Below are 143,791 nucleotides of genomic sequence, written 5' to 3'. Positions count from 1 at the left end.
CTGGTGAAGACCCTGGGAGGAAGCAGGTGATGGCTCAAGTAGTTAAGTCCCTGCTACCCACATGGGTGACCTGGCTTGAGTTCCTGGCTTTGGTCTGGTGTAGTTCCAACTGTTGCAGGCATTTGTGGTGTGCCAACAGATGGGTGACCTCTCTGACTCTGCTTCATAAATAAATAAATAATATTTTTTAAGAATTTGAAACTTCTCATCAAATAAACTACCCTCTTCACACTCCTCTTGGCTTTGTTATAAACGCCTGAATGTGCAGAGGGCAGGCAGAGTGGTGGTGTGACAGTGACTGGCAGCACACTGCCCTCATGTCCTGTGTAGTTTTATGATTTGCCTCCTGCCCATTGTGCCTGACATTACTTACTGTGACTGGGAGGTGGCTCGGTGATAATATGAGGAGCATGTAGAGGAGTTGGTATCGTCTGACATGTCCTGGACCCCTCAGGTCCACAGGAATGACCTTGACTTCAGGCAGGACTTTCTTTTCAGGGCCAGGATAAAACAACAAGGGGTGAGACGAACCATGCCACTGTGACAAGGGAATCCTGGGAAGAAAGTATGAGACCCACTGATCTACTGAGGGCAGATTATTCCTGTGCATGGCCAACAAATTCATCCCAGGCTGTCTATCTTCCTTCTCACACTGGGTGAAGATACAGTCGCATCACTTCATAAATAGGACCCTAGGCATTATCACAAACACTTTCCCTAATGCTGGAGAGCGCAAAACTACTTGGCCGGGACCCGTGACTGTTGATGAAACATCATGACATTCTATTAGATGCATGAAGACATAACACTGACATTTCAGACTATTTTGGGCTAAAGAATGTAAATAGACAATGTTTCACACAGAAACATCTCCAACCTTCTGATATCAAACATAACAACTTTGCAACAGGCCATTTATCTGTGGGTTCTAGCAACAAAGAATCTCAGAGCAGAATCACAAACCAGAGTGATAAAATACAGAATCAAAATAACACAGTTTCAACTATTTTTAGAATGCTTTTGTCCCAGGGAGGTCAACTTGATGAAGACGTTTGATGGTTTGCCCATGCCTGGCTACCTTTGAGAAGGTAGAGTAGACAAGACTGGCTCACAGCAGCAGGGGTTGAAGTAAACAATTACTCAATGAATAAATACTACTTGGCTAAGACTACTTAGCTACATAGCTAAGACAAGAGCATGAGTTCTACCAGCCCCACCACTTTCTACCCTTGGAAGACTTCTCTTTCCCTGTGCTGCGTCTCACATCTACTGTGAGGTCAATTACCACACCTGCCTCACAGTGTGTCACCATCACTAATCCATATAAAGCATTTCCCAGTATGATCACCCCTTGGTATCCAATAGGATCAACTTCAGGACTTCCACCAACAGGAAACCAAAATCATCGGATATTGAAATCCCTGCTATCTAAAGGCGTGGTACCTGCGTTTCACCAGCACACATCTTCTCGTATGTGTTATCTCATTTCTAGATTAGATGATACCTACTATTATTTAAATTTCATGTAAATACTTGTTATATTGTTTAGGGAATAATAAGAAACATGTCTGTATGTGTTTGATACACACATGATTTTTCAAATATTCTGTTTCATTATATATTTGAGAGAGAGAGCAAGTTGCCATCCTCAGGTTCACTCCCCAAACGTCTGAAATGGCAGAGGCTGGGTCAGGGCTGAAGCCAGGAGTTGGAAGAGTAATCCAGGTCTCCCACATTGAGGGGAGGAACCCCAACTAGTTGGGCCATCATTGTGGCTTCTCAGGATCTGCACTGGCAGGAGACTGGAGCCAGAGACTGGAAACAGGAACCGAACCTAGGCACGTCCGTATAGGACACAGTCATCTTAACGGCTGGGCTACACACTTGCTCCTTGAATATTGTGATCCATGGATGTGGCGCCCACTGAGAGGAGGAGCTGACTGGAAGTGGAATGGAGCAAGCAGTCAGATACCATGATTAGGGGCAAGTGCTGTGTCTGTAGATGCAGGTATAACTGCCCAAACCAGGCAACATGTAAAAACTGGAAAATGGTGGCGAAGGAAAATTCAGGGAGAAAAGGTCAGAGTGGATTAGACTAGAGAAATTCCTCCTGGAGGAAGTGGGGCTTGGCCAGAGTCTTGACACAGAGGAAGGGAGAGAGGTGGTACAGACAGCACCCCGGCAAGGCCGCACTGCCTCTGCACCGTGTTCATGTGAGGAGAGGCAAAATAAAGACCCCTTCTGGACGGACCGGAGGGTTCACACCAGGGAGCCGTGAAAGAAAGGGTGGTAGCCACGTGCTGAGATTCGTCTGTGACAACGCTTAGATTTCAGCCAATAAAGGGTCTTTTGGATAAGCTCCTGTCTTGGTGGAGGATGTGCTATGGGAAGCACCAGGGTAGGGGCCAGCCTGGAGGAAAGATGGCCTCTGCCATGCAAATCAGTTGTGCTGAGGCTTCTGCGGTCCAGCAGGGGTCAAATGTGAAGGCCTGGACTAGCGGAAAGCAGCTGGGAAAGGTATTTTGTATTTGCAGCCAGGACAAGAGGCCTCTGCTTCCCTGTGCAAACTGAGCCCAGGAGGCCTCTGACACTTGGGGCAGGACAAAGGCCCCGGCCCAGCCCGAGTTGCCAGGAAGGAGAGACGTAATACAGTGATCAGTGTTGCACTTCTGCTCTCGTGTTGAACAAGACTATTCAGAGTGACAGTTCATCCAGAAAACAACGTTTGGTACCTACCTATGCTGCAGACAGAAGGAGCGTAAAAAGTCAGGTCCCTAACTCCTCTGTGCTCCCACAGCCAGGATGCGGGGGGAGGGGGAGGTGGTATTTGTTTAGAAGAAGGACTCTGGCTGTGCAACAACGAGCGAGTCTTAAGCAGGCAGTGTGCTACTGAAGGCCAAGAAGGGATTCCTCCAGGCTACTGGGGTTCTGGAAGGCTGACTTCATTGTTTGTCTTACTATAAATCAAGATAGCTCTATTTTTAGAGAGGGAAAAAACACTTCTGAAGTTGGTGAAAGTGCAGACCAAATTAGCAAAATAACATCCAACAATATTATAAAAGCATTCCGTCTGGGTCACAAACTCGCATGAGCAAGGAAATTCACAAATAGTAACATTGAACACTGTGTCAGGGCCTCTGGTGGACGATTTACATATCAGCTCCTTTAGTCCTTGCAAACTCTCCTAAATAGATGCACTACTATTTTCATTTTACAAACGGGGACAGACAAGCTACAAAGGAGTCTACTTCATTCCCCAGAAGTTTGGCTTCCCTGTAAGCATCAGGACTCCCCATGACTGCACTCTGACCTGTTGCTTCGCTTGTTTTGTCACAATCTCTGTCACCCTGAAGACCGAACACCTCGTGTACGGGGGTAGCTTCCAGCAAAGTCCGGCTGAGGTGACCTCACAGGCACTCGAATCTGCAGATTCAGTGCAGCAGGGTCACGCCATAAGAGCTGTCCCAGAGTTAAGTCTAAATGTGTTGTTTGAGCCCCCTCTAGCAGCTCCTAGCCCTGCCCTGCATTGCTTCTGGTCCTGGCCACCTGCTCTACCAGGGAACACCTGTGTAGGTAGGGTCAGGCAGCGAGCGGTGGAAGTTGATGAGGTGTTTGGGGTCGGTTCTGGTCTTGTGCCTTCCTCAGTGCCTTGGTGGCTGTTGAAAGGGCTAGCAGCTCTCTAGTTCAGTCACTCCCAGCTCTTCAGCATCTAGCCGTGTGAGCTGGATAAACTGTTTAACCATCACTTCATTTTCCTAGCTGTGAAATCGGAACCCTTACAGTCCCTAGCTTTTAGGGCTGTGAAATTAACTGACTGTGGATCACTTGCAATAATGCCTGGCACATAGTAAGTCTTCAATGTTTATTTATTATTGTTTCCAGTACTTCTGTAGTGTGTATTGAGGTGGTTGGATGCTAGAGTCAAACCACAATTTAGAAACGATAAATAATTATTTATAGGAACAAGTTGTAAAATGGTTCCTGAACAGGCTGACCAGTAGCTATTTTACAAGTACTGGGATACCACTGAGTGTGATTTCCTTTTCTTTATCAAGTCAGAAGCAGAGGAAATTGAACCCAGGGCCTTTCATTTGCGTGAGAGTGCTGATCAAGGTAAAGTATGAGCACCACTTGCCATGGTACTTTTTTTAAAGATTTATTTATTTGAAAGGCAGAGATACAGAGAGAGAAGGGGACAGGGTGGGGGAAAGAGAGAGGGGATGGGGAGAGAAGAGATCTTCCATCTACTGGCCCACTCCCCAAGTGGCCGCACGGCCAGGGCTGGACCAGGCTGAAGCCAGTAGTCAGGAGCTTCTTCCACATCTCCCATGTGGGTGGCAGGGGCCCATGTACCTGGACCATCTTCTGCTGCATTCTCAGGCACATTAGCAGGGAGCTGGATTGGAAGTGGAGCAGCCGGGACTCAAACCAGCCCCCTCCATGTAGGATGCCAACACTACATGAGGAGACTTAACCTTCTTTGCCACAGGGCCAGCCCCTTTCCTGGGTAATTGTAAGTAGGTAAATTCTTGGAGCCTACTGATTCTGAAACTTTGGGAATATAATTTTTTTCTTTTTTGTTAGGTCCTTGAATGTTTGGCTGCCATTTATCAAATGATGGAGAAAGAGCATCCAGCCAGACTCAATGTGGACTTGCAAATACACAAAAGCAAGCCTGAACGTTGAGGTTTGGCAAAATGATTCCAATTCCTGGGCCTTTGTAGCATCCACCGACCACAGAGAACAGTCAATCTGAGTAAAGACATTTATCATCTTCGGATCCAAGCTTGCCTGATACCAACACTTGGGACCTTAACTATCAAAAGTAGGGGGTTTACTAATAGCAGAGGAACCAGGGCAAAGCCCTCTGTCCTCCCAAGACGTCCTCCCTTGCAAACAAGTGGGACAGGAAACAGTCACACTGTTCCTTGACGTTGGCAGCCAAATGAACCCTGAAATGTAAGCTATGGAGACAGAAGCAGATGGAAGATCACTTAGTGACCTAGCAAGACCACACAAGGCAGAACTAACGGTCAACAGGAGAGAAACTGATTTAAGCCAGTTCACTGCAGGACTCTAGCAAGATGTCAACATCAGCACCATCAAGTGTTGTAAAATATGGGGAGAGACCAGGGCAGGGGAGGTTGTGAGAAATGACGGAGCAGGGAACTGCAAGCGGCATAAAAACTGCTCAGATCTTTGGGCCCCACACCCATCCTGCGCGGTCAGGTGATAAATGTTTTTCAAGATAAACTAATCACCTCCCCATTCTTTTTTCTTCCTCGCTCCTTTCCAGAAGCTGTTGGGGGATGTACTGACCAAACAGGGAATAGACTAAGAAAGAGGAAGACAGGGCCTGTAGGAAATAGGACATAGCACAGGAAGGCGGGGAAGGGAAATCCCAAGATGATGGCAAGGGAAGTCCCGGAACAACAGCTGTGCAGCAGGCGCACAGAGCAGGGCAGACGGAAGGCTCTGGGAGGAATGTCTCCAGAAAAAGACGGACCCACAGCTCTCTGGCGAGTCTGAAGATGTGAGAATTTGTATTGAAAGACATTGTACACAGTTACAGGAAGACAAGATAGATTTTTAAAAGCCTAAGCAAATAAAAAGTAGGGATAATTAACTCCAAGGAAACCAAAAAGTTACATAATATAGGGAATATGGCCAATATATATCATTGTCTTTAGAAGTGAACTGTCATCAAGAATAATGAAACCACTGAGTACAGATTTAGCCAAAAATTATGATTATATTAAAGAAAGATGAGAACTAAAATGTTCATGTGGCATAATAAGGATGGTAAAGATTATGCCAAAATTTATAAACCAAGAAGCAAATTGGGTACTTCAAAAACTTATGGAAAACCAATTAAGGGATAAATTTATTTTGGGGCAAAAAGTTTCAAATCCAGGCATAGCTGATTTTTTCAGGTTACTCATTTTTAGTGGACTTTTTGAAGATTTCTCATATGCATGGTTCTGAAATTTTTCTGGCACCAAAATACAAGTTTATATTTTAAGTGTCTTCTCTATTTGAGAGGCAGAGAGACAGCGATGCCCCACTTGCCGGTTCATGCCCTAAATGCCCACAGTGGCCAGGTGTAGGCTGAAGCTGGCTGTCCAGAACTTAAGCTGGGTTCAAGTGGGTGGCAGGAACTCGACTCTCTGAGGCATCACTTGGTGCCGCCCAGCGTGCACATTAGCAGGAAGCTGGACTCTGGAGTGGAGCCAGACCTCAGACAGGCACTCAGATGCAGGACGTGAGCCTCCCAAAAGGCACCTTCACCACTGCGCCAAATGCCTGCCCATCCAGTAGATCTCCTTTCATTCCGGATTCTGTGAACTCTTTGAAGTACTCTCCTACACATCCGTGCATATCATCTACAACTAGCGTGCGTGGTAAGTACCCAGAGATGCAGCTTGAAGGACTGGAAGTAGATGCCTCTCAGACGTGAGAGAGAGAGCAGGGCTGGCGTCCTGGTGCAGAGGTTAAGCTAACCTGTGATGCCAGCTTCCCATCTGAGCCCTGGTGTGAGTCCCTGCTGCTCCTCTTCTGACCGTGCTCCCTGCGTATGCACCTGGTAAAGCAGCAGAAGATGGCCCATGTGCTTGGGCTCCTGCACCCACGTAGGAGACACAGATGAAGCTCCTGGCTCCTGGCTCCTGGCTTCATTTCAACCTGGCCCAGCGCCAGTTGTTGCAGCCATTTGGGAAGTGAACCAGCAGATGGAAGATCGATCAATCCCTGTCTCTCTTTCTCTCTCCTCTCTTTGTCACTGTGCATTTCAAATAAATTAATGAATCTTTAAAAAAATGTGCAAAAGAAAGAAATCAGACATGGTTAAGAAGGGAGTTTTCTGAGGCTTTGTACCCACACCAAGCCTGAAGCAACACCTGGTTCACCACGCCTAGGAAAGGGCAATGCATGAGTTATAGTCCTTGTGAGCAGAGAGGAAGGATAGAATGGTGTGTGTGTGTGTGTGAGAGAGAGAGAGAGAGAGAGTGTGTGTGAGAGAGAGAGAGTGTGTGTGTGTGAGAGAGAGAGAGAGAGAGAAAGAAATGATGCTTCCTGATGAATCTTGCTTTCAAAATACAAATTTGGGGGCATGCCCTTGGCATAGTCATCAAGGCTGTACTTGGGATGCCCCCATCCCATAGCAGAATGCCTGGGTTCAAGTCCAGCTTCCTGCCAATGGACACCCTGAGACACAGCAGGTGACGGCTCAAGTACTTGGATCCCTGCCATCTAGTTGGGAGAACCAGGAGGAGTTCCAGGCTCCTGACTTCAGCCTGGCCCAGTCCTGACCATTGTGAGCATATGTGGGGAGTGAACCCACAGATGGGAGATATCTCTCTCTCTGTCTCTCTGCCTTTCCTCATTTTATGATCAATGTCATGAATCCTACGTTCTATAGTATTAATATCCTTGTTTAAGAAAAAATAGTATGTATATGGAAGTATATAATGTCTACATATGAAGTGATTGTGACGAGATGCTAAAAATTGCTAAATCTTAAATAATTAACACTACTGAAAAAGGGAAAGTGCAAAACTAAGCAGGTCGTTTCCACTGCTTTGGCCCTGGCTGCCCGCTCTCCTATCTGCACACGCATGGAAAGCTTCCTCTTCCCAGCCCTGTTGCTCTTTCCTTCAGGACAGCCTGGGGAGTCCCCTGAGGAGTCCACCCAGGCCTGGGCCTGTCCCCTGGCCTTCGTCATGAATCCCCAGGCCTGAGGATGCTGGGGCGTCTGCCTGCATCTGGGTCTCCCTACTCCTCCAGATGAGGAAAGTGCCAAGTTCAGAGCGGAGAGAGACTGAGCTCACTCAGTTTGCTCTCCTGACGGCTGCTAAGTCAAAACAGCTAATTGGTACCTTGTTCAGCTCCTGCCAGGTGCAATCGGCTGAAAATCAGCCTTAATCGCTGCTGCAGCTGGAACTTGGTGTTGTTTCTCCTTGAGAGGGCTGTCTGCAGGACTCCTATTAGGAGCAAACAGCATCTGCTGACGCACTAGGCTCCGAAGGTTTGCAAGCCCGGCGCTCCCAAGGGTTGCCCTCCTGCAGAGCCACGAACTCCAGGTGTCTGGAGCACAGCTTCACTCCCCGGGAGGAAGTTCGCTGACCTTCCTGAAGCCCCTCCCCATTCACAAGGCTGGAGTGGACCCTGGAGCTTGAGGAAATCCTTCCTCCTTGGCTGCACTTGGACCTCTGAGGTCCCCCTCCCTCCCTCCCTACCCCGGCTACTCACTTAGCCTGGCGCTCCCCACTTTGTGCACTTGCCCGTGACCTGAGTCTTTCTCGCCCACTCACCATCTAGTGTTTAACTGACGCTGGTGACCTGTCTTGTTCAAGTCTTCCACCGTGAATGCCCAAGGGTCAGAATGCCTGCCTTGGCAACTCCCTTGTTGCAGCAACGAATACAGAATGCTATGGTCTCAGTGTTTGTGCTCCTCTAAATTCCACGGCAAAGCCCATCCCCTCTGACCTGGGCCTTTATGAGGTGGGGAGGCCATCAGGGCCAACACATGTGAAAAGGATCCGTACCTTTATAGAGAGGTTTGGCGAAGCCTGTATTTCTCTTCCGCTGGAGGACGCTACGTAGAAGTCTCCAACAGCGAGGACTGGGCCCTCGGCGGACCCCGACTCTGCTGCTGCCTTCATCCTGGCCTCCCAGCCTCCAAAACCGAGAGTAAGAACGTTGTGCTCGTTACAAACCTCCCAGTCTGAGGTATTTTGTGCCAGCAGCCCAAGGGGACTGTAAGGCCACCAAGTAGGTACCTGGAGAGCTGCTTTGTAAGTGGGGAAGAATTTGCCTGTTTAGAAGCAAGTGAAATGTCTGGATTTGGACAAGAGGGGCAAGCTTGGGGCCACGATGCGTTCTGCAGTTCGTTGCTTGGCAGAGGGGGGTTCACCTGGAGCACGTGCTGCTCACCAAGGAGCCCCGCTGCTGACCTTGGGGGCATGAGCGAGGCTGGACCGCGCACTTGCTCGCCTTTGGCACGGTCTTTTGGTGTCCTCATTTAAAGGGGGCAAAAAGAAGTTCTATACAGGGTAGATGGAAGATTGCTTAATGCTTCAGAGAGCCTTCTAGAAATAAATGTTTAGACCTCTGACGGTGGTGTTCCGATAAGCGTAAGTGGAGATGATGTGACGAAGTACAAGGTCCTGCAGCGTGGCCTGGCTTGTATTGGCTCGGGGCTCGAAGCTGGGACTCCCAACCCAGAGGGAGGGTTACAGGGAGCATCTTAAACCAAGGCTTCTTTCAGCCACAGACGGCCAGAGGCAGGTGCGTGGCTTGAGGCATGATTACTAGTTAAAGACAACAGCACACTCGCCACCTTGAGACACAGGATGCTGCCTCTGATCACCGCTGTGAGAGTATCCTGTGTCTGCCACAACCACTTAACAACACAAATTTATCATCTGCTGGTCTGAAGTGCAAAATGGGTCACAAGGGCGAAAATCAGGAAATACTCCAGGGAGAGTCCACTTCCACCCCCACCTTTCCCGCTGTCGGAGGCCTCTGCATTCCTCCGGGCTCCGGGCTCCACCTGTCAGCGCTCCAAGCTCTACTTGCATCATCGTGCCTTTTTGCTGTGCTCATCTTGTTTTTCATGAAGATTTTGGTGCAGTTACACTGCCCCTCCCCCTAAAGTATCCAGGAGAATCCTCCCATCTCAAGATGCTTGATTTAATCACACCTGTACGATCTTTTACCAAGAAACGTATCATCGTCTGAAGTCCCAGGTTATGACCTGGACATCTTGGGGCAGGGGCCATTGTGCAGTTGGCTACCCCAGAAAGTGCATGCCCTTTGTTAAAAGCTTTTTTTTTTTTTCTGCAGTGGTAAAGCCATGAACATCACATGAATAGACTATCAAATAGATTTAACTCACTTTAAGACTGGCAAGATGGTGCAACTGTTTCACAGAATGAAAAACTCATACACACATACAAGCCAATGTTGACAGATTTTACAGATGGGTGTGAAATTGTCCATAGCTAACGGAAAGAGTAGCTTTCCCCAATTTGTATCTCTATGAACAAAGCAGTTTGCAATACTATCATCAGTCTTCTGAAACTCAGAGTTGTGGCTTTGTGGAGAGAGATAACCTGGTGTGTTATCCCAGACAGACATCCAGTAATCTCCTTTGGCCATTTTACACTTCTGCGCTGTTTCCTGACACCACCTACAACGGAAAAATTCCCTTTGATCCTCAAAGAAACAGGCTTCCTACTCTATAGCCCCTGCACCTTCAGAGAAGTCTCTGCCCTTTAGTGCCTCTGTCTCGCCACCCTTGCGTCCCGTCCGGAGGCTAGCGATTTCCTGGGCATGCGTTTGGGAGGATCAGGTAGCGGTTTAGAATTGCATGCACTCCTGCATGAGTGTCAAACATGCAGGGATCAAGCATTGTAAGTGGAATGCAAAAAACAGTGAGTGTAGGCAGCAATTTTCACCCTGGAATGTTTCTTGAGGCTAATGCCAGAATGCAAACCCTTCAGGCCAGTTCTATGAATCCCCCCACCCAACGTGCACGTGACTCCGCAGGTGAGTCGGTGTGGTAGGGCCTTGCTACTCGGTGGTACCTGAGCAACACCTGGGAGCGTGGTGGATGAGTCAGGTCTCGGGCCCCTCCTAGACTTTGAGTCAAATCCTGCAGAGTAACAAGGTCTTGGGTGCTTTGTGCCCATAGTGAAGTTTGAGGCGCTCTGGCCCCTTTAGCTGTGTTGTTCACAAGGACACTGCTTTTTTGGGTGGAGCTCAGTTCTCACATTTTGGTCAAGCACTTAGGCCATCTGGGTGGCTTCTTGTAATGTAGGTTCCTGGGTCCCAGCCCACAGTTTTCAATTTGGTTGATGTCTGTAGCGTCTAAGAATTTGACCTACAAATTCCCAGAGAGCCAGCCTTTGAGAACCACTGGTACAGGGCTGGAGACGGCAAGAGAGCATTTTGAGGAAGGCTGGGTCTTTGAGGGCAAGCCACACCCTCCTGAGCCTGCTGTCCTCTAAGTGATCAGTAGACTCACCCTGAAACTCCTCAGCACTCCTCTATTACAAACAGTCACTGTTAGCCAGGCAAGGAGGTTGTCTTAAGAGCATTTTTATGGAGGTGGCTTCAGAGGCTTACCCACCAGAGCTACCTGGCAAGTTGGTACTGTGACCTATTCATATCCACAAATGGCCCTGGGCTTTTCGGCAAAAAGCTGTGCACTCGGGACTGCTTGCTCCAGCTGTCTGCTGGGAGGACATACAACTGAGGTAGGAAGACTAGAATGAAGCTGGGGTAGATGCTCAGCAGGGGACAGGGAAGAATGGGATGGTTCTGCATCCTCCCTTGCAAGCCAGAGCCCACAGCTGCACCTGCAGTGGGCCAGCCCTGTAGCAGAGGCGAGGCTAAGGCTGAGAGTGGGGAATCCGAAGAGGTAGCCCCGAGGCCTCACGGACCACGCAGTCGCCACGTTTCCCTCATTCCTTCCTTGCTCCTCAAACAGCTGAGCTAGGACTGCGTTCCAGGGTACTTAAGAGGGGAAACGCCTTCTTCCCAGCTGCATGGGAGCTTCACATGTAACGTGCGGTCTTGTCACCCTTCGCCCCATCTCATTCATCTTGTCCATCTCCCTTCTCCCGCCTGCTGTCTCTTCCTTCCTTAGCCTGCCCTGACAATGGCCTTGGTTCTCGCTGTATTCTGATCCAGCTGTTGCATCAGACCACATGGCCAGCCCAACTTTTGACAAGTGCTCTGTTTCTGGGGAACGGGAGCCCACATGACTTTTCCTTTGTAGGGAAATACTAACTCTCCGGAGAAGTTTTCTCTATGTGACTGTTTCTTACCAATGGCCAAAATTTACTGAGAATTTTCTGCATTTCAGGTACTTGGCTAAACACACCTTAAAAACTGACTCTTCATAATTGCATATTTTATGGGGATAATCTAAGTTCTTCATGTTACTTTTCCTCTTACTTTATCCTCCTAACACCTTATGAAAATACATTATTGGTGTGCTGTCTTATAGTTTGAGACACTGAGTCACAGAGAGATTGAGAGTTTGTGGCACATATATTGAGATCCAGAGTACTGTAGCTCAGTTCTGATAAGGAGATCCCAAGGGTTGGTTGCTCCTAAGCCCCTGGTATGGACAATCCTTGAATGGTGGGCAGAGAACGGTGTTCAATCCTTGAACAGGGAGAGGTGTGGCAGAGAGAAAGTTCACCTTCTGAGTTATCTGTTAGCAAGGTGAGTAGCTTACAGGAGAGGCCATGTGATATGTGGAGCAGGAACACAGACAGAGCTACTGTCTTGGCTGTCGCCCACATGATTGCTTCTCCATCTTTCAATCTTGGATCTCCTCATCTGTCAACCACCATGGTTGAGTTGTAGAACTTCTCCCACTGTGACAGCTCATGAACATCCAAAGGCAATCTGTCTCAGAAGGGCAGAAGCTCTGCTAGATGCTAGACATTTGCTCCTCTGTGTTTTTAAATATGCAAATAAGCCTACCTGCTGGAGGTTTGGAGCAGTAGGGATTCAACCTTGTTGTACCCAGTCACAATGGCAGATCTCAAGTATGGGAAGCTGGATGGAGTTATCTGCCATTGCCTTCATGGGGGACTTCAAAAAGTTCTTGGAGGGGCAGGCATGTGGCATGGCTGTGGAGTCACCACTTGAGATGCCTGCTTGCTGTATCCTAGTGCCTGGTTTGTCTTGACTCCTCTGCTTCTGATCCAGCTTCCTGCTAACCTGCACCCTCAGAGGCAGCAGATGATGGGTAGTTGTGTCCCTGCTACTTGCATGGGAGACCCTATTGAGTTCCCAGGCTTGTGGCTTCAACTTGGTCCAACCTTGGCTGTTGCAAGCATTTGGAGGGTGGACCAGTGGGTGAAGGTTCTCTATCTTTCTCCCTCCCTTTTGAAATCAAAATAAATAATTTCTAAAGTTCATGGAAATGCACATTATGAAAAAACATACCCTTTAATTCCATTTTCCTCAAACTTTTTAATGTACTGCCAAATGGCCAACTAATATTTTACTGTCCTACAGACAGGGCTTGGCTACAGCTCTTCTCTGCCCTTCTCTTTGATGTGGTTCGTTCTGGGTAAACATGGTCCACATCTAAAGCCTGGAGAACTGCCTTCTAAGCAGGGATTTATAAAGTATGGGCTTGACTTAGTGGACAAGTGGCATTTCTTATGACCAGAAGCCAGATGTTTCAGAAGTGGAGGTTGTATTGGAAAGAAGCTATGATGGGCAGAGAGGGAAAGAAGTCATGGAAAATGTTAGAATTTCTTTTCTACCCCAAAATTCCCCCTCAGTAGCTGGGGAGTTCTTGAACCATGTCAACGTGACATGTCAGAGTGACAAAAATATCACTGAGAGCTGAGTCCAAGTACCTGGAGGTATCACCCTCCTCTTAATACTGCAAAATCTGTTTTGGAGAGAAACAAAAATGGTTGCAGGAAAACTAATGCTTAAAGAGAAGGAAAAGGACTTTAGTTCGGGGAAACCCCGTGTATTCCCTCATACAAATCAGGGAGCATGACCCCTGCTGCCCATGCACTAAAGCGAATAGCCTTGGTCCCAAGCAAAGGCTAGGGATCTATGCTGGTGTCTACTTGGGTCCTGCTCAGTCTAGCAGTTAAGCCAGTGACCCGTTACTCTGAGGCAGGGCAGGAAAGGAGGATTCTATCATCACTGTCCTCGGGCTCCACTAGGATAGCAGGAGACAACCTAGAAGGTATCCCAGAGAGAAATCGGGTGGCTAGGTTCTGTGGCTAGGCCACAAGACATTAAGAGGAATCTTCAAAAATGTTCATGGAAAATGTATATATGACAATTAATGCATTTATTTAAAAATTTGCATCAAAATAAAGTTAGCTTTTATTTCCATCTTCCAGAAACGTCTTACAGTACCTTCACAATTAGCACTGTGATCTCAGCCGTGTTTTCGTCTCCGAGACTGTGTCCTCTGTGCAGTGTAGACCATGCTATGTCTTCCTCTTACTTCATATAGGCTGGGTATGAGGATCAACTGAGATAATAAATACTGAGAACGAGCATTGTAAAGGCTGGCAATAGGTGGCTCACAGGAACCAGAAACCTCAGTCATGTCCCCCAGTCTGGCATCTAGCTGAGTGGTCCAGGTTCAAGGGCACTCAGGAGGTTGCAGTTGTGTGCGGACTCGAGTTGGGGGACCTGCTTCTGAGAAAGCGCACTCGCCTGGCTGCCATGGTGATGCTGGCTCTGGGCCTGAGGGGGACCTCTCCAGGGGCAGCTCTAGTGTGCTTGGGGCTTAGAGCAGGTTGACTCTGAGCAGGCCTTCCCTAAGTTCCCTGGGTCAGCCCAGCACAGCACAGAGGGGACTGCACGGGAGGGAGCCAGAGTGCTGAGTCAAGCAGGTGCTCTTGGGGTGGCTGCCGGAGGAATCCTGTTCGGTGTGCAAATGCCCTGTCCCTGCAAGCAGGAACTACTTCCACCCTAAAACGATGCTTTTGGCTAGAGCTGCCTCCGCCCTCTGGAGCAATTCTTTGTATTCTCTAAACTTAGGACTCCAAAATGCATCTTTCTAGAGGTCGTCTGGGGGAGCAAGGCTGGGTAGAGGTAAGTACAGGAACGTGAGAGTGAGAAGACAAGTAGCTAGGGAAGGGCGGGCCAGGGGCTCAAAGAGCTTCAGCAAGGCCAGGCAGACAGTGTCGCTGTGCTCGCTGTCGGAAAGAAGCCGCCCAGCGTCAGCTTCACCCCGCAGTATCAAATATCCACCCTCGCAGCCCCTGCGTCCCCGTCCCGCTCGCCAACACAAGGCAAAGGGAGGCATGACTTCCTGTGCCCTTGCCTGCTGGCTCTCCTGGGGGGTGGGGGTGGGGGGTCAGCCAACCCGGAAGTGGTCAGCGGAGGTAGCCAGGACAGCAAGGGAGGCTGGCACCCTCCCCTCTGCTCGCGGTATTGTATTCTTTTTTCACGGTTGTGAAATGCAATCGCATCTTGATGGAGTTTCTCAAAGAGTTTCTGTCTCTTATTCTGCCTCCATCAAGATTTCTATCAAAGTGTCAGAAAAAAAGAACACTCTTTGTATTTCTGGGGTATGTATTTTAGCCTGAACAAACTCAGTGCTACAGGTATTTCTACAGTACCAACTCTGCAAGATAATAGTGAGAGTGGGGCGTGCCCAGCGTAGTCTGCTGCTGGGTGACGTGCTAAAAGTTGCTACCATGGCAGAAGCCATGGAGTTGGTGACCCAGCAGCCATTCTAGCACTTTCTCCCTGCCTACCTCCCTGAAAAATTGATTTTCCCTATTTAAAGGGACAAACATGAGAGGAGGGCTCAGTGGCACTGCCCCTTCCTCTCCTTATCTTGAATGTAAATGTGATGGTTGGAATGGGGCAGCCTCCTTGAGATCATGAAGCAATCCATGTAAGGCTGGAAATCTCATACGAAAAGCAAAGCCAGAAAGGAAACTCCGTCTTGGATGGCTGCACTGCCAAGCCAGTCGCAACAACTGCCTGCCACCCGACTTGACAGCAGTCACTGAAGCCACTTTGGGGGGACTTCCCTATTACATGGAAGATAGACTTCCAGGCCCAGTGAAAGCAGGAGCGAATAAATGACCTGCAAGAGCAGTGAGAGGTGAATCCGTGAGAGCTAGAGAGGGGTGGGAGGGCTGGGTGGAGGGCTGGGTGGAGGGTCGGGGGTGTCAGAGCAGACGGGAGGAGGAACGCCATACCAGTGTGGCTGCATCTGCAGCCCCTACTGCCGGTTACCACTGCATCTGTCTCTGCAGGCACGCTTGGTGCAAGTCCCTGTTGCCTGAGAAGGGCCACACGGCTAGGGGCATCTTGAGGAACTGAGAGCAGCGTGACACCATGTGTCAGAGCAAGGACCCTGGCATCAGACAGACCTGGGTTTGGGTCCCAGCCTCCTCAGTGTCTCCATGACTGAGTGCTGTGCATAACCTTAAGAGTTAGCTTCCTTGCAAGGTGGGAGCAATAACAATTAAACATTATAGTGTTGGCCGGCTCCGCGGCTCACTAGGCTAATCCTCCACCTTGCGGCGCCGGCACACCCAGTTCTAGTCCCCGTCGGGGCGCCGGATTCTGTCCCGGTTGCCCCTCTTCCAGGCCAGCTCTCTGCTGTGGCCCGGGAGTGCAGTGGAGGATGGCCCAAGTGCTTGGGCCCTGTACCCCATGGGAGACCAGGAGAAGTACCTGGCTCCTGCCATCAGATCAGCGCAGTGCGCCGGCCGCAGAGCGCCAGCCGCGGCAGCCATTGGAGGGTGAACCAAGGGCAAAGGAAGACCTTTCTCTCTGTCTTTCTCTCTCACTGTCCACTCTGCCTGTCAAAAAAAAAAAAAAAAAATTATAGCACAGATAAAGCACTTAGTGCCTGGTAATATCACCCAGCCACATGACCAGTACTTACTGTCACTGTTGGGTTCCGTTAGTAACTCTTCTGTCCATCCTGCAGGCCACCGAGGGCTGCCTGATTAACTAGAACTCAATTGCTCCATCTAGCAAATGAGAATGTCATCTTTCAAAGGTGTAATAAACATTTCTGAGGATCCTTGAGGAACTGTTTTCTTTGAAGCAAATTTGCCCGGAGTGTTTAAATAACTTAGAGCATTTTGTTATTTTTAAGCCCTTTAAGTAGACTTTTGAGATAAAAATCAGAAGCGGAGGAAACAAGAATTCTGTTAGGATAAGATCAGAACTTTAGGGGCCTCTGTTGTGGCCCAGAGGGTTAAGCTGCAGTCTGCAATGCCACATCCCATACGGGTGCTGGTTCGAGTCCCGGCTGCTCCATTTCTGATCCAGCTCACTGTTTATGTGCCTGGAAAAAGCAGCAGAAGATGGCACAAGTGCTTGGGTCCCTGGGAGGACTGCAAGAAGCTCTTGGCTCCTGGCTTCATATTGGCTCAGCCCTGGCTGTTGTGACCTTTTGGGGAGTGAACCAGTGGATGGAGGTGTGTCTGTCTGTCTGTATCTGTCTCTCTCTCTCTCCCCTTTTTCTCTGTAACAGCTTTTCAAATAAATATAAAATAAATCTATATTTTAAAAAAGATCCAAGCTTTAAGACTCAATATTTTAGGGTGGCCATTGTCTGGAGTAAAGTGGACCCCAAAGCACACTTCAGGAAGTTCAAGAGCAAGGCACTGTGTCTTTTGGTTAAGATCTTTTTGTTTTGTACTCCACCTCCAACATCAGTCAATGATGGGTCAAGGCTAAGCAATGATGTGAAGATGACACCTAGATAATGGAACAACCAAGGCCTTCAGCAACCCGGCTGTCAACCAAATGCTGCTAGAGTGATATACTCGGCTCCCCACCAGGAGACTGCGGCTTGAGACATCGCCCCAGGCCAGCCAAGAGTACCTCGTCGCCCCATGTCAGCAGAAAGCAGCTCTAAAGACAGATCATCATCCCTCTACCCCTCCTGGACTTTTGGGGCTAATATAATCCCATACAACCCCTGCTTTATGAAAAACAAAAGGGAGGAATGTTAGGAAAATGGCGCAGTTTTATCTAAGGCACCATCTACACCCTGACACCACCCTAGGCTCTAGCCCCCCGCCACCATTGCTGGAAGCCAAGTAGCCGCATGGCCCAACCACCGGTGTCAAGCTCCACCCCCATCCTAATAGGATTCGCTGCTCCTGCTCCCCTGCCCACCCTCTGGCAAAGTTTTAAAAGAACCTGCCCCTGAACGCGTGGCTCTCTCTCCTCTCCTGCTCACGCTCTCGGATCTCTCCTCTCTCACTCTCCCGTCTCTGTGCGCTCTCCTCTCCTCTCCTCTCCTCTCCTCTCCTCTCCTCTCCTCTCCTCTCCTCTCCTCTCCTCTCCTCTCCTCTCTCTTCTCTCCTTGCTAGCTCCTCTCCTCTCTTACACTCTCCTCTTCCTTCTTCGCCCCTTCCCTCCAGCCTGATAGTTTTCCCCAATAAACCCTTTCCCTTAAAAAAAAGACACCTAGAAGCTGCAACGTGAATGTGTTTTGGGTTCTTGGAAATTCCTCTACGGTCATGCAGGTAGGGTCTTTCACGTAAGAATGTGGATCCTCTGAGCCTGCACACAAGCAGATGGACACATGTGTCTGGGCATGCATTCGCATATCTCCACACCTTGCTTCCCGCTTCACTCTGTGTGCCTTTCAAAGCCTTTTCCCTCCTTTGTTCACACATCTTAAAAGCCTTTCAGATACTCCTGATTGAAATTATGACTCGTGTGTTTCCTCTGACATTTGCCAGATTTTTAAAAATTATGTTCATTTGAACAGCAGAATGAGAGAGATCTCTTCTGTCTGCTGGTTTATTCCCCAAATGACCACAAGAGCCAGGGCTGGGCCAGGTTGAAGCCTGGAGCCAGGGACTCCATCCTGGTTTCCTACCTAGGTGTCAGGAACCCAAGTACTTGGACAATGAATGACCTGCACCTCCTGGGTGCATTAGCAGGAAGGTGATAGGAAGTAGAGCAGCCAGAACTCCAACTGACACTCCGTTACATGCTGCAGGAATCCCAGGCTGCAGCCCAACCCACTGCACCACAATGTCCTTGCCAATATTTGCTTAGAATTTGTCAAAATGCTGTTATGTGCTTCATGTTCACTGAGGAAAAACAGATATTAAAAACATGAAATAAACTAAAAATGACCAAGTAGCCTTCTAAAATGTTCTATAGATAAAACTACTTCATAAATATGTCTATATACAATTTAGATATGTTAAAATGGGGCTAGGTTGTTTTTGTTCTTTAAAGATTTTATTTATTTGAAAAGGCAGTGTTACAGAGAGGTAGAGGGAAAGGTCTTCCATCCACTGGTTCCCTCCCCAAATGACTGCAACAGCCCGGCCTGGGCCAGGCCAAGGCCAGGAGCAAGGAACTTCATCTGGGTTTCCTACATGGGTACAGGGGCCCAAGCACTTGGGCCATCTTCTGCTGCTTTTCCAAGTGAATTAGCAGGAAGCTGGGTTGGAAGTGGAGCAACCAGGACTCGAAACGGTGCCCATAGAGGATGCCAGTGTTGCAGGTGGTAGCTTAACTGGCTATGCCACAGCGCCAGCCAATGTTTTTGTTTTACAAAGAGTATATAAAATTATGAATATATAAATATCATATTTACATATCAATAGATAGGATATGGATATGTAACTTTAGCATTTCTGATAATATCTATGATTTATACTACTGTTAATTATGCAATACATTGTATAGATCAAACCAACATTTATTATCCCAAGGAGTATCTCAATAAGCATCTTTGCTCATATCTATCTATACAGTTGCCCAAGTATTCATTTTCTTCCGTAACTCTCAACATGGTTATAGCAATTTGGTTTTTTAAATCATAATTTATTTTTGTATTATGTAATTGTTTAATAGTTATTTTATCATTTTCATTTTTATTAAATATTTTATTAAATATGTTAACATCAACTATGTGGGTATTAGATGTCACCATTCTCCACCAGTTGAAGACAGCTTCCCTATACTTGTGCCCTTTGTTTTGGTTTACGTTCATTTAGCTGGAGGATTTTTTTTTTTACTCTTCTCAGAAAAGACACATGGTGGTCACTGTCAGGCATTGTACCTTTCAAATTTCTCTTGCCTTAAAATATGAACAATTGTTCAGCTTATGTAGCTATCATGCTGTATGACAGCTAGCAGCTAGGAGTGAGTGCTAGGAAGGAAACTGGTTATCAACTTTAGTTTTAATTTTAGTAATAGTCTGTTTTTGATTATAAAATATCTTTATTGTAATATTAGCATATCAAACATATTATTCTGCACCTCCTAGAAATGTATTTCTTATTTATTTTATTTTATTTTATTTATTTTTTTGACAGGCAGAGTGGACAGTGAGAGAGAGAGAGACAGAGAGAAAGGTCTTCCTTTGCCGTTGGTTCACCCTCCGATGGCTGCCACGGCCAGTGCACTGCGGCCGGCGCACCGCACTGATCCGAAGGCAGGAGCCAGGTGCTTCTCCTGGTCTCCCATGGGGTGCAGGGCCCAAGTACTTGGGCCATCCTCCACTGCACTCCCGGGCCACAGCAGAGAGCTGGCCTGGAAGAGGGGTACCTGGGACAGAATCCGGCGCCCCGACTGGGACTAGAACCCGGTCTGCTGGCGCCGCAAGGCAGAGGATTAGCCTAGTGAGCTGCGGCGCCGGCCAGAAATGTATTTCAACATATGTGTAGGTGCACACTGGCCAAATCAGGCACTTAGCAATACCGCTTACTTATTTTTTGGTCTGGAGCCTTACCTTCTCCTCTCTCCTAGTTCTTCACATAATCTGCCCAGTGTACTAGGGAATGCCATTCTATCTGTGTTCTAGTGCCCGTTACCCCTCCATTCCCCATTCCCTTCCCAGCCACAGTAATCTGTGTTCTAAGTTGAAATCTACTTTTTTTTTAACTTCCACATGAGAAAACATCGTATTTGTCTTTGTATTATCTCACTTAACATAATGTTCAATTTCTTCCTTTTTGCAGCAAATGTTAGAATTTTATTTTTTATGGCTGATTAATATTACATTGTGTGTATATGCCACATTTTTTTATCCGTTAATCCACTGCTGGATACCGAGGTTGATTCTGTATGTTGGCCATTGTGAACAGTGCTGCTATCAACATGGGAGTGAAGGTATCGATTTCATTGCCATTGAATTTGTACCCAGAAATGGGATAATTGGATCATATGGTAGACAATTTTTGTTGTGAGGGGCTTCCATATTGTTCTCTGTACTAACCGGGCTAATTTGCATTTCCACTAACCCATATAAGGGATTCCCTGCTCCACATCCCTGTCAGTATCTATTTTTTGATAATAGCCATTCTAACTGGAGTGAAAAAACTCTTTGTGGTTTTGATTTAGATCCCCAGATGGCTAGTGATAGTGACCATTTTTTGTGTATATTTCTTGGTCATTTATTTGAATGCATTTTTCATAGGTACAACTTTAGGAATATAGTGGTTCTTCCCCACCCCCCCAACTCCCATCCCACCTCCTACTCCCTCTCCCACCTCCTTCTTCATTATGGTTCATTTTTAGTTTGATTTTATATACAGAGGACCAACTCCATGTTAAGCATAGATTTCAACAATTTGCACACACACACACACACACACACACACAACATATAGGGTACAGTTTGAGAACAAGATTCGCAGTTAATTCTCATAGTACAACTTATTAAGGACAAAGGTCCTACATGGGGACAAGTGCACTTTTGTTGTTCCTTTAGCAATTAGCGCTCTCATTTATGAGGTCAGTGATCACCTGAGCCTCTTGCCATGGGCTGCCATTGCCCATTGCTTAACTGGATGTTTGTTTGAGTTCCTGATAAGTTCTGGATATGAATGCTTTTTCAGAGAAATAGTTTGCAAATATTTTCTCCTATGCTGTTTGTTGTCTCTTCACTCTGTTGATTATTAGAAACTTCTTTAGTTTAATATAATGTCAATTGCTTTTGTTTCTATGCCAGTACCATGCTGTTTTGATTCCAATACTCTGTAGTGTGTCTTGAAATTAGGTATTGTGATCCCTCCAGCTTTGTTTTTTGTTCAAGGTTTCTCTGTCTGGGACTTCTGTGCTTCCAAATGGGTCTGGGGACTGTTCTAGTGATGTGAAGAAAGCCTTTGGTATTTTGATGAGAATTACATTGCATTTGTAATTGCTGTGAATAATAGACACATTTTAATAACCTTCTAATCCATGAACATGAGAGGTCTACCTTTCCTGTGTGTCTTGTTTTGTAATTTTCATAATGGAGATCTTTCACATCCTTGGTTAAACTTATTTTAAAGTGGATTTTTTTTTTGGCAACTATTGTGAATGAGATTACTCTTGTCATTTGTTTCTTAGCAAGGTCATTAGTATTTTATAAAAATGCTTCTGGTTTTTATGTATTGATTTTGTATCCTGAAACTTTGCTGAATTTGTGTATCAGTTCTAACAGTTTCATGGTGGAGTCTTCAGATTCGTACTATATATGGAACCATGTCAATTGCAAACATAATTGTTCTTCCTTTCTTATTTATTTGCCTTTTATTTCTTGCTTAATTGTTTTGCTTGAAGCTTGCAGTATTATATTGAACAAGAGTGATGAAAATGACATCCTTGATGGTTCCAGATTTTAAAATAAGTATTTTCAGCTTTTTTCCATTGAATATGATTTTGACTGGTTTTTATCATATATGGCTTTTATTATGCTGAAATGTGTTCTTTCTAAACCTAATTTGTTCAGAGGTTTTTTTTTTTTTAATCACGAATGGACATTGAATTTTTTGAATGCCTTTCTGCATCTATTAAGATATAATAGGGCCAGCGCTGTGGCTCACTAGGTTAATCCTCTGCCTGCCGTGCCGGCATCCCATATGGGCACTGGGTTCTAGCCCCGGTTGCTCCTCTTCAGTCCAGCTCTCTGCTGTGGCCCGGGAGTGCAGTGGAGGATGGCCCAAGTGCTTGGACGCCTGTACCTGCATGGGAGACCAGGAAGAAGCACCTGGCTCCTGGCTTTGGATTGGCATAGTGGCCCATAGCGGCCATTTGGGAGGGTTAACCAACAAAAGGAAGATCTCTCTCTAACTCTACCTGTCAAATAAAAAAATATGATTTTTATTTTTTATGATATTTTTATTGATTTACATATGTTGAACTACCCCTGCATCCCTGGGATAAATCCCACTTGATCACGGTGAATGATCCTTTTGATGCATAGTTGCAACTGACTTGCCAGTATTCTACTGAAAATCCTTGTGTCTGTTCATTAGAGATATTGGTCTGTAGTTAGTTTGTTATTGCTGTTGTATCCTTGTCTGGTTTTGGAATCAAAGTAATACTGGTTTATAAAACAAGTTTGGAAGGATTCCTTTCTTTCCAATTTTTGGAATAATTTAGGAAGAATTGGTGTTCTTCCTTAAAAGTGTTGTTGAATTTGACAGTCATGCATCCTGGGCTTTTCTTTGTTGAGAAATTGCTGATTATTGATTCAACCGCATTACTCATTATTGGTCTATCAGCTTTTCTACGGCTTCATGCTTCAATTTTGGTAAGTTTATGTGTGTCCAGAAACATCCATTTCTTTTACATTTTCTATTTTTTTATGTATTGCTATTCATAATAGTTTTTTTGAATTTCTGTGGCATCAATTATCTTTCAGATTTTGTTGTCTTTTTTCAATAGTCCAACTAAAAATTTATTGATTTTGTTTATCTTTGCAAAAACCTATTCTTCAATTCATTGGTTTTTGGTATTGTTTGTTCGTCTCTATCTCATTTACTTCTACTCTGAGCTTGTTACTTATTTCCTTTGATTAACTTTGGGCTTGGTTTGCCCTCTCTTTTCTAGGTCCTTGAGATACATTGTTAGTGTGTTTATTTGGCAACTTTCTATTTTTTATGTAAGTGCTTATTGCCATAAACCTCTTATTACTGCTTTTGATGTGTCCCGTAAGTTGTGGTAGATTGTGTTTCAACTTTCATTTGTTTCAAGGAATTTTCTAAGTTCCCTTTTGACTTAAATGATCCACCAGAGATCATCGGCCTCTGTTGTGTCTGTGTGGTGGCAGTACTGCATGCTGGTGCGCTGCTGTGCACCTCATCCCGGCTAGGGCCCTGCCATGTGCAGAAGGGCTAGAGGTTGAACATTGTCCAGCACCACTCGGCTGCTCAGGCTTACCTGAGCATCAGTTTCTTCAACCTGGGGAGAGGTACAAGGATGGGCTGCGTAGTTCTGCTGTGAACACCCAGCCACTTACTGTCCACAAACACCACCCCTTCCGACGCCTTTAACAATACGCTGGTCATAACTTTCTTGTGTCCTATCCCATGTGCACAAACTTTTGCAGAAAATCCTCACTTTTTATATTGGTGAGAACCCCTCCTCTTAGGAAAAAGCCCCAGGAGTCGGACCTGTAACGTCTCTGAGTGTAACGGAGATGGATCACTGAAATACATCTTTGGGAGGTGGCGTTTACAAAGGGTGGGGGGTGGCAGTAAAAATAAACCAGAACAGATGCATCCCATGAGAGAATAAAGAATAAAATGCAGTACCCCAGGAAGCTGTGCTCCAGGTCAGACGAAGCTGATGTCTAGGCCAGATTGTAGTGTCCGGTCTTGCACAGCTTTGCGACTTGGCACTGCCAGAGATGTCACGAGGAATTCTTGGAAAGTTGCATTAAGCTTTGGTATCCACGTTCCTGAACGAACACGAAGTGGCAGGAGACTCGCCGCTGAGCTTCTGGCCTGCAACCGTGTGGTCTACAGCAGCGGCTCCTCGTTTTGCTGGCCTTTCCTTTTGCAGAACAGCTCTCTTGGGCACGTCGAAGAGGACACAGCCCAAAGAGTGCTCATAAGTGGACAGTGCAGCCAGCCGCAGAACCGCCTTCCTAGACCAGTATTCAGCTTCTGCCCAAGTCAAATGAGAAAGCACCACATGCAGGTATCTCCCTGGAAGAAAAGCATTTTAAAATCAAGAACACTGTGCAAGAGGCACCATCATTTGAAAAGACCCCTTAGATTCTTCCCAGGGGTCGGGCAGGGTTGGGGGAAGGTTTCTCGCACAATGAACAACAAGTTCCTCCTATTGGAGCGAGAGCACTACTAGGCCATTGTGTGCTCCTGTTTTTTGGCCTGGCTGATAGGAAGCTCTGTTTTCCTTCAATTATTGGAACTTTCCTTAGATATACTTTGTTTTTATTTCCAATAATCTCCCTTCACCCCCTCCCCAGCCTTTACTACTTGCTGTATCTATTTTATGCTGGCCATTAAAAAAATTTTGTCGTACTTGCATTTAATAAGATGCTATGGTATTTTTCTCAGAATAAGAAATGAGACAGCAATATATGGATCAGTGCTTTTAATGTGTTCAATTTTGAATTATCCAATGCTGTGTACCCTAAGCTCCAATGAAAGTTTAGGTGCAAGTATGACTAAATGTAAATATTTATATAAATACATAAAATATTTAAAATGTTCAAAGGTAGTCCTATCTTTTAAAAATAGAGTAAATCAAAAGCTGCTTACAGTCTTTGGGAGCTAACCTAATTAGATAAGGAAGTCTTGCCCATTATGTTTATTGGCTTCCATTTATTAGATGCCAGCCGTGGTCCAGGTGCATTCTACACATGGTCTCACTTAATCCTCACACCCTGAGACTCTAAGTCCATTTTCCTAGTTGGTTGATACTAGGTGATTGTAACGTGCAGCTGGGTTGAGAATTTCTCATCTAGAAGAAAAGGAACAGGTGCAACCACAAAGAGATCACGTCCAGTGTGCCAAGGCAAGGAGCCAAGCGAGGCTCTGGCATTTGCCCTTGAAAAGGGAGGTCAGTCGGCCGGCGCCGCGGCTCACTAGGCTAATCCTCCGCCTTGTGGCGCCGGCACACCGGGTTCTAGTCCCAGTTGGGGCGCCGGATTCTGTCCCGGTTGTCCCTCTTCCAGGCCAGCTCTCTGCTGTGGCCCGGGAGTGCAGTGGAGGATGGCCCAAGTGCTTGGGCCCTGCACCCCATGGGAGACCAGGATAAGTACTTGGCTCCTGCCATCGGATCAGCGTGGTGTGGCTGCAGCGCGCTGGCCGCGGTGGCCATTGGAGGGTGAACCAACAGCAAAAGGAAGACCTTTCTCTCTGTCTCTCTCTCTCACTGTCCACTCTGCCTGTCAAATAAAAAAAAGGAGGAGGGGGGACAGTCGCTGGCCTGCAGCCGAGTGGTGTGAGTGATGTCAGCTGTCTGAGCCACCCACAGCCTGGAAACCACAGGTGGGGATGTTAAGTCTGGGAGAGAACTTAAGATGGAGATAGTGCCATTGATGGTACTTGAAAATACCTCCTCTCCTGGAAAACGATGGTATTGAAGGAGAGAACGGTCAACCTTGGTGTCATGAGCTCCCATGAAGCCTGGGGAGCAGCAGCCAGCAGCAGGACTGGGGACTGTTTTTCCAACCCAGGTCACATTTGAAATGTTATCTTCTCTCCGAAGCTCCACCTGACTCCTCCTGGCCTCTGGAGGCATCTGCGCACCCCTCCCCACTATGTCTTATCACGAGAGAGGGCACTTAGGAGCTTGCTTCACCAGCACACTGACCTCCTAGAAGACAGTTACTTATCTTCTGTATCACTGAACTCCAGGGAAGTACAGTGTCCAGCACATAGTAGGGGCCCAACAAATCTTCCTCAAATGCATTGCCATGCCATCAGATATCTCATACTCATGAAGCCAAAGGATCAGAGGACCAACACTGTCACTAAAGCTATTTTAGCTCCAAACCATGGGACACATGGCCCTTCTTTAGATGACAGTAAATATACAGCAGTACTTCAGAAAGTTCATGGGAAGTGAAATTAAATAAATTTATTTTGGGCGCCAGCATTGTGGCATAGTGGGCTAAACTGCCACTTGCCATGCCCATATCCAAGTGCCTATTTGAGTCCTATCTGCTTTGCTTCCAATCCAACTTCCTGCTACTGAGCTTAGGAAGGCAGTGTAAAATGGCCCTGGTGCTTGGGCCCCTGCCATCCACATGGGAGACTGGGGTGGAGTCCCTGCCTCCTGGCTTCAGCCTGGCCCAGACCTGCCTATTGCAGGCATGTGGGGAGTGAACCAGCAGGTGGGCAATATCTTTTTCTGTCTCTTCCTCTCTATCACTGTGCCTTGCAAATAAATAAATATTTTTTAAAAGTGCTATTTTTGCTGCAAGGATTTTTGAAACCCGTGCATAGGTGTTTCGTACTATTCCTTTCTCATAACGTCTTTGAAGACCCCTGTGAAGGACAATGAGCAGCCAGTTTGTCCACTGTGATGAAGTTTTTCATGTATTTCGGTTTGTGAAGTCCCACGCTATAAATCATTGACCTCGGAAACGAAAGCTCCATAAATAAATTGGTTCCAGTGGGCAAGTCATACAACGTATGGTATTTCCCAGTCAAAAACATAATTCTAATGAGCCATCCTGGTGATGAATGGAGCTATCTTGTAACTTTGTCCTTAATGTGATGAGTGGTGGCACTTGGAGGCTCACTGTCCTGTTCTCATGTTAGAAGCCAAATCTTTACTTGTGTCAAGCCAGGGACAGCTTTACAATGTTTTATTGAACAACAGGTTAAGCCCGAGGTCATGCTTTGGATGGCTGTGATTGAGTGCTACAAAGAGAAAGGAATTTGTAGGCTTCCTGTTGGAAAACGAAAGGCAGATCAGCATGTTTGGTGGTTTCTCATTGATCCTTTGCCTTTTCCTTCCCAAGGCATCTCAGTGGTTTTCTCTTGAGCTGCTTCGTGACATCCGTAGCAAGCCTGAGATGACAAAGTGCTTTCTCTTGAAGATAATCTGAATTTTGGAGAATGGACAATTTTATCTGTTTACATTTAAGATATAAAAATAGAGTACTTAGATAAACTCCTTAAGGGCCAAATTCAGAAAACTCTTAAAAATAGGTTGATCCTATGTGAGTTCTTAACAGATGATACTTACCCACCTCCCACCATGCCCCAGAGGACCTGGGGCCATTCTCTTAGTGCCTTATTCTTTAGGCAGATGGGAAACAGGTCATTCCCTTGTACATTCCCCTTCCAAATCTCAAGAACTTAACTGCCAATTTTATTTTCTGTCTCTTTCTATCACTGTGCCTTGAAAATAAATATTTTTAAAGTGTTATTTTGCTGCAAGGATTCGAAAGTATTTGAAAGGCAAGGATGCAGATATTCCCCTTCTTCTGGTTCATTTCCCAAATGCCTGCTAAAATCTGGAGCTGGATCCAGGAGCCCAGGACCACTCCAGGTCTCCCAGGTAAGGTGGTGTGGACCCAACTACTTGAGCCATCATTGCTGCCTCACAGGATGAGCATAGGCAGAGAGAGCTGGGAGTCAAACCCAGGCACTGGAACATGGGATGTGGGCATCCCAAGTGTTGTCTCAACCACTGTGCCGAAGTCTCGCCCCAGCTGCTAATTTTGATTTACCTAAAGTGTAGCTTTTCCTGTATCTGCAAGATCAGTAGACTCCATGTCTGCTAATTCACTCACGTGGCCATCCTAGCTGACCACACAAGGACTGGTACTAAATCAACCAGGATGGTCTACAGTCATCAGTCACGTGGTGGCCAGAGTGTAAAGGGAGAATTGGGGATTGAGCACCTGTACTGAGTACATCAAATCCCAGCCCCAGGATTATCCGGATTCCTGCCTTGACTTCAGATAAGGAATCAGAGGCCAGATTGAGAGGACCTGAGTTGTTCAAGTTCCCACAGCTGGTTAAAGACAAACAGGCTGGGTCTCCTAAAGAGCAGGTCAGTCTATTTCCCTTCCTCGGAGGAAACTAGACTCTAAGCATAAATCAAGGGACAGTCATATCATTAGTAGTAAGCATTTCTAATGAAAATGCTAGAAGGACAATTTCAGTAATTAGGTGATCTAAAGTGGTGATCTTCAACCCTTAGAATGCATTAGGATCACTCATAGGAGAGTATTATGGCACAGCAGGTTAAGCCACTGCTTGGGATGCCCACATCCCGTATTAGAGTGTATGAGATAGACACCTGCCTCCACTTCCAATCCAGCTCCCTGCTACTATGCAAAGTAGTATAGAGGCAAAGGATGATGCCTCAAGTGTTTGGGTCCCTACTACCTATGTGGGAGACCAGATGGAGTTCCTGGCTCCTGGCTTCATTCAGCCTAGCCCACTCCTGGCTGTTGTGAGCATTTGGGAAGTAAACCAGCGAATGGAAGATCTCTCTCCTTGTCCGCTTGCAAATAAAAAAAGAAAAGGAAAGTGATCACTGGAGAGCTTGTTGGAACATGGACGAGCCTACCTTGGACTTATCAGGTCAGGGATGGGAGCTGTGAGCTTACTCTTCTAAGGAGTTTCCAAAGGATACTGATGCTAGTGCTAGTCTAGGAACGACCTTGAGAGTCCCTGGTCTGTGGCAAGTGCATGCTGTTTCCTGCCGTTCCTCACGGGCCACCTGTGGGTGTACTGTCCCAGGTGAGCTCCGTGGGTGGTGCCCAGCAGGAAGTCAGCAGTGAGGTTTGCTAGTGGATTTCCCATTGGAAGTTCATCCTATTCTAGCACAGGGATGAAGAGATCCGGCTGGAGTCAGATGGCCTGCGTGCTCTGCTCTGCTCTAAAATCCACTTAATCTTGAGCAAGTCTCTCATCTGAGTTTGTTTTCTCGTCTGTGAAACGGGGATCCTATCTCCCAACTCGTCACTGGAGAAGGATTAAATCAGAGAAAATGTATGAAGAATTTAGTGAATAACAATCACACATGGTATGTCGATCAGAGACCAGACTGGGGAAAATTACTTACAAGGGAAATGAATACAGAGAACACATTACCTGATGAACGGGCTCAGAAAGCAAACAGGGCAGTGAGAGGTCAGTGGCCCAGCAGCAGCAGAAATCTGCAGCTCCCATTGGGTGAGAGCACATGTGGAAAGAGGCGGAGCTTCAAGGTCTTCTACTGAGACCTGGAGTACACCGGCAGCTCTGACCTGGGAGGGAGGTTCTACCTGGCAGGAGTGGGAGCCATGGAAAAGACTCACGACCCAGAAGCCAGAGGGCAGAATTCCCAGGAAATGAATGAGTCAGTCTCTGCGATTCCACAGAGCAGGGCAAAGCCAGGAAGGAAGTGGATCTGAGCTTCTGCCACACCATTCGTCATGGTTGCCATGGTAGTCGTTATGGGAGCGCCTCTCACCTCCACCACTAGGCCGTTTCTCTCACCTGGGATGCTATCTCCACCTGTAAGGCGAGCCCTCTATGCTGCAAGGCGGTATACATCACAAATTCTACTGGCAATCAAAACGAGCGACAGTCATCACAGCGAGACTTGGTTGTGTATCTGGGCTGGTATTACTGTGGGAACACCTGCATTTAGTGCCATTTAGCCCCCTCTGCAGCCCCTGTCACACCGCTCTACCCTGCCCTGCACTGTATGTAGGCCATACAACAGCCAGATATGTAGGGACACAGCCAGATACTCTAACAAGTCCTGGTTACTACAGGATGACGGTCGCGTTTTGGGGGTGGATGGTGGAGGAATTGAGGATCGTGGGCATTCTTGCTGTCTTTTAGCAAAATGCCTGGAAATGTCACCTAAAGGTCTTTCACTTCATTGTAACGGACGCATTGAAATTACAGAAACAACGGGCCCGGTCGTTCACGTGACCACCCCATGTCCTTGTTTGTTACACACAGGAGAGAATGTGATAAGGAAATGGAAGGGGGTGGGTGGGGGTCAACCGAGAGGGCAGCCACACACACTTGGAAACCCAAAGAGCAAGCCAGCCGCTTCAGACACAGTTCTTGGGTGAACCACTGAAGTTTCAAAACAACCTTTATTCTGTTTGAAGACCTAATACAATGCATTAAAGCAACTTAAAACAACAAGACATAGCTCCATTGAATTTCTATAACTTGAACAAAATGTCAAGGAGGCACACTCCCCCCGCCCCCCACCCCGGTTGCCTTGTAAAGGCAAAATGACAACTGACCATCATATCCTCCCTCTCGTCAAAAGACCAACTTTATTTTAACAACATCATAGAAACAGATTTGTAAAAACATTGAACAGGTTGTAGCTTTAAAAAATACACACGTATAAATGAGTTTTATTTTTTTTTATTTTTTATTTTTTTAATAGCAGCATCCTGGGCAGCTAATGCTATCTCATGGTGACAAGTTTAAGATCAAGTTGGAGAGTCTTTCCAATTGACCCAATTCTATTCTCTCCCCACCTGTACTAGTATTTTATATAACAGATTTGTAAAAAATAGAATTTGGCATTTTGGAACTTTGTCCCATGTGAGGCATTGTGCTTAAAAACTGCCCCTTTCTCAAACGACCCTAAACTCAATACCAGGGTCTGCTTTCCAACTCACTTGGATACCATGCATAGCAAAAGCAGTTGCTAAAACCAGCAGACTTTTTCTCCCAATAAGGAACATCAGTAGGACTTCCCAAACACACCACTAGCTCATAACCAGCTATATGACAAAGCAATCGGTTCCCCACAGTGACAGCTCACATAAACACAAACTGACTCGATAGATACACCGAAAATGAGAATCTCCAAGCTAAACGGGATCATCCAGACCAATTCCCTAAAGGAGTCGCTTCAAAACACAGGAAAAAGTCAAAAATTATGAACTTCTCACTTCACTTGCAAGCAATTTTCACCTCGGTAAGACAGAACAAAGCAACCTCAAAGGGAGTAAAGCGACCCAGACAGATACACAGGAGCGGTACTGAACACTTGCTTGTTATGTACTTGAAGTCGACGACTGTGGAACTGTTTGTGCGGAGAGGTGTACTGCACACACCGGAAACACAGTCCATGCACATATACATATATACATATATCCAGGGCTGTGAAGTTGCCGAATGTCACACACACGCTTCCTGCCTTTGCACGTGGTTATGGTTTCTCTCGAGTGTCCTCTGAGGTCCTCGGGCTCCCACCTGCAGCCCTACGGCAGCCTCTCTGCAGCTTAGCTCCGGTTCTGCCTCTAGGAAGCGACATGGGTGGGAGAGACTGATGCACAGATAAAAATCTCCTATCAGGAGTGCCTCTGCTGTATGCAACTGTAGTCGTGAGCCACTCGGAGAAGGTTCTTAGGAGATGACTGACGGATGGAACCCAGAGCCCTGCTGGCCTGACACTTCCAAGCACAAATGTGCTGGGCCTGCTCTACTGCCATCGAGAAGGCATTGGGCAGGGCGGGGCGGGGTCTCACTGCTCTCTGCTCCCGCCTGCAGCTCCAGGGAACGTCTATTGCACTTCTGCTTGTGAGATGCAAAAATAAGGCAACTGCCTAATACTATGTCATCTTGCGAAGAGTGTTGAAGCAAAACACATGAACAAAACTGTAGCTTTAAAGGAAACCTTTGATCTCAGACCTTCTATCTTACTAATAGTAAATGAAAATTATATTTACTAGCATACATATTGTGCTACACCAATCCCCCCCCCCCCAGGAAAAAAAAAAAAGACCCCAACCTACCTGATAAACTAGTAACTAGTGAGCTCTTAGACTTGGGTGTGACGTGGAACAGCATCATCACCCGAAGTTTCAAAGCTTCGACACTCACAAAACGAACGCCAGGGAAATCATCAATTGGCTAGTGACCGGAGGGAGGTCAGTAATGGTCGAGTCGAGGGCCGACAGTCTGGCTGTGAGACCGAGTTCTACTCTTGAGTAGGAGTAGCTTCAGGTACAGAGGAAAAATAATACATTCTATAGACAGTTAACTCAGCTGCTTCGACCTTTTTTTCCCCAAAGTTTTTTTTTTAAAGGAACAACATTAAAAAAAAAAACACAAAACACCATCGTTTCTCGGCCTTTTGGCTGAGATCAAGTGTGTAAGAAACAAAACGCCCTCACCTTAGTATCTGAAAGGGAAGGAAGCTGTGGTTGGCTCGAATAGGGAGAAGGGGAAGCTGAAATAGCAAGATTCCATTTTAAACTACCAGGACAGGAGCCATGGTTGTCATTTGCCTTCCTTCCTCCCAACACCCGACCAATTCCTACTCAAAATAACAGCTTTTGCATATGTAAATCAGGGAGAGAGACCTCTCTCTCTCACCCTAAATTGGCAAGATTATGCTAAGAACCCCGGACTCTGCCCCACAGTGAAGTGTGTAACACACACGATGACTTGGATGAACGAGAGGGTCCACCATTTGGATTTCTGCAATGGCCATGACTTTAATGAGCTCCAGGAGCCTGCAGCAATGAGTACGCTCTTGCCTGTTTATGTTCCAAATCGAATGGAAAGCTAAGAACAAACATCCCACTAAAAGTAATTTTTTTCAGGTCATGCTTTTTCTAAAATGAATGTTTGATGGTCATAATGAATAGTCTCATGTTAAGAAAAAATTACATTTTCTAAAGGCAGAAATTTCTTTGAACTGACGTCCTCAACAAAGGTGAGCACTGTTCCAGGAACCCCGAAACAGATTCCCGGCACTTCCTGTGTGAGAACTGAAACACCTGACCAGCTGCACTGTTAAGAGTTACAGTAGGTTGAGAATTGCCATTCACTGATAACAGCTAACGCATCCGCATCCGCTTGGGAAAAGACTGAAGGGCAGGCAACTTTCCCTTGAGTCTTCTCTGTTTTCACGAGAAAGTGCATACCATCCCCCCTGCCTCCCACCACCCTGCCTGTTACGCCCCCTCCCCAGGTTCCAGAAGTTCACAATTCATTATGAAACAAACATTGCTAGGTACCGTATTTTAAGAGTCTTAAAACAACATCGTTGGACTCTGCAATACTTTGTCATATTTATATAATCTTTTTCTTTTTCTTTTATTTAATAAAGCAGCTTTGAAGCTTATCAGGCACTGCCCAACAAAACATTTAGTCCAAAAAAAAAAAAATCTGTTCGGAACTTTTTTAACCTCAGGCTAACAGCCAAGTACTCTGTACAAGGAAAACTGTAAAATAGTTCATAGTTTTAATTCTGAAGCCATTTTTTAAAACTGGCATCCTGTACATTTCTTAAAAAAAAAAAAAAGGTAACAAAATGAATATTAACAAAAATCAGGGATGACAATATTTTCAAGCAATGAAACTTGGGGGTGGGGAAGCTTATTCTGAAGGTACATTTAAAACAGACGACGACTTAATGAAACTTAAAGAATTGCATAGCGCTGTGCATTTAGCCTTCGGCAAAACAAAACAGAAGCTATTTGGTATTGGTACAAATCCATCTATTTGATAGTTAGTCGTCCAATATTATGTACATATTTTATATACTGAATGTCATTTGAAGGTCTCTTTTCCGAGCTCCACTTCTTCTGTGGCTGGGTTCTGTTTGTCTGACGAGCTCAAACGAAACACTTCCCGGCACTCCGAACGTACACGAGCGGACGTTCTCCCAAAGTGTCCCTTGGGAGTGAAGCGCCTTTCTGCTACATATCATTCACTCGTGAGAAAGTGAGAGAACCCACAGTGCCATGCTGAGTCCACCGCGCACAGCAACGCCCAGGCCGAACCAGGCTGGCCCCACGCGTTCTCCGGGCTGGGGCTCGGCGGCCCTGTCCACCCTCGGGTCTCCAGAGTCCCCGCGTGTAGCTGGTAAAGCTTCGGTAAGCATGAACAAGCACCATGGTTAAAGGCCTCTTTGTCCCTGCACGCAGAGATTTTTGCATTTCTTTTTCTCTTTGTGTTGTTGTGGCTTCAAATTAAACAAACAAAAATAAAAAGCACTCCGGATTAGAAACGTATGGTCATCATCCTATAGCCCAAGGCTGCCTGTCTTCCTCTACTACTTCTTTTCTTTTTTTGTGTCAAAGAAAGCTCTAAGTCCCATCTGCAGCCAGATGGCTTCGTTCCCGCAGCTCAATGCTCAGGTCACGCTGGAGAGGAGCCCTTTGCTTCCCAGAGGCCTCGCGGTGTTGCACTGGAGGAGAAGGATCGAGGGTGAGCGCTTCATCGCCTCTGCTGTGCATAGACCGGGTAGGCTAGTGTGACGTTGAGAGAGTCGTTGTGCTGCACGAGCGAGGTGTGTTGGTAATGTAGCACCAGTTCTTTCAGGGAGCTGTACAGGTTATAGGGCTCGGCGAAGCCGTAGCCGGTGGCCGTCTTGTTGATGACACAGTGCTTGACCTCGCCGTCCACCCTGCAGGGGAAACAGCACACACTGGTCAGGACTGTTCATGACAGCATCGTCATCGGTGCAGAGCAGCCGCCACGGGTGGGGAGTTGGGGGGTGGGGAGCAGTCTACGGTCACGGTAGCCCCTGCCTGGGAGACCTGGGTAGGGCCCAGCTCCAGGGGGAGCCCGTGTTTTCATCTTGAACATGGTTCAACAGGAAGACGATAGTAATCGATGATGATGTAATGGGGTTGGTTTGGGACGTGAAATGATGGATGTGGCCTGGCATACAGGGAGCACAAACCAAAGAAGCTGCTCCAACCCCGCCGAGTGCTGCCATGAACCGAGCGCCAGCAGCTGCTTCCTGGCCCTCCCTGAACGGTCCCCATGGCTCTGCCTCCGCACTGCCTGCCTTCTCCCACATTCTCCGTCTTGGGTCAGCGCTTCTTAGAACCTGTCTCTCCTGGAGGACGCTCACCTGGCTGCAGTCGGAGCGTGCGAGATCCAAAACTACTCTCTGAACTATTAGAAAGAAATGGAGAAGTTGCCCTCAGACGGGAGCTTTCCCCACTGGAATCCTGTTCACCTGTTTCTGGGGGCTACATCACCTATGGGCATGCTTTCACCTAACTATCTTAGCCTTGGGACAAAACAAAAGCCCAACGGAAGCAGCAAGAGGAGAAGAGAGATCCCAGACTTTCATTGGAAGACTGAGGCTTAAAATCAATCCTTGAAACAGCAGGGGTGTCTCTATCAGAGCCCGTGAGATCCATTTCCAGCTGGCCATGAAGATAGAGGTCTGTGCTGTTATCCTGGAAGCCCCTCCCCGACCAGAACCTGCCCCCAGAGCTGACCGACGAGAGGGACGCGCGTGGAGATACGTACACCACGGAGCAGGCGTAGCAGCCCTGTTTGCTGCTCTCCCGGACCAGAAAGGTGCCGTCCCGCTTCCCGCGCAGCAGGGTTTCGGCTTTGTTGCGGTTGCTGCTGCCGACGTTCCACGTCTTCTCGTCGTGGTGGGGCAGGTCCTCGTCGTCCTCCACCAGCGAGTATTGGCTAGGCGGGAAGCAGAGCAGGTTGCTGCAGCTGCAGGGAGCCTCGGCCTGGCCCGCTCTGGTCCCTTTCACCCCCGGGTGCTGCCTCGGCCTGCCTCTCTGTCCTCAGTGTTCCACTCCCCCTGGGCAGCTGCCAACCCAACTCCCTGCGACCGGCCAAGTTACGCCATTTCTGTTTGCAAGTCAGCTACAGTCCTCAAGGTAACTGGGCAGGCAGGAAACAATCCCATCTATTCAGTTTGATCAGAAAATGGACTGGGAATGCCACCAGTTTTAAGTAATTCAAATAAAACATAAGCATGAAAATATATGAAAACATGATTTTATTTTCCTGTTCCAAAAATATTTCTGGAATTGTTGAGATGTTCACGTCCTTCACTGTGGACACGCAGGGTCATTTCACAACTTTACGAGCAAAAATAAACACAAGCCCTCCTTAGCTAAACTTTCCTTTTTTAAACTCTGGATGATGGCACTGAATTTATCCAGTTTTCTCCCAGGAGATGCTCCAAGCTTAGTAAGATTCCCCACTTTGTCCTAAAGACAAAAGCGAGCCGTGCGCGTTCCTGAAATGAGAGCAGGCTCTCGCCCTCGCCCCTGTTCAATTCGCTACTTACTCTTCCGTGTTCTCGTTGCCAAGCCACTCGTTCAGCTTCTTCTGCCGGACACCTTTCTGCGTCAGCCACCTGGAAAAGCAGTTCCGAGAGGCAAACATGTGAAGAGGTTGTTCTTCACTTGCGCCGTCTCCCTCCCGCTTCCAGGCTTCTGTTTCAGACACACTTACATCAAGTATTGGTCTCTCGTCTTTCTCAGCTGGATGAGGTCTGGTTTGATGCTGTTCATGCGTTTGTCGATCTCCCGGTACTCGGCCGCCTGCTTCTTCAAGTCCTCCTCCAGGCGTCTCCTGCTGTCGATAATCTCGCTGATTCGAGACTTTAACTTATCATAATTGTGCATAATCCTGCAGGTGAGAGAGAGAGCCATCTGTAAGGACCTGGGGAAACCACGCAGGTTCCCCCAAGTTGATGAGAAGTTTCCCGACAGTATGCCCCTAGCAAAGAATGCTTTTTCTGCTTGCCGCGTTTAGATTATGCAAAGCACAGGACCCAAGATCGTCCGCTGCGAGGGTTATGGCTGTCTGAGCACAAGGCCAAGGGAAGTGCATGTGGCTCACCCACCTTTGTATTTCCTTCTCATTGCCTTCGCGTTTGAACTTTTCTATGTATTCTTTGCTGTACCGCTCTTGGGTTTGGCACTGTTCTTCAAATATTTTTATGGTTTCATTAAATGCTTCAATAGCTGTTCTTTTCATTTGGATTTCCTAGGAGACAATTTTAATAAGACAGCGTTATGTCTTTCCTAGGATGATTTCTTACTGCAAGGAACAAGGACATTTGACCTATATCACGGCCAGCTTTAGGTACAGCTGGCTTGGTGTTTGGCGGGGACTGGTTCTAGGTCTCCCTGGGATACCCAAACCCGAGAATGTTCAAGTCCTTTATGTAAAAGAGCACGGTATTTGCACACAACTCACACCTTCTCTCACATAAAAATCTTGAAATATCTAAGAGGAGGTAAGTACGATGTAAGCAGCGGCTATCCCGTATTGTTTAGAGGATAATAATGAGGAAAAGCAATCTGTGCGTGTTCAAATGGATGTGGGTCTCATGGCTACCGAGCGCCGACTGTACGTTCGTATTTGAATGGGCTTTATGAATTTGAGTCGTTTGAGCCTACTACCACAGAAACGCACATTTCTTTTAGGAACTTATTCAATCTATGGAAAACAGCAGCCTGGTTATTTTCTACAGTTCTCGGCTTTGGAAAAGCCATTCCAGTGGGCGGCATCTATGTGGTCTCCCTCTTGCAGTCGCAGAACAGTGACCCAGAGAGGAGGAAGCCTGCGGGACAGCGCTGCAGTAAATGCAGCCTTTGCTTGACAGGGTGGGGGGTGTGACAGAGACCCCCCCCTTTCAGAGAGCACACTAGTCTGCCGAACGTGCAGTTACTAACGTCCAAGCAGAAATTACGGGCAGTCCACCCAGCATTCGTGGCCGACCCCTTCTAGTAGCACGTAAAGTTAACCTGCTCAGCCACTTAAAGACTTTATTTGAATAAAGATTTAGGGATACTGTGCTAGATGAATCAAATCCTCCTCTATTTCACTCACAAAAACTCAACTTTTTTACCTTTTCTCTGAAGCTGAAGGTATCATGTACCAGGTTCTAATAACGAAGAGCGAACCTTCTAATCTTTCACAGAGAACTCACCTGGGAAGTACGGGTATACTCTTCATATAATCTATCATATTCCCGGCTTTTCTCTTGAAATTGAGTGTTATATTCATGTAACTTTTTCCCTACAGCTTCAATATTATCTTCTTTAACAACCTGATCCTAAAAAGACGGGAGAACAGAGGAAAAAGGAAAAATAAATTCAACCGATAAGGTAGTTAACCAAATAGCAATTGTTTAATAACATAGCCGACATGGAAAAATCTTAAAATTGCTGAAGAAAATCCCAATTTTAAAGTCGCGAGTGTAAAGGCTTTCATAACTCATCTGCTTGAAAATTGAGTAGTAAAAGGACTTTGTCTAAACATCATAACCCATGTAATTAATTGTTTGGATTACCTGTTGGTATTTGGACACTGGATAAAGCAACTTCACATCCAGTTTGGGATTATACTGCGCTAGGGATTCATTCCGGTAGTGGTTTATTAGTTCAACCACAGAGTTGAAGGTTAATGGGTCAGAGAAGCCATATTTCCCATCTCGGTGAAATATTTTGATTAATTTGTTATTTCCTCCTTTCCTGTAAATACAATATAAAAATCACGGTATTGAGATTTGCTTAAAAAAAAAAAAGTGTGTGTAACATCACCCATTCTGGCTGCACCCTGACTCACCTTAGTGTGAGAGTATAATCACCATGCATCTTAGTAGATGCGTCTCGTACCAAGAAGGTCCCATCTGCCGTATCTCGAAGTTTCTCGTTCACCTCTTCCCTGAAACAGAAAAAACCCCAAGACCATGCTCACTCAGAGGGCTCGGTGATTATGGGGCCACAGTTCTTTTTTTTCAGTAGACTTTCTTTGGTGAGCAGTTTTAGATTCACAGCAAAACCAAGTGGAAAGTCCAGGCAGTTCCCATAGCCCTCTGGTCTCACACCCTTGCCTTATGAACTGCATTTACAGAGCTTACTAGTAATCTCTTTACATGGAAATACGATCAATTCCAGCCTCATTATAAACAGGTGCCTGGAGATTTTCTCTTTTAAATGTACCCACTTTTGCTACTGGTGGTAGATTTTTATTTCTGACAAATCACAGAACACTATGATCCCCAAAAGGTTTCTCCAACCCTTGACTACTCCCCCAAAAGCTAAGAAAAAGTCATGGTGTGTTACTGTTTCAGGCAGCAACACTAACTCTGCGAGGCTCCTTTGCACGCCGCCTTTAGATGGCGCCACTTGAGCCTGGCACTTCCCTGACCCCTCAGTCAATCATGAGACGTGGCCAGGCGTGCGTTTCCTGGGGCATCCGGCACCCACACTGCTCTGCACAGCCCAGTGACTTTTCTGGCCATCTTTGGATGAGAACCAACTATGCTTCATGCTTATGTTGGATGACATCCTACAGATGGAACTCGGCGAGCTGGGGCTTTTCTTTCTCTGAACCTCACACCCCCTGGACCGCGGGACCCGGAAGGGTCGGAGAGCCTTACCTTGAGATGTCCCCCCAGTACCATTCTGCGTCCTGCAGGGACATGTTGTTGTTCGTCCCGTTGTTGGCGACAGTAGTGGGTTTTGGTGGTTTGGGGGGCAGTGCTGCCGAGGAAGCAGAAAGACAAAGTTGTCTGCAATCCCGAGTACTGGTGACCATCTCACAGTGCACCCAGCAGTGCTTTGGATCGACACTAGAGTTTCTAAAACATACCCCCATAATTCACAATTTCGGGCAAGGTGGAAGATAGTTTTCTTAAAAACAGAAAAAGCAATGAAACAAAAGGGAAAAAGAAGGGACAGAGACTCTTCGTGCTTAACAAACCGAATACAATGCAGAGTAAGTCCACAGTCCTGGCGTTTTCCACGTCCTGATTTACTTACATCAAAGTTTCCTGCCTGGTCAAACCCATTAAAATAAGAAACTGAACATATGAGCAGCAAGAAGAACAGGAGTTGGCTTTAGCTGCCTCTTATTTAATTACAACAGACGAATTCGGTCTCTGGCCTCCACAAATGCTGTTGCGGGAATAAAAACGCTCATCTTCAGCAGTATGTTTTGAAGAGGAGGAACTGGGTTTCTCTAATCTTAGTATTCCAGGCACTGTTCTGCCAAAAGCCACTTTAAGAAACTCATCTGTGACCTAAATCTCTTTAGTATTTATGTTAATATTCTGTTGGATAAACTGTTGCCCTATGCCAGCCAGGGTGATTAAAAAACCAGGAGAGCCCCCCTTCTCCCCAGCCTCACATCAGTATTCATATAGGAAACAGTTACAAATAAAAACACTGCAGTGTTTGAGTTTCTTAATTGGGGGGGGGGGGGGGGACGGACAGAGCACTGACATTGGAATCAAACAGTTTAAGAAACAAAATGAAGCTAGGGTCTTTAGCTAAAATTCTAAGAAGTTTGAAAGCAGTTGCTACCTTAATTTAGGACTACAATGATTTCAGGTGTCTGTCTCAAACAGACTAAGATGACAGACATATTTCAGTTGTGGAAAGCCAACTTCTGTATTCGTCACAGTATCTGAACGGAAGAGACAGCAAGCAAAGTCTGCACATTAGAGTCAGGACAGCCCCAGGTCCTGGAGAAGCGAGTTGCAATCACTGTTCTATTTTCCCTGCTGTCCTACAGGACCCAGTGCTAACACTGCCAAGTGCCACAGTGTTCTCTCCCGCAGTCCTCAGAGCAAAGCAGCAGAAAGGAGCAGGCTTTGAATTAAAGGAGCAATATGCAACAAAATAACCCAACTAGCAAAGGGCCAGGCTGAACAAAAGACACCAGTGAAGAATTCAATTCCTCCCCATTCAAGTAAGAATAAGCATGACCACACACACAGCCTGAGCTGCCTGCCTCCACGGGCAGACAGGCAATCTTTAAATTTCAAGCTATGAGCCAACTAATTTTTAATCAATGGAACAAATAAATAAAAATAGAAATGTAAAAAGGATCTCACGGCAGCTTTCCAAAAATAAAAGTAAAAATTAAAAGCCACAACATTAACTAGCTTTCTACAATAATACTGCAAGATTACCTGGTGGATCCATTTCTATATAAAACATCAAGTCTGTGCCACAATTTATATCTGTCTTGGCATATTCTAAATCCAGGTCTTCCATATTCCATATAGTGTTGTACATTTGTGCGAGAGTTCCCTTGGCTGGGCTCCGTTATAAGAAAAGAGTCCGGCTTTCTTTGTAATGGTGTCTTGGAATTCATTTTAAAACCTATAAGTGGCTGCACTGTAACCTATTACATCACACACCCCAGCCAATCAAGTCAGAAAAATGTCACCAGACCACTCCTGCTTCATCAGTTCTTCCCAGCCCAGCCTTACCACAACCCCAACCCACATTTCCAAGCCGCACCATGAGACCCGCTCAGCGTTTCGGAAGGTGTTTAATTTGACTGTTCTCCGGCAGCAGTGAGTTTTCTAATTCCTTTTTTATTACTCCGTGCAGCATGGTACGCTCCGCGGTTGGCAGGATGACAGACACCGATATGCTGCAGCTCCCAGCTCCCTGCCCCCACCCCCAACCTCCCCAACGGTGCATCTGGGTTTATAGATAGCCCAGTCCTGCCTGGGTTTAAAAATCTTACAAAAGCGTCAGAATGGTATACTTCAGCCATGTTTTAAAGTCCTTAAATTGCTCCCACACATACTGAAAGCAGAAAGGATCAAGACCTCTGGATATTCCATTTCAGCCTTCCGTAATTCCCTGCAAACTCGGAACTTAAACGCTGACATGAAGTACCAGATTAGAAAGGACAATTACAGGAAAACGTGCAGACAGGACCTCCTTCCCCGAACACTCAGAAGTTGCAATTCAACTTGACAGAGTAAGGCAAATGCTGAACAGGCAGAGATGCTGCTACCAACAGGAATGATCCAGACATAGCTGGAAATATCCATGAGAATTTGAATGTTATGGTTCTAACGAAACTGGGCGAAGCCAGATGCTCCCTCTGACAACCGGAAGAAAAGCAGGCCTTGGATCAGAAGGCAGTTAGGTTTGCAAAGTGTCTCCCTGGTGGACGCAGCGCCACACTAACCCTGCTCCAAGGGGAGGGTGATGTCACCTCTTTTTTTTTTTTTTTTTTTTCCTTTCCCCCTTTATCTCCCATGCCTCGCTCTGGGGAGGCATTTCTTAGCAGTGCAGAAATCAGCTTCCCCTACCATCTGATGATCCGCTCGGGCTCTTCATAAACCATTCTGGGGGCGGCAGCGGCACCTGTGTTCCCACCGTGACCCGCTCTCTTTACAAAGGCTGTGACAAGGCTGGGGAGTGGGAAACGGGGGCTCATTTCGGGAAAACTTAAGTGGGCTCTGGCACGCGTGTCCCTGTCTGTCAGCTGGTGCGGCGAGTTAAAGCACCCAGGGGCCCCTGGAACTTGTCCCCTTAGGGAGCAGCCTCTGCTCTCCCAGCACTGCGCACTTCCCCCACCCTCGCCGGTCCCCCTGCCGCCTCTCCCTTCACTCACACCTTCCTGTTCCCCGCAGGCGTCAGGGGAGCCTACACGCAATTTCCAACCAGAGCGGCCAAAGATGGGGGGTGGGGCAGAGGAGAGATGCCCTCGCATGAATGCAGAAGGAAATTCTTCGTGAGAATGTTGACTGCCCCAAAGTAAGGGGACGAGTCCTCTGGGCTGCAGGCCCCCTGCGGCAAGCCGACCCAGGGAGCAGGTGATTCTCCGAGGCCGGCCCCCAGCCCCGACCCCGACCCTCCAAGGGCGCCATCCGCCTGGAGCACAGAGGGGCGCGCGCCCCTCACCCTCCGCCCGCGCGCCCCAGGCAGCGCTCCCCGCGCGCACACCCCACGCCGCCCAGCCACGAAAGGCGACTTACTTTGCAGGTTATGCATTTCAGCGGTTTCCCTTTAAATGCCTGTCTCCGACAAGAGGAGAAAAAAAAAATCCAAAAAGCTATTCCTCCAGCGACTGGGCCAAGTCTTCCCCCTCCCTCGCCCCCCCTCGGAGGCGGGTTCCCGGCGCTCGTGCCCGGCGGCGGCTGCGTGCATGCGCGCGCGCGAGGGGGGCGCGGGTGCAGCGGGGACCCTGGAGCAGACCCCCGGGTGCCGCTACCGGGCCGGGGAGGGCGGCAGCAGCAGCGCGGGCGCTCGCACGTCGCTCTCTGATAAAGATCGCGGCTTCATGATTAACTTGGGCAGGTTCAAATATTTGCTGAGCTAGGGATTTCAACGGGGGGGGGGGGGGGGGCGGGGAGCCCCAGGCAGAGTTGTCAGCGGCTGACAAGTGGCCCACGCGAGCCCCGCTCTCGCTCGCTCGGGGTCGCCGAGGGCGCGGCGAGGGGACCCGACACGGCGCTCCGCGCGCGCGGCCAGACGCAGGAAGTAGCCGAGCGCCGCGGGCAGAAATAGCCTCGGAGCCGCGCCCGCCGCACCTCCTCCCGCGCCCGCAGCCTGCCCCGCAGGTGGCCGAGGGCAGGGGGCCGCGGGGGCCGCGGGCGGGCGGGGGCGGGACGGGATGGGACGAGAGCCCGAGCGAGCGGCGGACTGGACTGAACTGAGCCGGGGGCGCGGCGCGCGGGCTCCGAGGGCCGGACCGGGCACCGCGCGCTCGCGGACGTGCGTTCTGCACCTGAGCCCACCCCGCGCTCGCGGACGTGCGTGCGTTCTGCACCTGAGCCCCGTCCCGCTGCCAGTTAAACAGGCAGCCGCCGTCCACCTCAGAAAGACGTCGGCTGCACCTGCAGAGCCGGCTCTGACGCGGTGCTGAGAACCGAACCCGGTGTCTGTCGAGCGCACGGAACCGGCACGCTGAAAACCCTGAACGCCACTCGGGGGCCCCGTCCGTCCTGTCCTCCATGCTCCCGGAGGGGACGGGCAGGGGTGCGGATCGGGGTGGGGGGAGGAGGAGCAGTGCCCCCCCCCCGCACTAGGCCCGCAACCCAGCGCTCCGAGGGGGCCCCCAAGTCTCCCTCCCTGCTTCCCTTAGCCAGAGGGGGCAAAACTGGTAGGCCAAACAAGTTCTATTAAGCGACATGCAAAAAAAAAAAAAAAAAAAGTCACACCTAAACGAAACTCTGGTGTTTTTTTTCTTTCTATTTTTAACTTAAAAAAAAAAAGCACCCTTTTCGCTCCCTTTGAAGACAAGCGGGTCTGTCGGTGGCCGCATCCCCACGGAAGACGCGGGGCTGCGGTAACGGCCGCACAGGCCGCCTCGGCCCACTCGGTCTGCCAAGCCCGTGGGGAAGGCGCCGCCGAGCAGCGACACGGGGCCAGTCTGGTGGCCTGAGCGAGTATCTCTCCCTACTTGTCCATAAAGCTGGAGACAACACAGACGCCCGCTTTCCACAGCACCCCTGTGTTTCACATCAGAACCTTCCAAGATTAAGCACCCCCCCCCCCCAGGTCCAACAGTGTCTTTTCAGCTCCAGAAGTATCCACTGAAAAGCAGCGCGATCCCTCGTTACAGGGGAAAACACGCCTTAGACCAGATTTGGGAAGTCTGGACAGACACGTCTCAGATCGCCGACCGTGCAGGTTCTCTCTCAGGACTGCGGTGGGAGTCTGCGCCCATTAGTCTTTGAAGAGGGACCTTTATTAGCTTAAAGAGGGGGCCCTCTCCTGGCCGAACAGAGGTAGTGACTCCGGCCTGCGAGAAGAGGAGCGAGGGCTCAGCTCACCCTGCAGGGTCACTTCAACAATTTCAAACTAACTTTGAGGCAAACATTTTGGGAAGCCCGTCCATAGTTTTTGCATAATATGCATTTTCCAGGAACTCTCTGAAGACCCTTTGTATGCATGCATTTCACAATTTTTTCCACACCAAAATAAACATCTTTTAAGCCCATTTCCATGAACACTTTAGAGTTCCTTTATAGGTTCAAAATTTCACACAAACTAGTAGGAAAGACCTTTACAACCATCCTTTAAACTACGTGGTTCACTAAGGGCTACTGAATCAGAAACAGCATCACAAGCATGGTCACTTGTCATGTGGCTGCTAAACTCTGTTACGAAAACGTGTATTTTAATGGCAGCATTTATCTGGGACTTCAGAGAACCAGCCACACTGGAAAACTGACGTACACCGGTGAACTTTTACCTTCTGCGGTCCTTGAAACAATGCATAGCATTTTCCCTGTCCAAGGAGTGTTGTAAAGTTCATTCAGAAGCAACAAACAAGCAAAACAGCCTGGTAGGGGAGAATGAGCACACTTACACCACATCTCCTGATACCTGGGAATAACCATCAGGCAGCAGCTTTCAGGCCGGGAAACCTCACTGCTTTTGATTCATTTGTGAACAAAAGACCATTAAAACCAAGGCAGGGTTGGGGGTCAGGGAATGAATGAATGTTTAAGGGTAATGAACCTGCCTTCATGATGCTAACTTAAGACAACTCATTATATATCTGCCTTTAGAAGCCAGGCTTACATCCGCATAAAATCAGACCCATTCTACTAGGGTTTAGAAGGGAACTTCTCCCCTGCTGTTTTGCCCTCAGACCATGTCCCCTGAGAGAAAGAGAAGTCTGCTGCAAAAACAGAAGGAAAAGTGTGTGCTGGCCTCCAACACGTGCCCCTAAGCACATCTGTTTCTCAGAGGGCAAATAGAAGTTGCTCCTGTCTGATAGAGGCCCCGTGTGGCCTGTCTTCGTTGACTTCGGCCCATCTAAATACATGCATGTTGTCAAGCTTTCGCTTCTCGCCTTTCAAACAACCCTCTCATGTCAGCCCATATTTTAAACCCAATAAAAAATAAATCAGAGAAAAGTAAAACCCTTTGAAAGTCATTTCCCTCCACCTTACTGCTTACTTTAGTGTTGGTTAAAAACCAAGCCCAGGGCATTTAAAACAAGATTTATGAATCAGGCTCTTCAGGATGAATGTTTTGCAATGTGCCAGTGGTTAAAAATTAACTTTGACAGGTGTAGAAGGGCCAGGGGGAGAAAGAGGCATTTATTCTCCACTCTGGGCTTGAGGGTGCAATAGTAGACTTCAATTATGCTACATTAATATTTCTGGATATATCCATGAAATCTGAAATATGTAAAGACACTTATAATGGGTTTCATTCAAATGCACCCTGTGCTAAATGGGACCCTTTTTACCTTGGTTGCCCTATAGAAATCTACTTTAGCTACCTAAGTATGAATAGCGTAAACATAACACAGTTATTCAAGAAAACCTGCTGTTTGGCTTTAAATATTTTTAAGACTTTCGGGAACAAAAGGGAACAGCAAACTGTCGACAGGGTACTGCAAGCTCCCGCTGTGTACCTAACCTTTCCGGATCTCAGCTTCCCTCCAGAAAAGAGAACCCTGCCTTCGGGCTGCTGGCCGCTGGCCCTGCTCAACGAGCTGCTGTATGAGAGTTCTTGGCGAGTGGGGAAGCCTATTCAAAAAAATAAAAATAAAACCAATCATCGGGATGATTATCCTGCCGTGCCCAGGTGCATGCCAGGAAGGCTCCAAACAGTCCTCGCCGTGTAGAAACGCGTGACTGGCGGCTTCAACAGGCAGGAAAAACTACAGAAGCGCTCCATGCAAGCGGACAAGCAGCGGAAGGGCATCCACAGACCGCATCGCAGACTCCACCTGCACAGAAGCAGGGGCAGGGCCGACCTGGGTGCAGAGAGAGCGGCTGGCACTGTGTGGGACCGCTGCGTACAACTGTACATTTGTGCTCTGGGCAAGGGCACCTGGGCCAGGTGATGGGGGGAGGGGGAAGCACGGTGCTAAAACCCAGGCCACTCCCCTCACCAAGCCACACACACAGAGAAGGCGGCACCCTACACAAGCACCTCCTTCTTTCTAAGCTGTGCACCCACTGGGGTGGCAACTGTTCACAGAGCTTCCCTTTCAACATTGCACTTGAGCGTCTGCAGGCTCCCGGAGGCTCCAGCTCAGCTGGCTGGGGATATGGGTCAGTGGGGAGACGGGCCGGATGGAGCTCGGGGGGTGGACTGAGGGAGGCAGGGCCCTCCAGGTCGCTGCGGCTACAGCAGAGGGCAGGGGGACACGACAGGGCCATGCATTTCTGTACGGCTCAGCTCATCTAATCCTCCTCACCGGCCCAGGAGAGAGGTCTTACTCCCATTCCAGAGTCTGGAAAACAGTTTGGAAAAGCCGACTTAAGTCAGCGGCAAAGAGCCGAGGCTCAAATCCAGGCTCACGGCTCCTTCCACGGCGGGTGGGACGGGGGCCTTCCCCGGGAGGCCGCAAACACTGGGTTGTGACTTTTACTCGTGTGACCCACAGGAGCTAACGGCAGAGATGTCGTGGTTTATTATGTGCTGGAAACCCAGGAGGGGTCGGGGGATGTTAAAAGCAGCCTCATTTGCACAGGAAGGCTTTGCCGGCTGCAGGCAGCAGGGGGCAGCAGACACACCAGGCTGTATCCAGGGGCAGCTCCTGGCAGACCTGGCCTGCCCTGGTCCGGGAGCGTGGGGTGGGCCTCACGTTTACTTCACGTCCAGAATGACGGAGCTGGACAGTGCCTTTCTCTCTACGCTGATGCCTTCTAGGGTCCTGTCACTTAGAACGTGTACTGCTTTTGTAAAATTGCAGGCCATCACTTCTGCGCTCTGCATTTGTTTTGAATAAATCTTGAAATGCCAGCAACCCAAATGCTATTCCTCCTTCCCCGATTCCAACTGAACCTATTCTTCAAGGCCACTGTCAGGTTCAATTTCTTCCACAGAGCCGGGCGCCGCAGCTCACTAGGCTAACCCTCCGTCTTGCGGCGCCGGCACACCGGGTTCTAGTCCCGGTTGGGGCGCCGGATTCTGTCCTGGTTGCCCCTCTTCCAGGCCAGCTCTCTGTTGTGGCCAGGGAGTGCAGTGGAGGATGGCCCAAGTCCTTGGGCCCTGCACCCGCATGGGAGACCAGGAAAAGCACCTGGCTCCTGCCATCGGATCAGCGTGGTGTGCCGGCCGCTGCGGCCATTGGAGGGTGAACCAACGGCAAAAGGAAGACCTTTCTCTCTGTCCCTCTCTGTGTCCACTCTGCCTGTCCAAAAAAAAAAAAATTTCTTCCGCAGGCCTTTTCCGTCTCCCTACCCTGAATACCCACCAACTGTGCCTTCTGTGCTCAGGGAGTACTTGCACGCGCCCCCCCCCCCCCCCACCATCCCCAGTATTTAGCTATACCTTGCATGCTAACAGGTCATGTCTGAGCTGAGACTTTGCCTCAAACATCAGCATGGCAAGTTCTACATGGTAACAACCACAACACATAACAGTGTGGTGCCCCCAGTACACTCACACACTCACTGTGACAAGATGCGGGGGGGGGGGGGGGTTTCAGGGAAAATGCTGCAGCCCTTCCAGGCCTAAGAAATCGGTTCTTCTCCCTGGGGTGCCCTGCCGGATCACCAAAGGAGTTCAGGGTGGCTTCCCTACAGAGGGGGAAGAGAGCCCTATGAGGTTTCCCAAGGGAGAACACAGCCACTCGATTCCAAAGGGCTGATGCGACAGACGGAGGAGGGAGGGCACACAAAGGGACACACGAGGGTTGGAAGACGACTTGGATTTCAGTTTTTTTTTTTTTTTTTTTAAGAGGCCGCATGAATCTTGGGATGATCTAGCGAATGTTCCCGGCTTTGTCATTCTAGAGCAGAGCAGGTAGAATGAACCTTCCTTGGAACCGGCACACGGGTTCCTTAGTGGAGGGAGGTGGGGTCCTCGGAGCTATCCAGCAGCAGTAAGGGCACATTATGAAAACCGGCAGATCCGCTTTGACTTAAGAGATCCCAGACGTTCAACTGACACCAGTCAGACCAATCAAACCCCAGCACGCACTAAGCCACCCTCTGCGTAGCAGGAATCCTCAAGCGCTGTACGGGAGAACCTCACGAGCGGGATCTCGCCAAGCCCCGCCTGGCTGTCAGCATCGTCCTTCTGCACTTCACTGGAGAAGCCCAGGATGACCGATCCCCTAGCCCTTGGCCGGAAGCAGGGCCTCACTCTGCCTGGACTCCAAGACACATGCCAGTCTGCTCAGGCAGGAGGGAAAGGCCTCAGCTCTTTGGCCCAGCATCCTGCTGGTTCTTGTCCTTGGTCACCTACTCAGTGAGTCTAGGGGTGTTAGTTCAAGTGCCTTGTTCCATGCCCCCACCTCTACTGCTTCCTACAGAGCCCAAAGACAGCCTCTGAACATCAACACAGAGCTCCCAACGCCGCTAGCAAACTAACCAACGGCCCGAGTAGTGACACGAGATGACACCTTTTGGCCACCCCCTGAGGTCCTGGGCCGCCTCTGCTGACCGTGCCCCCCCGTAGCAGTGACCTAACACTATGAGCATCCCTTGGCAACACTCAGCTTGCTGGCATCTGGGTCTCTGGGGCTGTACCACGCCTGCCTCGGTAAGTGTATCTGACGCTGCTCTCACCTGGGCGCCACATTTTTGGCCTGTCCTCCGAAGTCCTTCCCAACTCCTCCCCCTCAAATGGCTGCCAGCCCCGACCTCTAGCCCAGGCCTGTGGGTAGGTTGTGAGCAGAGGCCCTCACCTCTCTCAGGCTGCCCTGTGAGATGCAAAAACCACAGCCAGCGAGCGGGCTGCACCGTACAAGATCACACACAACCTGACTGTCCACTGCCCGACACTGATGGCTGGGGCCCAATGCGTGCTCAGACAGAAAGAAACACATCATTTGCAGGAGCTACCTATAACAAATTATAAAGTCAAGGCGTTTCACTTAAATTCGAGGCATAAATTCGGACTACAAACAACACTTTCTCCGGGTCCTGAGACTTCTTTCTGAGACTTTATTTAAAGGATCCTAATCATTGTTCTAAACGACCAGCCACTCTTGGCTACCTTTTCGCCAGTTTATAGCACAGTGAGGGTGTTAGGTTTTCCACAGAAGGAAAATGCATCCGTTTAAATTAAAGCCATTGCTAACACAGTCTACATTTCCTGCTTTGTGAGATGGCTAACTGAACACCAGCCTGCTTTCAAAGAAGCGCCTGGCCTGGTCTAAGCTGCTGCACGGAGCTCTCTGGTTTCATACTGCTTGCATTATTGGGAATGTTTATTTTGACAGACATTTCTCAGCACAGCCACTTCCAAAACACACATTCCAAAATACTTTAAATTATATAGTAATTATAATCCCCTACTTTATAAGTATTAGGAAGAAAAACAAAAGTGTCAACAACTAAAATGAACTCCATAAATTCTGCTCAACAACTACAAGCCTAAAAAGCCAAGGGCCCAGAGAGCTCGTCCTGCTCATCTAAAAACAGGGGTCACTTCAAACCGACACGTGTTGAAATCCGCATAAGATTTAGTACAGTCTCTGCCACCTGGCGATTTTTTTTTTTCTTTCAGACCACGAAATACCACATTACTATCAACTGCAATTCTACCAGACACTTCTATTACTTCAGAGGTCTAAAGCCATCAATTTTAAGGCTGCAAAAAAATGGCTGGTGAGCGTACACTGGACGTTCCGAAGCATTACCTGGTGCAGGTTGTCGATCACTCCATTCGTTGCAGATTAAAATTTCTATAACTTTAACGAGGTGCTCAGTATTATCAGGGCTGCAAGAGAGAAAAGTTTTATTAGGAATGTCTTTCCTAAAAGCAAACTCACATTCACGTACACGCCCCTACAAACCTGCACGTGTGCCTGGGAAGCCGCACCTTTCAAACACAGTTAATGGCCAATCGATTTGCCACCACCCTCATCCACCCCACCATGCTGGTTTCCCTCCTTTCACTCACCTGGCCGCAGGGAATCTGAAAAGCATAGGGCTGAAAATTTCTGCGAGCGCTCTTGCAGTTAAGAGACTCTTGCTGGAGGCCTGCGAGAGCCTGAAGAAGTGTTTTAGCAAATACTGAAGCGTGAGCCAATACTGATGAGGTATGTTGGGCGACCGGATGAGCTTCTTCAACACCTGGGTATATTCTTCGGCGCTCTGTATTTCTACATGTGAAAAAGAGAGGGGCCGGGGGAGAGCAAAGATTCAAAAAGATTGGCTCCAGTCTTTTCCTCCTGGAGTACCTCTGTCCTCTCTTCTAGTTGCAGGAAAAGCCATCCAGAGAAACACACAGAAAGCCATCAGAGAAAGTCATCTGGAGAAGCACACAGGGCTTCTCCTCTGCTCAGTAGAAAATGCATTTTGAGAAAGTAGAAAGTTCAAGGCCGATGGAAATGCAAGAAACTCTTCCTGTTAAAAAACCACAAGATGTGCAGGGTGTTCTGGCTAAAACCTGCCCAGCTGCTGGGCAGATTCAAGTGTGATTGGCTGACTGGGAGGAGCAGGAGATGAGTATCGCGGGTTTTGACTTTGAAGGCTATGAACCACAGTTTCCTGTGCCCAAAGCATTCAACTGAGGCTTGGCTCCTAAAGCAGTCCCCCTCCCTCGACACATTCAGCTAACTACGGCCACTTGGGGACGCTGACACCAACGGCTCTGGTCACCAGGCCCTAGTCCTGGGTCTCTGAATCGGACATGGGTCCCTAGTGTACCGCGTCCTTCACAGGCGTGGTGGCCTTTGGTTTTACCCATGAAAGGGTACCAAGTAGCCATTTCCACGTGCGTACCACACCGGCTTCCTGACCAGTGAGCGCCTGGGTCTCCTGCTGGACACCGATGAGATGCAGTGAGGGTGGGGAGTGTCGGTGGCTGTGCTGGGGAGGGCCCAGGGACCACTGCGGTGGTCTCAGTTCGCCTCCTTACACCCAGCTCTTGGTCAGCTCACTACATGCTCCCCAGGGCCCTGCCGAGAGAGAGAATAACCCACCTTGGGCTAAGGAAAGCATCTCGCTGTACACGGCTACGGGGATGACGGGATTGGGTAAGTCCAGGAGATAGCGTTTGAAAGCATCGGCTAACACTTGCACGTCCATCGCTTCCAGGTCCACGGAGGCTGCGTCTAGGAAACACATTTTAAGAAAATTTTCAGACATTTATTTTATGTATGGGCAGGGCCCGCTTTCTGAATGTCTGACTTAAACCAGGAAGCAAAATGAGGACAAATACAAGACATGGAGATGATTATTGTTATTGTTATTGTTAGTAGTACTGCTCATGGAGGCTGCTCCTGGCATTCGAGTGGAACAGCTTTTTCTTTGTGTAGCTCGGACCCACGCATTGCAGGCATTTAGCACACCGGGCCCCCTGCCCAGGATGCTGGTAGCATCTTCCTAGACTTCAGGGTAACAAAACAGAACGCTGCTGTTCTGGGCTGAATCGTGTCTGTCCCACATCCAAATCCCCTGTACTGCAGAAAAGTGACTATATGCACAAGACAGGCCCTTGGAGAGCAATCAAGTTCAAGGGAGACCATCAGCAGAGGCCCTAACTCCAACCTGACTGGTGCCCTTGGCAGAGGAGGAGATGAGTACAGAGAGACACTGGAGCCGCAGGCACGGAGGAACAATGTGAGGACGCGGGTGAGGACTCAGGAAAACCCGACGCCGGCCTTGGACTTCCAGCCCCAGAACAGGCGGAGACAGACTGCTGGTTTCTAAGTCCCTCTAGCTGCAGTATGTTGCACTGGCAACCCCAGCAAACCGAAGCAGCCCGCACATTATTTGCAGACCCCCTCTGGAGGATGGTTCTGCCCCAACGGGGCAATGTTCTAAGTGTTCCTAAGACCTCAACAGGAAGATGCAAAATGCCAGTTTTCCAGTGTGAACCAACAGCCCCTGCGTCTCCGAATCAGTGTACATCTAACCCGGCAGAGTGCCCGACGCCACAGCAGGAGAGTACAGGATCTTCGCAGCTGGTCTCAAGATGGTCCAGAGAAAGGACTCACACGCTCTTCAAATGCCTCCCCCTAATGCTCACTATGGCTGAGCTAACCTGTGAGCGCTAGACCGTCTCAGAAGAAAAGTTAAGACGTGCATCTCTGTGTGGTAAAGCTCTCAGCTGGACCCGGGGTCAAGCAATCTGCCGCCAATCAAAACTGCATGCTCACTGTGTGTGTGGCGGCTGGAGTTCTTGGGGCAGAATGAGACACAGTGTCCAGCACGCTGAAAAGAAGGGACTGGGGAGCACGAAGGCCCCGGGACATCTAGAAGCCAGGAGAAGCATTTGGCTGCTGCTGAAGATATGCACCGGTGACGTGAAGGGTAGCTGGAGACTTGTGGACTCGACAAAGGTGCGACGGTGCGCTCCACTCTTATTTGCCTTTTTTAACTGCACGGGAGATATGGGAAAGGAGTTCTGGCCATCTACAGCAGAGCGGTGGCCTCTGAGTTCTCTCGCTGTTAAAGTATGTAAGGCACTATCAAGAACCTGGGAAACTGGGTGATTGTCTGGACTAAGCAGTGGCTTAAGAGAGAAGCAGAAATGTGGGGAGCAACTGGGAGCAACTCGGACTAGACTAAGTTACTGGAATTAAGACTTATTCTATGCATCTGCTTTCCCACAATATGGCGCTGAGAAGGGAGAAACAGCTTCTGCTCAGCTGCCTCCAGTTCAACCAATAAACAGCAGGACCTGCTCCTGATTGGAGGAGAGCAGCGTACTCGGCGTGTGGGTAGCAGAGTTGGGATTGGCGGAAGAGGACTATAAAGGAGGAGAGAGACAACATGCACCAGGAACATCTAAGGGGAACATCTAAGAGGAACACCTGTGCAGCCCCCGAGAGAGCCGGCCAGCGGTGTGCCGCTCCCCCTGCGGAAGTGGGGAAAGTGGCCAGGGGGAACCGCCCTTCCACAGAGGTGGAAGGGCCGGCAGCCAACCCGGGAAGAACCAGCAGCAAACCCGGGGAGGGCCGAGCAGACGAAAGAACAGCGCAGGGTCCTGTGTCGTTCCTCCACGAAGACGGGGAGCGACACAGAAAGAATCAAAGCTGACTCCAAGGTGCGTGAGTAGGAGTGAATAGAAGGTGGCATCCTGGGGCCGGCGCCGTGGCTCACTTGGCTAATCCTCCGTCTGAGGCGCCGGCATCCCATATGGGTGCCAGGTTCTAGTCCTGGTTGCTCCTCTTCCAGTCCAGCTCTCTGTTGTGGCCTGGGAGGGCAGTGGAGGATGGCCCAAGTGCTTGGGCCCTGCACCAGCATGAGAAACCAGGAAGAAGCTCCTGGCTCCTGGCTTCGGATCAGCGCAGCACCGGCTGTGGCAGCCATTTGGAGAGTGAACCAATGGAGAAAGGACCTTGCTCTCTGTCTCTCTCTCTGTCTAGCGCTGTCAAATAAATAAATAAATAAATAAAAAGAAGGTGGCATCCTAGAACCCCTGAACTAAGAACGCTATGATAAATTCCTCTAGGCTGAGCCTACACCTTGGCTATTCCAGTATTACAACCCAAACTGGCCCCCATTGAGTAGACAGATATTTTGAAAAATAGCCAGGCAACACCACAAAGCTCTAAGAAAAGTCAGGCTGGTATAAAATATGGGCAGGTCAGCTGGAGGAAAAGAATTACGCAACTTAGAGAGGCAAAGGCGTCACTCAAATGTCCTGCAAAGACTAATGAGAGACATTTCCCATCCCCAGCAAGTGTGGGACCTGCCTTGGACGTAACGCAGTTCCTGGCGTAATTAAACACTGTCCAACCACTTCATGTGTGCAGCACCACGGGAACCCGACAGCCACTGACTCCTTGGCAAGCTGCAGATCTCCCGGGTGCTTCTCCTTGCCTGTGTGCCTCATGTAATGTCTCTGCCTGGCAAGTTAATCTTGCTTAATTTGCTCCTCTGGAACACTGTGATAAACCATTTGGCAACAGTGATTAAACGTTAAGACTCTAAATAGGCCCACATCCCTCTCCCAGGCAGGGCTTCCCTCTGTGACCTGTGCTGCTTTAGAGTCATGCCCCATGAAGACACTTGGCATCAGCGTGCTCACGGGGTGGGACCATGGGGATCCCTATTTGACTGACAGCACCTCAAGGGCGAGGACGGAGACTCCCCTCTGCTCTTCCTGCATCCCATGGTGTCTGTGTTCCCGCGAATAAAGGTTTGAAGAGTGCTGCTAATTTACCCAAGCTCTTCCTACCATATGCAAGTCAAAGAGCCCTCCTCATGGTTGAATGAAAGAAATGACCTCATGCAGGACTCAGGAGAGGCTCACCTCAGGTCAAATTCCACTAGAACTGGGGGCCCGGGGTATTTTCTTTATTTTTATAGTAACATAGCTTGTACAGTTCCACTCTGGGGGGCTCCTTTTCTGTAAAATAACTACCCTACGAGCTCTTCCAGGAGCTACCCCACTGCTGTCCTGTGATGGATCTGACAAGCACCGCGAGCCTTCAGTCCAAGCCGCAGGAGTGCCCGTTCTCTTCTGCCCTCCCTCTCACCGAGTGCACATGCGACTGGTGCCCGCTGGCCTCTCCTTGGAGCGGAGCCCCTTCCCCAGCTCATCTCACTGTTAGTGGGTCTCCTGGGGAGTGGAGGCAGAGGTGGGAGTTCCCTCTTGCTGGAGACCATCTGGAAATATCTAACGACATTTTTGATGGTCTCAATGGGTAGAGCGTGCTGCTGGCACCTGGTGGGCAGAAGCCAGGGATGTGGCTACACGTCTTACAATGCACATTGCTCGCCCCTCGCAACAAAGAATTACCCAGCCTAAAGTGCCGAGAATGCCAAGGTTGAGAAAGCTGGATTCGAGGGGAATGAACAAAGACTTTTGGAGTCAGACCAACCTGGATGCAAGTTATGGCTGTGCCACCCAGCCTCTGAGAGATGTCAGAGATGAGTGATCTCATGGGCAGCTTCCTTTTCTGGTGAGTGACAGTAACAGTGACACTGCGAGGCTAATTAGTAGGTGTTAGTAAGAGTGGGCTCTTGTCCTCCCAGACACTGGTTGTCCTTTTTAGACACAGAGTTGGCCAAAAGCCATGGGGTTTTTTTTGTTTGTTTGTTTTTCAGGTGTAACTGACTTATCTTGGAGCCTCCTCCAGGATATTACAATATGTTTTCTGTACTAAATATCTTTGAGCTGGAAACCATCCTGCTAGGTCCACTCCCAAATTTGGACAATGGCTACTCTTTTTTTGGCCACAAAATTCATTTGTACAGCCCAGAATTCAAATGAAACCAGTTTTCTGAGTGAATGTTTTGATCTCAATGGGGAAAGACAGCTATCTGTCAAACACATTGTTGACATGAGACTTGGTTGTTTATTCCAGCTCATGGGTGGTATAGTTTTCTTTCCTTTTTTTTTTAAGCTAACCTACATCATTCTGCGTTGTTCACGTTAAAAACTTAACCACTAGTTCTCAAATAACTTTCAATTTAAAGGTCTCTGATGTCTATACATTTCCTGTGACTTTTCACAAGTTTAATTTGACCACTTTCTAACCAAAATATATACAAGTATCTGTATTTCAACTGGCTAAGAACAACAGTCAGTGTTTCCTTAAGTGCTGCCAAAGTTGCTAGAGTTACAGAAACCCCAAGCTTTGCACCGTGACTGTTGTCAGTCAACTTCGTGGCCTATGCTGTGGCAAGAACAGAGAGTGAGCAGCAGACGGTATGCCCTGTTTGCCTAAGACCGATTTCCCTAGAAAAAGGAAAAATGAAGATTAAGAAAAATGCTGCTTAAGTTGCAAAGTGTTTGGGCAAAGCACTTCAAGTCAGAGTTTTTATTACGAAAGCCCTAGGCCCGTTCTTTTCTCCTAGAAACATCTTCTCCAGAAAATTTCGTAAGTTGCCTCGCTTCCAATTCTCGTTTTCTAAATATCACGTGGGCATTCTTTGTACATTCAATCTTCTGAAGGAACTTTCAGAATGAGGTTTCACTTCTTTTATTTTAAATTGAGTTAGATGGATGTGAGGCAGAAAATTATTTTTCTGGGGGCAAAAAAGGTATTAAGGAATGAAGGATCTGAGACACTCCAGAAACTGATCCAAGAAGACAACTTGTCAGAACGATGGCGGATAAATGGATTAGTACAGAAATCTCTACAAGTTGCAGAGGTCTTGAAGGAGGGGTGGGCAAAAATAAGGCCGCTACTTGGCTGGACCAATTAATGTCAATTAATGTGCTCGCGATGGCTTGTCCAACTCACGAGAGCCCACTGCCTTCAGCTCTTCCCAACTTCACATTCAGGGACATCGTGTTGGGTAGCTTGAAATCAACCACGGTAGGAGTTACCTACACTCCAGAGAAGAGCAGACGCTACAGCACAGGGCCTTTTCTGCCCAGAGAGCTGGCTTACCAGCACACCACTGTATTGTAGTCTCTATGGAGAAAAGGCAAGCAACAAGTAGGAAAAGGAGGTGGCGAGTGAGTGAGCGGATGGAAATAAAAAGGAAAACGAGAAGGAAAGAGACAACAGAACATCTGAAAAGGAAAGGTAACAAAGAGGATACTGGCAGAAACATCTGTTAAACAACACAGGCTAATAAGTACTTTTTTAGTGATCTGGATGAATGAGATGCAGACCCCAGCAGGGCCAAGGAAATACAGTAGATATGCAGAGCCAGAGAGATCTCACGGCTTGACTTCTCTCCTCTGGAGTTCCTGCAGGACCCAGGGGCCCAGGGCTGTGACGGCGGCCAGCACGCCCACGGGCAGGCATGCACACACTCGCACCTCAACTCGGCAGCCACACACCAAAGGGCTGCGCCGGTCCGCGCTGCTGTCTCAGCAGGGCAGAAGGACCCAGGCACGACTTCAGAGGTCACTTCTGACGTACAGTGTGGCAGGGACTGAATGACAACCCTACGTGCGCGTTACCCTGTAACGGAAAGGTGACAGCTGTCTGTCCCACGGGTGTTCGCAGCTCTCACACACTCACCACAATCAAGAAGCTGTCGTAGTTCTGCAGGGTTGCTGGAGCTCGGCGTCCTGTAGAGGGTTGAACATTCCAGACCTAGGACACAAAGCAGACTGTGTCAGCACAACGCGGCCCTCCGGAGAACCTGCGAGCCTGCTGCCAGACACATTCCAGTTCTCATCCGGCGTCTATTCTAGACGTGTCCCAAACATTCCTGGAAGTCAGCTCCTGCTGTTCATCTTATCTGGTGTGTCTACAATCTTGGCAAAGCCACCTGGCTACTAAGGAGCAAGTTATTCATATTTATTAAATGATGAAGAATTTCATGGCATCTATACAGTAACTGCATGCTAATCTGCAGTCAGAAAATGCGGGCCAACATTTCTTTTCCAATGCACAGCCTCCCAGTGCTTGTGTGTCTAGCACAGCGTTTGCACACAGCAGGTGGTTAAGAGACTGAATCGACGTGCCAGAGACAGACACAATTCTACCAGCCATGAGGTAAGGGCCCAGCATCGGACCCGATTCCCGTTTCCCTCGGTCGGTCTGATTACCTTTCTTCTCAATGGCTTCCAAGAGCTTGATAAGAAGAGGCGGGGCAACGTCGGGAGGGGCGAACTGCTCTGCAAGATCCGGAAGCGTGGAAGCTGCAAACAGAATCCCACCGTTGTGTTTAATTTGAGGTCGCTAGGTACCAGTACACCACATGAAGAGCATTAAATACCGAATGACGTAAACTTAGGCCTGAGCAAGGAGGACACCCACAATGGGCTCTGCACTTTTGGGGCACACAGGCCAGGCTTGCTCCTTCTTTCCAAGGATACACTCAGCGTGATCTATCAAAATCCCCAAGCTTTCTGACAAATGGTATCCTATGCCACCCACGTGGAAGACCCAGAAGGAGTACCAGGTTCCTGGCTTTGGGCTGGACCAGTCCCAGCCATTGTGGTCATTTGGGGAGTTACCCAACAGATGGAACCGCTCCCTTTCGGTCACTTGCTCACTGTCACTCTGCCTTTCAAATAAATATTTTTTAAAAAGATATGATTGAACAGCTTGTTAAGATGACTTTTAACTAAACTATTTGGGTGTGGGTACTTGGGCCTCCTTCTATTCTTGCCCCAAGCTCTGCAAATGTCAGAGGTGATGGGAAAATATAACTGATGATCACTGCCCACTTGACATCAGTTTAAGTCCCTGTGTGATTGCCTTTGAAGCCTCTGCTTGCTTACTATGTCTTGGATGATGAGTTAAGAAATGCGACTGCTTTTATAAGTTATTCTTCCCATGCTCTATCTGCATGTTTTACTACTTGCGATGATACAAAAACGTCAAATTGGAGGACATTCATAAATTACTTTCTTCAACACCGTATTGATAACCAGATCTGACTTCCAAAAAAATATGAATCCATTTTAAGCCAAAATCTTTTTCTCAATATATGCCAGAAGAGGGCGCTAAATATGTTCACCTCAAGTTTCTCAAACTGCAAAATATAAATGACCGTCTTTATGGAAATATCTACGTGTGCAACCTGCTTATCAGCCATCCGTGAAGAACTTTTTAGACAGTTAAGATCCATCACTTGCACTATTACATAGGCATCGTTTATATAATCTAAGATTGTCTAAATACATCTTTGTGATTTTATCTGAGATTTCGGGGGAGGAGGGATTCTTTATTGAGCCACACAACACACACAGCGAATTCCTAAGCCCTTAATGCAAGTATTAAGAATCAACGGAGAACAACAACAGATTCATGACACAAAGGCCGTGCTATCCAATTTGGATCTCAGAGAAGAAAGAATGGTTTCAGTCGTCTTGCAAACTGAAACTCCGGCCCGAGACCCTTTTGGGCTGCAGTGTCCCCTAGCGTGGACAGACACACAAGTTAGTGCCACATCACTCTGTCGGCCATCGAACCACCCAGGATGAGGAAGAGCTATGTGACACAGCAAGGTCGGATAGTTGCACTGCCCTGCAGAAGTTTCTACAGATGGAAGCGTTCACTACTCCTGCGCTGCACTAAAGCAGCCACTGGCCACGGCGGCGACGAGTGCACAAAACGTGGTCATGGCACCTGCGAAACAGACTGTAAGTGATGTGAACCGAGGAAGTGATGAGAGTTAGCGACCGTGGTATGGGAGGGCGGTTCTCAAGAGCTTGAGCTATGGCAGATGTTCTCAATGGCAGATGAGAAGATCCTGGAGTCGGCTTCGTGCCACAAAGTCCCCAGCACAAAGCGGTCCCCGAGCACAGGACACCCTAATGAGGAGCTGGCCCTGCAAAGTCGGCCACCCAGTGACCTGGAGGCCTGTCACTGGTCACGTTGCCCTAACGCAGTCTGCACTTCCTAAGGGCAGGCCAGATGCACCACTTACTGCACACACAGTCACAGTGGAGGCCACCAGGCGGGAATGTCCTCTCTTCTGTGCTCCCACACCTGAGGACTTGCTAGGAATACAGATTCCCAGGTGCTACCCTAAATCCCTAGAATCAGCACATCCAGGAATGGGGCAGGTGATGTTTTGTGTTCGTAACAAACCTTGGGGACACTGTTTTGATAAGAACATTCATGTGGGTAATCCCCTGAGGGAAAAAAAAAATCTAGCAATGACATCCCCCAAATTTCTATAAATGTTTAAATGTGAATGTACCAGAAAAGCACTTAACATAGGATTATCTTCAAAGTTTCCAACTTTTTAATGAAAAGTAGTGTAAAATAAGGAAATACGGGGACAGTGCCATGGCTCACTTGGTTAATCCTCCACCTGCGGCACTGGCATCCCTTATGGGCGCCTGGTTCTAGTCCCAGTTGGGGCACTGGGTTCTAGTCCTGGTTGCTCCTCTTCCAGTCCAGCTCTCTGCTGTGGCCCGGGAAGGCAGTGGAGGATGGCCCAGTTGGTTGGGCCCTGCACCCGCATGGGAGACCAGGAGAAGCACCTGGCTCCTGGCTTCGGATCGGCGCAGCGCCAGCCGTAGCAGCCACTTGGGAAGTAAACCAATGGAAGGAAGACCTTTCTGTCTCTCTCTCACTGTCTACAACTCTGTCAAATAAAAAAAAATTTAAAAAAAAAAAAGGAAATACTACGAAAGAGCACACACCTCATTTCCTCTGATAATGGTAAGCCACTTCCTTGCCTTAGATGGAGTGGGTGATCAGCTCACAAAAATACTCTCTCCTACAAATACCTCCTGTGCTCAAGAAAACATAATAGAAGGGAAATCTACAGCATAGAGAAATGTTACTAGTTGGGATTCACTACTGTGTGCCTCTCTTTAACAATTATTACGTATTTGAAAGGCAGACAGAGACATCTTCCCTCCATGAGTTTATCCCCCAAATGCCTACAGCAGCAGCCAGGACTGGGCCTGGCTGAAGCTCGGAGCTGGAAACTCAGACTGGGTCACTCATACAGGTGGCAGGGACCCAGGGTGCACATGGGCAGGAAGCTGGGGTCAGACGCAGAGCCCAGCCAGAACCCAGGCACTCTGACACAAAATGCAGGCATCCCAAGCAGTGTCTTGACCGTGCACCTGGTACCTACCCCCGGTGTCTTTGAGCCATCCCAGGATTTAGTGCACTCCAAAACTCAAAAAGCTTAAGATTCAGCAATAACTACACGGACCTACATATCCATACAGTGCTCATGTAACTAACTTGCCGGACTCCTCTCTCCCCTTTCCCTCTTAAATTATTCAGGCATCATTTATTTTAAACAAACAAAAAATCTTTAATGCTGGCACTGAAAATGGAATTACTTAATACAGGTTTATCTCCTTCTAGAATCTTATCAACATGATCATTTCTGCAGGCAAATATGAAAGTTAAATTAAATGATAATTAAAGATTTCATCTAATTATGATCGAAATATGCACCCAGCAGTTGTTACACTGCTAGCTTAGCAAATGCTACATGTTAAAAACGTTTCCATCTCTCCATTTCAGCTTGATAAGCTAAAATAAGCAAAATTTCTTCTCTTTCCTTTCACTGTTTTCTTTGGCAAAAAAGAAAAATAAATACTAGTTTACCAGCAGTATCCTGAGCTACAAAACATCATTTGTTTTACTCATCCAGGTGTTTCTGAAAAGCACTGGGACAGCTACAGGTAGCTAGGGGAACACTGGAACTTTTCTCAAAATTCACATCAGATTACATCCTTTAGAAACGAAATAATAATTAAAAAAACAACATACACACACACAGCAGGAAATACAAATACTTCTTTTGTGATATTGAGTTTCATACTGAACTTTTAATACTACAAAAACGTCACTGCTCAAAAGCGTGAATCTAGACAGTCGATCAGGGCGTTTACAATGGGGGTTTTACAGGTTCATTAATAAGGAGACTTTTAAAATAAAATCGCAATCCAAGGGTTTCCTGTTCCTTATACAATGTCTGGGACTCAATTCTTTTCCCCTTTGAAACTCTTGGAGAATGTGGAAGCCCTGCTCAGAGGCCTCAAAGTTCCCAGGAGCAAAAGGACCAATTACTATCCTCTGTACAACAATCCCAAAATCGATTATTCCTTTAATTCTAGTAAATACACAGGGATTCATAGCTACTTTTCCATTAGATTCCATGTTATAGAATTCCAACAGGAAATGATAACGGCTAGGACCTACCCAATTCTGCAAGCTGTTCTTTGAAAACATCATACAGCTTGATAAACTAAAACATACGGACTAAAAAAAAGAGAAAGAGAGAGAGACAGAGAGACACACACAAGAGAAAGAACAACCTGCCAAGCACATGGAGTGGCGTGACCACGCCGAGACACACGTTCCCAGAGGACGCTTATCCTGAAGAGTCTGCCTGAGCTCTGACAGCGCCCCTGCGCGGGAAGATGCTTATACCTGAACGAGGAGGAGGAAGGCGCCCTGGTGCTGAAGGCTGCTGCGGCAGAGTGCAAGGATCTGGAGAACCAAGCCCACTCATAAGAGCCTGGGTCAATGTGCAGATGCCTTTTCTACAATCCAAGCCCAGTTTCTCACTTAGCAGAATCACGTTTCATCAACAGCAATCAATACCGTTTAAGGAGAAAGAAAAGATGGAGGGACGCCCGGAAGGTCTGGAAGTGGTGACTCTAAGACGCACATTATCTCAGAAGGAGGCACTGGCCTCCAACCCAGACGAGAACACCGGCAAACCAGGCGGCCCAGGCGGCAGGCAGGCTTTCTGATGACAGGGCCCTGGGTGACAAGCAATCACCTGGAACAGAAGAGGGCCCGCCCTCCGCAGGCACGCCCTTTCCAAGCCACTAACAAGGACAGGCCTCAGCAGCCTCGGGCACCAGCCGTGTGTGGGAGACCGTGGCATTCTTCACCCCGCGTGGTGCCAGGAGCGCTGGGAAGTGCAAGATGAAACCGGCACACAGCTGCACCTTTTGGAGGCATTCTCCATACAAAAAGATATTTTAGAGTTCAGTGCCTGGCAGGGCCGAGCGGAAAGTTTAAGCTGAAACACTAGGGCTCCAGAGTCAGCCCCAGCCAAGAATTCCATTACTGAGGGAGGCAGCTGAGGAGTGGGTGAAAACCGCCAGTGACTCCAGAGATGCAACGCCGCGAGTACGCAAAAATGAAAATGCATACGCCAGGCGCGGGTCGGCGTGGAACCAAGACGCTCGCACGTCTACTCACTGCCGCTCAACGGGAACTTAACTGCTGGCTGGAAAATCTCATGACTTCCAGTGAAGAGTGCACAGAAATCTAACAGGTCGCAGTTCGTAAATGAGCCTTATCTGCACATTCATCCATTTGGGCTATACGGGTTAATACTCTCAACTTTACACTTCTTAAGCCCTATGCGCAGTGCTGCAACACATGCTGGCCTGGGCCCTTTAAGATAATGGAGCAGAGAAACAAAGCTTAGAAAAAGAAAATGATGGGTCCTTTACTTTAATTTGGGCACACACTTATTTTATCGTTAGTATGGACATGATTCAAAGCACAGGTGTAAAGTTACAGACAGGGCCTGGGTTTTAATCCTGGCTTTGCTACCTAGAGCAATCTTGGATAAGTTAATTAACTTGAACCCCAGTGTTTCCACCTGTAAAATGGGAGTACTAAGTGAGGTAACGAGGATTAAATGAACCACAGAAATAAAAGTGGGGCAGAGACCCACATGTAGAAAGCACAAATTAATATGCTCTCATTAATATCAGGATTATTAATGGAATTTTATTATTAATAGATTTTTTAAAAAAATACCCAGTTGTGGATAGCAACTTTTAAGTCCAGCAACTATTGCAACTGAGACAAAAACAGTTGGGGCCAGCACTGTGGCACAACAGGTTCAGCTGCTATTTGCCATACCAGAGTCTCAGATGGGAGTGACAGGTGGATTCCAGCTACTCTGCTTCTAATCCAGTTCCTTGCTAATGCACTAGGGATGGCAGCAGGAGACAGCCCACGAGCCACCCAACGAGGAGACTGGGACAGAGTTCCTGGCTCCTGGCTTCAGCCTGGCCCAGTCCTGGCTGTTGCAGCCATCTGGGGAGTGAGTCAGTGGATGGAAGACCTCTCTATCTTTCTCTCTGTCACTCTGCCTTTCAAATGAATATATTAAGTTTAAAAAAAAAGAACAGAAAGAGTCTTCTCGCTACTTTTCTAAGGTGACAAGCTGGAAGTGTATTTGACAGATAGACACTTGCTTTTTGCCTTTTGTTCTACATAAAAATGCATTTATTGAAGCCATAACTAAAATACCATATTTTCTATTTATCACATTTTTTCCCTAAAAGGACTATAATACTAATCTATTTGAGTTATTAGATGTCAGGTTTCTGAATGTGTAGCAAAAATGAGGTTGGAATAATTGTGTAATAAATTTCAGTGAGCCTGCCAGAAATGAGGACTGTTTTTTGGAAGAGGTAGGAAAAAAAAAATACGGACAAGTGAAAATGGGAGCAGAAAGAGAAGATGTGAAAATAAGTCTTCATCATCAGTCTATGTGCAGAGATAACTAGTGGGAGGGAATTAAGAGTTGCCAAGAGATTTAAACTGCAAGTCTGAAACTCTTTTCAGATACCCTAATTAGTCTTTAATATCTTTAAGTTTATCTCTTCCCACTTATCTCTCCTGCCCCCACACAACAAAAACAAATGAAGGGGACGGGAGCCCATTTAGCTTGATTTCTAGACACCATCCTGGTTATCTTATTAAACCGAAGCAGACATTACAGCTTTGCTTCTGATGGGCTTAGCTAAAGCCTTGGAGTTGAGATAACTGAAAGGCAAGACTGCACTTCATCTTGGACAGGTGAGCCTAATTAATTGTGATTCTTATCACCTTAATTGGAGTCTGACTGAAAGATTACAATTTACTGCGTAGAGCAAATTGGCGCCCGCACAGGAGGTGAACGAGGAAGAGGGAGAGTTCCCACTTCCTCCCCACCAGGAAAACAACTCCTCCTTGAGGGGCTGCAGGGCCCAAGGACGTAGAGGAGAAACGAGTCTTTTGGTCTGTGACCCAGATGCCTAAGAAAGAGGAAAGGGGAGAACCACCACGCCATACACACAGTGGGTGCTCCGCTAGGGTGAGTACTACTGAATACCTAACTGGGGACCATACCCCCTTGTAAGCATTGTACAGACCTGCTGAATGTATCTTTCACGGCCGTTCAAAGATATATATATATATATATAGACTGTATTATCCTCCAGTTAAAGGTGAGGTGCCTGAGACACTGGGGACAAGTCACAAAGCTCAGCGAGAGTCCACCTTCCCATCGGGCAAAGTGTGCAAGTCTGGAAAGCAACCAGTGAGTCTCTCGAAGGTTCCTGCCACAGCCCCTAACTCCAAGGGTAACTGCCAACAAGGGCTTTTATGTGACACACAGATGCGGGAGGCCTGAGCCTAAAAGGCAACAGCATCCACCTTTCTGATGTACTCACGCTAAGCTATCTCCACAAGGGCCACTCCTGTACTTCTGTCCCCCAGGTTGGCTCATCAACACATCTCCCTCACTATCCAAGGGTGCCAGGGACCACTGGATATCGATAACATCATTCACGGGCCATACCACAATTATCAGCTTTAAACACTGGCCTGCTGCAGATTTACTCATTTCTAGTTCCGCCCACCACTGCCATGGTGGGGTGAGTCCAGACGATTCTGCCGGCCTCCTGCAGCCCGTGGGCAGGATGTTTCCCACCCCTGAATCTATCCTATCGTGAGGCACAGGCAATGAGCCCTACGCAGAGAACAGCAAGAGGAGCCCCACTCTTAGCTAGAAGGCTGTACGGGCACCTGGGGTGAACCACACCAGCTCTGAGGAGGGTGGATCACGGACACACACCCTTCTCTCCCACTGAAATCTGATAACAAATTTCATAGCCACACTTAAGCAGCAGAAATGCTACAAGTGCTTAAACATAATCAAGCAGGGTCTTAAAGCATAACTTGAGAAGCTTCTGTGTCACAAGCAATTGAAGGGCCCTCTGGTCAGGAGAGGGTGGGGTAAGGAGAGGAACTGGACAGAAAGACGTTGCTGGCGAAACTGGAGACCAGAAAGAATCATCTGATGCTGGCTGGACTCTCCCGCGCGGCGCAGAAACCGGCCGCTGGCTGACCAAGGAGACTGAGCTTGAAGAGACAGAGGAACTGCCAAACAGGCCAGCTTGGCCAGCGAGGCAGAACTGGCTGTTTTAACAAAGCCTGGATGGAAATCAGAGGCGAAAAGAACCACCAGATTCCATGCAAAGAACTAAGAGGCAGGGCTTATTGGCCGGCATTTTTAAACACACTGCAAAGTTGAAAGAACTGTTCAGTAAATGCCCACACATCTTGCATCTAGTTTCTACAATTAAGACTTGATCTATCTGCTTTATTACATATCCAGCCTTTAATCTATCTTATTTTTTGAATGCATTTCCAAGAAAGGTGCGGAAATCAGTTGCCATGCCCTGAATGGTGCTCCCCACCAAAATTCACATGTCGAAGTCCTAACCCTCCACATGCCAAGGGAGTCTTCAAAAATCCATGAATTTAAAAATAGTTTTGCACCCAAACAAAATTTTTTAAAGAATTCATTTCCCCCAGAACTTTTTAAGTGCCCCTCTTATTTGCCGCAGGGACTTTGGGGGGCCACTGGATTGAGATCGGACCATGAGGGCAGAGCCCTCGCGGCAAGATTAGTGCCATATGAGAAGAGACACCCCAGAGCTTGCTCCCCACGCTTCCCACATGAGGCGATGGGGGGAAGGTGGCCGTCTGGAAGGCAGGAAGAGGGCCCTCACCAGAACCCGCCCATGCAGGCACCCCGCCCTCAGGCCTCAGCGTCCTGCACCGGGAGAAGTAAATCTCAATTAAGATCACGGTGATCTGTTACGGGCTCCCAAGCTAGTATATCAGAACACCACACCCAAAGAAAGGAAAACACTGTGAGTAGAAAAAGTCAACATCAAACCCAGTTTCTACAGGTGTTTAGAAAATTCCTTCTGTGTCAGCACACCCTGAGGGGCAGTGCCCCCCAAACGTTAACATGCATATTAAAGGAGGTTGGGGTGGCATCTAGGTTTCTGCGTGCCGAACGGGCTTCTCGGTGATGCCCACACGGCTGGTCCTTGGCCAGACTTGGAGCAGCAGCCCTTGAGGATGAACCCGTCAGTCGGGCGGAGAAACCCCAGCTCTCTGCAGCAGACAGAATGCCGATGACTGCGATTCGTTCTGATAACCTGTTGCCTCAAGTGCCCCAGGCTTCCCAGGCTGGTCCCAAAGCAGGGCTCAGTGGCCAAACATCTGAACTTGTGCCGGCAGCTGTTGCTGACTACCCGGAGGGTCCAGTTCTCAAAATGAGTGAGGTCCAATACCCGATCTCATGAGGTATGCAAGGGAAAGACCTAAGCAGTCAAGGGTTCTGCTGCTCTGCGCTTCTGTGTGCCGCTGTCTGAGGCCGGAGCGAGCAAGTGAGAACTCGTCCGGGCCCCACGGTCAGTTCAGGACAAGTAAGGGAATGCAAGCCTCCTGCCACCCATCCCAGTGGTTTTTCTCATCAGGCCACAAGACTAACGACAAATTACCACCACTACTCCAGTCCCCAAGCTCCTCTGGCTCAGAACCTCTGCACTGGTCAGTTTCCAGTCACTGTCACAAACAGCCGGACTTTATACAGACAAAGTCTTTGCTTAGTCCACGGCTTTAGGGGTTCAAGTCCCCACGTCGAGGTGGGCCCACTGGTGTGGCCCCTGGTGGTGGCGCTCCTTCTGCCAGAGCCCACCACAGGTCAAGGTGGGGAGCACACATGTGTTTGTCTCTATGTCCTCTCCCAGCCACAGCCACCAGGATTCAGTCGTGGGAGCTGCACCCTGAAAACCTACTTCCATCTCGTCACTTTCCCAAAGGCCTCTGTCCTCGAAACAAATCTGGACTCCATTCCCATCCTCTTGGTCCCTTTACCTGAAACTGGGCCCTAGGAAACCCACATTCCAACCAGCATGTGCTCAGGACTTTATCTCACTGCACCTGTGCAGCCCGTGTGAGGTATTACAATTATTCCCATTTCACAGATGAGGAACCTGAGACTAACACGAACTAACAATAACAAGCAAGTTGCCTAAAGTCAGGCCAGCAGCAGGCAGGAAAGCTAGTTTAGACAACTGACCAAGTTCAAGGACAATCGCACACTCCGGGGCTCTAGGTTACCTCCTCAGCAGACACGCAGCCTGGCGCCTCCTGGAGTTACCCAGTCCTGAGCAGGGTCTGAAAAACCCTCGCGGGGATATTATAGAGAAGTGCACGGCCACCGTTACAACCCTTCACGCCTTCAACCTACCCTTGGCTCCGGAGGGCCGGCCTCTCGCCAACACCTCTGCTTATCAGGGTTGAACCGTTGCCAGTCCCTAAATATTGGCCAGGCTAAATATTTTCAAGACAGCATTTATCCAATATTTTTTCATAAAGCTAAGCTAGGCACATTCTCCCCCCAGGATGTAATGGGTTCTTCAGCGAAATACAGCTGACTACCTTATTAACTTTCAGCGAGGTGCAACGAACTCGCAGGTGGGGAAAGTGCCCAGTAAATGATTTTCCCCACATATACATTTTAGAGTTTGTATTTCCAAGGATGCCGGGGTGAATCTTAATGAGCACATGGAGGGAGTTTAAGGGCCTAGAATCAGCAGCATGCAGTGGAAAGAGAAAAGGAAGTTTGTATAACTGGGAAAAGAACCAAAGCAAGAAAGCAACACGCCTCAAAATATTAAGCAGAAAATCCTGTTAGCTAATGCAGAAGAAACAGACAAGAAAATAATGTCATATTTAGTCCATTTGTTTTCACTAAAACATTCTTACGAAATTCCTGATGTACGATGGGAGTGATCCCCATACAATAAAGGGTAACGATTTCAAGACCAAAGTAGGTAGAACCCTCAGCGACTGTGTGAAGAATTGGAGTTTTAACAGATGAAGCCATACGGCTCCACCACCCCAGAAAAAGGTGATCAGTTCAGATGGGCTAATAGGTTCTCCCAGTTCACAAGGCACTACACTCATCCGTGAAGGGAACAAGAAACGATTCAGCAATCAGCGAGAGGAATCTCTGGACTCGTTCTGGGCTACGATTTTAAGAATTACAATTTTAGATGGGTCAATTTGGGCAGATGTTGGACCATATCATTAAATTCTCCAAATAGCTCAGGATATTTAAAAAAAAAAAAAAAACAACAACAACCTGTGATATACAGGAGGCCCCACAGATGGAACAGGAACAAAATGTAAAATATATGTTACAGAACGAAGCAGCTTGACCATGTTCTCAAAAAGATCCTCCGAAATAAGTCAGCAAATAGAGAGAGGCGGTATTTGAGGAGTGGGCGTATTCTAACAGCGGCTTCACAGGAGAGAAGTGTCTGTCCACAGAAATTTCAGCCAACTGGGGAAAAGAAAACACAGCACAGGTGCAACCTGACCCTGCGCCCTCCCCAATCAGTGGTGCTCATCAGCAAGTCAGGGTTTGGGTAGACATCGCCAGCTGTTCACAGGATACAGTTGAAACTTCTTGGCCAAAAGTGCCCATAGGGACAATGCTGGTTTCCTCTCACGAAAGGATGGCCACGTTGTTAAGGAGAAAGCACCAGTCAGGCGGGGCGGGGGCAGGACCACAGCAGGGTGCTCCTGGCCTCTTTCTGCCCCTGTATCACGACCTCTGCCCCACTTCCCTGCTGCGCCGCGGCTGTCTCAGGTTGAAAGCACAGTGATAGGGCCTGGACCAGGGCGGGAGGGAGTTTTGTACATTTTGTTCCATCAGATGAGGCCTCAGTGACTCTATGAATTATGGGCTGTCAACTACTTTTTCATCTGCTATAGAATATGCTTCTTAGAAATGGTGGCTATAAATAAAACAACAGATGTTTTGTGTTGGCTTCAACGGGAGCTTGGGTAACTGTCTAAACAGGGCCAGAAGTGAAGAGAATTCATCCAAAGGCGGAGTTAGGTCTCCCCCTGTTGGCCACTTTCTGTATCAGCCTTCTGAAGACAAACTCACCATTTCATTAATTACTTTTTCGGGGGTCGCTCAAGGTAACCAAGTGGAGAAGCGGTTTATAGCAAATTGCATCTTTCTGTGAGTTCTATTTTTAAAAATAAACAAATTTAATTAAATGCCTTCCCTAAGCATGACTGCTCTTGTATTGTAGGAAAAAAAAAACAGAGAAGCCATCGTGTGCTAGAACCGAAAAGCTGGATCACGGTGGAAGGACTAGGGCTCCTTTCCCCCTGCGACAGTGGGCTGGGGGACTTCAGGCGAAGCATCCACTGCCTCAGGGCCTCGCGGAGCACAGGAGTGAGGTTCACACGCTTAGCCAGATGTTCTCAAATGGCTGCAGTTCTGAGATTCTGATCCGGAGTCAGCAAAAGGGATCACACAGCCAATGTGAAATTACAAAATTTACACGTAAGCACGGATCGCTTTAGAAACAACTGTAAATTCTCTTTACCATCTGGCTGCAAATCCGGCAAAAATCACAGGCACCGTGGAAGACAGTACCAAGCAAAAATCATGCCAAATCTTCATGTGTGAGGAAATGAAACTAAAAAAAAAAATGGGAGGATAGCTACATGGGATTCTATTCATCCAACTACGTTAACCTGTAATTTCCAACCCAGGGTGTGGGGGGGTCCAACTGTGTCTTCAGGTTAGACACCCATTTTCACTCTGCCCAAATGAACAGTAAATTCAAAAGGACAAAAAGATTTCCCTGACTTGAATGTGTCTTGAACAGAAGACAACTGACTCCGTGTTCTTAAATGTGTTCCCAAGCCTTGCGGCCCCAAGCCACACAACAGAATTTGAACGGGGCTTCTGTGGAGTGTGACTGGGTCAGGGGCAAGGTGAGGTGGGCCGGGTGAGGAAGGAAGAGAGGCAGACGGTCACCGAGCTACCCTCAGCACAGGGTGGGGTGAAGCACGCCCATCCCACTGTTGTCAGAGACTAGGTACCCATACATCAGGATCGCCGGCCTAGCACGTGTCACTCCCCAGGACTGCCTGCTCTCGAGGGCCTGGCCCTTGCCCCTTTCACCTTTGAGGCCTCTGCTCGCTCTTGGTTTCCCTCTTCTGAGACTCGGAATTAAGTCACATGTAAATGCAATCCCTTTTGACGTTCTGAGATTCGGGATCAATGCACGCGTAGCACTGCTGGGCTCTAAGAGTGTGGGGGTGTGGGTGTGCAAAATTAGCTCCAGATGTACAGTCAGTGAATACCAACATCACTGGCATGGAACAGGTAGGGGAGGGAGGAATTAGGAGCCACAGTACTCAGAGCACCTGCTCTCTTCCCCAAACCATACATCACTGTAGGTTTACCCATTCTCCTCTGAGAGGACTTGTCATTTGGTGATTTAATTATTGGGAAAATAATACGTTCTGAAGAATGTGGCAGTGGTGCTGCTCACGATGCCTGCATCCTACTGAGTCCCAGTTGCTCCACTTCCAATCTAGCTTCCTACTAATGCGCCTGAGAGGCAGCAGATAACGGCAAGTACTCTGGGTCCTGGCCACCCAGGTGGGAGACTTGGACTGAGTTTCAGGTTCTTGACTTTGGCCTCACCAGTCCTGGCTGTTGTGGGCACTTGGGGACTGAATCACCAGATAGAATGCCTGTCTCCCTATCTCTCCGCATTTCAAATAAAACAAAAATAATTTTTTTAAATGTAGTAGAAATAATACCAAATGATACAAGGTCAGAAAGGACAGACAAGACAACCCTTAGCCATCGAGGCTCTCAATACTAAGGAGCCAGTACCAACAGCTAACGTTTGCGATGCATGTGACATGTGCCGGGTTCTATGCTAAGATGTTCCACTGCAATTATCACCAAATAATGCAATCTTTCGCACTATGAGGAACGTTTTATCATCAACTCCATTTTACAGAGGAGAAAACTGAGACTGAGAAGCTGAGTACTTGTCCTGGCTCCCAGTTGTACCAGCACTTGACTGACCAGAGTTCATCTGGTTTAGAGGACGCAAAGGCAGCTCCCTTCCAAGGGATGCCAAGGCACTAATGAAGCACTCAAGGAGTGGCCTTCCAAGAGCCAGCAACAAAGCTAGGCAGAGTTCTCCAGCCAAAACACAGAGCTGGGAAGTACAGACAAGAACAGGCTGGCCCTTTTTCCCTTTCGATGCATTTTTCTTTTTCTTTTTTAAAAGACTCATTTATTTATGTTGAAAGTGAGAGAGAGAGAGAGAGAGAGAGAGAGAGGGAGAGGGAGGAGACAGGGAGAGAGAGAGAGATCTTCTATCTGCTGGTTTACTCCCCAGATGGCTGGGCCAGGCTGAAGCCAGGAGCTTCCACAGGATCTCCTACGTGGGTGGCAGGGACCCAAGCATTCGAACATCTGCCACTGCTTTTCCAGGCCATCACCAGGGATTTGGATTCAAAGTGGAACAGCAGGGACTTGAACTTGCGCCCGTATGGAATGCCAGCAACACAGGCAGTGGCTTTACCGGCTGCACCACAAAGCCAGCCCTACATTTTTCTTTACTAAGACAGTCTTCAGGACGGGTAGCACATCTGATTGACGCCTACCAAGTGACCAAGGAATCCCCCGTCACAGGGACAACCAGTCCTCCCCACTCTCAAAAACCAATCGGGAGACCAAGCGCTCTGCAGCCCTGTCTTCTCACTGGTTCATCGGATCCACTTTACCTGATCCGTGTGACTTCACTTTGGAAGGAAAGATACAGAGATCCCTGAAATGAAACAAAATACACAAAACAGTCCCTGAGTACACTCTGGACTTGGGATTCATGGGAAGCCTCAATTACGGTGCACTGTGAAGACTAGGGCCCCCACGGAAGCCACGTGTGTCACTGCATGCTTCCCTAGTGGCCTCATTTCAGTGGCTCCTTGTGGCTGCCGGGCCAGGGCCAGGGCAGCACTGCTCTAGGGTGCACAGTCCTCAGTGTCAATTTGTTCATCTGGAGAACATGTTGGTTTTGAAATTAAAACGATGAAGACACACTTCTCTTACCTCAAGAGTGGTCAGTAGGAGTGCTGGGCTGTTCTGAGTCAGCAAAGCCAGATCAGCTCAGCCTGCCATGAAGGCAGTTAGTCCGAGTTGACGGGGAGCAGGAGAGGGGTGGACACCCATTACGAACCTGCTGGGACACTGGGACTCAGGTGTCCCGGAAATGGAGGCAGTGCTCAGGCTGGGGTGAGAACTCTATCCAGAAAAGCTACACCTACGGCTTGCCATCTGCACCCAGCTCCTTGGAAAATCAGCAGCAGCGTGTGCGTGTGCGCATGCGTGTGCCTGCCGGTGGCGCCTGCAGACGGCAGAGGGTCAATTACGGGGCGAGGCTGGCAGAGCTCAGCTGTGCAATCAGACAACCTAAGGTCTGCTGGGGTTCACATCCTGAAAGCCTGAGCTGCAATCATTTCATCTCTAAAATCAACGGTCATTAACACGTCCACTATTAGCTGTGAGACGGATGGACAGAAGTTAAAATAAAAGGGGCAGAGGCACAAGTAGCCACCTGTTACAAGAGGCAGTGGCAGGCACCAGGCAGGCTGTTTCTTCTTATGCCAGGGCCCCATGGTATACATTTTCCCCCCTATGGTGCACATTTTTACAGCACAGCATCCTCCTGTGAAAACACTAACAATCCTCTTTTCAGAACACGCAGGCCCAGTCTTAGAAAAACACAGAAACTATTTTTTCAACTGTGTGGGTTTCAAAGTTAAGTCCTGAGCTTACACTCCGGCTGCCAAGGCAGCATCCACATGGGACGGGGAGCAATTGAAGTTACAGCTCCGGCCACCAGACACTGTCCATCTTGCGGCTAGTGCCTGTGCCGTCTGCCTTCAGCCCCTTGTAAGACAGAAGTCAGTTTCCTAGCTTCAGTGTCTGCTTCCAGCTTGGACCCAGGAATGAGACTGTTTCCTTTAAAACTGCAGCTGCTACTGTTTTCTCTAAGTGCCTAAGATGCCTTTTTGGGTGGTGGCCACTGGAAGTGACAAGCAGTTCCCAACTCGGAAGGTAACAATGACATCAGACATGTCCCAGAGGTAGCAGATCAAAAACTATCCTTCAGAGAAGGCAACAAGGAAAGAACAGGGAATGATACATCAGGCGATCTCCTGTCCTGGTCCACTGAAAGTCTGAGCGGGTCAACCAGGGAGAATAAGGAACGAACATTATAGACACGGAGTCGCCCCCGAAAATGCCACTTCCTGGGTTAAACATGCTATATACAGAGGACGGCTGCACATGTTACCCTGCAAAAGTGTGGAATGAGGGCACGCAAACACCACTGCAGCGTGTTAAGTACAAGCAGGAGCAGAACATAACCCAAAGTGTAGTGCAGCCCAGTTTGTATCCCAACGGCCGTCAGGCGCAGAGGTCATGGGCAGTCACTCGTCGTGGTAACGGACTACCTCCGTACCACGGCGGGCTCTCCAGTGGACAGGAGGGGATGAAGTGTGCGGGGAAGGGCTACTTCCTGGCTCCTCTTGAGGGAGGGGCGACTCCCATCATTACCTCTCTGTATCCCCTGAGGTTAGAAACCCCTTTGCTCGGCCCCCTAATTCAGACTGCTGAATGCGGCTGGGGATGGGGAGGAGGAGGTTACACCAGGCCTGGCTGGGCCACGCAGCTCTCATTTCTTCTGGGCTCCCATGAGCTGCATCACATGGTGAGCTAGATCCTCAATGGCCAAGCAGGCCCTCCTAAAGCAGGCCTTCCCGCTGGAGAGGCCAACCGTGACGATGCGGCTCCGTGCTGCAAGTCCTAACACCCACCTTTCCCACACCTGCCGGGTCTCCAGGCTCCTACGAGCCCAGCAAACTCACTAGCCTTGCTCAACAGGGCTGGGTGCTGGCAGAGCTGAAAAACGCGGGGCGGGCCTTTTGTATCTGCATCTTCCTTTCCCAGACCTTTTCCCAGTCGGTGCTATTCTTCCTCCAAGATGGCCTGCGGTCATCCTCCCCAGTCCTGGACCTCAGCCTCCTAGAGAGGAGTCTGATGACCTCACTGAAACAGAAACACTCAAGTGGAGATGACCCTGAAGCCACACGTGTGATTCTATCCCGGGAATACGGCGGACTAACAAGGCCTCTCGCCAAATTCACCTAACGGTAGAATCTCAGGCACTCAGTCCCTGCAGATACAAATCCACAGTACTTTGCTATGAATAAATCCTGAAAATGGGTCTGAGATGATCAGAATGCCTGGATCAGTACTGACTTCTGCACAGCCAAGACCAGATGACCATCTCGGAGAATCAACGACGCTCACCGCTGGTACCTCTTATTTTATTTTAGGTCCCCAAAAGGGAAAAAAAAGCAACCCAGGAGCTAAAGAGAAGAGAGGGGTGCCCAAAGTGGGAAGAGACCCAGGTTAATAGCTAAGGTCACGACACATCAGAAAAACTCCAGTTGGGGAAATCAAAGTTGCTGTGTGTGAACTATGTACCACTCTCCATCAGCAGACACTGCACTTAGATTTTCATGAAGACAGCCCCGTGCACTCAGCATCCTCCGCTCCTGCTTGCAGCCAGGCGCTGCAGGGACAGAGCGTGAAAGGACATGGCAAAGGCCCTGGGCTGCCTGGACTGCCCGGGCTGCAGAGGCCAGGCCTCCGTGGTTGTGAAAGGTATCATTGGTATTTTCACGTGAAGTCTCTTGCAGACCAAAGCCCCAGCGATCGCCACTTCCCGGCAGTTCGCAGAGCTCAGCGTTCCAAATGACACACGAACGTTGCTGGCTCTGCACGACGTGCTCTCTCCAAGAGCCCCCAGTGACAACAGACAGGGCGGAGCTGTTCAGTCCTGACAGCCAGCGGGGCTCCCTGCAACCAGGGAGATGCGGCACCACTGCGGCCATGAGTGAGGCTGGGATTCTACAAGAAAACACCCGGAAAAGGTAGCGAGGCTGAGAACTGAAGCAAAGACCCGGCCCAGCGTGCACACTTGGGCTGTGACAACACCAAGGATCTGCACCCTTGAGAGTTTTCTCAACCCCCACTGTCCTCCAATCAAACCATTAACTCGCTTCTCCCGAGAGCCGTTTCACAAAGCACGGCTTCAAATCCAGGCTTGCTCCATAAGGAACCGGAGAACAAGTGCCACTTGTTATCCCGCGGCAGAAGCCGATGATGAAGCCGGACTGGAGGCAGAGCCAGATAATGCCGCTATTGGGACGCAGCGTGGCACCAAAGGCTCGGGAGGGACCCTGAATTCGCCGCTTGTCTTGGGACAACACTACTTTTCTTCACATCAGCCAGAGCGGGTTACCCCCTGCACATTCGTGACATGGAAAAATCTTCATCTGACCAAACTCACAAGAGCACTAAAAAGGGAGTGCTTTGCAAATCAGAGACGTCCGCAGTTCCTCTTCGCTCATTTGAGAAAAAGAGATGCCGTGGAATTTCATCACCCGTGAGGGACCTGCAGGAGTTAAGCTCTAAAAGGCTGTGGAGCCACGCCACCATGGCCAGTGTCTCTGGCCTCTCCAGGCCGACTGCCCTTGACGGGCTGCTGTCCAGGAAGTGCAGCCTCCGAGCAGGGTCGTGGCCGCGTGCGGGACAAATCGTGGCCTGAGTCGAGTCAACTGGGGACAGAGGCAACAGAAGGATTTGGAGGTGACCCAGTGGAAAATTTAGGAGTAAGACTCCAGAACCTCAGGAAACCCTGACTTAATTTAAGATAGTGCTTGGGTTGCCTCACTGGGGTGGGGGTGGGGAGGGCCGTCCTGATGCAATCTGCTCCCTAGGATTATATAAAATTTTAAGACCTGGAGAGAACATGATTATGGGTATGAAACACAGAGAAGCATTTGCAAGAGTCTATCCCCTTAAATCACGTTACGACTGTAAAAAGTAAGTGGCAACTGGTGACTGAAACATTTATCAGTCCATTTAGGACAGCTTTAACTAAGGTACTAACGACTTCCATATTCAACCACTATTCCAGAAATATGCCATAAACCATAACCCTGTCCTCAAGATTCCTGACACACAGCCATGCTTTTTTATTAGAGGCTTCAACTGGAACACAGCCTTTTTTTTTTTTTTTTTTAAGATAATGCTCTTGGCTACCTAAGCCTGAGACAAAAATGCCCTAAGACCACGTCTCCTCCGGGAAGCGTCTGGTCCCCATACTCTGCCGTTCACTCTTTCTGGATGCTTTCTCTTTTGATAAATTGGGCTTTTCAAGTGTTCTTTTCAGCACACTTCTGATTTCCCACCCTAATTAATGAGAGGAGAGGACCGACCAAAACCAAAAACCAAAAACCAATGAAAGAGCCTAACAGCTGGCACTCAGCATAGGCTATGGCCATGGTCTCATTTCAGAAAAAGTCTCTCCCGGGCTAGTCCTGTACGTGGTGACTGTGCCGGAGGGGCACCGGGAGAGTGTCCCAAGTTGGTTCCCACACTGAGTGGTCAACTGATCCGTCCAAGATCAGGGGGCACAGACGCACATCCACTCACCACAGACGAGCAAACGGCCAACACGAAGGCCCCTTGAGATTCTGGGCGAGTCACAACAACACAAACAACAGAAAGGGATCCGTGGGAAAACAATAGGAAGACACGGAGTCGCTCTTTCTTGGAGTGGATTCAGGTGGGTTTCCCGTGCGTTGTCTCCACCCGTCCCCCTGGCTGTGTAAACTTTCCACCTGCTTAGTCAAGGGCTGAGAAAATGTGACTGCACCAAAGCACGTAGGACGCCGAGTTTCATTTACCATCAAGGGCTCTCATGAGGCAAATGTGTGCAGCTGGAACTAACTTGTACCAGATCTCACCAGTCCCTGGCTCGGGGGAGATATTTGCAAACACCTCTGCAAGTCCCAGCTGTTTTTAATTAAGAGCACATGGTGGGAGCATCACGCCTGGCTTTCTAAAATACCATTTTATCTAAACTAGGATTCTGAACATTTTTTATAAGGACTAGATCCATTTATTTTCAAGTCAAATAAATGATCCAAAGATAAATTTAAGCTTGGCTCTTTTAAAAACAGTAATATTTCACATTGAATATGCTCCTGGGGCCAGAGGAAATGTTCTTTCCTTTCCTAAAATTTCTAGCCAAGTACTCACAAACCCAGTTTCTTCCCAAGAATATATTTAAAAAAAAAAAAATTCTCAGAGCCTTCTTTTAAAAAGGCTGAGGCTTTTCAGAAGCCAGAATAATTCCATTTGCTGGTTGGCTCTTCCTCTCATTCCAGCTCGAACCCCATGGGACAAATAAATCCTTGTCCGAAATGCAGGGTAAGTGTCATGACAAATCACAGACTGGTCAACCACAGCTCAAAGTGTAATTACAAAGACAGACGGGAAATTGGCTTTAAAGGAAAACCGTGGCAGGCAGAAATGCCACCAAGCATTACTTCTTCAACCCAGGTAACAGAAACAGGTGAGAAAAACGTATGCATATTATGGCTACTTGGGGAGAAAAATACACAGCAATACAGATAATTATCAATATTGCTGGAAGAGGGGACAAGGTAAATACATTCCCACTCACCCTGAATTACTTACGCCAGGCACAGAGTTAATTTTTCTTGTTAAATAGCATGTCAGGTACGACTTGGGAAACAATACTCGCAGTAGCGGATAGATGGAAGTTGTGGCAGAAAAAAAAGGATGTGAAGGGAGCTTCACACAGTTCACGAACAAAGTGGAGTTCAAAGGTAAACAAATCTGTTTAACGGATAAATCTATTTTGATGCCAAAAAACTTGCAGGGCATGCGTAGTTTTCCACGATGCCTTGCTCACGCCCATTCTGCAGACCCCTGCTATGGGGCAGACGCCCCTGGATGGCAGAGGGGCTCAAGCCACGTTAGCCTGGGTCGTGCAACTCTCCCTCCACGCCGAGCCCCCGAAAGGCAAGCGTTCCAGGGAAACTAAAAGTAGCTCCTCTCTCTACACACAAAGAGGCTGCAGATCTCTGGGCCACATCCTGCACACTGAGTTCTGATTTTCAGTGACGTCCCTTGAAAATTTCTAACTTACTATCAAACAATGGACTTGGGGGCAGAAACAAACTAGAACTTCTAAATAGCTTCAAATTCTGAAATGCAGAGGGCGAGCCTGCGCACGTACGCTCAAATCCCTGCAGTTCACTATTGAAATATTATCATCTTGAGCCCAGTACAACAAATTGAAACCACATTTGATCCTACTTTTTCTTGTAAACTTGATGGCTTCACCACACTTTTAAAGGCTACACACCCTCCCCTTAGCCCCTGATTTTTTTTTTTTTTTTTTTTTTTTTTTTTTTTTTTGGTGAAATCAGTAGTTTCACTAGCTTCAAGCTTTGCTAACTTAAACAGCATCTCCTACGGCAACGGAACAATGAAAGACGCAGGCACTTGCCCGTCATCACGCGCGAGCTCAAGCCGGCCTGAGATTGCGCCTGTGATTCTGCTGATGCGTGGGTTCAGGACAGGGTGGCTCGGGGTGTGGGTGTCTCCAGGGGTGCCAGGAACCAACCTCGCTCTTCCCTGCTGGGCCTCTGACCAGCTGCTGCGCCACAGTCCAGGCAGAGGAGGGAGGGGGCGCTCACACACTTGGCAGACACAAAGGTCTTAACAACCTTCCTGAAGGCTGCCTCATTCCTGCTGGTGAACTTGAAGCAGCGATTTGCAAGTCCACAGGCATGATCCAACCGGAGTGTCTCCAAGGCCCGTTGCTCCCGCACACAGCAGGGCGAGGGCTCCAGGGAACTCCTGATCCGGTGGAGCAGTTTGCTCCTTTCTCAGAATGTGATCAACTGAAAGCTCCCCTCCACGGCTACACAGACTCCAGTGTAAAACCTGTGACGTGTGGAGGACGGAAGAGAATGGGACACTTGAAACAAAGAATAGGAGTTGTATGTAGTTCACACGCAGGAAACAACTTCCTGGGTTTTACAGCCGGGTCTACCATCAGAAGTGGGCTACTGATTCCCCCAGGTCTACAGGCACCTTCCCTTGCCCCTCCACCTGAAGACCAACGCAGGCACCCTCAGATGCACTTGCTGCACGGGCGGGTGAACGGTTTCCCTGTGGCCAGCGCCCTTAGCGCTGCCAGACAAGTAAAACCCTCAAGGGCCAGCAGTGCTCGTAAAGACAGACTCATCATAAAAATAATGCCTTGAAGAACAGCACATGACAGGGCATGCTAAAACTCCAATTCAGAAACGCCACCGCCCCCTTTCACCTTCCTTCCCAAGAACCTCTGCGGTGTCTCTCGCCCACTACGGCTACGGCAGATGGGTGCAAAGGTTTGATCAAAAATATGTGCCTACTATATGTTATGAAATTTTCTTTTAGGGCCGGCGCTGTGGCTTAGTGAGTAAATTCGCCACCTGCAGTGCCAGCATCCCATATAGACACCGGTTTGAGTCCCAGCTGTTCTACTTCCAATCCAGCTCTCTACTATGGCCTGGGGAAGCAGTGGAAGATGGGACTTGGGCCATCTGCCCCTGCACCCGCTTGGGAGACCTGGAAGAAGCTCCTGGCTCCTGGCTTCAGATTGACGTGTTGTAGCCATCTGGGGAATGAACCAGTGGATGGAAGACCTCTCTCTCTCTCTCTGCCTCTCTATAACTCTGCCTTTCAAATAAAGTAAATAAATCTTTAAAAAAAAAAGAAATTATCTTTAAATCAAACCTACAATGCAGGGGCTTTGAAAGCCATAACCCAGGCCATGCTGGCCAACACGATGGATGACTTTACTGTCTACCATACAACAATCTCTCTAGCCAAAGAGGAAGGTGAAAAATTTAACAATCCTAGGGTGGTTCACGCAGGCTCCTTCTTAGAAGTGGTGGCAGGAACTCATGGCAGGCTCACTGGATTGAGGACTCTTCTTTAATACCCAAGTGCTGATTTTGGTATTTAGAAGTTAATCATTTCTCTCACTTCTCTTGCTTGGCAAATCACAAGGCAACAAGTGCAGAGCACCAGATAGACTGACAATGTGCATCAAAGGTAACACAGCAGCCAGCCAGCGCAGTGGGTGAAGCTGCCACCTGGGACACTAGCACCCAATACTGGAGTGCCAGTTCTTTTTGGCTGCTCCACTTCCAATCTAGCTCCCTGCTAATCTGCCTGGCAAAGCAGTGGAGGATGGCCCAAATGCTTAGGCCCCTGCCATCCATGGGCAAGACCCAGATGGAGTTCTAGGCTCCTGGCTCCAGCTTAGCCCAGCCCCAGCTATTGCAGCCATTTGGGGAGTGAACCAATGGATGGGAGATTTCTTTTGCTGTGTCTTTCTTTTTTCTTTTTATTATTTAATAAATGTGAATTTACAAAGTGCCAACTTTTATATTGTTGTGGCTCCTCCCCCAACCTCCCTCCCTCCCGCGGCCCTCCCCTCTCCCACTCCCTCTCCCATCCCGCCCTTCATCCAGTTTCATTTTCAATTACCTTCATATACTGAAGATCAACTTAGTATATACTAAGCAAGGATTTCAACAGGCTGCACTCACACAACCGCACGAGGTATAGGGTATTGTTTGACTAGTAGTGTTGTCTTTAAGTTTCATAGTAAAACACATTAAGGACAGAGATCCTACGTGGGGAGCCTGTACTCAGTGACTCCCGTTGTAGATTTAACAATTGGCACTCTTATTTATGGCATCAGCAATCACCTGAGGCTCTTGCCATGAGCTGTCTAGGCTATGGAAGCCCCTTGAGTTCACCGACTGTGAACTTGTTTAGTCAAGGCCATATCACAGTGGAGGTTCCTTCCTCCCTTCAGAGAAAGGCGCCTCTCTCCTTGATGGCCTGTTCCTTCCGCTGGGGTCTTGTTCACCAGGATCTTTCATTTGGATTGTTTTTTGCCACCGTGTCATGGCTTCCCATGCCTGTGAGACTCTCATGGACCTTTTAGCCAGATCCAAATGCCCCAAGGGTGATTCTGAGGCTGGAGTGCTGTTTTGGGCATTTGCCATTCTATGAGTCTGCTGTTATGTCCTGCCTCCCCCGCAGGATCATTCTCTCCCTTTTAATTCTATCCTTCATTATTTGCTTACACTGGTCTTGTTTGTAAAATCTCTTCGACACTTACCCTATCTTTTTTGATCGGTTGTGTATTATACTTATCACTTTACCAAGTGCGCTGGCATTGGTACCTGTCTCCTTGATAAGACTGAGTTGAAATCCCCTGGCACATTTCTAGTTCCACCACTGGAGGTAAATCCGAGTGAGCCTGTGCCGAGCTATATATCTCCTCCCTCTCTTATTCCCACTCCTATGTTTAACTCTCTCTGTGTCATCTTTCTCTATCACTCTTTCAAATAAAATCAATCAATCAAAAAAAAAAAAGGTAAACACAGCAACTGTGGACCTTTTCAAGGCCATGGATTGGGCTTCCTTTAGCTCAGTGATGCCAGTAATCAGCTTTGGAAATCTCATAACTAACCCAAAGAACCCCAAGAGAGCAAAGTCCCCACGCAATGCTGCTTTAGGAACTAAAGGCTGGAGACACCCAGGCAAGCTAACAAGGCCAGGGCTCGCCTGGCTGAGTGTTCAGCAGGAAGTCTCTAGCTTACATATGGATTGCGTTGCCACAGCTCATTTGTAAGCCAGCTGTGTAAAACCCACAACACATTTTCCCCCAGAAATGTGAGAAGCAGTGCAGACCCCAGATGCGAGACCACCGGAGTCTAGTTCACTGAAGTGGTTCTGGGTTTGACTGCCTACACATGCGCGTGTTCCGGTGACACTGTGGGTGCCGTCACTGCGGGGACACGAATCTGGGAACTCACATACGATAGTCTCTATTCTCTACCGACGGATGTCAAGAGCAATGGAAACAGCACAGCTCCTTCCGCCCTCCCCTTCATGACCGACGCCAGAGGTAAGGGGGCAGACGGAGCTGAGGGATGGGGGCTGACGCGAAGGTTCCAGAAGCAGGAGGCAGGGCACAGCCAGAGAACAACACGTGGGTTTCCACTGTCTTCAGAAGCTGGAGCCTGTCCCTGAGATTCCAGATCCTGCGGGAGGCACCTGTACCCTCCCCCTGCTCTAACCGTCTGAGGAGGGGGGAGGGGCATTGAAGCCCCAGCCCCCAGATCCCAGGGGAAAGAGAAGGGCGGCAGTGTGGGAGCAGGGCAGGTGGCAAAGCTGAAGGAAGACACACACTGCAGGGCATCAGGTGCCCAAGGCCAGGGGGTCGGTCAGCCAGCCAGGGGCAGGGGGCGCTCGGCTCTCCTCCATCAGGCCCTGAGCTCTGCTCAAGGTGTGATGTCCTCTTGGTCACGGTGACCCCGGCAACCAGCCCCGCCCGGGGCACAGGGGAAGCAGATGATGCATGTCTGTGGAATGGGTGCCCAGCAAGGACGCACTGTTCTCTCGGGGGACCCCTGAAGATCCCTGGCGGGAGACGGGGCCTGTCCACGGATGGACCCATTCCCTCACCAGCCGGCCAACTGTCTTCTGTGTAGGAAACTGTAAATGGTTGCTCGACTGAGAAACAATCCGTATTAACTTTTTTTCCCTGGCAGTTGCCATTCAAAGAGTACTTGAGACACTTGGGAAGGGATGCCTATAAACACCTATTAAAATGCAGCTTTATAGGAGGCTAAATGGTAACCATGTAGCACAGAAGGAGCCAGTGGACAAAGTGCATTCGACAAGCTCATTTCATCTGAAGAAAGGAAATAATTCAGTTACGAAGTCCAGCTGCCCAATACGGGGTTCCTTAAAAATGAAACGGAATCTAAACACCTCGGTAGTGTGTGTTTAAGTACTGGATTTGCAAGGGGCCCATGCAATGCCAAGGAAGGGCATTTGGCTGGGAAGAATCTTAAAAGCCCAGTACATCTGCTTTGATGGAAATCAAATATAAAAAAGACCAAAAAGTGGCAACCGCTGTACGAGCTGGTGGCAGGGAGGGTGAAAGTTAAAAAGGAATACCTGCGGCATAGTTGGGGAACAGAGGGACAAAACGAGGATGGAGTTTTGTGGGCACCCAGTGCTGTTCTTCTGCAGCGACAGGAACAGAACTGAACGGAAGAGGAAAACGACTTCGAATGTTAAACGGTGAGTAAGCATATATTCCCTTCCTAAAGGAAGGGACAGAAATAGAAGAGAAAGAAGGTGTCATTACTGGTAAATGGGCCGGTCTTTACTGCAGGAAATTGCACAGCCTGGTTATAACAATGCATCTCGACTTTCCTACCCGAAACACGCACGTCTCAAACTCCCTGACGGTATCACAAAGCTCCCTTGGCCGCCCTAGCTCATCTTTTCAAATTGTGCTACAGCACCAGGGATAAGCCTAATGCTGACCCCCGTAAGAATCTGCTGAGAAATACGAACAAGCTTCCCTTCTTTCAGGAAGCACCTCATGATTTATTATGGCCTCACTCCAGTCATTCCTGTGCTTGGTTTGTGTTGCGATTCTGCACTACTCATTTAAATTCACCAATATGTTGCTTTGTAGCAGTTTATATATTTGGCTCACACATCTATAGGTGTACTGTGTAAAAATTGAAGCAAATAACATATGGGAGCCCTGATTTCCTTTGAACTACCTCTTCATTTAACTGTTACAGTACTTAGTGCTCAGTGGAGGGTAAATTTTGCTAAATGAATTAACTGAACCTATGATGCCAACAAAAGGTATCAAATGATTCTTTGGATAGTAGCTAACATAAAAAAAGGTTAAAATTACAAATATAAGCAGACATATAAGACAAAAATAAGGCCACCACATTGGACAGTGTTGGCTTCATTCCTAAGTTTGTTTGGCTATCTACCAACACACACACACACACACACACACACACACCCACAATGCCAATCTATGTAAATTTTAGACTTTGGAAGATCTATGGGACACAGATATTAGGAGATGGGTTTCAGATGATATATTGTTAAAAATTTAAAAAATTGCTACACTGGTATTTTATATTTAAATCCAAGTTCTCTTAACTGGATTTACATATCCATACAATTGTGGGGAGAAAGTTATTAAAAAGAACATTTTATCAGTGTGAAAACACTTTAGAGTTTTCAACAAAAAACACTTTTCTTCAGCAACAACCTTGTTGTATCTAACACACTTTCAGTACATTCACCGGCTCTAGCAAGAGGATGCTGCCTGGGGTAGTGGCCCAGGGACAGATCCTGGCGCCACAGGCTCCAAAGGGCTAATGTCACCATGCCAGTCCCCTCCCAGTCAGCAAGAAATACTGGCCTCTAAAGGCTAGACCAAAGGAAAACCCCAAATAATAACACAGTCATAAAAATGCTCTCAAGATCATTGTCAAGCCCCAAATTTGTTCAATTAAAAACCCACTCATCTGGGGCCAGCGCTATGACACAGGGGGCTAAGCCTCAGCCTGTGGGGTCTGCATCCCATATGGGCACCAGTTCAAGACCCAGCTGCTCCACTTCCAACCCAGCTCTTGCTCTCTGCTATGGCCTGGGATAGCAGTAAAAGGCAGCCCAGGTCCTTGGGCCCCTGCACCTGCATGGGAAACCCCGAAGAATCTCCTGGTTCCTAGCTTTTGGATCGGCACAGCTCTGGCTGTTGCAGCCATTTGGGGAGTGAACCAGAGGATAGAAGACCTATCTCTCTGCCTCTCCCCCTCTCTGTAACTCTACCTCTCAAGTAAATAAATAAAATCTTCAAATAAAAAAAAAATCGACTTATCCATTTACTACCCCGTGAAAATGGAATTCTCAGTCTCAGAAACACGCTTTCTCTTTGTGACTTATAAAGACTGGCTATGATAAATGCAACGCACAGGTTCTTAATCAAATCACACATTTTCAAATACTTCAACCAAGACCAGTTTTCAAAAGCTTTGATCACATCCACCACCTGTCAAGACTGCCAAGTATCCTTTCGTTGTTCTTTCTTTTGACCACTAGGCGGCAATGTTTGTTACTGAGACAAGGCTAAAGACCGAGGTTCAGAGACTGCTGATCCTCCCTCCCCTCAAGGCTCAGCAGTTTTCTCACACTAAGGAATGAGCTATTTCATAATTGATTAGTGATCACAAAATCAAAATATTTGTAACTCATTAAGTTACTGCAGTTCCGGATCTGCAGGGGGAAAAAGTCCTGAAAATCTGCTTGAAGAGAAACACTTCAAATGGACAAAGCCAAGGAGACTTGCAGGGGAAAGGGGCTGGTGTGGTTCTGACAGCGTTATGACCTCTACACAAGCCATAAGGCACAGCTCCGCCACACGGCAGTGGAACCACTGACAATCAAATGGTACAGGAGTGAAGACACACAGGGCTACTTCAAAAACACTCATGGAAAACCAAATTAAAAGGTCAGTCTATTCTGCTACAGAATTGTTTTTGAAATCCAGGTGTAGCTCCTTCTTAATTGCGTGATGCGTGAACTTTCTGAAGATCCTCGCGTATGCATGGATTTCCAATTTCTGCACCCAGACAAACCTCTCTCTTAACTCTGTTTTCTGTCAACTTTTGGGATCACCCTTGTACCACGTAAAAAGAATACAGGAATCCACCAGGAAACATCTTCCAAAGGCCAAGGTCAAGATTTACAAATGCAAGTAGACCCTCTGTCTCGAGCAACAAAACTACGACTGCATTGGTTTTTCTGTTTGGGGCAGCAGGTAGCAGCTGTTCAGCAAGGGCACTGACCCTTCTCATGGAAACAAGCCACTGTGAAGCCCCAGGCTGAGCAAGAACTGGTCAGGAGACCCTGCACGGCTGTCTCCCTTATGTAATGCTGCTGTAATTTAACTCCGTTTCTTCTCTGGATCGCCTTCAAGAAGGTGAAGAAGTGTCCCTGGCCACTCTCCATCAACTCTGCTGCTTACAAGTTCCAACGGCTGAAATCAGCCTTTAGTCTGCATTTCCTGCGGCTGAACAACTTCCTTTCACTTTCTCCAGGTTTCAACGTATCAGTCAAGTCCAAGAAGCCAACGTTTCGCACTCAGGCCAAGTGTGCTTTGATTTTGGAATGCCACCAGGGAATAGCTGGCTTTTCACGAAATACCTGGCTTTAAATACTCTAATGAGAGCTTGTGAGTGGCAAGCATGATGCCCCACTGAAGTCCTCGGCGTGGTAAAGGGTCATCAATTCTATTTTGCACATAACAAAACCAAGGTTAATATGTTACCGTCTTTAGGTCACATAGCAAATCAGCCACAGCAATTAGGACTAACGGCTGGCCAAGGGCACTGTTCAAGGCTCTGAGATGCCCGGTTGTTTGCAAGTGTTCCACGTAAGCCAGAACAATGAAAAGGGACCTCGAACAAAAGTGCGACCCTGGCTTGGGTGTCCCTGTAACATCAATAACAAACTCTTTCTCATGAGGATTTCCCAGATGCCTGTGAGGACTCAAGCTTGGCATTCTCAGAGTTGAAACTGCCTTAAAAAACCGCCAAAAAAAAAAAAAAAAAAAGTTTAATCAATTTCAACTGCTCAGCTTTCCAGGAGGCACAAGCACTGTTAGATGCATTCATTTATAGGGCAGTAAGGAATTATGAAACATCAGGAGGATTCACTAATGTATGAAAATACTTTAAAGTTTTCCTCTAACCAGAAGGCTCTACTGATTGGAAAATGAGAGGGGACGAGGAGGACCCATCGCAACCGGCCCGGGACATGGTGTTCCTTTCAGATGCCTGCAATGTGCGTCCTCCTTTTGAAGACAGCAGCTGAGTCTCAGAACCAACTCGAAGCAAAGGGATCTGGATGCCTGATTTAATCCAGCAATTAACTGCTGAGTCACTCCAGCCCGGGTTCTGCCCCTGCATAACAGAAAAATTATTCCTTTTGCTGCAGGGATGGACGGGAGGTTGATCACACTGCACGCTCCTTACGAAGTGTCTGGAAAGCCCATGCATCGCGGGTTTTCCCAGTGTTTTCCAGTGTTCGATGGAATACTAGAGAAAAGCTATTATTTCTTACCTCTAGTCACTCTAGATCTGAGAAGTTCAAACAAGGGCAATTGTCTATAACACCCATTGTCTCGCAGCTGCTATTAGAAAGCAAAGGAAGAGAACTCAAAATGAACAATGGCTATGACCCACGGAGTATTCAGTGAACAGCCTGAGTTACAGCAGTGGTTACGGCTAAAACCCTTCTGTGGGCCCTCAGAAATTTAACTTATTCCTTAATAGAAAACATGCAGCTGGAAAAAAAGTTTTCATAGGGACCACTGAGTGAGCTTAATATTTCTAATTAAAATAAATAAATCCCAAAGTCTTTCATTATGACCCATTTAGGTAAGAGACTTTCCATACATGCCTTCTGCCAAGTCCTCTGAAAGAACAGAATTTTCCATCGCTCAGTCCTGTCCCCACGCAAACACACAACGGCTTCGTGCCTCAGATTCCTGTGTTTTTCTTCCACCTAACTAGGGGGAAAAATTTTAATTTCAAAAGGTTTCAATGTATAAATAAATTAAAAAAAAAAAAACAACACCGAGGACTGGTAGTTAAGAGTGTTGGTCTGTCTTGGATAAGCACATATTGCCGCTTGTAAGCCTCTGTCAAATCTGCAGGAATTTAATCTCAGTAGAGAAGATAATTAATGCAGCCACAGAACACTCCAAATTAACACTTAATTTAAACTACAGCTGTTAAATCTTCTCAGCGTAAGAGACCAGAATACCTAATGCTTGATTCTAGAAGAGAAGGAAGTAAACAAGAGTAAAGAGAGGAAATTGAAATTACTCAATTGTCCATGAAGCTTAAGGAACCATTTTATGTAGTTTCAATTAAGTAGACCTTTGTCACTCTAGGGCATCTGATCGGTCAATGGCAGACTATTCAGAATCGAGATCTCACAGGCCCCTTATTTCTGCTCCTCATCACTACAGTTAATGGGGCACCTGCTGCAGGCTGGGGAACAGTCCAGATGATATGGGAGCTTCTTGCTGGTTAGCAAGTCTAACTGCCCTAAAGGAAAAGAAACATGGTGAGGGTGAAGAGCCAGTCTACCACAGTTGGTCCAAGTCTAGCTCCTCCAGTGGGAGGAGAGAAATGAATCCTAGTATACACTCCTTGTGGGGCCCAGGTTGCCTTTCTCCTCCACTGTGAGTTGAAACCAGTGATTTATGCAAACCTGTTTGCTATAAATGATGGCACCCCTAGGGCTCCAGAGGGCAACAGCTCATTCAGCTACCGCCAGGCTAGGACACAGCTAACCCCACCCTCTTTGAATTCCCTGCAACATCTCTTGGAGCGTTTTCTGAGTTACAACCTCCACGGATGGCTCTCCCCAGAGCGGCGACTTCTCAGAGGAAAATCCTCATCAGGCTGGAGTTCATCAGAGAGGATCCACGTTATTTGTTTTAAACAGGAAACAGAACATCAAAACCTTTCCAAGTTCTATGTGTCTCATTGAAACAGCAGAACGAATCTTTTCTTAATCAAAATTATCCTCTAACAGTTAGACAGTCTCGTAGGGTTTACACGCCTATCAGAGAGGGGTAAAACAGACCCAGTCTTCCGATCCTATGTTATGTTTCACATCATACAGAAGCAAAGCGCTCAAAACGGGCCCTCCTCTTTCATCGCGGCCTTTTGTACAAAACTGAGACAGTGAATCAGTGGGAATTCTGGCAGGAAAAAAGTCCCTTCAGAGACTGGCTTTTTGTTTTAGAAAAAAAAAACAAAAAACTTTGCTTATGCAGAAAATGCTCGCTTTTTCCATTATGTGGTTTCTGGGGAGGGTGGGAAGAGGAAGGCTTCTTTCTATATCTGTAGAGCACTGTAATTTAAAATGACTCATGCAAAACATAAATGAAAATGTTAACCTCTGAGACAGGGGTCAGCAAATTGTCTTCCCACTTAGATCCCGTTTTCTCGGGCAAACTCCACGAAACCCAAACCAGGGACTTTCCCTGCGCAGACACACTTCACCTTACCCAGACGTCAAGGTCCAAGTGCAACAGGAGGCACGCTCAAGAGACGGCCTGCAGAATGGACAGTGCGCTGGCTACAGCCCCACTCCTGGACGGGCCTCCTGGAGCTATCTGCTGCACACGGCACATCTCCCGTTCCCCAGCAGGGTTTTTCCAACCACAGCTTCCAGGGGCACCCTAACTCCTGAGGGAGCTGAGTGACAGGCCTTGGGGTTACGGCCACATCAGGGCGGTTGGCGCTGTCTTCCGAGTCCAGCCTGGGAAAGTACTTGGATGCCTCACCACCCACGGAAGGCCTCTTGTTCTGGCCACCCCACCTTGCTGCACGGGAAGTAATGCTTTGAACAAAATCATTAAATCCATCTCAACGACTGACCTAACGGAACACCCCAGCACAGCCTTTTCTTTGGGTTTCATACACTAGGACTAGGATGTGAACCCCAGGTGACTGCTGTGTTCTCTGCGCAAGACTCAACCTGAGGCTGCTTGAAGACACCCAGACCCTGACCAGGGCTGCAGCCTCCAGGGCTCTAGATCTGTTGTTTTCTCTGAGCAGAGATTCAACTATTGCCTAACCAGCCAATTAAAATACAGACATTCTTCTTGATTGGAACTGCTATAGAGGAATCAAATTATAGGTTCCAAAACTAACAAGGTTCTAACAGCACGATTCTTCTACCTCAATGCAAATGATGCTGTGTGTTAGCTCATGATATTTCAAAATCATCCCTGTTTACTGCAAGAAGATCTTTGAAAGAAGTTGATGCATTGTGCACAACACTTACGTATATAAATAGTCTTTTATAACTCTCTGGTTTGTTATGTGCCTCAAGTACACGAGATTGTCAGAAACAAGATACTGGTGAATCAAGCATTTTTATATGTAAGCTTTTATATGTAAGCTTTAATTCCTGATGTAGATATTTTCACTTTATTTGAAAGACAGAGAGACAGAGAGCTTTCATCCACTAGTTCACTCTCCAAATGCCTGCAACAGCCAGGGCTGGGCCAGGCCAAAGCCAGGCGCCCAGGCTCCCACATGGGTAGCAGGGACCCAAGTATGTAAGCCATCACCTGCTGCTTCTCTGGGTGCACACAGCAGGAAGTTGGACTGGAAGCAGAGTACTCCGGACTGGAACCAGACACTCTGATAAGGGATGTGAGAATCCCAAGGAACAACTTAACCCGCTGCACCAAACACTGGCCCCATATCTGGATGGTTTTAAAAACAGTTTGAGAGGGCCCAGCGCTGTGTCATAGCGGATAGGTAAAACCTCCGCCTGCAGTGCCGGCATCTCAAATGGGCGCCGGTTTGAGTCCTAGCTGCTTCACTTCTGATCCAGCTCTCTGCTGTGGCCTGGGAAAGCAGCAGAAGATGGCCCAAGTCATTGGGCCCCTGCACCCATGTGGGAGACCAGGAAGAAGCTCCTGGCTCCTGGCTTCAGATTGGCAGAGCTTCAGTCTTTGTGGCCATCTAGGGAGTAAAGCAGTAGATGGAAGACCCCCCCCCGCCACTGCCACTGCCACTGCCACTGCCACTGCCACTGCCTCTGCTTCTCTGTAACTCTGCCTTTCAAATAAATAAATAAATCTTAAAAAAATTAAAATTAAAATAGTGTGAGGGTAACTTGAATATGGGTACTCTGAATATTGGTATGGTTCCACCGTACTCTGACGGTGGAACCACACGGCACCAGGAAGCACTCAGCCGGAACGGAGAGTCTGCAAGTGAAGACCAGCTCTCCACCATCGGCTCTGCCAGAGTTTCCCTCTCAAGGCCTCCATCTGTCAACAGGGCCAAGATAAGGCAGAGCACTCAGCTCAGGGCCAGGCACAAAGCAAATGCCTAACGCACACCTGCTAACAGATCCGTGGGGAGTCACAGTGGAGAAACTGCAAACCTTCCATCTCATAGGCAAGATATTTCACGCTATATCAATGTAAGCCACGGGAAGGGTGGCAGCTAGACCACGAGCTAAGGAGAAGTCATGTAAAAAAAGTGCAAACGCAACCTTTTTGGTGGACCAAAAATTCATGTATGATTACACTGCATGGGCAGAAAGGAAAAGTCCAGAGAAAGGCAACACAATTAATCAGAACTTGCCCTGCCTTTACCCAAAACATTAAATATCAACTCTGCACATCGCCTAGAAATAAATGAATTTCTTCTCTCATTTCAATAGACTTTAATTACTGCCACTATTAGGCTCTATCCATTCCATTTCCTTAAGAAATTATACACGAAACATGAGACCATAAAATGTGAAAAGTACTAACTACATTTGCTAGGCAACACAACTTAAAACATTTTGAAATGTGAACTAAACACAGCGTTCGCTGCTGATCTAAAGATGTCCCTTAGGCAGCCACTGACTCAAAAGACTCTTAGCATTATCTGAGCAAAATGCTAAGTTATATTTGATTTTTTTCAGTGTAAGTTGACAGTGAGGTCCAAAGTGATGTTAGGAGGAGTACAATGTGAAATAATTAAACTAGATAACATACCCAACACCTCAAATACTTCCCTTTCTCATGGTAAGAATATGTGACATTTACTCTCGCAGCAATTTTGAAGTATACAGTACTCTATTATTCTCGATATTCACCACACTGCGCAAAGGAATTCAAACAAAAACTTCTTCCCTCGTGGAAGATTTTCCAGCCCATGGCCACTGGCTCCACACTGCCCCCACCACAAAGCCTCTGTGACCCTGTTCTCCTCTCTGCTCTATGACTCCGATTGTCTCTATGACTCCGATTGTTTCAGATTCCACCTACAGCTGAGGACACGTGGCATCTGTCCTCCGTGCCTGGCTTACGTCACGTAGTGTGATGCCCTCCCGTTCCGTCCCTGTCGAGGCAAACGAACTTCCTTCTTTTCAAAGGCTGGGCCCTATTGTCTACATGCACTACGTTTTCCTTGTGGTCTGAAAAACAGAAGGAGTGGGGATGCCTGGGAGGTGGGGAGGGACAGTGGTTTGTACTGTGGGAAAAGGGCACTATGAAACTAACCCCAACCTTCTCTGAGAGCCTATGAGACACACGCAGTCTCACAGCCCAACTATAACAGAACGAGGGCCGCAAGAAGGAAGAGCAAAATATTTCCACTCTTACCAAGAATATAAACTACTCAGAACACTGCAGGGCGGAACAATCAGACTGGAATTCACCAACAGTAGCAAAGGGAGTAGAAATGGCTGACTAGGGACACTTTGCTTCCTGAACCACGTGTGGTGACAGGCCAGGAAGTCCAGGGCCAGCGGAAGGGGCTCGGGACCCTGTCAGAGACACCAGGGCAGTCGCTTTCTGCATCAAGTGAAGCAAATCCTCAACGGGGGCCCAAGTCCCAGGACTCCGATCGCAGTGAGATGCGGTCAGACAAGACCCAGAGTTTCAGCAAAGCAATGAATTTGATGCCCCTGTGTGTTTAAACTTCCTCCAGGTTTCCTTTAAGGGGAAGGGTAGACCACAAGTGACAGTTACAAGGCAACTGTACATGTAGGGCTACTGGCAGAGTAGCAAGCTGCAGCTGGCTCTTGGTGAATGGAAAACTCGGTTAGAGAGGTGCACTTCCATCATTAACCCAACTATGACTTTTCTCTGGTGCCTTATGTATGACGTTGTCAGATGCCATAAACATTTCAGCTACCTCCTTATATATAAATATGGACTTACATATAAAAGCTATACACACATTCATTTCTATATAAATGTCATATAGCTATGTGGGTGATCCTAAGCCTGGCTGGGAGACTGCCTGCCTAGCCCATGCAGGAGGTTAACAGCGATGGCACACCATGCCTCCCGGGAAAGGCCCTGGTCAGGGGCTCAGCACACTGAGCCCCACATATGACCTGACTGCTTGGCAGGCAGCCATGGCCCCAGGCATGTTTCCCCCACCCCCACTTCCTGTTGAGGGGCCTTGTAAACAGCTCCAGGGTGTGGCTCAGACTCATAAGACCACCTGGAAGGCTGCATAGGCTACGTGACCTTCAAGCTGATTGGAGAAGCGTGAAGGCGCTGGTGTTGGCTTTATCCCATGTGATTGGTGTCGCTACCCTGTACTAGCTACTCCCCTTTGCCTGCCCCATAAAAGCTTGTGCTTCATTGTTAGTAAACAGACATGTTCACCAGAACTGTCTCCGGTGCTTCTTGTCGAAGAACACCATTGCCCCACCATCCCAACAGTGTGGGCCTCGCGGGACAAGCCCACATACGCTATCCCTCCAAATCTGCAAGGGTGGATTCAACCAACTGCGGATGGAAAAAGTTTTCCTTTTTAACGTTGTGTCTGTATTGAACATACACAGATTTTCTCATTATTCCTTACACAAAACAGTGTAACAGCACAGGTACTGTAAGTAATGGAAGCTGACTTCAAGCACACAGGAGGATTCGTGCTTGTTACATGTAAACACTCTGCCACTGCCTATACCAGACGTGAGCATCCAGAGACATGGCTATCCTGGAGGAGGGTTCTGGACCCAATCCTCTGAGACACCAAGGCACACGCATCATCAATCACCTAAGGATGGGATGCATCTCAGAAACACATACCAGCAAATGCTTCACTGTGTGAACAGTACAGAGTGTATTTACCTAACAAAGACGGCTGTGATGTCTCTAGGCAGGATAAGCATCTAGGACTACTACTGTCTCTGGGATCTACAGCTGACTGAAACACTGTTCTTTGGTCCCTCACTGTACACATAAATGCAATATCTAAGTGTTGTAGTATTATGCAAACTACAGTGTTACAGAGAATACAAAGCATTGGGCAAGTGAGGGCTGACCTGAAGCTTGTTATTTTAATCATTTAAGATTCATTGCTTCTGATATGTAGAAGCAAAGAATAATCCTTTAAAATCAGTCACCGGAGGCAGGCACCATGGTGCAGAGGGGTAAGCTGTGGCACGAGGCCCAGTTTCTCAGATTCTGATCCAGCTTCCTGTTAATGCATATGACAGCTCAAGCCCCTGGGTCCCTGCCACCCATGTGGGAGACACAGATGGAGTTCCTGACTCCTGGCTTCAAACTGGCTTAGCCCTGGCTGCTGCATGTATTTGAAGGAGTAAACCAGCAATCTTAAGATCTCACTCCCTCTTGCTTGCTTTTCAAATAGATGAAAATAAAATTAAAAAATTTTAAATTAGCCGTGTCTTCCCAACCTGTAGTTCTGCTGAGATTCTTCACTGCTGTACAGAGAGTAATTTGCAAGAGTTTTTCATACCCTTTGGTTTTCCTCTGCTGTTTAACTCCTTTGTGTTCTATCAGACTGCAAGCCGTGGGGCCATCCGCCTGTGGCTGTGGGGTGCTCTCCTGGCCATGCAGGGGAGCTGCAACCCAGGGGGTGAACATGACCACCCACTGGCCTTTGGCAGCCTGGCACGGTTGCTTTAGAGCACCTGGTCAACAGATCACTTGAGGTCAAATCCCAACTGCTCTACTAGCTGCGTGACCTTAGCCCATGATTTAACTATACTGTCTTTATCTTTACAACAGGTTAATAACCAGCCAATGTCAGAGAGTCCTTCAGAAAAGTAACAAGTTAACCTAATAAAATGCTAGCCCCGCACCTGACAATTTATGTGAACACAAGAACACAGGCATACCTCTGCTCTGTGTAAATGTCTGTGTGCATAGGTCAACTTGTATGAGTTTCTTTAAAGCTTTCACACATAGCAAGCATTTTTTCCAACAATATTTGTATGCTTTTTGCTGTCCATGGGAACGTGCACTGTATTCCCAGGTACTGGGAAAATATATACGTTATGGTTTTAGTCTTCTGAATATCACTCTTTATGTTGATCCAAATGAGTTATTCTCAACTGATGCCTTTCTAATTATAACACACAGGAATGAAATGGCAATTTTTAAGTCCTTCCACGTGACGAGCATTTATTTAGTCTTTTTTAAGCTCTTGATTAGACAATGCCTCTCAGCTGCCTGTCTACATAAGGCAGAAGCAGGCATCGCATTAAGTTCTGAAGTTGCTATCTTTTCTCCTGAAATTGTATTGAAATCTAAGTAGCTTTGGGCATTTCCTGCTACAGAGAAGGAAGAAGGTAACTGTGTTCCTTTGTGGTAAATATCTTTCCAGATTATCTTGGCATGATACTTGGCTATATTATTCTCACAACCTAAAATGCTACCAAAACATTTCAGTGGTCATTCACTGATTCCACATGAAAAACGCACACATTTTTGACTCCTTGTCTTAATGATGCTGTTCTCTCACCTGCTGGGATTTTAGGTTCACCAACACTTAACACCTCTCTCCAGGTCTCCCTCCTCATTTCTAAACCTCTGCTTTGAATTCTGAAAGAGCCTGGCGTGCCTGTCTCCTTCACCCCACCAGCTGTGTCCACTCTATTCCTTGCCACCTCTGATAGGGATGCTGGCGATCTACTGTGCGCTTAACTTGCTTCCATCATTTTGGTGTTGCACCTCCCACCTGCTCTCACCCTGCTGTCTTTCCAGCTCACTGGCATCTTCGCAAATCTTCAGTGTGGTCTCAGTCTCCTTTGTGGAGCAATACTTGCTGGTAGGCTTAGTTAGGTTTTTGTGGTTGAGCAGTCACTAAACGCCGGAGGTTCACCCCAGCCCTAATGTTGGCTCATCCCTCCATCTGCCTGGGTGCTGGCTCCACACTGGAAGCCAGAGATGAACGGTTCCAAGGCTGCCTCCCAAGGTGGCTTTCGTGGCAACATGGCTTTGCTGGCCTGAGAGAAACAGCCTCTCCTCCTGCTCTCTGTGCCCCACCTCCACCGCTTTACTCCTGAACAGTAAAACCCACCCTCCTGGCTCTAAGCCCTGACCTCCCACTGCCTGGAAAGGGGCGTGGAAGGGCAGGCATCCTGGCCTTGGCTGCCTGGACTGACAGTCAGGGAGGCCTGGGGTCAGCCTTGCTATTTTCAGGTGCTACAACTGAGTCCACTGTGTATCTAAGCCCAGCTGCACTGCACTGACAGAACTGTTTCTCCCGGCCTGCCGCAGGGTCTCTAAGTGCTCACAATGTGTTTCTCTCCCCTCCTTAGGGACCTAGGGAAGCGCCCTGCAGGACTCTGGACAGTCAGCGGCTTTTTCACCTCAGGAAACTGTGAAAAGTTTATTTTTCAACTGCAAAGAAAAATGAAACAAGAATAAAAGCACGGGTAAAGTTCCAGTGCCTTCCAGGAAGTGCCTCTGTGCAACGCCACACTGCTCTTCCAAGAGCCCAGGGAGGGTCCCGCTGCACCTTGCTTCCGCCCGTCCTTGGAATTCAGGTACCAGAAACACCATGTTTGTGCTACACACTTGGCAGTGGCCGGCTTTCCTGAGAAATAAGGCCTGACATTCAAAGGGATTTAGTAACTGACGCAGTCTTTTCAAATGGCATTTACTGCTCACCGTGACATAATTCAGGTACAAGGCTTCAGATTCATTGGAGTCAACTGGCGCGCTCAGGCAGCCACGAAGCGCATGCCAAGACACACACGTCCGCGGCACGCGCTCAGGTGTTTGGCTCTCGGGTGGGAAATGCCCACCCCATGGCACCTTTTAATCAAAATGACGAAAGTCAGAAGCGAGAAAATCTGAAAAGCCGACAACTGCTGGAGGCACATGTCTGCCGTCTGCAGAAGTCCCAGAGGAAAGGTAAGCCCCAGCGAGGCCTGTTTCTTCCTAAGAAAGGCTGCATCCGCCCACAACTCTGCCCTCCTGGCTTTGCCAGCCTCTGCAGCACAACCCCCGGCAGGGACCAGGCAGAAGAACACGCTGCAAATCGCATGCAAAGTGAAGAGGTTTTCGTGCGTGGCCGCATGAACGTCACAGCCAATGAAAGAACTGATAAGACCTAAGCGGAGACCACCCAGAAAGCACAATTCAGTTACCCAAACGCCACACAGGACTGCAACTGCCTGCTGAGAAAGCTCCGCCCTGGGGAGTCCCCCTTTCTTCTTAAATATTTACACAAACACCTGGGCTCCACTTTCTTAACCTCGAAATGGCCGTAACATACCACCTTCGCAGGGTGATCATGAAGATCAAAGGAAAAGTGGCTGCAAGGAGCCCAGCAGAATGCTACAGACAATCATGGCGCATTTGAAAAAGGCATCTCCAACATCTAAACTGATCCATGGGGCAAAATACACATATGTTCCAATCAAGTTCATCTTATGTCATTCCGCGGTACCTGGTGGGCTTTCATTATTTACCAATAGAAACCTTGCTCTCAAGTCTCCGAATAGCTCTCCTTCAAAAAGTGAAAAATTTACTTTTTGCTACCTATATATATATATAGAAGTTTACTTCTGGCTAGACTTAATTTGGCAATGTTGGAGAATACTTTGAAATCATAAATAATGACACAAAGATTAGGAAACAAGTTAGGAAACAAGGATAAAAAGCAACATTTCAATGGAACTACTTACTGATAAAGCAGCAACATTTCTAAACATTATTTTTTAAAATTGAATAAAAATGAAACCAGCAGTGCTTAGTGCAATCATTAAAAAGTGAATATCTTATGATATCTAATATCACCCAAATTAATCTAACACCTATAAGTAATTTTGAAAACTACACTTTGGGGCCGGCACTGTGGCATAGCAGGTAAAGCTGCCACCTGCAGTGCTGGCATTCCATATGGGCACCGGTTCGAGTCCTGGCTGCTCCACTTCCGATCCAGCTCTCTGCTATGGCCTAGGAAAGCAGCGGAAGATGACCCAAGTGCTTGGGCCCCAGCACCTGCGTGGGAGACCTGAAGAATCTCCTGGCTCCTGGCTTCAGATCGGCACAGCTCAGACCATTGCAGCCAACGGGGTATTCAGTCAGTGGATGGAAGACTTCTCTCTCTGCTTCTCCTCTCTCTGTGTAACTCTGACTTTCAAATAAAATAAATAAATCTTTAAAAAAAGAAAACTACATTTTACCAAAAACAAGTAGCAAGCTGGAACCAAGGCTGACTTTTTCTCACTGTGCCACAGATGCCACGTCCTTAGAGAGCATTTTGTGGGTTTTGTTCTTTAAGGGAAAGCCTGGAAGATGACAATGACCACCCTGGCCACGCTGGACTCACGCTGCAGCCCTGCCTAAGGCCTATTTTCACACTGGTGCAATATATCTGAAAATCACACACTTCAAAACCACAGTACCAACCAGGCGCTTTCATTAGCTGTAATTCCATGTGACCACCAAGCCAGTTTCCAACCAGATCCCGCAGAGAGCGCACACGAGCACATCCACTCAACCATCCCAGCTCCCCTCACTACAGCAATCCTCCCAATACACTCCCTTCCTCCCGCAGCCAGGGTCTCCGTGTTGCATGGCCTGGGAAATACTACAAGGGAGAACTGAAAACTTTTCTGGGTTTTGTTTCTCCAACAATTCTTATGAGTAGGAATGGGGAAGTTAAAAAAAAAAAAAAAAAAAAAAAAAAAAAAAAAAAAAACACATGGCCAACACTCAGGAGTCATCAGACAGTGTTTCATTCCACAACCAGAGAACACCAGAATTAGAAGAGTGAAGGGTCGTTCAGGAGGCAAAGCTGGGTGAAAGACTAATAATACGTCATCACAGAGATTCCTACATCACTGATGCCTGTTCTTTACTGGAGTGGATATTGGTTCTGACCAATGAATTACAAAATAGTCCCTACGACACATGTGGTAGGTTAACAGAACTTCAAGCTGGGACAGCACAGAATAATCTATAGAATAATCTATAGATGCTGCCAACTGAGAACAGATAAATGGATGAATGCAAACACACTGCAAACATCTACAAGCAAGCAACAGTCCCGAGACAGTATTCCTGAAAAAGGACAACCATACTTCAGGTGGCATAAAGCTACTGGAAGAACGTTCTGCCTACATAATTAAGCAGAAAGATCTGTTTTAATTGCAAAGTTCTATTTAACAGTGCATTCTGTTATACGTTGTATAAAAATGTCTGGTATGCTTTAATGCAAAGTTTGACTTGTTTAACAAAATACACTGTTATGCATTATACAGCAAAGTAGGCAGTGTTTTCTTCTTCATTGCAAAGTTCTATTTGAACAATACGATGGTCCATTACATGAACAGGCAAACAGGAATAACACACTTATAAAGTATTCTGATGATACTCCGTTCAGCAACTTGACATTCTGGACAAACTCCATTCAAGTGATTGAAATGAAGGCACCCTCTAGCGCACTCTGCCCTCCTGTATTTGGACTAGTGTCACTGAAAGTCTAGGAATTGTTTTGCTGTTGACTGCTATAAATCCAGTCTCATGCCCTCAAAACATTACGACAGCACCCATCACGCACCCATGCTCCTCGTTTCCAGCTATCACACCCACGTTCCTCCTCTCTCAGCCTCAAAGAAAGCTGTTAGCCACAAAGACATACACGCAGTTGCCAGCTGTACTGCTAACATCAGTTTTTAGCTTGTTTGGTTTTTACTAATCAAAACATAGATATGCAAAAGGCATTATATACTTGGCAAACTCACTTGCCATAGGTACAAAATTCCTCCCTTTCCGGATCTGACTTCACACACGGAATGCACCATTTGTTGTAGAACTTCGGAATTTCTATGTGTATTTCCTCCAACTCCGACTCAGTGAGGAAACCCTCCCGTTTCAGAGGAGATGCACGCACCTGGAAACCAGCAAAGACTGACAGCAATCTTGCTCAAGGATCTGGGGACAACTGAGCTAACGCACAGACACTGTTAGCCTGTGACTTCACTGCTACTAAACAAGACAGCCCGCCCTCACTTACAGCATTTTGCTTCCAATCAGAGAGATACAGGCTTGACTTAGGCTGCACAGCTATGGACATCGATTGGACCCTTTACTCACTTTGAAAAACGAAGGCAGAAAGAACTGTCTACAGCCAGAAACCTAAGAGAAAGTTTCTGAGTGAACAATGCAGTCCCCCTTTTGTGTCGGGGACGTGTCCTGAGACCGCAAGTGGACAATTCTACACACACACACACACACACACAATGGAACAGAACTGATATGCTGTCCTGTGTTACACATCATGTGACTGGGTGGGGCGGGGAGTCTCGTGCTTCCCCTCTCTCCAGGGCTCTTACTGCACAGATCACAGGTGAGCGAGGGTAACTGACACGACAGAAGGCAAAGCCGCCAATGAGGAGAGGGCTGCTCTACCACCCCATTTAGGGAGGGAAAAACCTGCCTTGGGACACTACAGGTCACAAGAACCTGCCAGAAAGCCTCGCCTGAAATCCTCAGCTCCGGCAGATCAAGTCCTTCCCTTCAGATAACAGGGGGGTGACCCCCCGCCCCCCGGGCTCTGCCTGTGAATTCCTAGCAGGCCAAGTCAGCCCAGGGACAGTAAACACGAGATGCTTTCCTCTCCTTGTCAATTTCCTTTTCCAATAACCACCAATACACACATTATTAATTAGGATTCCTTTCCTCCTTCTTACACGTTTCTGGAGAAACAAAATAAATTTAGTATTAGGGGTCAGCGCTGTGGTATAAAGGGTTAAGCTGCCGGCTGCAGCACCAGCATCCCATATGGACACCGCTTCGAGTCCCAGCTGCTCCACTACTGATCCAACTCCCTGCTAATGACCTAGGAAAGTAGTGGAAGATGGCCCAAGTCCTTGGGCCCCTGCACCCATGTAGGAGACCTAATGAAGCTCCTGACTTTGGCCTGGACCAACCCTGGCCATTGCAGCCATTTGGGGAATACCAAAAGACTTTCTCTCTAACTCTGCCTTTCAAATAAATAAAATAAATCTTAAAAAAATGTATTATCGGGACTGGCACCGTGACATAGCAGGTAAAGCTGCTACCTGCAGTGCCAGGATCCAATATGGACACTGGTTCAAGTGCCAGCTGCTCCACTTCCGATCCAGCTCTCTGCTATGGCCTGGGAAAGCAGCGGAAGATGACCCAAGTCCTTGGGCCCTTGCACCCGTTTTGGGAGAACTGGAGGAAGCTCCTGGCTCCTGGCTTCAGATTGGCGCAGCTCCAGCCATGGAGGCCAATTGGGGAGTGAACCAACGGATGGAAGACCTCCCTCTCTCTCTCTCTGCCTCTCCTCTCTCTGTGTAACTGACTTTCAAATAAAATAAATAAATCTTTAATACATATATATATTAACAGGAACTTTAACAGGAAATGGAAGAATTTGGTAATGCATGTATAGGCGCTGGTGCTCAAGAGAGGGAGAACTGTGTCATGAGTCACTTCATTTGTAACACACTCTGTAACCAAAAGCAAGCAGTCAGACTCACTGGATGGAATAAAAACTATCCCATTTGTTTTATCCTGATCTTGTCAATTTTATTGACTACATCTCCCAGAAATACACAAGGAAACTTCAAAGAGCTTGTAGGAAATGGAATTAAAAGATGTTTATTTTGGTGCAAAAAAAAATTTGCAACCCATGCATACGTGGGGTCTTCAGCAGGTTGACAGAGAATGTGTAACGTAAAAAAAACTATACATGGACTTCAAAATATTCTGCACCAAAGAGAACATCTTTTCCTTCCACGTTCCATGAGCTCACTGAAGTCCTTTCACACTTCATTTCCTACTACAATCGAGAGGCAAACACTTACTTCACTTCTGGGTAAAAATCTCGGTCGTGTTCTGATGACCTCTCCTGGCTGGGAAGATGCTGGGGCGCGGAGAGAGGCCCTGAGCGGCCCTGCCTATGCGCAAAAGCAGAATGAGGAGCAGATGCAGACGGAGCTGTCGGCACCACAACTCTGCTCTGCGACACCGCCATGGCAAAGCCTCACTTGAGCAGGGAGAAGGAAGAGAAAGGTGAAGGCATCGTCTGCAATTCACTGGAGGCCCTGGTGTCAGGAACTCATGACGCGGGGCCCATGACCGGCACTGACACCGTTTCTCATTACGACACCAGGCTCAGCCAAGGTGTGTCATTTGGGATTAGGCCGCTGTTTCCTGTGACCTCTGTAAAGGACAGGAAATTTCTGAGATTATAGCCCTGCTTTCGAGACGGGGCACAACTGTGGGGGATACCCAAAGGCTGAGCGTGAGAAACGTAAAAATAACACGGCTTGGGAAACCATGAAAACAAACCTGCCCACTGCAGCCCTTGTTTCGTTGTATTTGTTTATAAGGGATTATGGATCAAAATCGCAAACAGGTCACAGTAAATGCATGCTCTAGGTTTTACATGTGGGACCAGCTGGGACCCACGGTCCACGCCTGAAGTGCAACTGGGAAAGGGGGGCGTGGCGCCCGCTGCATGATTCCTCCAGTCTGCAGGTGTCAGCTCTCTGCACGGAACCCACCAGCCTAAATTAATTCCCTTAACCAAAGGATCTCAAAGGGTGTGCTAAATCCACTCTCTTGAGAAACAGCCCCACCAGACAGCTGACAGATGAAAGAGAGCAATGTATTTTTACTCCCCCCTAAGTTCCCGCCCCATACAAAAGAGGAAAGACGGGCGCCCGGGTGAGCCGGCTGTGTGTGGGCAGGGGAATGTTGGTATCCGAGTGGCCTCCGGTGGACAGAGCCAGAGGCCTGCATTTTCAGGAGCCCAGCCTTCCTGACAGTGGATGGCACCCCTCCACTCACCTGCCTTCAGTGGCTCAAGGCACTGTCACTTGAACCTACTTTCCAACCAGCAGAACTACCTGTCCCAAGTGTTGGGCTGGAACATGAGCGTTCTGGAATCCCAGCAGCAATGGTCAAGGCCAAGGCCAAGGCCAAGGCTTGGAACAATATGCACAGCAAAAATAAGCCACGTTTTCCAAACGCAGGAGGGGCCGTCACCCAGTGTCAACCTGTATGTGACATACACAGCGCGTGGCTGGTTTCAGAAGCCACGCAGCACCTGACACAGCCAGACGACCACCTTCAGCAGTGTGCATTTACCCACAGGGTGCTTAGGACGCTGGCAGCCCTGCAAAGACCTTACAAAGATCTTACAATCTACCAGAGCGAACAATGAACAATGAGCACAGTGAGAAAATCACAGGGCAGGGAAGGTAACAAATGCTTTGCAGGAGCACAGGGGCAGGTCCCGGCATGAAAGAGGCCAGGCAGAGCCAGCTTCCACGAGGAGGAGGACCGGAGCAGAGGTGAGAGAGGGTCAGCCGCGTGCACGTCAGGGGAAGGGCTGCCCACACGGGGCCATCGAGGCACTGCCCTAACAGGGGAAGAGGCACAAGACAGCAGGTCTCTATTTCACATTCTAGCACAAACTAGGGACGCAGGAGTGAATCTCAGTGCAAAAGCCCATCCGATAAACAAACTCACTGACCGTCCAGGCAGGGGCTGAACACAAGTCCATGGGCAGAAAGCAGTTTCCTGAGAGCACCTGGGAACAGGAACTGCAAATGGGTTTTGCCTCTTTTCAGCCAGCAGCTAAGTAAGCTTCACAGCTTTATTTCCGGGAAGATGCACTACAAGTGGAAAAGCAGGTTTTATTCTAGAGGGAGGAACATCCCTTGCAGGAGCTACTTCTGGCCAGAGTCGAAAGACAGCTTGCTTTGCGGGAGAAGGCGGTGAGGCTCGGCAGGACACAGAACAGGTGATTTGCACAGGGACAGCTCCCAGCACCCCCTGCTGGCTCTGCTGCCCAGTAGTGTGCTGTGCCAAGGGCCCACAGCAAGAACTGCACCTGACTGAGCCTCCCGGGTAGCCTTCTAACTGACATAGAGGTAGCCGCACCTGCGAGACGGCCTAAGTCAGGCCAGGGAGGGGAAAGCAGAGGGCTGAAGATTCCACTACAGTAAGAAAGGAACTATGCTTTCTGGCCATCACACAATTCTTCACTGCATAGGCTTTTCAAATACACCCGAAGCCATAGATGCCCACAAATAGAAGTCTCTACCACTACTCCCCATTTCAATTTAACACAGCCTTCATAGGAGCGAGTGAATTCTCACTTACGGCGATCCTATGTGGATAAGAACACAAGACTAATATTTCTAGAAAAATCTAACATTTATTATTATAGTCCCTGTGTCACCTCCCGACGCCCATCACACACACTGCCTTCTCAACCTCTCAGTTATTCCTAATTTCTCACTTATAGGCAGTGTCTCTCTTTCTAACACTTTGCACACATATCATGGGGCTCTTTCTTGAATTCTGCCTAAAATGCTCATTTTATTCTGCTTTTCCATGCCTGAAAACCAAAACAAATAGCCTGCTGAGAATCCCAATTGTCACCACACTACATACGTGAGCAAGAAAGCACTAACAAATGGTTCAGGACTTCAAAAGAGAAAATCGTTTTTCCAATATGGAAAAACTTTTCTGTGTACTACATCCAACTAAAATTTCACCTGCTGGCAGTCATCCAAATGGAATTTAGTTTAGAATCTATTTCTGCAAAAGCTTTTTGTCACTAATCTTGACAATGTACCCTTATTCCTCTTTTTAAAATAATCCTTAATCCAACTGAGATATTTTTATGATTCTGTATGTCTTTGAATTCTGGAGCAAATTAAATGATTTCTTCCTTTGAATTGGCCTTTTAGGGAGCTGATAACAAAAAAAAAAAAAAAAAAAAAAAACCCAGAAAGTCAAATAGAAAATATGTCATTTGGTGGAGAAACGATTCTGTATATAAATCTGCTAAGTAAACTGTAAGAAATGCAATGGTCGACAAAATTACATGTACATGTGATTAAACTTCCCCATTGTCTCCCTATCTGTGTCGCATAAGCCGGCACGAAAGAGGCAGCGTGACTTTATCAGCATCTGACTCCCTTCCAGAAGTACCCTGTGCTGCCATACTTGGGCTGCTCAATATGTAACCACTATAGTCAGCCCACCCAGGTCAAAACACCTCCCAATTCGTTCTTACTTCCTGAATAAAAAAAAAAAAAAAAAGCTTGTGATTTACTGGGGAGGAAACCGGCGCCTGACAAAACGTTCACAGGAAAGCTGAGCAGAAGGCTTATCTCTGCGCGAAACTGAACCCAGGAAAACTGGTACACAGACAGCTGTGCACAAAGCTCAAGCGCCGACCACCTCCAACCGACGGGGGTGGCGTTCTGCACGCAGGTGGTTTCCAGCTAAGAAAAACAGTGAGTGTCGCTTCCCCGTCCTGACAGCCCAGCAGACTACAAGGCCTTGATGAGGAACGAGAGCTCCTTTCATTTTTATGCCAACTACGGGATTGGGTTTCTGCTGCAGCCACAGTGTTCCTGGAGAGGAAACCAAGAGGTAGATGCCCAGTTATAAAAACAACCGTTTCTTCTCTGCCGAGTTCTGTGGTCATTTTATTACCCTCTACATTTTTCCATAGAAATCATATTAATGCTAAATATACTTACATTAGACTTACCCTCCACCTTCCCAAAATGACTGGATCGGAGGACACTTCAAAGTCCTTGGAAAAAGTGGCAACACAAGCTACATTTAGGGCCAGATATTGGGGGCCGTGGTACAGATGTTGCCTGGGACATCCACACCCCACACTGGAGGGCCTGGTTAGAATGCCGGCTCCTCCTATTCCAATGCAGCTCCCTGCTAATGCACACCCCAGGTCGGCAGCCAATGATGGTTCAAGTACTTGGGTCCCCGGCACCCACATAGGAGATCTGGATTGAATTCTTGGCTCCTGGCTTCAACCTGGTCCAGCCCTGGCTACTGTGGGCATTAAGGGTGTGAACCCACAGATGGAAGACCTCTGAGTCTTTTTGCCTCTCTCACAAATCAACACAACTAAATTTTTAAAAAACATTTTAAAAAGATTTAAGTCCATACATTTTCAAAATACATGCGCTTTCCTAATAGCCATTTTCCACGAACTTGCTACAGACCCCACATAGGCAGGGCTTTCAAACATTTCCACATCAGAGCAGGTGCCACAGGGCAGTGGTTAAGCCCACCTCCTGTCTCAGAGTGCCATCTGCTGCCCTTCCAATCCATCTTCCTCCTAAGATGCTGGGAAGGCAGTGGAGGATAGCAAAAAACCTGGGTGCACGCTGCCCATGTCAGAGACCCGGATGGGGTTCCAGGCTCCTAGCTTTGGCCTGGCCCAGGCACTACTGGTGCAGCCATTTAGGGAGGAAGCAGTAGATGGATGGACGATCTCTCTGTCTCTCCCTCTTTTTCTGTCACTCAAGCTTCAATAAGTAAATAAATAAATAAATATTAAAACAACATTTTCACACCAATATAAAGTTACCTTTTAACTCCAATTTTCCATGTACTTTTTGAACTCCCCACATATAATACCAACGGCAACAATGAGAATGCAATAGGTGTTTCACTGCATGGCAGCTCTGATAATAGTGCTGGCAGGCACTCGCTCAAAGGGTTTTCCAATATCATTTCCCAATTTCTACAACAACGCCTAACCGCCTCCCCCCACACACAGGTGCACACGCACATTGCTAGCTGTGCAATGATCGCCCAAGCCTCTCCACACCATACATCAACTCAGGGCAAGGTGCCAGGATGTTCTGCCCAGAGCCCAGCACAAACCCAAGACTCCTCCTTAAGACAACACAGCGGGGGTGGGGCTGGGGGCGGGCTCTCCAAGCAATCATTCATCCATGCTGACCTGGTGGCTCACTGTCCGCCTCGGATTTGGCAGAACCTGGCGCAACAGGAAGGGGTCGAGGCGGCCGGGGCTTCGGAGTAGGAGGCGAGATTCTCTTCCTTCCGATGTATTCCACGTAGGTCCCCGGGAAGTCGCCCCTCTCCCCCGTGGTCTCATTATAGCCGTTTAGCCAGCCGATGTCTTCGGGCCGGGCTTCCTGCCCCTCGCTGAAGCCCAGCGCCACCAAGGACCCTTTGTTCACAGTCAGTATGTCCCCCAAGTGCAAGTCGATGTCCTCGTCCCTCTCCTTCTTGTAGTCGTACAGCGCCCGGTACTGGTAGCCCTCGGCACTCATGTCGGCAGCTCTGCAGGCATGCACGAGCCGGGTCAGGACGCGCACTGCGGGCCGCCTCTACCTCTGCACGGCCGCCGGGGTCACAGAGAGAGTCCCGGACCCTCCTAGGTGTCCGGCCGACCGCAAAGAGGCACTCTCCAGAGGCTCAAGGGGAGGCGTGAGTGGCCATCCGGCTGTCCATCTGTCCTCCATCAATGGTGCGGTGAAGACAGGGCTCCACTTCCTCTGCGTGGCACGGCTCCCCCTGGCTTCCTTTAGCAACCGGTCAACACCCAGACTCGGGGCTGCCTCTCACGGCCAGGCCCGATCCTCTCTGAAGCTCTGGCCACACTGTCCATCTGTCGTCCGATTTCACTGCTGCCCTCCGCACCGCGAGCCTCACCTAGCAAACGACAAAGAAGGCTGATGAATGGACATTGCACTCTGCCATCTGTGTGAATTTCAATTCCTCCTCCCACTCAACAAGTACTTAATCGATTTGGCAGACGCACACGCGCCAGTGTGCTACGGCTCGACACAGAACACACGAGAGAGATTAACAAGACGGTCCCTGCCTTCTAAGAACAAGGGGCGGGGCCTGTGGCGACATCACAGATAAGGCTGGAACACCGGGAACTCTAACACCAGGTGAGTGCCCAGGGGAGAGGCAGAAACCAAATACTCCGAGGTACAAACGTGGGAGAGGCCACATCTAACTGCGGGGATCTGAGCACGGAATGGAATGTGGGCCACGATCCCAGGTCCAGAAGTGATGAAGCAAGACTCACGTTCTGGGAAGAGTGAGAACACGCAGTCTGATCCGGCTGAAGCCAAAATGGGAGCAGTGGATCGGGTGAGGACAGGCAGGGGGCCGGAGGGCGTCATGGACACCTGTGCCCCACGACGGCCAGCACCAGGGCCACAGCCGCCCTGGAGGAATCTCAGGCTCACCCCTGTGCGTGGGAGGGGCTGGTGGGGGAGACACCGAGGTGGGACAGCTGAGGTGTGCTGCAGCGAGCTGGGCAGGCAGCCACAAGGTGGCGGCAGCAGGTGTGGGAAGCGGAGAACTCAAGGAAGGGACATTGCAGAGATGGGTGGGGTGTCGTGACTGCGGGCATGAGGGACTGGAAAGGGAGGAACAGGGGTGCCCGCTCCTGCTCTTACGAGGAAAACCCTGTACCAGAATCAGACAAAGAGAAGCGAGAAGGCTGGATGGGTTGCCGAGACGGCCAGGTTCACCTGCGAGCCTGCTAGTGTCTGCCTGGAAACCTGGGCTGTGATTCAGGGGAGGGAAAAGGCAGAGAGGCGGTCACCAACCAGGCAAGTCTGCACTCAGCGGGACACAGGAGCTCACCAGAAAAAAAAGGCAAAAGTCCCACAAGAAAACGAAGATTCAAGGACCAAACACTGAGAGTCCAAGAATTCAACTAAAGGGAGCAGGCCAAGGTTGAGAGGCCATGCAACGTCCTAGAAGATAAGAGGGCACAGGCAGGAAAAGATGAGCCCTGCAGAGACCTAGGAGACCAGGCCAGTCTGGGGCTCCGCCCACTGTGGGATCTTCAGGGACTTTGGGGCAGGCAGAGGCCAGCTCAGAAGAGGCTAGTAACCAGATTGGAAGCAGTGAAGAAATCAGGGAGGGAGTGACAATAGATAACTTAGTGCAGGGGAAAGGGGGAATGGAAGCGTTTTTCTCTCTTTTGATTTTCAACCTAGTAGAGGCAGAGAAATCAGCAATCAAGGCTCCAGGTTGGAGAGGTACAAGCCGGAAGGCACAGCAGGCTCACGGCACGCTGGGCTCGGTTCATTTCTCAATGCTATCTTCATTATAAACAGCAACAGGTTTCAGTTCAGCTGGCAGCAGGATAAAGCAATAAAAACAGCAGCCACAGAATCTCCCATCCAAGAGAGCTCCTACAAGTTGTGAGGAGGGGACTACTTCCGAGGTTTAGCATGACAGCCACTCTTCGGCGTGGGCATCTTACGAAGCAAACGCAAATCACAGATGGTTATGCTGGCATTCAGAAGTGTGAAATAGTCAGCTTTACAAGGGTGAAGCCTCTTAGCTGTAATACAATAACACTCTTAGGAGAGTTACATATTAAAGGAAGCAAAAACAAACACTGGAAACCTTGTGTAGCAAGAATATTAATTGGGGATAGTACTCTCCTTTGCATTTCAGTCATCAGAGAAAAAAAAAAAAAAAACAAAGCAGCCAGCAGAGCATGAGAAAAATAAGCTACATTATCTGTTTTAAGAATGCCTCTCCCTTTGAAAGATCCAGCATCAAATTAAACATTCACTGCATAAATTCACACCAAAATGTAAAAGTAGCAAATCTCATTTTTAGTACTAATGTACTCGGTACAAAAGACACAGAACGCTAAAGAACATGAAAATTTGCATATCCCTAAATGCTTGGAAACCAGGCAATGTGCCTAAGAATAATTTAATTCCTCCAAATCTGCCTTGAAATTTTTGTTAGCTTTCCTTGGCAATGTATGTCTTTTTGAAAAAAAATAATCCTCAACCAGTAGGGTGGGTAGATCTTTATGCCAGCTGCTGCCTACCACTTCCTCTATTTCAACCACCCAGTGGGGCAGCTTGGTGGGATTCTTCAAGTATAATGACCTCTGTACTGCGTTTTCCCTCTCCCTCCCTTCCCTCTCATCTTGTCTCTCATCTCTGAGACACCCACACCCCACCCGCCGCATCCCTACACCACCAAGAAGCAAGCTCCTGGCCACAACACACCCATGTGGCTAGCATGTTCCCTCACCAGGGGACCCTGTAATAAGAAGAGGCTCCACATCTTCTCAAGGTTTTGCAAAGCTGAAAACTGTGCTTAAATCTGCCTGAAGCTGGCCAGCGCTGCGGCTCACTAGGCTAATCCTCCGCCTTGCGGCGCCGGCACACCGGGTTCTAGTCCCGGTCGGGGCGCCGGATTCTGTCCCGGTTGCCCCTCTTCCAGGCCAGCTCTCTGCTGTGGCCAGGGAGTACAGTGGAGGATGGCCCAGGTGCTTGGGCCCTGCACCCCATGGGAGACCAGGAGAAGCACCTGGCTCCTGCCTTTGGATCAGCGCGGTGCGCCGGCCACAGCGCGCCGGCCACGGTGGTCATTGGAGGGTGAACCAACGGCAAAAGGAAGACCTTTCTCTCTGTCTCTCTCTCACTGTCCACTCTGCCTGTCAAAAAAAAAAAAAAAAAAAAATCTGCCTGAAGCTAACTCTGTGCAAAGGGGAAAAAAATCCTTGGGGCAGCAGATGACTTTAAGGAAGCCAGACTCTACAGATGCAATGTCCACTCTGAGTGCCAGAGGCCGAGAGGACAGCAACCGCTTTGTGCCTTGTCACTTCCTTTCAGAGTCTGCAACACACACACACACACACACACACAACGTGTGCAGAACTCTGGGTCTGTGTCTGCTACTAAGAACCCCAAATCGTCTGCCACTCTAGGGCTGTCCGTGGAACCACCACTCCAGTCTCTGGAACGTCCACAGTCAAGACCAGGAAGATCAGTGCAGAGGACAAGGTAAACAGGTCAAGGTCAGCCATGATTCAGTGTCAGTTAAGTGGTTTGAGAGCAACACCGTAAAACAAGAGGGAGGGCACACAAATCGTTCGGGTGGAGACTGGGTCCCGTGATGTTGACTTCAGAGAGGCCTCAACCAGGCAGATGAGGCTAGTGCACACCGCACTTTCTCCCGGCACTGTCCTCTGCATCACCATCTAGTGCTTCCTGGGTCCTACAGGAGGGCACTTGGATAAGTCAGTAGAAAATGTGTATGAAGCAGAAACAATGGATTTCAAAGCTTGTTGCTTCCAAATAAGCTTATCTTTTAACTTCATTTTTTCATAAACTTTTTGAAATATTGTCAGATTTATATTATTATAATATACTATATACTATTAACCCCATTCCAATCATCATCTAATTTATTGGAAGCCAATCCATTTAATCCTCAAGATAATCATACAAGGTAGGTATTATAAATATTTTCAAACTTTACTTATGAAGAAACTGAAGGGCAGAGAGTTTGGTGTCTAGGCCGCGGTAACACTCAGCTCCTGAGAGGGAGAATCAGAATTTAGACCTGGGGAACAGTTTGGCATCAGAGCCCCACTATCAGCACCACCACAACCTACTGCCCAAGCTCTGTTTGCTTTGATGCCTAAACGGAGGCCCAAATACCCGTGATGTCAGTGACGCTACAACTTCAGGGCAAAATCAGACCTCTCAGGTTAACCTTGCGCATCTGCCTTCTACTCTGAGACAGCAGCATTCCTGACAGTGGAGGTGGCTCTGCCCTGCACCTGCACAAAAAGAAGCCATTTATAACTCAGCGGCAGCTCCATCAAGTCCAAGACCCAGCGCTCAGCCATGCAAATTCTCTTCCAAAGAGACTTCATTAACATGCATCATTGCCAAAAGAAGTCCATAAAGTAGTGAATAAAAGAATACTGGGCACATCCCTTCTGGAAAGCTGCCCATTCCTGGCGTCCTGCCCATTTCTGTTCTACTAGCTCAGCTTCTGCCACCTGTATCCCCCTCTTGCCATCGCTGCCCGGCCACTATCCTGCAGGATTTCCAACAGTGCAGCTCCTCCTTAGGGGAATATCACACAAATCATCACAGCTGGAGGAGGCTGCACAAGCTCTCTTCCCTCACCTTCAAACTCTCCCCAGAGCTGCAGAGGACCCAGCAGCCTGAGGCTTGTGGCAGCCCCTGTGTAAAATTTCTGGGACTCGTGGAGTCCCAGTACCCAGATGGATAGGATGCATCTTTCCCAGACGCACAACATCATGCCTGCATCCGCTCTGGCTACTGCTAGATCTGACATACACTCATATAGCATGTGGATAATATTCCTCACCTACAGTTTAATATTTTCACATAATCAAGGCAGTTTTGTTATACAGGCTCCAAGCTAGTGTGAGCATAAGTTATTGTAACAAACAACAAATCAACATACTTATCATGGGCAACAGTTCACAATTTTCTTTGAAAGAAGTTACTTGGCACACAAACAAGACTAGTGTCTGCTAATACTAACCGATAGAATAAAAAAGGGAGAGAACGATCCAACATGGGAAGCAAGATACACAGCAGACTCATAGAATGGCAGATGTCCTAAACAGCACTCTGGCCTCAGAATCAGCCCTTAAGGCATGCGGATCCGGCTGAAAAGCCCATGAGAGTATTTCAGGCATGGAAAGCCAAGACACTCTGGCAAAAAAAAAAAAAAAAAAAAAAAAAACAACACCTAAATCCTAAATGAAAGATCTCTGCGAGTGACATCCCAGTGGAAAGAACAGGTCATCAAAGAAGGAGGTACCTTTCTCTGAAGGGAAGAGAGAACTTTTACTTTGACTACAACCTTGTTTAAATATGATCAGAGTCGATGAACTCAAAAGGCTTCCATAGCCTTGGCAGCTCATGACTAGAGCATAGGGTGATTACTGATGCCATAAACAAGAGTGTCAATTTGTTAAGTCAACAACAGGAGTCACTGTGCACTTACTCCTCATGTAGGATCTCTGTCCTTAATGTGCTGTACATTGTGATTTAATGCTATAACTAGTACTCAAACAGTATTTTTCACTTTGTGTTTCTATGTGGGTGCAAACTGTTGAAATCTTTACTTAATGTATGCTAAACTGATCTTCTGTATATAAAGAGAATTGAAAATGAAAAAAAAAAAGAAGTTACTTGGCTCCTGCGATCATGTTAACTGGAAGTATGTTTAAAATACCAAGGAATTTTCATTCTGTTCCTCACAATAAACCTGTTTCTGACGCCCAGCAAACAGCAACCCATGAGCGCCAAACGCACACCTGTGTGCAAGCAGACGTCCAGCGGAACCTTCCACGTGCAGGCATTTCAGAAAAGACCTGAACACATCTCTTTGAAAAGGCTTCTGGTTTTGCTGACTGACTCCATTCTCCTCTTCCAAAGGAAAGGAACTGGAAACGCTGGCTGCAGGCAGGAGTAAAGGACATTTTCAAAGCACGCTTAATTAATGGACACTCTATCCTAGGTACGACTGGCCAGCAATGAGATGAGCTAGGCGGCCGTGCAAAATGGGTCTTCAGTGAAGGCCTGCAGGGCACAGCAGGGCTCCTTCCCTCCCTACATTCCACCTCTCTGCCCTCAACACTCATGTCCAGGGCAAGAACCGCACCTAAACTCAGACAGGCTTTAAAACTACTATGTCACAGGGTGGGCATTAGCTGCAGTGGTCAAGGTACTCCTCGACACATCCGCACCCAATACTGGAGTGCCCGCGTTCAGGCTCTGCTCTGGATTCTAGCTTCCTGCTGATGAAGGCAAGCAGGGTGCCTGCCACCCACGTGGGGGACCCGGATGGAGTTCCAGGCTCCTCATCTCATCCTGGCCCAACCCCGGCTGATGCAGGCATTTGGGGAGTGAACCAGAGAACGGGAGATGGACTGCTGCATCTCCTTCTCTCTCAAATAATAATAATAATAATAATTAATATCAGTATATTAAAAATTGTCTTTTCAAATGCTGATGCCCTGGAAATCATGAAAACTCAAAGTGAGCAAAGTTAAAATGTCCTATTAAACATAATGTCATAATGTACTGTTGTTTTGTTGAAAATGACAGACTGTGGGTGAACTGTATAGCATGTGACTTATCTCATTAAAATGAAGTGAAAACAATGGGCTGCAGGAGGGGCCCGGGCAAGGCACCCCTCTCTAGGTGCCATCAGCCTGCAAGCACTGGAAAAGTTAACATGAGCACTGAGCTGCAGATAAAGGCAGGGCCCCATCAGTGCCAGGATTGCAGCCCTGGACTGATGACCGTTGCATGCCCTGGGAGACAGATACAACAGGCACACCTAGCCCACAGGCCAGTGTGAGAGGCAATCACACATATGAAGCACGCAGCTCCACGCCTGACAACAAGAGCTGAATCCACAGCCGCACAAGGCTGACTGCCTTGCTTCAAGTTTCACCAGATCAACTCCTTCAGTCCTTAACACCAGCCTAGGAACAATGACCAGCCTCATTCTACAGGGGAGGAAATCAGCAGGGAAAAGTTAAATCATTTGCCTAAAGTTACACAGCGAGTAAACAGTAGCTACGGTATTTTTATTACTATCAGTACTATTAATACTGAATGCCACTTGCTGCCATTTAGACAATTCAGACTTAAAATAGGAATGGCCATTTGCCAGGGATTTCCTCCTGCATTGTCTCTGAACGCTGCAAGCAGTTCCCTACGAACCCTGAAGCCAGCTAAAATAACTGCGCCACTGCGCCGTCTCGGCTCCTTTTCAAAGTCCAAAGACAGACAGACAGACAGACGGGGCTGCATGTGGACCCTGCCCATCTACTTCTCTCCCGACCTGAGGCTCAGGATGGTTCTGCAGAGGGCAGGGCAGAGGAGACCGGAAGGGGCTCCGTGTGTGTGTGAGTGCATGTGTCCACGTGTGTGTGCTCGCACGTGCACGCGTGTGGCAAGGCAGAGTGTGCAGCTGGGGGACGATGTTCCTTGGCAACAGGGCTCTGCAGCTGCTGTACAGCCTCCAGCCCGGCCCCGGCTCTGGGGCTGAGCGCTGGGTGGGGACCCTGGAGCACCCAGGGAGGGAGCCAAGGAGCAGGGCATCCCAGCTGCGTGAACTCACGCGCCCACTGGCGGAGCCGCCTCCCCCGTGGCCAGAGGCCTCCAACCTAAGTCTCTGCAGAGTGATCATTGATCATTAACCTGAGAACTATTTTGACTACAGGTGCCTGTGGGTACAGACTTGATTTACTTTAAGGAAAACAATGCTGGCAGAATAAAATCTCCAAAGATGGTTTTCATGGTACACTTTTTCAAAAAAAAAAAAAAAAAAAAAAAAACAGTAAAAGCTACACTACACTCACTCTACCCCTTATTTTTTCTAAAAAAAGAAGATACCTAATCTAAGCCAAATAGAGAAGTTTACAAGTAATTACATAGGCAATTTTTCAGTTCATTTGGCTTAATGTACATGAAATGGCCTTTAATTGCCATTCTTTCAGGCAAGTCACTCCAATGAGTGCACTGGCAAGTGATCACATTAGGGTGGAGGTGGTGGAAGTATGGATAATATGAAGCAAAAAAAATGAGGATTTTCAAAATTAGTGACAACCTAGATTTTTGGTAAAAAGCGCCCATCTAATTTACGTTACACCTTCTGATGTAAAAAACTAAACGGATCGCCCATTGCGCTGCCAGGCAACTTCGTCATCAGCTTCCCCGAGATGTCTCATTCTCTCGCCTTCACTGCAAGTCTCTGTGCCCTGCTCCAGGAGAGGAGGGGACAGCCTGTCAAGAGCAGACAGCACACTGCCACCTCTGCACTTCCACCTTCTCTGCAGGGCACATGCCTCAATCCTGACAGAATTCAAAGTTGCTACTGAAATGCAAATATGGTCTCTGCAATGTTCCACTAGACCATAAAACCAATTTTTTTTCAGTCCGCTCATTCATTGCCTCTATCCAATAAAATCATTTTTGCAAATTACAAAATGCAAATGAAAGCTGAACTATCATTGTGCACACCTTCAGAGCACTGCCTTTTTAATCTACTCCCCTGAGCTACCCAAGAAGAAAAAAAAGGAAATTTCAGTCAACATCCCAACCTAAAAATCACACAACATTCCTGGAAAAGTTGAATGAAAGGAGAAGTCAAGACTTTAATATGACAAAATGTGGTTAAATAAAGTAGATTCGTATTTAAGATTCAAAAAAAAAAAATAAAAAAGCTTAAGTGACAGAGATAAATGCAGGCCACCACCATCATTATAAATAATCGAAACAATGTGTATTCCTATGACTCTGTGTGCCACTTCTTCCCCCAAACCAACTCTACACCGAGGGGACTGAATGAGCCTAACCCACAGAAACTCAACGAATAGCCACAGAAAAATACACGTGATAAGTGGGAACTGGAATGCCTTTCTACACTGACTGCACAGCATCAGAGATGTGAAAAGACACAGTGATAGCACCATTAAAAAAAGAAAACTAGATACAGCAGCAGAAGGCACTGTGTACATCGCAAGAGTTCTGTTATGCAACTAAGAACAGGTTCCAAACCAAGATGAGAGTTAGAAGTAAATGCACACCACACTTTGAAAGCCAGGATAGGGGACACAACACTTTCTTCCAACCATAAAAATATGCATTTCTACAGCAAGAAAAAAAGTGGCATGGCCCTCTACCACCTGCTGTGAGTGCCACAGAAAAGTTAAGCAGGCCTGCAGTGGGTTTGCCCAGCAACTCTGCAAAGCCGGGGGACTCCTCCACAGGCCATTCCTCTTTAACCCCCCCTGGGATCCAACACACCTTCCCAACCTGCAGAGACAGTGTGTGTGTTTCCTTTGCAAAGTGGGAAAACACGTGTTCTTCGAACTTTCAGTAACTTGTGTGCCCGGGCAGCGCTCAGCTGCTTGCTTTTAAAACCGTTTATTGCCATCACAATGCATTCTGTTAAACAGTTACAGCGAAGGAGGTGCTTTGGGCACCCCCCCCCCCTTCAAGGATAAAAGATGCGGGTGGTGGCCTTCTCCCAGGACAAGTCACCCAATTCCTCATGACTGCACCTTGAAGATGGGTTCCTGACAGCCCGCGTCAGAAGTGAACCTGTCTGCTGCAACCTTCCCCCAGCCCACGCCGAGCCAGCCTGAAGGCTGCCAAAACGTGCCACGAGCGCGTGGAATACGAAAACCTAATTCCACCTAAAGCCCGCGTCCCAAAAAGCTTCCTGATCATCCCGCCCCACAGCTAAAACCTGAACCCCAGTCGCCCTGAAAGCACCATCTTATGCCGCCTTCCAAACCCGGAACTGCTTTATCCGTTCCTATTTCGCCCTGATAGAACAAGAACCACACACACACACACACACACGCACGCACGCACACCCTGAAGCCATGCAGCCCCCGCCGTCCGGGAACGCACAGGGGCACCAGCCGCGCTGCAGCTGCGCCGGGATTAACGCTGGCCGCGGGACCTCCCCGGTTCCGAAGGCGCCCGCGACGCGGCAGAACCTCCCCGACCAACCCAGCGCGCACGCTTTCTGCATTCAACTCGGAACAGCCATTGCGCTCACGCCCCGGCTCGGCGAGCTCCAATTCGGGTTTACCAGCGTGCGTCTCGGTGCCGGCGGCCTGGCCCGGGCTTTTCCGTTCCCTTTGTCTCGTGATCCGCGGGGAGTTGCTGCCCCCCGGGAAGCGGGTGTCGGGGGCCGAGCTTCCCAGACAACCCCGGAGGAGCTCCCAGCCCCGGCTCGCACGCTCCCCGGCTCCCCCGCGCCGGCTCCATATTGCTGGGCAGGTCCCTGTAAGGTCTCGGCCGGTGTCACAAAAAGCTGGGTTTCCGGGCGGCTCCGAGACCCCACCGGAGGCGCCTCCCAGCAACCTGCCCGAGCGCGGCCGGCACCAGATGCCCGGCCCGGGCCCCGAGGCCAACCGCCCCGAGGCGCACTTCCCCCCACCCCGGAAGAGGAGGGCGGCAAACTCGGGAGGGCGGGGGCTGGGGGTGCGCGGGGGGACCCTGGCCGCCACGCCCCGGGGACGCCCGGGCCGCGACCCCAGCCCCGGCTGCAGGGCCCCCGGGGCGGGGCGCTCTCCTCCGGCGGAGGCCCCGGGAAACTGCAGCCGGGAGACCGCAGGGACCCTCGGCAGCGCGCGGGGACGGAGGCTGGGGGGAAGCCGAGCTCACCGGCAACTCCGGGGTCTAACGCGCCCCGCGGCGGCGCGCACACACCCGGGCTGGGAGGAGGACGCGGGAAAGCGGGCCGGGAGGCGGCCAGGGGCGCGCAACGACGCCGGCCGCCGATGCAGCCCCGTGGACAGGAGATGCCGGCGGCGTGGAAGGCCCGCGGCCGGCCGCTTCCTCCGGGCTGGGCTGCAGAAGCGGCCGCTGGTGACAGGAAGAGAGCGGCGGCAGCCGCGCACGCAGGCACGCACCGCCTCCCCCTCCCGGGCGCACACACCCGGACCGCCGCCGCCGCCTACCTCCCCGGGCGGCCGCTTCCTTCCTCGGCGGGGCCCGCGCGGCAACAGCAGTCTCCGGTGCGACGGCTCCGCGGCGCTTCCGACCCGCCGGCCGCTCTCGCTCTGCGCGCTCAGCCTCCGACCCGCTCGCCTGCCGCCGCCGCCGCCGCCGCCGCCGCCGCTTCCTCCAACTCCGCTCCAGCTGCTCGCGACTCCTCTCCGTGCGCCCGCAGCTCCAGCGCCCGGCGCCGGCTCCGCCTCCGGCCCGGCCCCGCGCTCCCCGCCCCCGGGGCCGCACCAACCAGCGCGCGCGGGCCCGCCCCGCTCCGGCTGCGCCACGCCCTCCGCCGCTGCCACTCAGGGCGCCGGGCTCGGAGCCGGCGGCCGGGGGGTGGGGAGCTGGGCTCCGGCCCGGTCGACCCCCGCCTGCCGCCGCCCTCGCCTTCCGCCCCCAGCCGCGGGGATGCCCTGGGCCGCGGGACTGCTCGTAGCCTCCGCTGCGGAGCGCTCTGGCTCTGCGCGCCCCGGACTAGGCCGCCTGGCCGTGCTGCTGGGCGTCTCCCGGACCCGAGGCGGAGGGGCCAGGGGAGGCCGAGAACAAGTTCAGACCTCCCTGGAGGTTGGCTGCGGCTCCAACCCGCGTGTCTTGCAACCAACCGCCGCCTTTTGCGAGCCCCCGCGCCCCAGCAGAGCGGCTGGAGTGGGGGAAGGACTCGGATTCCAGGGCTCGCCAAAGCGGACAGGCCCTGCAATTCCTGGCTCCCCCGGCCTCCCGAGCGGCCGGAAAACCCGCGCCACCGGGCGCGGCGCTCCGGGGGCGAGGAAGGAGTGAAAGGGTGAACCGGAGGGACGCGTGCCCGCAGGCCCGCCGCGAACGCCGGGAGCCTGGCACGGCCGCCTCCGCCGGGAGCCAGGCGGGTCTGCGAGAGGGGAAGAGTTTTGTGAGCAGGGCGGGCGCCACTGCTGATCCCTTCCAGCCCCGAGACGACCGAGCCAACGTAGGGCGCTCGCGCACACCGCGCGCCCCTCGTGGCTCCTGGGAGCGGGTGGGAGAAGCTCGGGTGAAGTGCATTGTCTCTTAATTGTGGGTTCTCCAAGGCAGTGTCCTCGAATAAATAATGCTGCTCAAGAACACTGGATGTTGGCTCAAACCTTCCACTCCTGGCAAGGTGTGCGCCTCTCTTTCGCCCTAAAACATGTAAGAGCGTGCCTTTTAGGAGTTCTTCCCAGATTCCCTTTTTTGCAGCTTGAGAGACCTGCACGGGCCCACCCTACGTGCCCAAAAGCCAATTTTGCAGCTCTTTCTCAATTTCCTTGCGCGCGCGCGTGTGTGTGTGTGTGTGTGTGTGTATCTGTTTCAACCAAGCACTTAGACTTTGGTCAAACTTGGAATTCGGTGGCTTATTCCCGTGGGCGTTGGGACTAGAGGAAAGACCATCCTGAAGTCATTGGCTCTCCTTAGGGGAGTAAGGCATCTTGACAGAGGACTCGGATTCTAACGGAGAAGTCAGTTCCACCGTAGACTCTACCCGGGTCAGGTTGCAGAATTCACCCTACTTAAACGTCAACAAGAGCTGTACCAGGGCACACCCTTCACACTTGCTATGTGAAATGATGGGCCTCATCCACGGTCCGTCCTGAATTTGGATGTTGTGTCTTGTGCAGTGGTGCATTGACTGGTCCAATCCCGTAAGCTGAGCTGAAACTGCTATGAGAGGCATAATGTCTCCCTTATGTTCAGCTCTGAAGAAACTCCGAAAACCTTACCGGATCTGCCTGCCTTTTGTGCATATCCAGCTGCGGAAGAGATACAGGCACCTGGCACAGTGGAGTTCAACAAACCCGTAACAACATTAAATCCCTACTTGCGCCTACTTTTTTAGACACAGTCTTTAGCAATTTACCTTCAGCGTTTTCTGTATGCTTAGTAATTTCAGTCATTGTTTTGTCTTTTTTTACGATTTATTTATCTAGGTGAATGGCAGAATTACAGAGAGAAAAGGAAAGGCAGAGACAGAGAGAGATCTTCCATTTGCTGTTTCACTCCCCAAATGGCAGCAATGGTTGTAACTGTGCCAGGCAGAAGCCAGGAGCTTCATCCGGGTCTCCCACGTGGGTACAGGGGCCCAAGCACTTGGGCCATCTTCTGCTGCTTTTCCAGGTATGTTAGGGAGCTGGTTCTGAAGTGGAGCAGCCAGGACTTGAGCTGGTGCCCATATGGAATGCTAGTGTTGAAGGAGGTGGTTTTACCAGCTAAGACACAATGCTGGCCCTATTGTTTTATTTGTATAAAATCGATACATTAGTATTAGCTTTTAAATTTATTTTCATTTTCCATTTTCTATGAAGTAAAAGCCAAAAAAAACAGTATTCAAACTCTAAATGTTAAATATTTTCTTTAATAAAATTTCCTCTGGTCCTCCTAAGTGTAACTGTTTTAAAGCAAGAAGCCACATGGCAAGGTCAAGAGGCCCATTGCTCTCCTGTTTCCTTCCCTCTCTCCAGAAGTTCTATGTCTATAAGCCAGCACCATCTACACCTGGAGAAAAGAGGTGCAAATTCTCTGTCCTCACTGGATCAAAAATGCTGGGGGCAGAGCCCAGCTATCGGTGGCTTGCTAGGGTTTGAGAACCATGGCTCTAGGGCTTCTGTGAGCACACCAAAACCACTGAAATAAAACGCCCACAGAGGCTCACAAGCACCACAGTTCAATCAGTAACCACCAAATGTTGGCTGGCAGCTGGGGCCACTGCCAGGGAGCTCAGTTTCCGACAGGGGTCCAAAGGTGTCATGGGTAACGTTGACAGCAAAGATGGTGTGGAAGTCAGAGGTTGGAAGTCAAGGACCCCCAGTATCAGGAAACGCTAGCTGCAGAGAGCTGAGATAGTACCCTCCCTCACTAGGGTACTCATTCGCCTCTGTCACTCCAGCTGTTTGCATAATGTGAGTGCCGGCAGGAATGTCCATTACACTTGAAACCCAAGTATGTATTGAACAGTGTAAAACCAGATGCCTACAAATGCCTTGGACTTCGAACCTGCTGAAAGGAAGGTTTGTAGAGGAGTAGTGCTGGCACCATGTTGTGACTCACAGACGTGAAGGCTCCCAGGCCCTATCCCAGAGCTGCTGAATCATAATCCACATTTTAGCAAGATTCGCAGGCGAATCATGTGCAAGTTAAACTTTGAGAAGCTCTGTGTGAGACATGCGGGGTCTTCATTTTTGGCTATACATCGCAGTTACTTGGGGAGCTTACAAAATGCCCACCGCAGGTGTATACCCTGGGTGGATGAGATCACAGGTAGTGTGACTCACAAAGCCAGACTCTAAGAACCACAGTCTTGGAAGATCCAGGTAGGAAAGGTGTCCTCGGGAATGTGAGCTGGGTAGACTGGTGTCCAAACGGCCGGCTTAAAGGGAGCAGCTGACAGCACAGTTGAGCTGGTTGCTGCCACACAGGAATGCGAGCCCAGATTTGCCAGGCCTTCTAATTTTCAGAGAGAAGCTGGAAACCCAGACTTTTATGGGCAACGTATGCCTGCAATTAATTCGATATTTTTTGAAATGTGGGCTAGGCTACATTAGTGTGATGATCACCAGTTCATGGTTTTATGATGGTGTTCATCATAAAATTAAGTAGACTTTAAAAGGTCATCTGAAAAGGGTACTAGTTTGTTGAAATGCTGGAGGGTCTACAGAAAGTTCTTAGAAAATGGAATCAAGATATGTTTATTTTTGGTGCAAAAAATTGAAATCCGTGTACTGTTTTTTCATAATATGCATTTCCCACCAACTTTCTGAAGACTCTCATATTGTTAATGTACTGCTCCCTTACGGCACCAAACACTACAGACATTCAATGGCTGGGGACTGGAATTGGGTGAGATATCAGTGTTTGCAACCTTAAGACAAAACACTGTGCTCTTTTGCCCAGCATTTTATTTTATTTCCCACTTCTCATACCTGATAACTAAAGTATTGGCAGGGGGGACGGTGGTGGTGAATCAATCATTATATTATTTGGTTTAAAATCTTCACCTATTGTGAGTTATGCATGCTAAATATATTTAAAAGAACTATGAGAGGGGCTGATGTTACGTCATAGCAGGTAAAGCCACTGCCTGTGATGCTGGCATCCCACCAATACAGCTCCCTGTTAATGTGCCTGAGAAAGCAACGAAAGATGGATCAAGTGCCACCCATGTGGGAGATCTGAGTGAGGCTCTGGTTCCTGGCTTTGGCCTGGCACAGCCCCAGGCTGCTGCAGCCACCTGGGGAGTGAACCAGTGGGTGGAAGATCTCTCTGACTCTCCCTCTCTCTCTGTAACTCTGACTCTCAAATAAATATACAAGTTAGAGAGAGAGAGAGAAATGTGAGAACAATTATTGACCAAAATTCTTATTGGGAGATTAAGAATTCAGAAGTCCAAGCACTATAAATCTCATTCTGTTGTTTCTGAGCTTGTAAAGCTGTTATACATGTTTAAGTATTGGAAGGAGAGAAAATTTCTCTTTATTTTTTAAAGATTTGTTTATTTATTTATTTGAAACACACACAGAGAGAGAGAGAGAGAGAGAGAGGGAATCTTCCACCCACTGGTTCACAGCTCAAATGGCCACAATAGCTGGGACTGGGCCAGGCCAAAGCCAGAAATCAGAAACTCCATCCAGGTCTCCCACATGGGTGACAGGGGCCCAAGCACTTGGGCCACCATCCATTGCCTTTCCAGGCACATGAACAGAGCTGGATCTGAGCAGAGCAGGAGGGAATTGAACTGGCAGTCCGATATGGGATGCCGGCCATTGCAAGTGGCAGCGTAACCCGCTGTTAAGCCACAACACTAACCCCAAGAAGATTCTGACTTTACTCCAGAAAGCAAATCAGAACATGATTACCTGTACTCAAAGGCCTCTGACTTAACACCTGCCCTGGGGGCCACTGTGTCTTTTAGTTCCTCAGTGGCCGTACTTTGGGAATAAGACTCTAAATCAATCAACCGGTATGAGATGGAGTTAAATGAGTCACAGAGTGATTGTTTCAGTTAAAGTTTACTCAAGATGTGCTCTCAAAATTACCTGTAATAAGAAATTGGATTTAAAAAGAAATTAAAACCGAGTAATCTCACGTGAGTTGATAAAATGTGAAACATGGAAGCAAGTTTTGGGTAGTTATTTTCTTGAAAACAAGGACTATTTTTTGTTTTTTATAACTTAAGCTACTAATAGACTTCCTGGTACATAGTGGGCATTGAATAAAGGAGAAAGGTCTGAAGGGTGAAAGGAAACTTGATGCAGAATTCTTGTATCTGTGACTGCTGAAGGCTGGATTGCAAGGCTGCTAAGTCACAGGTAGATCTGGAGGGCGTCCCTACCAGACCACCCGTGCTGCCGATCTACAAGAGGAGCTAAGACCAGGGGCCCGTGCTGTGGCTGAGCAGGTAAAGCCACCACCTGCGGTGCCAGCATCCTATACGGGCACCAGTTTGAGGCCTGGCTGTTCCACTTCCAATCCAGCTCTCTGCTGTGGCCTGGAAAAGCAGTGGAAGATGGCCCAAGTGCTTGGGCCCCTGCACCTACATGGGAGACCTGGAAGAAGCTCCTGGCTCCTGGCTTCAGATTGGTGCAGCTCCGGCTGTTGCAGCCATTTAGGGAATGAACTAGCGGATAGAAGACCTCTCCCTCTCTCTGTGTCTCTCTCTGGCTCTGCCTCTCTGTAACTCTGCCTTTCAAATAAATAAATAAATAGATCTTAAAAAAAAAAAAAAAGATGGTAAGGCATAGCACGGTCACCTTTTTATCCCACCACACAGGAAAGTCACTCAGAATCAATCATCAACTCAATTTAAGAACTGAAAAGTAAGGCCGGTGCCGTGGCTCAATAGGCTAATCCTCCACCTAGCGGCGCCAGCACACTGGGTTCTAGTCCCGGTTGGGGCGCTGGATTCTGTCCCGGTTGCCCCTCTTCCAGGCCAGCTCTCTGCTATGGCCCGGGAGTGCAGTGGAGGATGGCCCAAGTGCTTGGGCCCTGCACCCCATGGGAGACCAGGAGAAGCACCTGGCTCCTGCCATCGGATCAGCGCGGTGCGCCGGCCGTTGGAGGGTGAACCAACGGCAAAGGAAGACCTTTCTCTCTGTCTCTCTCTCACTGTCCACTCTGCCTATCAAAAAAAAAAAAGTATAAAACTTCTAAAAAAAGTTTGAAAATATCAAAAAACATAATAAAAATGATAAAGCAGACTATATCAAAATAAACAATTTTGTACTTCAAGAGACACTATTTCTCCACATCTTAGGAGAGAATACTGGTCAGAGGGACTGGCACTGTGCTGTGGCTGGAAGTTTGAGCATCCCGTATGGGTGCCTTTTGGAGTCCCAGCTGCTCCACTTCTGATCCAGCTCCCTACTGATGCACCTGGGAAAGCCGTGCAAGATGGCCCAAGTCCTTGGGCCCCTGCCACCTACATGGGAGACCCGGAAGAAACTCCTGGCTCCTGGCTTCTGCCTGGGCCAGCCTCTGGTTGTTGTGGCCATCTGGGGAGTAAACCAGCGGGTGAAAGATCTCTCCCTCTGTCTCTCCTTTTCTCTCTTTGTAACTCTGCCTTTCAAATTAATAAATAAATCTTTAAAAAAATATATTGGTCAGAGACATGCCCAACAAAGGACTTGTATCTAGAATATATTAGGATCTATTACAACTCAATAGTATTAATAATATAATAATAGTAATGATAATAATAATAATAAACCCAAACAATGCGGCTGTTTAAAGCAGTTGCTTAACAATTTGTTTAAAGGGGCCTGCACGCTGGCTTAGCAGGTAAAGCCGCTGCCTGCCGTACCGGCATCCCATATGGGCACAGGTTCAAGTCCTGGCTGCTCCTCTTCAAATCCAGCTCTCTGCTATGGCCTGATAAAGCAGTGGGAGATGGCCCAAGTGCTTGGGCCCCTGTACCCACATGGAAGACCCAGAAAAAGCCCCTGGCTTCAGATCAGCAAAGCTCTGGCTGTTGCAGCCATCTGGGGAGTGAACCAGCAGATGGAAGACCTCTTTCTCTCTCTGCCTCTGTAACACTGCCTTTCGAATAAATAAATAAACCTTTTTTAAAAGTTATTTAAATCAATTTGAGCAACACTTCAAACAAGATCTTATATTAAAGTATCATTTGTCATTAGGGAAATGGCAAGTTAGAACCACAAAGAGAAGGGATTCAAACAGACACAATGGCCAGAAGCTGGAAACAACCCAAGTGACCTTCAGTGCATGAACAGATAAAGCACAGTGTAGAAGACAATGGGAGATTATTCGGCTGTAAAAAGAAGGGAGGTTAGATGCACACTACAACCTAGCTGAATCTTGAAGACATGATGCTACCCGGAATAGGCCAGACACAATAGAGCACACACTGTATGATTCTGCTTACGTTAAATATCTAGAAGATTCACAGTCACAGAAACAGAAAACGAGTATCTAGGGTGAGAAGAGGGACTTCCGGCTTAATGGGTAGAGTTTCTGTTAGGAGTGATGAAAAAGTTCGGAAATAGGCGTGATGGTCGTGCTACTATTTACAACTGTAAATATAATTAATGAGACTGAATTGGACACTTTAAAAAGTTTAACTGGTAAAAGGTATGGAAGTCTTATAATAATTTTTTAAAACTTAAGGGTAGGGGCCGGCGCTGTGGTGTAGTAGGCTAAGCCTCCGCCTGCGGTGCCAGCATCCTATGTGAGCGCTGGTTCCTGTCCCAGCTGCTCTTCTTCCAGTCCAGCTCTCTGCTCTGGCCTGGGAAAGCAGTAGAAGATGGCCCAAGAGCTTGTGCCCCTGCACCCACGTGGGAGACCCGGAGGAAGCTCCTGGCTCCTGGCTTCAGATAGGCTCAGCCCCGGCCTTTGTGAGCATTTGGGGAGTGAACCAGAGGATGGAAAACCTTTCTCTCTGTCTCTCTCTCTCTCTGTCTGTAACTATACCTCTCAAATAAATAAAATCTTAAAAGACAAATTAAGGGTAAATATTTTTTGCACTATCTATGTACTCAATAAATGCTTATTAGATTGGGAAGAAAACAATGAGATACGACCACACACCCATTAGAATGTTTTACAATCATAAAAGTTGACTATTCTGAGCATCGGCAATGATATGGACAACTGCAACTCTATTATACTGGTGATAGCAATGTGAAACAGCACAATCAGAAAACTGTTTGACAATTTATTTAAGTTAAATATACGTCCACAATAAGTCAAGATGTCCACTCATGGGTGTTTGCCAAAGAGAAATGAAAATATATATCTACACAAAGATTCATAGATGAATGTTCATAGCAGTTTTACTTGTAGTAGCTCCAGACTGTAAACAATCCACACGTCCATGAACAGAATGGGACGGGCACTGTGGCATAACAGGTAAAACTGCCACCTGCAGTGCCAGCACCCCATATGGGTGCCAGTTCAAGTCCCGGCTGCTCCCCTTCCAATCCAGCTCTCTGCTATGGCCTGGGAAAGCAGTGGAAAATGGCTCAAGTCCTTGGGCCCCTGCACCTGTGGGGGAGACTTAGAGGAAGCTCCTGGCTCCTGATTTTGAATCAGCTCAGCTAGGCCATTGTGGCCATTTGGGGAGTGAACCAGCGGTTGGAGGACTTCTAAATCTCTCTGCCTCTGAGTCTCTGTATCTCTGCCTTTCAAATAAATAAGTACACTTTTAAAAAATTATGGTATTCTCAGGGCTGGTGCTGTGGCGCAGCGGGTTAAAGCCCTGGCCTGAAGCGCAGGCATCCCATATGGTTTCCAGTTCTAATCCTAGCTGCTCCTCTTCTAATTCAACTCTCTGCTGTGGCCTGGAAAACAGTAGAAGATGGCCCAAGTTCTTGGGCCCCTGCACCCATGTGGGAGACCCAGAGGAAGCTCCTGGCTCCTGGCTTCAGATCAGCACAGCTCCAGCCATTGTGGCCATCTCTGTCTCTGCCTCTCTCTGTAACTCTTTCAAATAAATAAAATAAATCTTTTAAAAAAATTATGGTATTCTCATATAATGCCATACTAACTGGCAGAAGCAAAAAAATTAAAAGGAAGAAACTACCGACATAGAATGGATGAATCTCGAAATTGTGATGCTGAAAGAAAGAAGCTGGACAGAAAAAGTATGATACTTGATTTTACTTACGCATGACTTCAGAAAATACAATCTGAAGCATGACAGAAGGCGTATCTTTGTTGCCTGCTAACCTGGGATGAGGCAGGTGCAGAGAGATGGATGGATGATAAAGGGGCATGCAGTAGCTTTGGGAAATGAAGGTCAGGTTCATTATCTTGATTGTGATGATGGCTTCCTGGGCATAGGCACATGTTAAAACTCACTAAACTGTACACTTCATATATGAGCGCTTTATTATGTGTCAATTACATCTCAATAAAGCTGTAAGAGAAAAAGAAAGGGCATGTCTTATAATATGCTAATTTCATCAGTCAGAAAACGGTTAGGATATACTGATTAAAAAAACAGAATTTTCTAATGTCTGTCAGAAAGTTGTCATAATAAAGGTTCAAATCTCTGATGTTTATATTGTGGCTGATGTTCTCACTGATATAAAGTTCTTGTCCAGTGCACAACCTGCACGACTATGCATAGCAGCCTGAAAATCCTCACGTTCACAGGACCCTGTGGCCAACTTGCACTGTCTCACCCTGGTTTGGGAATCCCTGCTGGTATGTCCTGGTGCAGTACCCTCCTCAGTGAGCGGAATGTCCATGTGCCCACTCTCTCTTCCTCTGGCTTCCTTTCGCAGGGCTCCACCGCAACCTCACTTTGGTTCAAATCTTTACCTGGCTGATGGCAGGCTTATCTTAGAGCGTCCCGAGTTACCGTCACACACCGTTCCCACCTCTAGGAGACCAGAATGGAGCCAGCTCGTGCGGACTTGGATGAAGCCAGATTTCCTCCAACACCCGTTACTGACTCTCTCCCAGACTGATTGATTATGTGTTCATTGTTATATTGATTTCTTGCCCGGAGGATCACTTTTTCCAGAGTCCTGGCGCCACCTGACTCCAGTGAAAGTCACCTTCCTAGACCCACAAAGAATGTGTCGGTTGAGCTAAAGGAGCAATTCTGAAAGAGTCTATTTTTAATCTGAAAATGAACTGGCATTAAAAAAATGACAAGGAGTGTAAACACAGGGAAAAGCAAGCTAATAAATTACATTTCTTGGTGAATCAACTAATTGGAAATTTAGACCAGGGTTGATTACATTCCACACCCAAGTTTGGAGCACTGGCACGAATGGTCAGGGTGCCCTTACAGCTGTCTGGGTAAAAGGAGTTGCTGAAATACGCGCGTGTTGGCGTTGCCAGCATAAAAATTAAGGGCGAAGTCACAGCGACAGATAATGAGTGCTTTATCAGGGAAACCGTGTTGGACAATCTCATGGCTCAGAAAGAATTTTTCAAAAGGAGCCTCAGGGCTTTGTTCCTTGCACTGGACTGGCCCCAGAGCTCTGAGTGCTGCCGCCAGAACCTGGCCCAGCACACTCAGACAGCCTCCCGGAATAAAGGAGCAGCCTGCCATCATCACAGAGCCTCTTCTCTGTGCCCTGCCAAGCCGGGTGTGCGGAGACAGCGCTTAGATCAAGTACTGACAGTACTGCTTTTACTCAAAGGGCTAAGAGTCTTTTCTTTTGATGCTCAGACTGCCTGTGGAGGGAATGCAGGAATTTCTCTCTGCGTTTTGAAAGAATGGCTCCCCGTAAGTGAGGGTGTTCTGTACGCTATTAGTTTCCTTGCCGCTAACGTGTTTGAGAAACACATCTTATGTGTCTGCTTTCAGAAAGGAAGTGTGCTCATGACAGCTTTTGTAGGTGATTTTAGTGTTGAGAGAGGGCTTTTACACGGACTGTTCTCTCTGCTGCCACAGCCTTGGGCTTCTGTAGGCAGAACACAAGTCGTGATTCCCATTGTGCAGGTGAAGGAACAGATTTGGGAAGGCTGTGGGTTGGGCTTCCATCCCACAGGTGGTAAGCTCCGGAACCACATCTGCCTTGGAGTCTTCCGACCCCAACAGAGCAGCAGACGCTGCCCGGCTCTTCCCCGCTGCCGCCCCTCGGGTCCAGGTACGCCTGGACTCTGTGATGTATCGCGTCCAGACAGCTTTCAGTCTAACTCCAGTGATTACCAACTCATGGAGCCTCACATGTGCTGGAGAAACTTCATCCCTCAAGGCACCCTCCGTGGCCCCAGGGCAGGGATGGGCTTGGAGGGGAAGCCTGGAGCAGGGAACTCAGTCCTTGTCACCCATATGGTCTCAGGAACCCAGACAACTGAGTCACCACCTGCTACCTCCCAGAGTCTGCATTAACAGGAAGCTGGACTTGGGAGCCAGAGCTGGATTTTGAAGCCAGGTGCTCCAGGATGGGCCACAGGCATCTTAACTCATGTTTTGCCCCCTAAATGATCTTGAATTATGGAACTGGCAAGCATCTTGTACACCTAGTTTACCTCCTTTATTTTTCAGATAAGAAAATTAAATTCCGGAGAAGCTAGATAACCATCTCTAGGCTAGTTAATGCTCCAAGTCACCCAGCTGGTTAGTGAGAGAACAATGACAAGAACCAAAGTCTGTTCTAGGCCTTGGCCTCTTTGTTTTAGCCCTGGCCTCTCTGGTATCATTCCAGTTTAGTGAGTGCCTGGTAAATACTTGCCAAATATAACAGGCACCGTTGACTTATCAAAGAAGAGATTTATGACTCAAATACTTGATTACAGAGCTGTCAACAATGCCCTTGTAAAAGATTAATAATCTCATACAAAACTTAGGCATGGTGCCACGAGAAAAGTAGGAGCAGCTATACAGGCCGATGATGCAATCGAAGGCAAAACTTATTGCAAGCTGAAATGCGATAAAATACCTGACCACACAACCCTGTGGCAAAGGAGTTGGCAATTCCTCTTCTTTTTCCCGTCACTGAATTCAAAGAGAGAAGAAAACACACATCTGTTCCTAAGCCATGCACCTGACCAGGAATGTCTACACAATAACCTCATCTCCACCACCAATACCCCTCTCCACTCCACAATCCACACTGTAACCCATTCATACTGTATCCTGCTTGTCCTCCCGTTCTCTTCCCAATCTGTGTAACACTAAAGCCCTATTATTAAAAACTACAAACGGAAAACCTAGTTGTCTCCTTCCCATAAGGCTCAGCACTTCCACAGAAGTGACCTTGCCAAGCTTGTATTTGTCATTTTTCCTTGGGGGGGGGTGGGGGGCGGGCTCCAAAGCATCTTGGCTGATCAACAAGAGACTTTGCAAGAGATTTCCAGGCTATTTGTCTCTAGAGGCAAAGCAACATCGCACACTGCATCACCCGAGCCTTACGTTTAAGTTGAAGGCAGGCCAAATGGATGTGCATTTGCTGTCGTGAATTCTATGTTTAGTCTATGTCCACAAATAAAGTAGAGGAGTGCTATACACATGTTACTCCCCTTAGGCTCCACCAATGCCCTGTGAAGTAGGTAAGGTATAGTTTCTCCCATTTTACAGATAAATGAACTGTGGAACAGAAAGAACCCAGATTGTATGTAAACCAGCCCTGCAGACTGTATCCTGTAGGCCAGCCCTGCACACTGCCACTACTGAAACAGCCTGAAGGTGTGCACTACTGCCTTCAGGCTTCTGAGGCGGAACTGAGTAGGTACAATAGAGACTGCACTGGACACAGAGCCTCAAGTATCCACTACGGAAATCACGCTGGGAAAGACAGGGACTTCCCTCTGCCACCTTTAAAAATAAAAATACAGGTGGTGGGCCCTGGAGCACAGTGGGTGAAGATGTTGCTTGCAACACCCACATCGCCTATCAAAGTGCCTGGTTCAAGTCCTGCCTACTCCGTTTCTTATCTAGCTCCTTGATGGTGTGTGGGGAAGGCAGTGGATGACAACTCAAGTGCTTGGGCTCTTGTCACCCACCTGAGAGATCTGGAGGGAATTCCAGGCTCCTGCTTCTGCTTGGTCCCGCCCTGATTATTGTGGCCGTTTGGGGAGTGAATCAGCGGATGGAAGACTCTCTCTCTCTCTTTCTCTTTCTGCCTTTCAAGTAGATTAAACATAAACATTTAAAAACCCTAGTTAAAAAAATAAAAGTACAAACACAGGACGAGTGCCTAGTGGTCAAGCCACCCTCATCCTACATCCAAGTGCCTGGGTTTGAGTGTCAGCTCTGATACCCTGCTTTCTGCTAACTGGCAGGCAGCGATGATGGCTCAAGCATTTAGGTCCCCGTCACCCACATGTGAGGTCACACTGGAGTTCCTGACTCCTGGCTTCAGCCTGATCCTGTCTTGGCCATTGGAAACATTCGGAGAGTGAACTAGCAGATAGGACCACTCTCTACTCCCTACCTCTCACTCTAAATAAATAAAAACTTTAAAAATACAAATATATCTGAAGGTAGTTGTTATATAGCCTAACAATTTAATACCTGGAAGATAGGTCAGCATTGATCTAGTTCTTCTTCCTTGGTTTTAAAGTTGAAGAAACTTAGGCTGGGGGAGAGAGCGCACAAATGACCTCTGGATTACACTGAGTGAGAGGAGCAGAGTTGAGACCAGGACCCAGATCCCCAGCCCAAAGACCGGTTGTGTTTTAGCTTCAAGTTTCAACAAGCACTCTGACAGGGATTAGCTAAAAACGAGTTGAGAGCAAGCCCGGAATGAATGATGGGAGCCATCCAGCAGATGGAGAATGAAGTTAAAGCTAAGTCCAGAAAGACCAAAAGGGAGGAAATACAATCAGCACTGGCAGTGGGGTACAAGGGCACCCAAGACAACCTGCATCTCATCTGCTTCACAGCTTTGTCAAGGTCAAGGCCATGCAAACCCACTGGGACTGCAGGCCTCTGGCTTCTCTTCAGACTGATGTGGGTGCCCACTGGACACTCAGGAGTAGATCATTTTATACATGCTATTGATCATGGGGCATTCATTCTAACAAGACTCTAAACCCTGTGATAGGAAAGTCTGGATACTGCAGTGGACACCTGGGAGATGGATTCTCTCTCTCTCTCCTGCAAAGACAGCCAGGCCCTGGGACACCAAGGGAACGCTGGCCTGATCATTTCCTAGTGTTTTTCAATGTCCATCCGCAAGGAAGCTCACAAGGGAGCCTTGTGTAGGATCATTTTTATCACTGGTAATAGGCACAGCCCTCATTTGATCTCACAGCTTCAAAAGAATTCGCTATCAAAACCAGTGACTTTATGACTTGTCATCTAACATGTTCTCCGCTGTTTCGAAGGGAACAAAGTACATATTTTCCCAAGTGCAATTGAAATTTTAACTCCTGCTACTTCTTTACGGGCTTTAGGGAGTCTTAGTGTTAATCAAATAAGAATCAAAAGAACTAGAATTTGTTATATAAATTTCTATCTACAGAAATGCAAATGATATTTAAACTCAGGATAATTTCAGGGCCAGTGCATTCCTTTGTTAAAATAAGCAATTCCAACCTCACACTCTAAATCTACACAAATGCAAATTTATTGGCATGCATCTCTATCTACCATGAAATTTTAGAAATTTTGGAAACTTTAGGCACCATAAAAAAAACAGTCAGGAGAGATGAAATATTTTGTAGAATTATCAGTCTTCTTGGAAGCACCTTCAGTGAGGTCTTGTAGCTCACATATGTTAATTTATTCCATAATAGCAAACTTGATCTGTGTGCCAAAAGTTAGTCCCCAGTTCTAAAGCAATCTCCGTGGCCTATTCAGGGAGCATCCATTTTGGCCACAGTTTAGTGGGATACATGAATCAAAGTGTGATATCTTCCCAACCTTCCACACCCCAACCCCCGTCCTACTCTGGCCACAGTTGATTGGTCAGATGAGGAAAACAGCCAGCCTCATTAAGGCCAGTGAGTTCCTTCCCCAAGAATTTGAATTTTTAAAAATATTTATTATTTATTTATTTGAAAGGAAGAGTGACAGAGAGAGAAGAGAGAAGAGAGAGAGTGAGCGAGAGCTCTTACATCTGCTGGTTCATTTCTCAAAAGCAACCAGGTCTAGGCCAGGCCAAAACCAGGAACCTGGAGCTCCATCCAAGTCTCCCATGTGGGTGGCAGGGCCCAAGCACTTGGGTTGTCCTCCAGCTGCATTCCCAGGCACATCAGCAGGGAGCCGAATGAGAAGTGGAGCAGCCAGGACTTGAACTGGCACTCAAGTGGGATGCCAGCATCGCAGGCAACGACTTGACCCGCTGCACCACAACACTGGCCCTGGGAGTTTGGATTTTGTTCTGAGAGGGTAAGAATGCTTCCCCTCTGAGTCTGAGTTCTAAGATTCAAATCTCAGGAGCTGTCAGTGGCCATGTTTTGTTTTATATTGACAAGAAAAGCGATGGAATCTGATTTGTCTGGAGAGAGGAAGGAGAAAGCAGACGTGCAGAGAGGAAGAACTGGATGGAGAGGATCGTGAGGCCATGAGTTTGTGGCTCTGGTTTTTCCTGAATCCCAGCTGCAGATTTATGGGTGTATTGTATATGCTATCTTTATATCCTTACAATAAAATACTCTTTTTGTTTCAGCTCATTGGAGTAGGACTCTATCACTTGGTACTAAATGTCTCAAGAAATACACAACACAAAACGTTTTAAGGAGGGTGAGCACTGGGACTCACGGTTAAGACATTAAGCTGAGCTGCCCAAGTCCCAGATGGGAGTGCCCGGGTTGAATACCTGGCGGGGGCTCCTACTCCAGCTTCCTGCTAATGAGACTACTAGTGGAAAGCAGTGATGGTGACGGCTCAAGCTACTGTGTTCTTGCCACCGAAGGGCATGATCTGCAGTGACTTTCTTCCCTCTGCCTCCATCTGGCTGGTGTGGGCACTTGGGTAGCGAGCCAGCAGAAGGAAGTTGGTCTACCTGTCTGTGTCTCTGTCTTTATTCTCTGCCTTTCAGATAAACACAGAAGTAAAATTTAAAGTAAAGAAATAAACAAACAAACCAGAAACAGAACCCTGGCCATCACTGGCTTTCCCCTCCCACCCCAGACTCCATCATTGCATTGTCTCACCCGTGGCTCTTCACCTAACCAAGAACCTCTTTAATGTGTTTGTGTCCCTTCATCTCCACTGCTGAGGCTCATGCAATCCAGCCTTCTATCTCATGCTAGTCACCGAATTGGTTCTCTTTCTAAAACTTCCTAATCCCTAGCCTTCCTAACTCCTCAATTGCAGCCAACGCTGCTTTTGCTCTGAGTCTAAGGATGGCAACCATCTGTCTGTAGACACACACCACATGCACATTGTCTCTTAGACATTTTTAAGTGTCCCAATGATCCTCACCCCCAGCTTCATGGTAAAATCACTTGGAAGTTTCAAAAAAATAAAAAACCCACTCTGGTGGGCTGGAGTTACGGTGCAGTGGGTTAAGCTGATGCTTACGCTGCCAGAATCCCGCATGGGAGGGTTGGCCAGTGTCTCTGCTGCTCCACTTCCAATCAGGCTTCCTCCAGTGTTCCTGGGAAAGCAGTGGAAGGCAGACTAAGCACATCAGCCTCTGCCACCCATGTGGGGAACCTGGGTGCAGTTTCAGGCTCCTGGCTTCCTCCTGGCTCAGCATTGGCTGTTATGGTTATTTGGGGAGTGAACCAGTGGACGGAAGATCTCTCTCTCTCTCTCTCTCTCTCTCTCTCTCTCTCCACACCCCCTCTCTCTTCATTTCAAATAAATCTTTAAAAAATGAGAGTAAAATAATACCTTGGCCTGGGTCTTCCTCCTAGACGTTGTATGCAGTGGTTCTGGGGTGGATTCTTTGATCAGTGTTTGCAAAGCCCTCCCCATGCTGCCCTTAGACACGAAACCTGGGCTGGAAAGGACTGCTCTAGGGTGCAGGCCCAAATGTTGACACGGACTACTCAGGCTGGCTGCTGCCCACTTCCCTTCCCTTGCCACATACCCGCCCCTGTCCTCGGCTCTCCAGCCGTGGTGGCCTCTGCTCTCAGTTCCTCAAAGTCACCACACTCCTTCCTGCTGGCCTGCAGCCTTTGAGCCAGCAGCTCTTCCTGTGGAACGCGGGCCTTCTCCAGACCAGGGACGCTTCCCTCCCCTGCCCCGTCCCCATCCCACCCCGCGCCCCTCCCCAGGCTCCTCAACTGCTACGCCCTCCCTTTGTGGCATCTGTCACCACATTGTTTTTTTTTTTTTAAATCTTTATTTATATATTCGCAAGACAGAATTACAGAGAAGCAGAGGCAGAGAGAGAAAGAGAGAGAGAGAGAGAGGTCTTCTCATCCGCAGGTTCACTCCCTAAATGGCCGCAACTGCCGGAGCTGGGCCTATCCAAAGCCAAGAGACAGGAGCTTCTTCCAGGTCTCCCACATGGGTGCAGGAGCTGAAGGACTTGGGCCATCTTCTACTGCTTTCCCAGGCTATAGCAGGGAGCTGGATCGGCAGTGGAGCAGCCGGGAATGGAACCGGCGCCCATATGGGATGCCGGCACTAGCAGGCGGCAGCTTTATCCACTGTGCCACAGTGTGGCCCCCACAACATTGTCTGACACTTACATGCATTTCTGTGGATGATGTTTACCTTCCCTTTGAGACTGTAAACCCTGTGAAGGCAGGGGCCACGTGCGCCCTCCACTGCAGGCTACATGTGGAAAAGACCCTCTTTTTCACATGTAGGGGACCCATTTAGGGGAAAAGTAGTGTTTACTGGGAGTCACTCCACAGCCTGTGGAGTTAAAACTCAGCAACAAAATTGCCCCAGAGGAAAGCCACGTCCCTAGTGGCATGGGCAGCATGAAGCTCTAAGGAGGTGAGGTTGACGATGGTTGTGTGATAGAAGAAGCAGGTGCACAAAAGCTCAGGACTTGTGCAAGGAGGAGAGGCGTCCAATGGGCCAGATCTTGCCTTCTACTTCATCTGCCAGCGTCTTCCACCTGTGACTTACAGGGTGTGGCCTGAAAGCAGAAAAAGAGAACCTTTGCCCGGTAATCCCATGGGACTGTGCAGTGCAAGGTAGCGCCCCTCTGGGCTCGCTGGGGCAGACTGTGGGTTTCTTTGGGTGGAGGAGAGGGGACTCACCCAACTGAAAGCGATTTAGTTCAGTGGTTAGACTTGGAGCCAGACTCTCTAGTTGCAAAGCCCTGTAGGTAGCTTGGCTACTTATGTGTGAATTGACCTTTGGACAAGTCACTGATGGTCTCTAACACTTCTGTTCCCAAATGGTAGCGTGGGGTTAATAACAGTACCTACCTCACAGCAGGCTTAGGAGATAGTACAGATAGAGTCTCCTGAGCATGGCAATTAGAAATACAATGAATTGTACCCAAAATAAGCCCAACGATTCTTCTTCAACCACTGTTTTTACAATTCCTTCCCTAAGGACGCTACCAGGGATAGGCACTGTGGCACAATGGGTTAAATCCCCAGCCTGCAGCACCAGCATCCCATATGGGTATCAGTTCAAGTCCCAGCTGCTCCACTTCTGATCCAGCTCTCTGCTATGGCCTGGGAAAGCAGTAGAAGATGGCCCAAGTCCTTGGGTCCTGCACCCACATGGGAGACCTGGAAGAAGCTCTTGGCTCCTGGCTTCAGATCAGCGCAGCTCCGGCTGTTGTGGCCAATTGGGGAGTGAACCAGCGGATGGAAGACCTCTCTCTTTCTCTCTCTCTCTGTAACTCTGTCTTTCAAATAAATAGATTAAGTATTAAAAAAAAAAAAAAGAACTCTAGCAGCTTCCCCATTTTTTGCTCCTGTGTTGGTAGATTTGCAGTGGGAACTCTGGCACAGTCTTTTAACCCCACAGCTGAGCCTGCTACCATTAGATGGGGTGGGAAAAGGCTATGCATTTTTGGAGAATATCAAAGTGAAGAATATTTATAGCTTGTGAATTTCAGATAAATCATATCTCTATAGATGATTCTCCTTCCAACTGTAGGCGCTAAAATGTCATTGAGTCTGAAAATGGCCTCAAGGTTTTGTTTTAACCTCCATATCCTCAGAGGGCAAGACTGTCACCTCCTGGAGGAAAGAGAGAGAGCTTGCACCAGCGTTCCTACCTAGGATGTCGCAGCGGCAACCTACCTGGAGCACCCCCTCTCCTCCAGTCCTGCACTGTCACTGTTCATTGCATTCCTGGGACAAGGAGAAGGTGCAGATCCATTTATGCACGTGCCCTGAGATGCACTGCTTCTGAGGCAACCCAGAAGAGCGCTGAGCACACACACATCCTTGGTGAGACGGGGTGCTCAGAAAGTCATGCTGGTGTAACCATGCAGACTCCCCCTGGAGCTCAATGCCGTTAGTGCCCAGTGGGGAGAGGAGTGCTATGGTTATCTGTGTGTCTATCTGGCAGGACTATGGGTGTCCAGCTATTTGACCACGTTCCTCTGGGAGTGTTGGTCCTTGAATAAAGTGAACATTTGAATCAGTCGATTCTATAAAGCACACTGCCCTCGCTAGTGCAGGGGGCACCTCCCCAAACATTCAAAGGCTCTGAGGGGAATTAAAAAGCAGGCTCTCTCTTAAGAGGCCATTGCTTTCTGCCCACCTGTCTAGAGCTGGAATATGGTCTTTCTTCCTGGCTTCAGACTCAGAGCGGAATTCAGATTCCTCAGCCCTCCGGAGACTCCAGCTTGCTGACAGTAGATCTTGGGGGCTGTCAGCTTCCGGAACCACGTGGGGTCATTCCTTCTTCTCTCTCTCTGTCTCCCACACACACACACATGTATTTCACTGGTTCTCTCTCTCTGGAATACCCTTGAAATCGGACAAGACCTCCTAAAATTTATACCAAAATGTAGCCTCTTAAATTTTCCCAGAAATGCTATCCGGGGTGCCACATGTGCTACCAGAATTTGGGGTGCAGTACGATTTCAGCATATGCTTATTACTAAATCCCCAATATTAATAAGCCCGAGAGGGTTCTTGCCTAATATTTAGAGAAGAATTCTAAATACCAGCATAGATAAACGAGGCAGCATGGTACATGTTAAGCTTTTATTTAGTGCAAAAAGTGCATAGGAGAGTGAGAGCTTTATTGAGAGAGAGAGGGAAATCTGGGTTCATAATGAGCACCAGGAACCTGCCAAGTGGAGGGCATCTAGGCCTGGAAGCCTAGGGCATGTGCCCTGAAGGCCACGCGCCCTGGAGGCGCAGGGCTACAGCAAGCCCCTCCTGGCAAGAGGCCAGGGAAGAAAGAAGGGCCAGGAGACACCGTGTCCCAGGCTTTCAACCCTTTGGAAGTGGTTAATTAACCTGATTGGCTGGTGGGCACCCAGGTGTGGCCAGGCAGGGGCATGAGGTCACACAGGGGAGTGGCGAAGATATCCGGTAGGGTGTGAGGTCACACAGGGGTGTGGCGAAGGTGTGGTCTTCCAGCTCACAAACCTAATCAATCTTAACCTATAGGCCTGCCTACTTCACCCTGACTGACTACAAGGAGCTTAGAAGGTTTTTCTGCTTTGCTGCATTCAGGTGGCCAAGTGTTACTGAACTACAACACTCAAAGAGTATTTCTGAAAATCCCCAAGACTGTGAACATGAGTCACCCCATGAGCGAGGCTGTGGGGAAAAGCAGGGGAATTTGCATGGACTGAGTGCTCCCTGCACACCGGTCACTTACACAGCAAACCAACTCAAGGAAAAGGATGAAAGCAGTGCTGGACGCTCTAAGACGTTAGTTTAAGAACAGCTCCCACACATTATTCTGTCATCTGTCCTTCCCAATACATACGGAATTTTCTAAACTGAAAAAAGTCTTGAATACGGCCCTGACAGAGGCAAGAGTTTGTGATTTGGTGGGGGAGGGGGAGGTTGGTAAGGGAAGTCATGCAAATTTCAAAGAACTGAGAGGTCACTTTAAAAACACTGCTTTTCTTGGCAAAATCGCATCTTTGGGATGCAAAAAAGGTCACTGGACATTTTGCCTTCCTGACCCCAAGCAACTAGCTTGATGTTTTGTGGCCCAGGGAGGTGTTGTGGTCACTGGCTTGCAGGACAATGGGCTGCTGTCCCAGGTCTAGGGACACCCCCTAGGACCTGGGAACCACCGGAAGCCTTCCAGACGAGGCACTGGCCCCGGCGCCGGAGAGTCGGAGAAAGGCTCTGGAAGCTGGTTTTGCGGACCCGGAACTAGATCAGAAGAGGGTAGCCTGGAGTTCCCGGGCCTCCTGGTGATATCTTTCTGGGAAGGTCAGGGGAGAAAAGGACTCCCACTGAGATCAGTACATTGGCAGAGGCTCACCTGACTCACCTTCCCTTCTGAAACAGAGCCCAGCCCTCCCCCATGTCCTTCTGAGTTTTGATAAAGTCATAACCCAAACAGAAACTGGCGTTTTGAAATGGACAAGAAGAACTTGACTACCATTTACAGTAGAGATCCTGCCTTCCTCACTTGGTTCTGTCACTAACTTCTCAGTAAGGCTGTAAAACTGGGGTGGCTGAGGAAGGTGGGGAGGGAGGAGGAGCCCGGGGCTAAAAGGTTACTGAGACTTTACCTTTAAAAAAACTATCAGAATTTTCTCTCTCTCTATAGGGGTACTATAAATACGATAAGCCTTTCACCTTATCAAAAGTAAAAATTTCGAGGCCACAAAGTCCTCTCATTTCATGAGCCTCCAGCAGGTGCAGGTGCCCTTGGTACCAGCCCCTTCGAATTCCCAGCAGACTTTCAACTGCTGGACCTACAGGAGAGCACAGCCAAGCTTTCTATGCCTGGAGCCCCAGCCAACATCCTACAACACCTGCATGGAAGAGAGGCCTGAGCCCTCCGTGAAGCCCCAACCCATACAGCTGTGAACAAATATAATCTGATGGTAAGCCATCGGTTTGGGGTGTAATTTATTACTGAATAATAGTAACTATCACAATATCTTCATCAATATTATTCTTGAGACAATTTACCCAGCATCAGAGTTATTATGGAAATAGTTATATGACAATAGAATTTTCCAAGGGGTGTCTATATAGTCCATGTCCAGAGACAGAAAGTTAACAGTCAGGGAAGGAGGGAAGGGGTTAGCATGATATTCGTGGAATTGTATCTATGAACTTTGTTGATTCTGTTCTCCATGTATTAGTTTCACATTAACATGAAAAAAAGTAATAAAAAGAGAAAGAAAAGAAAAACAAACAAAAAAGAAAAGTAGTATTGACCCATTGACCTAAATCCCTCGTAAACAGAATCATGCACCCTCTGAAAAATCCCTCTTAAAGTGTCGTTTTGAGTAGTAGCTTAAGTTTTTTCAAAGTCAAAATGTGTCTAGGTAACAGGACTATTCTGTAAAAGAATTCAATTTTAGAAAAAATGAATCAAGATGGCCTTTTAAAAGCATTTCACATTGTCAGTGCTCCTCAGCAAAACTGGAGTTTTGTTTTTGTTTGAAAAAAAAAAAAAAGGTCATCCTGAGTCTTTATTTACTCTAACCACAGTGATCAGAGGAAAAACACAGGCAGATAAGAGTGGAGGCTGTCCCCTGCCCCTTCAGCTAGACTGTGTGGCCCAGGCTCCTCCCACCAGAAGTCCACAGACACCGGCTCCCTCCCGTGCTGTCACTCAGCTGGGGAAGAGCAGCGTCCACCTCCTGAGGTCTGAAGACCGCTGCAGGGAACACCTTTCACAGGTGACCGTTTATGGGCCTGCCTGGGAAAGCAGCTAAGCCTGCAGCACCGTGTCGGTTTCTCCCGTGGCAGAGACACGATTCCAGTCCTGATCTACCTAAGAGTCGCTGAGAGAGGTTGAGAGAGGCTGCAGAGTTAACCTGAGAATTAAAACGACAAATTTAACTGTTTTAGCACTTTTTAAAAATTAAACTTTTTTTTTGACAGGCAGAGTGGATAGTGAGAGAGAGACAGAGAGAAAGGTCTTCCTTTGCCATTGGTTCACCCTCCAATGGCCGCTGCGGCTGGCGCACCGCGCTGATCCGAAGGCAGGAGCCAGGTACTTATCCTGGTCTCCCATGGGGTGCAGGGCCCAAGCACTTGGGCCATCCTCCACTGCACTCTCTGGCCACAGCAGAGAGCTGGCCTGGAAGAGGGGCAACCGGGACAGAATCTGGCGCCCCAACCGGGACTAGAACCCAGTGTGCCGGCGCCGCTAGGTGGAGGATTAGCCTAGTGAGCCGCGGCGCTGGCCAAAAACTTTTTTTTTTTTAACTTTTATTTAATGCATATAAATTTCCAAAGTACAGCTTATGGATTACAATGGCTCCCCCCCCCCAATAACTTCCCTCCCACCCGCAACCCTCCCCTTTCCCGCTCCCTCTCCCCTTCCATTCACATCAAGATTCATTTTCAATTATCTTTATATACAAAAGATCAGTTTAGCATACATTAAGTAAAGATTTCAACAGTTTGCACCCACATAGAAACACAAAGTGAAAAATACTGTTTGAGTACTGGTTATAGCATTAAATCACAATGTACATCACATTAAGGACAGAGATCCTACATGAGGAGTAAGTGCACAGTGATTCCTGTTTAAACTTGCTTTTTTCAGCCTTTGCATTCACCCTGGCCACGTTGGCTTAACTTTTGTAATCTGCATGATGAGAGTCACTAAATTTACAGAGCGTCTTGGGGGAGGGGCAGAAAGTAAACATAAACCCACTCCAGGTGGTTGGATCGAATGAACAAGTAGGGAGGGAGACACCTACCTTCCAGATTGACCAAGCTACAGGTGGCATATAAAGTCCATATGAAAGAATAAAGACAAATTGGGAGTAATCTAGATAAAAAATCCACAGTTGGGTTCCTTGAAACAGTGAGTTCCTTTATTCATCATATGCTGAAAAACAGCAAAGTCTGTCCTATGCATAAACTTTTTTCAGAATGCCTCTACTGGGGAAAAAAAAGGCTAAGTCTATATACTTAATAGCATGGAGCTCCAAGCCTATGAAGAAAAGACATTTTCAAATACAGTTGCTTTTCTTTGCCAACCCAACTGTGAAAATTTCCCCTATTATTTCTCCTTTTCTCCCATGTTTCTGAGGTCTCATTCTTCTGCACTTGGCTGCAAGTTTACTTCCTCTCTCAGACCTTCCATCTTCTTCCTGTGAATCCCTGTGTCTCTCACAGCCCTTCATTCTCTTCCCTGGACACACCAGCCCATGGCTGTGCTCAAATGACTCACTTGTATCCTGTCTGCCCTTTTAGGCTGGGAGCGGTTCATTGATGGCTCTTTCTGTCTTCACAGCCAGTGTACGGCTGTGTGTAACAGGTGCGTGGTCAATGCTGCACGGCCAGTGCTCGGATCTCTCTGCTGTCATTTTGTTTGCTCTGCATTTGTAGGATATAAGATATCTTTTCCATCTTATCTCTGTGATTTTCGCTGGATCCTTTTGAGTTTCGATGCTGAAGTTCTTAATTACAAAACAGAGGATCCTACCAGCTGATGCAAGGCTTGTAGAAGAAATGTGCGGGGCGGGGGTGGGGGGCGAGTCACTGCCTCCCATTTCCGGCTTTGCCTCTCACATCCATGTATCTACCATTTTGCTCTATTTTCATTCCTTCTTCTCATTTTCCTTTCGGAGCATAGCTGAGGTGAGAAAGCTCCATCTTGCTACTATATTTGTACTTGCCAAACACTATGCTGAATCTAGCTGCAATTCTTAAATTATAGTGCAGGAAATGGCATCTATCTACTGCAAAGTAAATTCCCTTGTCATCTCCAGCTGTAAGAATCTTGTTCTAGTTCTTACAGCCTGGTTTAAGTAAGACTGTGTTCTGAACTTTCATTAGCATAAAGGAACATAGGTTGGAAATATTCCAAAGTTGGTTTCAATCATTCTTTTAAGAGTATCTAACGGGTTGGGGAACTGTCCCTAGAAGTGAAAAAAAGCATTGTATACAGCTAAGCAGTATGGAATTCCATTCAGAGACATTAATTTCCTTTTTTCTTCATCTCTTTCTGTGTGTGTAAATGTTGAAAGGAAATACATAACATATATACAAGTGCTAATTTAAAGATATGCAACTTATTTTCATCATTATTCTTTTCTGCATTTTCTATATTTTTCCTTTTTAATTAGGAAAAAAAATCCACATATTTAAAGGCAAAAAAACCCCAAAAATTCTAAAAAGGGAATAATTGAGACATTTAAAAAATACCATAGATGGGGGGGGGGCCAGCGCTGTGACACAGTGGGCAAAGTTGCCACCTGCAGTGCTGGCATCCCATATGGGTGCTGGTTCA

General features: G+C 48.2%; 1 protein-coding gene and 1 long non-coding RNA gene across 12 annotated transcripts; one reads left to right on the top strand and one right to left on the bottom strand.

The window, feature by feature from the left end:
• Nucleotides 1-30,578: 30,578 nt before the first annotated feature.
• Nucleotides 30,579-118,767, bottom strand: PIK3R1 (phosphoinositide-3-kinase regulatory subunit 1). Of its 6 annotated transcripts, none has more exons than XM_002714070.5 (16): nucleotides 118,629-118,767; nucleotides 107,307-108,022; nucleotides 58,058-58,150; nucleotides 57,525-57,599; nucleotides 51,573-51,704; nucleotides 50,549-50,750; nucleotides 50,286-50,365; nucleotides 39,352-39,454; nucleotides 38,535-38,633; nucleotides 38,260-38,440; nucleotides 37,897-38,022; nucleotides 36,805-36,947; nucleotides 36,411-36,587; nucleotides 36,244-36,312; nucleotides 35,457-35,627; nucleotides 30,579-34,596 (listed from the first exon to the last, which is right to left on the bottom strand). In XM_002714070.5, the coding sequence occupies exons 2-16, from the start codon at nucleotides 107,638-107,640 to the stop codon at nucleotides 34,407-34,409; spliced, it is 2,175 nt and encodes a 724-aa protein (XP_002714116.1). In that variant the 5' UTR covers nucleotides 107,641-108,022; nucleotides 118,629-118,767; the 3' UTR covers nucleotides 30,579-34,406. The 6 variants fall into 6 exon arrangements, with proteins under 6 accessions (XP_002714116.1, XP_051709398.1, XP_008260524.1 ...); XM_051853438.2 differs by lacking the exon at nucleotides 118,629-118,767 and adding an exon at nucleotides 117,755-117,892; XM_008262302.4 differs by lacking the exons at nucleotides 107,307-108,022; nucleotides 118,629-118,767 and adding an exon at nucleotides 62,367-62,878.
• LOC103349643 (collagen alpha-1(I) chain) lies at nucleotides 108,217-130,799 on the top strand. Of its 6 annotated transcripts, none has more exons than XR_011382074.1 (3): nucleotides 108,217-108,267; nucleotides 111,075-111,150; nucleotides 111,896-119,739. It is a non-coding gene; the product is annotated as a collagen alpha-1(I) chain (long non-coding RNA). The 6 variants fall into 6 exon arrangements; XR_011382077.1 differs by lacking the exon at nucleotides 111,896-119,739 and adding an exon at nucleotides 128,391-130,799 and having other exon boundaries at nucleotides 108,247-108,472; XR_007922441.2 differs by having other exon boundaries at nucleotides 108,247-108,472.
• Nucleotides 130,800-143,791: the final 12,992 nt, after the last annotated feature.

The sequence above is a fragment of the Oryctolagus cuniculus genome, chromosome 14, assembly GCF_964237555.1.
Source record: "Oryctolagus cuniculus chromosome 14, mOryCun1.1, whole genome shotgun sequence".
In the NCBI taxonomy this organism is placed as follows: Eukaryota; Metazoa; Chordata; class Mammalia; order Lagomorpha; family Leporidae; genus Oryctolagus; species Oryctolagus cuniculus.
Note: the sequence above shows the minus strand (reverse complement) of the source record. Positions and strands in the feature narration are given on the sequence as shown.

Bases quoted from the DNA above. Each gene is read 5' to 3' on its own strand.
- PIK3R1 (XM_002714070.5), bottom strand. From the start codon at position 107,640: ATGAGTGCCGAGGGCTACCAGTACCGGGCGCTGTACGACTACAAGAAG. The intron at 57,600-58,057 runs GTAATCAGACCG...TTTGTGTCCTAG, and splicing joins GGAAGCCATTGAGAAGAAAG to GTCTGGAATGTTCAACCCTC. The intron at 51,705-57,524 runs GTGAGTGTGTGA...TGTGTTTCCTAG, and splicing joins ACGACAGCTTCTTGATTGTG to ACGCAGCCTCCGTGGACCTG.